The sequence below is a fragment of the Sturnus vulgaris genome, chromosome 4 (genome assembly GCF_052056855.1).
Source record: "Sturnus vulgaris isolate bStuVul1 chromosome 4, bStuVul1.hap1, whole genome shotgun sequence".
Classification (NCBI taxonomy): Eukaryota; Metazoa; Chordata; class Aves; order Passeriformes; family Sturnidae; genus Sturnus; species Sturnus vulgaris.
This window is the reverse complement of record NC_142246.1, coordinates 34,736,499-34,880,677: the sequence shown is the minus strand read 5'-3', so window position 1 is coordinate 34,880,677 and position 144,179 is coordinate 34,736,499. Positions and strand designations below refer to the sequence as shown.

The 144,179-nt window shown below is 36.5% G+C and overlaps 1 protein-coding gene across 3 annotated transcripts; it reads right to left on the bottom strand.

Annotated features, from left to right (window-relative positions):
• Window positions 1-53,673: 53,673 nt before the first annotated feature.
• Window positions 53,674-123,583, bottom strand: VEGFC (vascular endothelial growth factor C). Of its 3 annotated transcripts, none has more exons than XM_014892612.2 (7): window positions 122,936-123,583; window positions 70,680-70,893; window positions 68,486-68,676; window positions 61,974-62,125; window positions 59,251-59,360; window positions 58,692-59,022; window positions 53,674-54,191 (listed from the first exon to the last, which is right to left on the bottom strand). In XM_014892612.2, the coding sequence occupies exons 1-7, from the start codon at window positions 123,077-123,079 to the stop codon at window positions 54,077-54,079; spliced, it is 1,257 nt and encodes a 418-aa protein (XP_014748098.2). In that variant the 5' UTR covers window positions 123,080-123,583; the 3' UTR covers window positions 53,674-54,076. The 3 variants fall into 3 exon arrangements, with proteins under 3 accessions (XP_014748098.2, XP_088019697.1, XP_088019696.1); XM_088163571.1 differs by lacking the exon at window positions 122,936-123,583 and adding an exon at window positions 122,398-122,420; XM_088163570.1 differs by lacking the exon at window positions 122,936-123,583 and adding an exon at window positions 120,023-120,045.
• Between the last annotated feature and the right edge of the window lie 20,596 nt (window positions 123,584-144,179).

The following is a 144,179-nucleotide window of genomic DNA, read 5'->3' as shown; positions in this document are numbered from 1 at the left end:
ATTGTAGAAGCATGATTTTAAAAATATATCTTTGCCATCTCTATGGAACTTTTGTGGTTCACTCTTATGTGATCTTCTGACAATTTTGATGTTGTTATTTTTTGGTGGTTTTTTTCGTTTTTGTTTTTTGGTTTGTTTTTTTTTTTATAAAATATTTGATTAAAATAATACAAAACATATATAAATCTTTCCTCATTATTTGTGAGTTGAGGGTAGCTAGCAACCTAGTCAGCATATTAAGTGTTTCAAACCACCCTCCTTATATGCTTTTGGGGTTTTTTGTTATCTATAAAAATTTTTTCATCTGTCAGCCCTGAAAACTAAAGCATGAGATCTGTATCTCACAATGGGTTCTTTCTTTTCCATGCCTCATCAATCCTGGTAATAAAAGACAACCTAGATTTCACTTTTACTTACTTGAGGGTAGGTTCACTCTTTTCATGTGTGTGTGTATGTGTGTATTTTTTTTCTCCTATTAACAAGACCTAAATGATGGCTCCCGGGCCAGCCTTCAGAAAAGGCCTGAGATGAGCCTACTTAAATGTGCTAATTTTAGAAGAGCTGTTTTTCTTAAATGACCTTGTTCTTGTAGGTATATCAAGAATGAAATAGTTTTTGAAAGAGCTTGTATCTAAATTTCAGACAATGTGGGAGGTCCCCCTCTAGCCCAGTATTCGATGACTGATTCTATAACTATTCAGAAAAACATACTGTCAAGTCTATTTTCTAAACTCATGCTTTTTTATTTCTTGTTGTAATTAACACACCTTTTGTTTATTCTTAGTATTTGTGTGGGGTCTCATGGGATGGAATTACCTTTCTTCATGCAGCCCATGTGGTGTTATGTTCTAGATTGTGACCAAACCTGTGCTGATATCACCAATATTTTTGCTACCACTGTTTCATGAGTGAAGTGAGGCCTTCTCTGCTTCTCACCTCGTCCCCACAAGGGAGTAAGTTGAGGGTGGGCAAGAAGCTGGGAGGGGGAAGCACTGGGACAGCTGATTTGAACTGGCCAAAGAGCTACTCCATGCCATACAGCATCATGCCCAGCAATACAATTGGCAGCAGCTCTCTCAAGGTAACCTTTGCTGGACAGCAGGTCTGCTTGTGGGATGTGGTGAGTGATTGTCTTTGCATCACTTGGGGCTTTTTTTTATTAGGTTTTGGTTTTCTTTACTTTTTAAACTGTCTTTATCTCCACCCATAAGTTTTTCTCACTTTTATTCTTCCAATTCTCTCCCATCCCACAGGAGTGAATAATCAAACGACTGATGGAAGGTCAGCTGCTGGCTGGGGTCAACCCACCACAGTGGATGTCAATTAAAACTTCTGCATTCTGTTTTTGTAAGGATGTTATTTTGATGTTACATTGTAGCTTAAAATTTATAGACTTATGATTTTTGTGCAGAAGGAGAAATACTCAAGTATAGAAATTAATGCAAGACCTCTTTTCTTGTGCCAAATCTGAAATCCCTTGATATGGGAAATTTCTTTATGTGGGTAGACAGAAGTAGTGTCAGCTGCAAAAACATTGAAAGCTTTTGAACAAACTGATGATCTCCCCAGAAATTTCCCTATGTTTAGGTGGAAATTGTTATTTGCCAACTGAAATATACATAGGGCGTACTTTATTTCTTATTTAATGAATATACATAAGCCAAGATTAATTCTGTCAGTCGGTTTGGATTTAATGTAAAACAAACACGGGTACCAAGACAGTCACAGTGACTGTGCTTTCACATTATATGAAGTTAATTCAAACATTTTCAAACTTTGGAACAAAGTAAGCTTGAATGAGAGGTGTTTGAAATACTAGTCCAAATTTATTCATGGTTCCTGGTCTCTCTGCTGCAGTGCTCAGAGGAAAATGTAATTTAATAAGAAAAATGGGGCATTATAGAGGTAAACAGTAGGTTTGGGGGGACCTCCAAAGAATTAAGGTTAGAGCAGAACCTTCTAAACTGCAGTATGTATATCTTTAAATGTATTGAAGTGTGGAAAGTTAAGAGCATCAGCTATTAATGCTGGTAGCTGTTGCAAATGTAACTGCTGCTGCTACTAGTGGAATAGTTTATCAAATTCTGAATGGGAATTTGAGATTACAAAACACATTCATTAAAGACTGCTGGGCAAATTAAATGGTAAAGAGATCTGTAAGGACAAGAGGCATTAAAACCAAAGAGATAAAAGCTAGCATTCCAGAAACATAAAACTAATTAGTGGGGCTTGGGCTATGTTTCTGTAAGTAACTTACAGGAGGGGTTCTCAGAAAAAGTAAACAAACTTGTAACAATTGAAGACAAAAAATAATTTTACCTGTCAAAAAAAAAAAAAAAAGGTCAGAAATGGTGTGTTTATTCTCTATCAAACTTTTACTGTTTGCAAAAGAAAATTTATTTAATCAATGGAAAAATTTCACCTGTACCAAATGTGCATCAGACAAAGCTTCACATGTGGTGCATGTAACTGTTACATTTCAGGTTATTAGTTGTTCACACTTGTGTACAGGCACACTGTTCAGCTGGGATCAGACACTTGAAGCACATAAAAAATGAGCTAAAATAAAGTAACTTTCCTTTCCAGTGACTGGGAGAAGGAAGTTTCCAGATAAATTTCTTCTTTTTATTTTAAAATATCTAGTGTTCTCCTAAAGATAAAGGAACTACTCTTCTTCTCTCTTGAAGGAATATAATTATCTTTTGTTCTCTGGTATGATCTACAGCTGTAGCTCAAAACCTTTTATAACAGGAGTATTTTGTAGTATAGTGAAACTTAGATTATATTAAGCATGAAGATACTAAGTACTTGGATTTCACTGTTTTAGTAATGGTACCAATATGCTGCTTTTTAGTCCTTTGCCCTCCTTTCTGTCTCTTTCTGATGCTGGTCATTTCTATAAAAATCTGATTTTTTTTTTTTTACTTTCTATTTCTGCCATTATCTTGGCCACTTTCTATTACGTCTAAGATTTTTATTATTCAATGCAAAAAAAAGTGAAAGAAAAATATTTGAGTGCAAATGCTTATATCCTCCATCAGAAGAAAATGTGCATTACTTTGTTATTGTGATTATAGAAGCAATGTTTCAGTTTTGGTTCTTAATAATTTTTTTTAATATAAAATCAGTTAATTCTGAGATTAATTCAACTTTCCACCAGAAGATTAGTTTGTGCAGGTTACATCCAATCCCTTTTTTTTTTAATCCCCATCCTTGCTTGTTCTTGGCTGTGTTCTGCCCCTTACCTGCTTTTTAGTAGATCATTTTAACCAAATCATCATCAGTTGCACTAGTTCTGGTCGTAAAGCTGAGGAAGTAGCCAGACAAATGAATGGGTGAGAACCTGTCAGGTCTGATAACTTAGGTACCTTGCCACTGAAATAACTTCCTTAAATATTAGCACTAGATAGAGAGAAATTCTGGGAAAACTATTGCAAGGAAAATATATTTAACAAAATTGAAGAAAATAAAAATCCAAATTGTTTGCAGATAGAATAGAGATATACTCAGAAAATGTGAACATAGAAGATTTTTATCACTAAAAGCAGGAAGTATGTGTGTTGTTATGGTCTAGCTCCAGGAATTAGGAAAATCTTATAATAGTCTTTGAATGTGCCAAATTTGAAGGTCTGAGGTACTAGTAGAACAAGAGGCATCTTCATATGGTTCATAAGTTTACGTATCTCTACACATTTTATATATGAAACCTTGGATGTGGTATGTTGGGTCTCCTGACACACCAAATGCTATTTCTTAGTAAAGCTTGCTCATTCTTACTGCATAGGCCTTAGTTATTTATTCATGGGCAAAAATGTCTGAATTTATTCTGTATTGGTATATAAATGGATATTAATATAGTAGGATCAAGATTATGGTAAAATAAAGTATATTTTTATATATATATATATATATATATATATATATATATATATATATATATATATATATAATATATTAAAAACAAGGTTTTTATCCTAATTTTTTTTCCCAGTTCATTTTCAGAAGCCAAACCCAGCTCAACTGATAAGAAAAAAATGCTGGATTTTCCTGATAACAATGTTGGGTCTTCTCCCCAAATCTTCTCACACAAAAGGTTAGAAGTGTGCAAAAATCCATAACATGAAGCATATGTAACATAACACAAATCACTCCCACAAGCTTGAGAGCAAGGTTTCCTGGTACTTGTATGTGATTTAATACTGTGCATCCTCTTTTGCAATTTTTTTTCTGCTAGATAGACTCAGTAGAATAGGATTTGATCTAATAAAAAAAACTTGAATGTATAAAATCATAGTATACCCATACAACATTGGGATTGTATTTAAAGGAAAATTGATACTTCTCAAGGTTTAGAAACATATTTTTGCCCACCTCACATATTTTCTAAAGTCAGATGCAGCCTCTCATTATGTTTAAGTGGATGCACAATGGTGTAGTGGGCCATCCTTGAGTTCTAACCTGCAGGTGTCACAGTGCAGTGGTGAGGACAGTAGGGCTTCATTTTCATTTGTGTTGCCTTGCTGATGGATTAGCCAGAGCCTGTCATGGGTTACGTGCCAAGGGGTGTCTTTTGAATCTGTTTCCAAAGAAAACAGCAGGCTGTCCAGTTGATGAAAGCTTTGAAGGGGCTCTTTCTGGTTGTTAGAAATAATAAATGACTGAAACTCAGGCATGAAAATATATACACTGCTGTGTGCAGTGTAATTTAAATTTTGTGTGGATCATCTGAAATAGATGGACATATAATATGTTTATTTAATTGAAAAATTTCTCTAACAACATTAACAATAATATTCTTAATGTGATAATATTATATTTAATATGATAATATTATATACAGGTACTTGAGGAGGAAGGTATTTTTTAGAACTGTATGAAGGAGGAAGTTAAGGAAGCTGTTTTCACCAGGATTTCTTTGTCATTTTTTGATTGTGAATGACCATAGGCCCCTTGCCTTTAGCCATAAGCATTGGCTTATCTGAGTCAAATGGAAGTGATCTGTGATCCTTTTCTCTCATTATTTTTTTCTCTCCTCTGCTGGGGTCACCCAGACAAGTGAGTGTTTTTTTGTTTTTTACTGTGTTTATTTTTTTTTTTTGTGTTCTTTTTGTTTTATTTTTTTTTTTTTTTCTATGTGGTAGACTTTGAGTTTGCCACTTCTGGTAGTACATTATATATTTGTCTATGGTACTGCCTTGCAGCTTCTTACTGGCCAAAATAGACAGCATAAGCAATTTACAAACAGGAGCCAAAAAGTAATTTGGCTCCAGGAATATAAAAACAGTTGGTTTAATGACAGTTGGTTTTCATTCTGAAGGTGTTAGTTGACTGTTTTAGAAATGTATATGATGAATTTTTAAAACATCACAGATATGTGAGTTTTATGAGCTTGGAGAAGCTGCTGCCTTTATGACTCCAAGTGATAAAACTTGCCACATCTTTCTCCCAGTGTTTTGGCACAAAATTCTTTATTCACAATCAAACATGAATTTGCAAATTTTAGTTTAGGAGCAGAGCAATTGTAGGCAAGTTGAGAGAAAATAATCTTGACTATGTGTGAGCCTTCTTAACAGGACGGATTGCTTTCCTCTGAAAGGTAAGGTTAATGCTTAGGTGAATGAGGAAATAATAGGTGGTGATAGATGAGGAGGTTTGTAGTGAGCACCGTGTTTTTTGTTAACAAGCCCTGGTGTTTTTAGTTGGCAATGAGAATACTCAGAATGGATATAGCAATATTTATCACTTGAATTAGAAGTGAGCTTGAAAGTGCAAGTTTCAGCAACTACATAAAGAAAGCACTAATGTTTCGTTTTCCCCAGTACATTTCTTTTTAGTATAATTCCATCAAATTCTTAAGTGGATGGTTATAGCCAAGTGTAGTCTTGGTACTGTCTTATGAGCTTTGGGTTCATTTTTTTGTCCTTGCGAAAATTTTGATGTATATAATGAAAAGAAGGAGACTTTGAAGCTGTGTTTTGTAAGTTGAACCAATATTATGTTGTAAATTGCCTTCAACCAGTGAAACGTTCCAGTAATAATATTTGTAACATTGATTGTGATGGGGGTTTCTCTTTAGAATATCTAAATATAGTATAAATTACTATAATGGTTTATTTTCTGGATGTAATTTTAGGACTAGATATATCATTAAAAGTTTATTTCTAAAATAATATAATTTCATGTTTTCAGATTATTTAAAATTTCTTTTAAAGCTGATGTTACATTAAAGTGGAGCTTTCAATTCAAAGTTGCAATTAATTTTCAGCATTAATCTGCTGCTCTTGTAATTAAACTATATTCATAAAATGAAACACTTGAAACAATTTGAGAAAGGAACTTGCTTGAAATACTTGATGAATGTGAATGTGGTCCAATTTGGCATCCACAACTAAATAAAGAAACAGGCTTGTAACTCTGCTCCCCCCTCTTCTCCATTAACTGTGACTAAGAGGGAGTGTTTTCTTCTTCACAATAAGAGGAAATCTCATTTGTTACATGGCAACTTTTAATGTTATCTCTGTAAGCACTGTTTAAAGACAAATTACAATACCAAACACTGATTTAATGGAAAAAACATGTATTGAACATGGGAAAAAGGTATAGTTTCGTCCTATGAAAATTTCTCAAGGTTTTTTTAGGTAACCTGTTCTATATTAAAAATTAGAGACTTGAAAAAATAGTTTTCTTTCATGTCCTCAAAGTGTTTTCAACAGATGTTCTACGTTTCGTCTTGTAAGAGATACTTTAAAGCCATCTGTGGTGCTGTAAAAGTTGAGGATAGTGATAAAAAATTAAAGCTTTAATTTTAAATTTTGGAAGAGGATCTTGGAACTAGTCCTGTTGTATGTATTGGTAATCCAAGAAGAATTTACCACTGATTTTAATAAGTCTTGAATGAAACTAGGAGTCTCCAGGCAATGCGTCCATAACCACAGTTAATTAACTATGGTAGTTTAAGGAAAATTTAAAAACATAACACTTCTTAATATCAACAGTACATATATTACATATTATTAATTAATTATGAAAAATCATATTAGGTGTCAACTCAGAAGCTTGCACTTGTAGATCACATGTAATAATTGTTTTAATCTGAATTTCTGATCCCATATAAACTTGTAGAAATACTTGGATAGCCTTTTCTAATACATAACTTTTTTACTTAGTTGAATGGTAACTCCATTCTTCTCTCTTTACTGTGTTCTGCCAATGGCATTTAGCCTGTACATACGTCTGGTTCTCTTTCTGGAATATGAAGGGTTTTATTCTTTCAACAACATATGGGTTTATAGAGATAAATATTACTCCCTTGCATTGGATATACTTTTCTATTGGACTCAAATGTTCTCAGTTTCTTTTTGACTTTGTCAAATTGGTTTGATATTTTTTGTAAGATATATGGACACTTAAGAGCTTTCACTAGAATAAAGTAAAGGAATAAGAAGAAAATACCTTTAGACAATAGCAAATGAAGTAAAAGCACACTGTAATGTAAGTGCAGTATGGAATAGTTGTGTGCACGTGATCCAGAAGTTTTTTCAGTGCTCTACTGTGCAGTTTTTCCCACTATGTACTTAGATTTCTTTTCAGGGTAAATTTTACTTTGAATTTTCTTGTTTTGGAGTATAAAAATTGGAACTAGTTTCACATCCATATAATATTTTTATTCTTCTTGTGATTGCAACTTGTTGATGCACACTGTTAAACTTAACATTCCCTCACAAAACAATCTATGTTGATTCTTTTAAATAATAGGGGAGTTGTATTGTTTTAATGCTATTTAAATTTGCAGTCAGTAATTAATAGAAGCAAAAAAAAGTATTTGGTTTCAATTTCTTTTTTCTGTAAAATATTGTTACAGAGAAGATATTAAAATAAATGGAAATATATTAAAAGTAATGTCTTGAACTTTGTCTGATCACTGAGAGAAAGGGACCTCACCTATTAGCAGCAGGAGTCTATATAGATAGAGGATGTTTTGGTACTTTTCTTTTTTTCTTGACTCCAGAAGGTAGCAGAAGATATTTGTAAATATTGCCAGACCTAGAGGCCCTCTCAGCAAATGTATTGCTATATGGAGTTTGTGTTAGAAATTGTGCAAATGGACACATGCTACAAATAACTAGAAGAACAATCTGATAAATCAACTTCCAGGGCTGAACTCAAATAAATTTTACAGCAGTAAATTAGATTTATTACTTTGGTGACCAGTAAAACTTGTTTTTCTGCTTCTTGCAACTGAGTCAGAAGCATTCTTTAGAGGAATTTCTTCTATATCAGAAATCATAGAAAGACATAGAAATTAGGCCTTTAAAGCATGTCAGCAGTTTATGTGTTCTTACCCCAAACTACCATTTATTTATGTCTTGCCTGGGCACAGAACTCCAGCATCCCTAGTCAGTTCTAGCGTTTTGCTTTTCATACTTCTAGAAACCACCTTTTTGAAACTGAAATCTTGTTGACTTATCTGTTCTTTACAATCTTCTTAAAGAAGATATTACAGTTTATTTTTCCATCCTAGGATCATCCAAATTTTATAAAAAATCTCAAAGCCATCTGCTCTGATGTATTAGAGCTATGTTATGTTGGCTGAACTATGCTTCTTGTTCCAGCTAGTTCCCATGAATTTTAGTTCTTTCAGTGTTGGTTTACAGTGTTTTCACTCTAATCATTCTTGCTGCTAGTGACAAAAACACAAGCTAAAATCATGCAATCTGTAAAACCTAAAATACTGCCTGTTCCTGTTCATTGTTTAATACAAGTGAAAAATTTTAAAAACATTGACACAGAGTGTCTAGAAAAAGATTTTTTTTTCAAATAAAAGCTTATTGGTATTTGTAGTTCTGGAAGCAGAAAAGTGGTTTGCTCTGCACGGCATTACATTTTCTACCTAGTCATAACAGCAATCCTTGGTAAGACTGGTAGGGCTTTAGAAAAATAATCTCTCTGAATTTAAACAATAGGGATTATTATGAAATCAGGACCCTGAAAAACTTGTTATCTGTTCTAAAGGATGAGATCCTCTAAAGGTCTTAACATTCGTAGACTAGAATCCGTTTTCCAAAGGGGAAAAGTAGTTGAAATTAATTGTTTGGATAAAATAGTAGAAACAAAGCATTTTTTTGCCTTGGATTCTCCTTTTGCATCAACAGAGAGGTAGACAGGTGACTCTTGTGTTCTATGTAGTAAGATTTTTCCATAAATCCTTGTTGCAATTGTTTTATTAATAAAGTTTCAGAAAACCATGTCACTGACTTTTTTTGGTAGGTTGTTATTGACTTGTCACAGTCACGTTCAGCTCTTGATCTTAAAATGGTTATTTTATTAGATAGCCTAGATTATACATAAATTAAGTGGTTTTGTACTGTTTTTTGAAATAGGTATTTTTAAAATTATTAGCTAACTCTATTATAGCACGTAGCACTTAAAATGCAATTTTTCTGTAACTAGCTTTGTTTTTAACCTCTAAAAACAATCTGAACGAAAATCCTCTTCCTCTTTTTTGTAAAATAAAATGCCCAATATATGCCAAATTAGAGATTTTCTTTGATTTCTGTAGTAATTTTTTGTTCATTAATAAATGAATTATTAGGAAGCAAATTCACAGAGGAAGAAAAGAATCTGTGGGTATATGAAAAGCAAAGATTATTGCCTGGATTTAATGAGTGAGAACGATGGCATGTTTTGTGCAGTAATTGTTTTATCAAAGCACATGATACTTAAATCAAAGTCTTTTATTGAATACTATGCCAAAACAAACTAAGTTGAAGAGTATGTCTATTCCCCTTCAGATTTATTTCATCTGATATTGAGATAATAAATTTTTGAACTAAGGCCAGAAAGACAGTAAAGATAATCAAATCACCAGACCTGAAACATCTACATTCCTCTTCTGGACAGAAACTCTCATTTAGTGATTAAATAATTTTAATCTCTTTTAATGTTTCATTCACACGATGTCTTTGATTAGGATGTGCCTGCACTATTAAATGCTTTGGCAGTGTCCTGCTTAAATGATGACTTGGATAGCCATAAAGATAAAAACACAGGAAGAGCTAAGTCTTAACCACTCTTCAGTAGTTGTTTCCTTAAATATTTAATGCAGTAATTAGTTTTGGTTTATGCGCAAGATGATTGTAATCAGCCATTCTTGCAGGTAATGAAGTACTAGGTAGTTTTGATATTCAACTAGTTAGCTCTTTCTCAGTTAGATAACAGATCAAAAACCTTATTAGCATAGCAGTAAAAAACCAGTTTACATATATTGCTCTCTGAAATTTTCACAAACATATAAAATGATGCTAGAGACACCGCATGTAAAATGTAAGATTGGATTTTATAAATTACCCAGAAAGACACTGCTATCTTATTCAAAGGCAAATATTTTTTGAGACACAGATTAATTTTCTGTCGTTTTGCACCGTTGAAGCTGAGTGGATTTCTAGGACAGCTTGCTTTTTTAAAAGGTGAAAAAGCCTAGAATGTTCAAAGTACAGTTTCTATTAGGTGATAAATATAAGGCTTTGATTAGAAATTTTAACTTCAGAAACTGGATCTACATTTAGTAGCCCTGGAATAGCAAGTTAAACTGCCCCAAGTATAAAAATTGAGCTAGAATGTTACTGGATTAAAAGTGCTTGGTTCACAGGAGATTCTTTCAGGAATTCAAGAATTATGTAATGTGAAATCATTGTAGCAATTACAGCTGGGTGGTTTATGACAGACTGAAATTGAACTGGAGCTTTTAAAGATAAAGATTTATATCTTCTGTATCTGAGAACTACCATCTCTTCCGTGTGAAATTCAGGCCAAGAAATGCTGTTTGAAAGATGTTATATTTGTCAGGACATCAGGAAACTCACGATATCTATCACTGATGATCTTCTGCCTAGTACTGAAAAGTGTTAAAATCTTGCACTCGAATAGATGCTGAAAGTTACTTTCCTTTATTTTATATCCAAACAATTTGGAAACCCTGATACTGTATCGTCTTAATTTGATGGTGGAGAGATTTAGGTCTGTTAAATCTTCTCTACATGTTAAACCTGTGTAGTGAATGACCAAAATAATTGTAAAGAGAACAGTAAAATCTCTAGCCAGGGTTAAATTTTTCAATTGATTTGATTTGCTGCTGACCTTAACCTTTTCAAATTACTACTTTTTGTAAGGGACGGGAATCTGTTTAATAAAGTGAAAAGTTCATGAGTTTTCTGAGGAATTTCTTTCACTATTCTGCAGGAATTGGTGACAACTTTATTCATCCCGGGGAGCAACTAATGTTGTTTTACAAAGAATTTTCTACCAACTCACCATTAACAAAAAGAAGAGGTGATATTTTGGCGGACACATATTCCAAGCCCATGTTTGTCACTAGTTACCAAGAAAATAATTTTGAGAAACTTTTGAAGCATAACATCATGTCGCAAAAAAATACCTGGCTCTTCAGCCTGCTTCTGAAAATCACCATGAATATTCTGGTTCTTGGAGCAGTTGGTAATAAAGTCAGAAACACAAAAGACTCTACTGCAGGGGAAGTCTTTATCAACCATTATCCCTAAAGCTTCATCTTAAAGTAGTTGGATTCCTTCTCTCCCCACAACCCAGACAGTCTGGGAATCTAATCTTAAATCAGACCAATTAAAAATTTTTAGACTGTCATAAGCATCTTAAGTATTGCCAAATTCATATCATTTAAAATATATTTTTTTAACAACTGCATTTTTATGATTCCCTATCTCTCTCTCACACACCCATACAAATGCTTTTCATTGTATTTTAACTAGATGAGAGGTCACTTGTAAACATTTCAACACAGTTTATATGAAACATTTGTCTATACCCTTAAAAGAGTATTTAAATATTCAACAAGTCTCTGGCTGATACAGTATTTTAAATCATTGACACATTTTCCTACTTCCAAAGTTTGCACAGTGTTGTTTCACTCTGTATCTCTAGAGAGCCAAACAATAATGAATTTTAAAATGTTTTAAAACAATTTTTAGAGTCTGAAAGGAAACATGAAGAGAAGGTTAATTAGCATTAAAAACTGTAAGTCATACGAGACTTTATTTGTTTAGGTAGGCAAGCAGAGTTACGTGATAGGGTGGAGGCAGGATATCCTAATCATCATAATTTTTTCCTCTATAATTATGAACCCTAATCACCCTAATCAACATTTTGTGTGCACTTTCTTTTTCCCTTGTGCAAACAACCACCTAAGTTGTTGGCATTCTTTATGTAGTCTAAAATCCTATAATTTTTCTGTATTGTAAAGGCCCAGCTAGATTGAAGAGTATCTGAACTCATGTACGTAGATTGAGTAATTTGAATCACGATGAAATAAAAAAGGGTTTCTCTGGGATTTTTTCAAACTCTTGTTCTAATTAGTCCTAACTGCGTACAGAAATCTGGAAGACTTGGCTATCTGCTGCCAAACATGCATTGGCATTGGCTTCTGCTGCCCAGTTGCAGCCAGCACCTCCATTTGGGCAGGGCAATATAAATTGTGAATGAACCAGAGTAGAGTAGAGAATTGCTCATAAACAGAGATAGAGATGAATGACCCTGAATGCAGGAGTCTCAAAACTAATAAATGTGGGATTGAAGTTTCCAAAATGGAAAAATATAGTTCTGTGTTAATAGCAGAATGAATTAGCAGTAATTTAACAATTTATTTTCTTATCCTACTGGCCTTTCAAAATAAGAAGATAAATTAGCTGAGTTAGTTAGCTAATTAAGTTAGCTAAACCTAAGAAATGTCTTGAGTCGCCCTGAAAAAGATGCATGGAGATCATTGTTAATGTACTGCATTCTCAGAACAGAGAAAGAATTTTTCTTTCCAAAAGCCATGAGTGAATATTGCAGCTCTTAAGGCAAATTTTTGAGGATGATTTTAAACCCTGAATTTATATGCAAGTTTTTCATATGTACCTAATAAATACTAGTCACCTACAACAGCAATCAAACACTGCTTCCTTGGTAGCTTAGGTATCTATTTGGATATCTAGCTTTTATTTTATTTGGACTCAATACTGAGATCCTTACCAACGCTTAAGAATAATATTATTAAACTGAACATAACTGAACTTGTTAAAGGACTTGGACTGAGAGTTATTTTTTGGAGATGTTTTGTCTCAATCCATTAGCATTGGTGCTTCCTCTCATTCTCCTTTGAAGACTGCAGTCTTTTTCTTCATGTAATATGTTGGAGAATTTTTCTTCTTTTATTTTTTTTAATTATTCTATTCATGTTGTCCCTTATCCAAGCTCATCTCTAACATTGTTGCTGAAGTTCTGAGTAAACTGGAAATTACTAAAGAATTACTTTGTAGAATTGCACTCAGTAACTGTCAAGGCATCAGCAGCAAAGTAATAGTGGCAGGAGCAGGAAGGGAGACAGGCTGAGTTCATCAGTCTGTTCTAGAAAGTTTCCAGCAGCAGTCTGAATAATTTAATGGCTTATATTTCTAGTAGAGCAACCTCATTTGATTTGAGAGCACCACTGGTATTTCTCAGTTGGCAGAGTTGATTACTGTGGGTTTGTCTTGCATCTTTCTATAGACTTTCTTGTTCAGTCCCTTCTTTTAGTAAAGAAGCAGCATAAGTATAGAGTTGGCAGAAGTATAAATGATGTTTGAATGTTCAGATGTATCCTTCTAGATGTTTTCATATACTAATCATATGAAATTTTTTTACCTTTGATTTTTTTCCAAGCCTATTTATTTATATAGAAATTAAGATTTTAAAGAATAATCTTTGTGAGATAAGCTATTAATTTTCATAGAACTGTTAGATTTGTATTAAAAAAAAATACCCTGACACAAAACACCACCCCTGGTTCTTTTTATAAGATATATATATATATTGTCTTGATCTTTCTGTTTTACAACCATCTGTGAGTTGGCATTTATCATGGCTGAATTTATTGCGTAAAATATGAAAACAATAAGTTTCTATAAAGTTTCAGGATAAATCAAGTTTATTTTTAAGTAATCATTTAATCAAAACCCTCTGTGTCTTCTAATGCCTTATCAGGCAGAGACTAATAGATGAAAGCTAAAACCTGAATATAATCAAATATGAATGTACAGAAAAATCAAACACTCAAAAATGCTTCCAATATGTCAGATTACAATAAAACTCAGTCCTCAGCATTTTTCTAGAAAAAATAAATATTTAATCAGTTACAGCTCCAAAGTGGCATGTAATTTGTTGTTTTTCTAGGTCAACAAAGAAAAGTAGTCACTTGTATATAAATGAAAATAAAAGCATACCAATAAAACAATTATTAAATGACACATAACAAGGAAAGCAATGAATTTTGAGGAAGATAAATCTGGAAATTGCATAGAACAGGAATACCTATATGTAATGTTGCCTAAATATTGATTTAAATTTCACTTGTTTGTTCAACAGAAATGAAGTTGTGAGTTCAGATTGGTGCATTATAATCTTCCTAACATAATTTTGCTCTAAAAAAGTTGGGCTTTTTATTAATTAGTGGACCCTTATCAATGCTTTCTCTCTATGTTTGTGCACCCTTTCTGAAATTGCTCAATTATACATACTCTGTATAAAAAATGTTATATGTGCAATGCATAATATTGTATACTTTGGCTCATATGTATATTTATATGGTGTTAAAACTGATAACTTTCTAATTTTCTGTTAGTATTTTCTTATCTTGTAGATTTTCAAAGAAAGTATAGTAACCAATAAAGAGATGTTAACTACAGTAACTAATTTTTAATTTCAGTTCAGATTCATCTTGATTTCCTTTATTTCATTAAGGTCTTTCACTGTAAAACCTTCAATATACTAAAGTAGTTGATAATATTTGATATCTCTAGTTACTTTGGTTTTACACAGGTAAAAGCAAAAGAAATGTTCTATTAAAATAATGAAAATTCATTGACGTGAATGTACTTATGTAAGTACATGCATATTATAAATGTATGTATAGTACATATTACTATATGTACTTGAACATATGTGTAAATATTTCTTTACATATATTCTGTGTATTCTACAATATTTTTAAACTCATCTCAAATATACGTGATCTGTGCTGTTCTGATATCTGTGTTAGATAGGCAAATTCTTAGTCGTGTGTTGCACTGTTTTGGGGTGTTTTCTTTGTTGTTTTTTTTCTTTTATACACTATTATTATCATTTAAAAAAACCCATACCAAAATACTGTCGCTGTAGAATATATTGGTATCATTGAAAATCATTGACTACATTTGAATGTCTTATGATCTTTTCTTGAAGTGTATATAGAACTCTAAAATGCCAAGTGTTCTTTGATTTTTATGTATGCAGATAACCAAATGCCCTTCATCTTGGGTTTTTATAATTAATTTATTAAATAGTTTATATTTTTCCTGACAATTTTTTGTTGCCTTTTCCCCACTGAGCAATATTGGAGCAGCTACTTAAAGTCACTTGTAGCTGAAGTTAGATAAGATAATCTGGTAACATGATAGCTCCCGAAGCAGTGAGAAAGTAAGAGTTTTACGGGATTTGGGGTTGCTGGTTGGTTTTGGGTGGGTTCTTTGGTTTTTGTTTTTGTTAGGTTGGCTGTTTTGTGTGTCGGTGTGGGGGGACGGGACAGGGGAGAGTTCTGATCGGGTTTTTTGTGGCTGTGTTTCTTAATGAGACAGTTCCAGAGAATACTGCACTGGTTAACTGGATAACAGAGAATACTGAGGGCATAAAGCATAATTCTAAGGAAAACTAAGACTTAATACCTAAATTGACTGAGATCTCCTTTAATTTCCTTTGTATCTCTCTAGACCTCTATCCTCAGGAACTGAGCTGTGGATTTTACTTGCAAGAGTCGGAGGAAATGGATGTCATATTCTCTTGTCCTCAGTGGCTGAAGGGAGTTCACCTGCAAATTGTTTGGTCTAAAATTTCAAGTCCTGTTACAAGCCATTTTGAAGTAGAGAAAGGAGACAGTATAGTGAGTGTCTTCCTTCCATTGCTTCCTGAGAGCCTTCATTAGCAGCCTTGTAAAATCCTGTGTTTTATCAGATTTCATTTATCTGCATTAAGGATGACCCCATCATGTTTGTCCATTGTCTGCTTGCTCGTACATTAACCCATGGCTGTCAAACAAGTCATAGGTGGAGGTCCTGTGGGCTGGTACTTCCTGCTCACTTCCAGATGTACTGATAAAAGATTCTGTGTGTGGATGTCTCTCAGGGTTTGAGGGGCTGTCAGGCTAAAGCTGAAGGGCTGGTTTTCCTCCTCCCATGCCTCAAACACATGTACACACATATCTCCATATCAACAGCGACAAAGCAAAACTTCCAAATGCGAGCTTGTTTCAATGCACATTTTCAGTCAGCATTTCTTTTTCTAAGTCTGAACAAAAAGTCATAGCTATGTCCTCTTATTTTTTTATGAAACCACTAAGCAGAGACAAGAAAAGCAGTTCTGATTGACACAAATATTGCTTGCTATTCTTATGCATATCCTCAGGGTTGAGCACCACTTATTCTATTCAACTAATATTTTTTTTCTTTGATAATAGCATTATAATGATTACAAAGTATTACAATGCTGAAATATTCTGTGTTGTTTCAGAAAATTTTTCAACAGAGATTATTTAAGAATTATTTAATAGACAAAAGCTGGTATTAATTACAGAAGTTATAAAATATTCTGAGTTACAAGGGACCCAGAAGGATCATTGAATCCAGCTCTTAAGTGAATGGCCTTTGTGGGGATCAAGACCCCAGAGAGGTATCTGAATGATAATAGGAAAAAAATTATGCTTTTGTATATATTGACTTGATTTAAATACTCAAGCCATTTAAAAGCTTCAGATTCAGGAGATATATCAACTTTTACATTGAAATTGGGAATATTTAATATAGCTGTTTAATTAACTTGCACTATAATAGAAAATAATTTTCGAATAATCTTGGCTCTGGAATACTGTACTGGAACTTGGCAGCTCTCTCTGGCTATTGTGACATTGAATTGTACTGCTGAATCCTCATTAGGGTGTTAACCAACTTTATCCATAAATAAATTGAGAAATTATAGATAATGATAAATGCACACTGCTGGCTCTATATATCTGTAAAACTTCTATGGAGTTTGAAAGTCTATTGTCAAATTCTTTTTCTGGGAATTAGAGGGTGGGGTGTTTAGTGCTTCAAAAATAAATAAATAAGAAAGGAAATGGGTGTGCTGTTCCTCTGTCAATTGCAAGCCCAGGTTGGTAAATTAAGACTTTTTTTCACTTGGATGTTTGCAATGGATTGACTAGATGAGTACAGTTATGGGGAAATGCTAAATACTTCATGCCTGACTGGAAATTTTCCCTTAAGATCTTGATCTTGCAGGGTGTAATGTGCCTTCTACTTAAATAGATGTGTATCAGTGGCAATAACACTTGGGACAGTCTCTCACTGAACTCTGCATTTAACAGCAGGAAGAAGTGAACTTCTGTTAACCCTTTCACAGCACACCCATGAGCAGATATTTACACTGAGAAAAGTACACTAATCAAGAAACTAAAGGGCTGCTGGGTGCAAAGTGATGCTTTCCATTACTGATGCTTATTACAGCACTGAGGACATTCTACCCAGCTCCAGCCTGGAATGCCAATGTTGTTGATATCTCCATGTGGAATGGAGAGATTCTGTTTGGCTTGTTTGGGAGTCTGGCACTGAAGCTCTTTAAAGAAGAGATAAAGCAAATGATGGCTCAGTAGATAAATAGGCAAATCTGACAGGGAGAACCTGTGCTTAGGCATAGATCAGAAGTAGGGGATTTTTATAATCCAAGCTTAAAATTGAGAAAAAATTGTCATAAAAAGGTTTTTTGGATCATACAGCTATATATAAATTTAAAAAATCTTTTAAGCAAAAACTTTTTCAAAGGACTGAGTTTTTATCATCATGTTATTTCCTTCTGAGTTGCAGAAAGTATTTTAAAAAACTTTTTTTTGTTACAGCTAAAATAACAGATGCATTTAGGGATGCAAATCAGAGCTTGGCTAATAGTATTCAGCAAGAAATTTAACCTTGTGAAAGTTATCTATTGATTTTGCAGGATTAGAATTAATGAAAAGTGATCTGCAAGACTTTCAGAAGCATTCTTTCTACATTTTCAGCAGTAGAAGTATAAATCAAAGATGTATTTCCACTTGTTTTTAATATTTTTTTTCTGATAATTCTTTAAAATGACAGTTTGAGTCTCTTGACAGAAAAGTATGCAGGTATCATCTGAAAGGAATCCTGTGGTAGTTTATCAGGGTAAAAGGAAACAGCAAAAAAATTCCTTGGTTGTTGAATGTGCTAGATCCTCTTTGTAAAAATAGATGTTACCAAATATTAATCAGCTTTTCATATGGCTTATGAAAAATGAGGAAAAGTAGCTGGGCCTATTCTTTCCACTAAGTGTAGAGATTTTATTGAGGGGAAAATTAAACAGCAAATGTCCTTAAATAAGTCCAGGGAATTGCTGATAAATATCAGATGTTGCTTGATAACTAGACTTTATTTAATGGTAAAAAGAATTAAATCTATTTAAATTTGCAATGGGATTTAATTTGTAGTGATCATTTTCCTGTCTCCTTATGGCATCTGACAGAAGAATTAGATTCTCTAGTATGTAGAACTGTCTAAAAAGGATGATGTGACTGTTTTAAAGCAGAGTAAAGCACCAAATGCAAATGTTCCTTTTCATTTATTCTTGGAATAAAACAGTAGTTCTTTTCATTTTGAAATGTCCATTTCCAATTTAGGAGTCAACTAACACTAAAAATAAAGGAGAAAAGGGGAAAAAAATTGTAACAAAAACTTCATTGAACTACATCTTGAATTAAGCTTAGGTTAGAATGCATTTCTCCTCCTGGTTCCTCTCCTCTCAGTCAGCATTTTTAGAAGGTGTTTTCTTACTTATGTCAATCTTACTGGCCAGAAACAGCTCTCACTGAGATTTTCACAGTTTTGGTACAGAAGGAAAGATTATAACATAGTTCAATTTATTCTTCTGTGAGACATTGCAGAAGATGGTTTATGTGAAGTTACTTTTTGCCTTTCAAAAGCTTTAACCTCTGAAACACAAGAGACATAATTTGTTTAATTGGGATTTTTAGTTTACTTTTTATATGCTTTTAAAAATATTTTTAATTACTACAGCAGGTCTATGGGTGGATATGGGCTGATATTACTGGTTGTCATTAGTATTTCTAAAGCTTGTTTTGTTTTATTTCTTCTTCAGCTGGAACTGTTGCCTTCCTTTAATTTGGCTGATTACAAGCCATGGATTGAGGTCATCTGACTTAGTTGCAACCCAGATGAGTTTAGCAAGGCAGAATCTTTTGATCAAATGGCAAAATCTGTAGTTTCTCCTTCAGCGTTGAGTCTTCCTGCAAGCTGGTCAGATTATTTTACAGTAGTTTAACATTTGTCAGCATCATATTTTCTTCTTACTCGAGATACAGCTTTTCTTTTTTAAAGTCCTGTGGTGTTTTTTGACTCATAATTAATAAGTGGCTGAAAGAGAGATACCGTAGGTCAGGTGTCTGAAAATTTTTGTGGGCAATCAAACTAGAAAAGGATTGAACTTCTTGATATATTTATTCTAAAGAATAAATCATTTGGTAAATAGCATCCTTTAGGAAATTCACCCAAGATTTTTGGAATAAAGCTGTGTTCCTCATATTTATGAAGTTAGTGTTTCATTAGAATTCACTCAGTTTTGATTCATTATTGTACTGATGTTTTAATATTTTGGTCTGGGTTTTTTTCCTGCTTCTTGATTTTATTTTTAGTAAGCTTGATTTGAGTGTTTTTCTTGTAATACTTGATTGCAATACTACTTTAGAATTTTTTTTAATTTTCTCATTTTTTGTGAAACTGTCATATGCGGTATGGAAACTTTTCACAGCAGTTCACAGGTCCAGAAGGTCCAATACACCTCCCACTAATACATTGTCAGTCTTTATCCACAAATCAATACTTAGCTTCTTTTACAGAATAGTGAGCACAATGTCAAGTAAAAGCATGTTTCAGCAGGTACTTAGCACATCTTCACAGATGATCCATCTTTCAGCAATGCAGCTACACAGTTCAGAAAAAGAGGGCTTCAGGTTAAAAATAGGTTGCATTGTAAAGACAATTACATCTTCAGTTGCCAGCATATGTTTATACTGGGTGGGCTATTGGCAGTGAAGTCTTTTATTAAGTGTGTTTTTCCTGTAAGGTCCCTGTAGCATGTTCCATTTTAGTTGACACTGTACCTCAGCTGTATCTAAGGCAACAAGGCTGGCTTTTTGTCTTCTAAGAGAGGAAGTCATAAGACACACATATGGATACACTAGAAAAAGAGACATCTGTAAGGAGTTTAAATACTACACACAGATTTTTCTTTCCTATGCCACTGCCTGACTCTCCTTATTTATTAGTGGGGATCCATTCTTGTAGATCTGACCTAGATGAACATATTAGTCATAAGAGTGAAGACTTTATCAAATGATTCAATAGAAAGGTATGCAAGGGATGGAAGGTAAAATGGAGCAGGCATTTTACATACTCAGTACTGGGTTACTTAAACTTTAAGTACTGGGTTACTTAAATCTCTCAGATGAGATCACTATGAGGTCGAATCAAAAAACAGCAATAGAGAAAATGTCGTGGTGTTAAATCAGGAAAATCTAAAAGGTCAAAGGCATCAGCAAAGATAGTGCTAAGATAGAAAAAGTGTTAGGTGAACAAGTAATGTATTGTAATTTTAAGGTCTCTTTTAGCAGTGGTAAATTAATTATGAGTAAATAATTGTGTGATATGATTTCATTTAGAATTTAGCCTTTTGCTGGTAGCTTTACTTTGCTGACGTTCCTTTATCACATACATACAAAGGAAGGGCATTTATACTAGGCATTTACATCAGGGAGCTTCCCCAGCATTTTCTGCTAGAAGACAAAATGAGGAAGAGCTTCAAGTTTTCACCTATGCTAGTGTGTGGAGTTTTTATTTTATTCATGTTGTCTTCAAAGAAAAACTATATTCTGAGTTGTTGGGTGCTAGTACATTAGAGGATGGTAAATTTACAGACTAGGTGAGGTTGTCTTGATGCAACTTTCCTGCAGAAATCTGTGCTGTCAGGAAAATGTGTCATGAAACTTCTCTATTAAACAACTCTAAGAATTTCACATACTGAATTTCCTATGGGAACTGAGAAAGTTATGTTAATAATTATAACAATTACTAGTAAAATCATTGAATAATGACTGGACAAACAAAACAGTTTTGGGCAATGAATGCTGCTGCAATGTAATATTTGTATTTCAGTGCAATTCAGTCTATCTTCTTTCTGTTCAAGAAGGTTACATTTCTGGTTCTCATATCTGTGAGGAACTGGAGAGTAGTTTAAGAGAAGAAGTTAGATTTTAAATTCAAATATTTTTAATAGAGTACAAGGAAAGTTGGTCTCTCTTGAAACTTTTTACTCCCTCAGAAAAGTTTAGATGAAATACAAAGACTAGGCACATTTTCTGGTGGAAAAAAAGCCTCACAGAAAGGGGTTTTTAAATCACATTTCATGGTTAATTTGTCTTTAATGAATACAATTGAAAAAAATTGGGGCCTTAGCTCTTCTTAAAATATGCCACCATATTACACTACTGTTGAATATTGCCAAGTTTCTGAACTGTCAAGTGGTGTTTGTACTCATGGCTCCATGGAAAAAAAATTATTTCATGCCATTTGATGACATATAAATAGGAAAGCCTGTTTCCTTGGAGGATATAATTTGCTTTAACTTGAGAGAATATTTTATCATTGCAAATAATTCTAAATGTTATCTCGTGCTTCACGTCTGTTTCTTTTTTTCATCTTCTGTCTTTTTTGATGACTATGTTCTCCAGGGAGTATTGTCTGTATACATCTTATTTATGTATGATAAAAATTGTGTCTAGATTTAATTTTGATTGTACAACTGTTTTCGGTCATTACATCAATTTCCTTTGATTGCTTTTCTTTATTTGGTACTTTGCCATGAGTCAAATATTAGTGTAACTAAAAAAAAAAAGTTCTAGTATATGATTAGGCTACAGTCTTGTTCCACACTTTTATATCATTGCATACTCTCCAGATGTGTAAATTTAAGTAACTATTTCCAAATGGAAAAAAACTGTATTTTTTTTTAATTGCTCCATCCTACCTACACCTCAACGGGTCCTACTTCATTTGTTCAGTGAAAGATATTTTCTTATTACTTTTGAATTGTTGCCTATCAGCTTCTGAACAACTGGCCATATTCACTACTTAGTACTTCAGACAATCTCTTTTCTCCAAATCCTAAACTGAAATAAAGTTTGGATAGCAATGCAGATAAAATAAAAAATATATTTTAGAAGATAGAAATTATCTTAAATATTTTAAGTGATTTTTCCCAAACATCCTATATTTGAAATATTGCTATTCTGAATCCTTGTATTTGCCAGATTTTAAACATATAGAAGATTTGCATTCCATTTCCCAAAATATGTTGACTTTGTGCTGTTGGGATGTGTTTCTTCCTGTTTTCCTTCTTTTTCTCCCAATATTCCCTCATGTTCTAACATATTAGCTTTAAAAATATTTGGAGACTCAAACATTGAAGTAAATCGATCTCTTAACCTTTTTACATATATTTTTAAACAAACCTAGGCAATTTAGTTATCCTTTAATGAGAGCAAGATACTGTTGTTTAATTTGTCCTGTGATTCTTAAAATGAATCATGATAGCATGAAAGGAACATGCCAATATTATTTTCAGCACAGCATGCTGTATAGAGTTTCCAGTCATCTGTACCTAGAAAAAAAGAGGTCTGTAGATGTAATACTGTTATTGACAGTTGCCACTACAGGTTCAAGCTGATATTTCTAAGTCACATGAATAATGTATAAGAGAAAAGTTATGGTTAAGATATTTTGCTCCCAAGTCACAGATGTGGTCAGGCATATATCCAAGATACAAAAGTATCTTGGTATTGGTATTTCTGCTGTAAAAATGATACTATTAGTAAAGACAGTTGGTTTGGGATACAGCTGACCAAATATTGACAACCAAAATTGACAACCAAAATATCCTAATCAGAATTAGTCATCTGGGTTCACTTATGGACAGACTAGAGAAATAGGCATTCTATGGCACAACTAATCTCATTCTAAAGTGGGTAAGACAAAACACATACCTTCAGTGTTCTCCACTGTCTGTGGAGGGGCACAGAGGCAGCTCAGGTAAAGCCAAGCTCTCACGTCACTGTCTACAGAGTTGGGAGACGTCTCCACTCAGCTCCCATATGTCCTGTGTGTAACTGAAGCCAGATGTGAGCATACACTGCTCTTCGTACATAATACATGCTTCTATTTTGTCGCTAAGAATAAAATTTAATTAGATTTTGGTCTTGTATTTTATTATATCTCTTTGACCTGCTGGACTTCTTGCCAATAAAAAATTTCAAGAGCAACTCTCTATGAACTTCTTAGAATCCTTTCTTAAATTTGAATTACAAGTACTATTATCATTCTCATTCTGTGTTCCTGCTAGGTTATGAAGTTCAGGATTATTCTGGCTTGCTAATATAAAGTTTGGAATGTATAAAAAGTTTTGCATTAAACTATCTAACTGTGTGGTGGAATAGTGTTGCTCCAGAAATTTATGATCAGTGATGCAAAATAAGTAATTTAGGTAAAGCTGATTATGATGAATGGAATTACAGTCAGGTTTGCAATTTCCCCCTTATGTACTTGGGCTGCCTTTGGTCTTTATTTATTTATGATTTAATAAATGACATATGTTTATTCTTAAGAAAGTTGAAGATCTGCAGCTTTGTGATGAAATAAATTCCATCGAACAGAGGTGACTATTTCTTGTTCCTTCATAAGCCATTCTTGGGAGCAATTTACTCAGAGGCATTGAAAATGAGTGCACAAGGGACACAGGGAACAAAAACAAGACCTCAGAGCTTCCCATGGGAAACGTCTTTCTTGTTAGGTCACACAATCAGGCTGTCACTTCTGCATTAAATATTTGAATCTTTTCAGCACAGATATGCATTTACCAGAGAGGGGAAGGAGACTGGTCCCTTTATAGCCCACTCACAGCTTATCAGTTATGGGGATATGTTTTTTCCTGGAAAGGTGCTCTTATCAGAAGATGATTGCACAAAGATAGGTAGTTCCTACCATTTGCAACTGATTTTGTCCTTCTTCAAGGCAAACCCTCTAATCTAGAAACCTGACTACCTTTGTCTTCAGCTTTGGGTTTGAACAATGTACAGCAGCAGCAAAGCTCTACATAATAACTTTTCCTCTTAACAGCTTTTTTTTGAGCAGCAGTCAGCTGTGTTCAGCCATAAATTCACCATATTAGAGAGTAGGGCAATGTCTCCTGCAGGCATATGCCCACTCCATTTTAGCAATGGCATAGATTAGTCTAGACCATGCCAAACTTGCATTTGCATATTAGATCTTAGTGGGTCTTTTCAACTTCCAAATTTTTAAATATATTTAAATTCTATATAAACAAATATGTTATGGGATGCTTGAAAAGGCTGAGGTTTTCCAGTTCTTCTGATCATTCTCATGAAAAGCAGACAAGAGCCCTCCACCAATTTCATTTGAAATTTGAAAGCAATAAGGTGGTAAAAGTGAGCTGTGACCTCAAATTATGTGAAAATTCAGAGGCTTGCTCAATCACTGTGTCTGTTCTTCCTTTTTAATTCTAGCACTGTTTTTCCATCTTGATAAAGATGTAAATAAATAACTTACCTTCCCTATCCAGACCTTTCACTGTTCTCCCTTGTACATGCACAGCAAACAGAGAAAAAGACTATGAAAGGTAATTTTCCATTATCAAGTATGATTATCAAATCGTGTTCAGGGTCAACTAGGTATATTCTGCTCTGCAGGGTAGGAAAATCCCGAACAAGTCATTGCTTGGTGCAGGATTTATTCTATAGTGTCTCACAGTTCTCAGGACCACTAGAGAGAAGAGGATGTCCTTGCACTGAGAAGTCTGAAAACATGGGGAGCCCAAGTTTGGGTGTTTGAGGTACTCAGTCCTACTGCTGGACCCTCTTAGTCTCTGCAGGCAGGCTCCTCCTTCCATGCCTGAAGAGCTATTTATTTCCTTAAAAAGAGGGTTAGAGGAAAAGAAGGTCTCATAGATCTTTTCATAAGGAAATGAAATAAGTGCTTTCTTGGCATCTGGAGTGGGAATTAGTTTAATGTTGTGCAATGCTTCCTCTGGCGGTGTTTTGATAGTTAAAATCCATTAATTGAATGAAACTCAGACTACAATTTTTTAAAACAAATTGCAAGAATTATGAAAAACAAAATGGTAATGACTTGATTTCAATTCCAAAGGCAAACATAATTCAAAATTAAAAAGGTGCCCCTAAGGAGCATTTCCAGATCACACTAGGTGGTGCTGTAATTCCAACAGCACTTGCTGAATGTGCTTTATTCCTTCTGCTTTCCTGTAAAGGTATAACTTGTTGCAGTGAACTTTCCGTAGAATTCTAATAATTTTGAAATTATACATGTTTGAAGTGTACTTTTAAGATGCTCTAACTGATCTTTTATATGGTAGGAACAACATGGAAACCTCTATTTTCCATGTTTTGATTTTTCATATGGAGAAATAAAGTCCAAACATTTTTGATCCTTGTTGTACTTAGGACTGAGGTTTCAGACATGGATTTTCCTTCTGTTGGATATTTTTGGGAAAATCTTGGATTTCATGCTCAAAAAATTCTACTGGAGGCTGTTATAATCTGTGCCTGCATTGATACCACCACTTTTCCAACATCTGTAGAAGTAAATTGCACTGCACATAGTGTGGACTAGGTCTGTCAGAAGGGCAGGAGGACACATTGGATTTAGATTCCCACTACTATCCATGTTGCAGTTATGTAGCCTTGTGGCCCCATATATAGGAGTTGCTATTTCTCCAAAAATGCCACTGGTCTTTGTGTTCAGCTGACAGCAGAGCTTCAGGTTTATCTGGCTCTGCCTGGACCTTGTCTTGATCTTCCTGGAAGTTTGCTTTAGGTTGTTTAGCTGCTACAGCAATTGCCTAATGAGAAGATGACCACGAATGTTTTGCTCTATCTTTTGCTTAGCTTTGTGCAATTTTGTGGTATAGTGCTTCTTGTTGTGTAAAGGGCCTAATAATAGGCAATAATATAATAAATCTATTCTATATAGAATGAACCATGTTTGACCCTGGAATAAAATGTAGGGTAGAGGGGACAGAGAATGACAGTAAAGCCTTTAAAATTATACTAGAGGCCCCATTGCTATAAACCATTCCATGTGGTCAGTCACTGGTCACCACAGAAATGCAGCCTTGGGACTGGTCAAAACCAGTGCTAAGAACTGCAAGGAGAACAGGGGAGAAGTATCCAATATGTTAAAATATGCTCTGTATAGGGAATATGGTTTTATTGTAGAATTCTAAGCCAGTGGTACGAGCAATGTGTAGAGCATTGAAAGTCCATCAAAATAGTGCTACAGAGATCTTAGATGGGAGGAATAAAACCAACCTCATGCTTCTCCTTGAGAAGACAAAAAAACAGTCATGAACTTATACTCAAGCAAAAGAAGGGTGTGATAACACCAAAAATAAGGTGCAGACACTAGTAACTGGGTGGACTCAATTTTAACTACTACTTTGGAAGACTTTTCTATAATATTTTTTTTAATTAGTCTCTTTTTTTTCTCCTTGTAATAAGGAATTCTGGGCTAATAATAATTTCTTGATTAGCCTGCTATGATTTGAGATTTACAAAAATGAGTTTTTAACCCATAAAGTGTTTTGTTATCCCATGCAAACTGTGCAAGTTGTAGCTCAACAACCTGATGGGCAGCTTATATTGTGATCTGAGAGGAACATCTCCAGCATTTTGGCAGCACTTGTGTTTTATTTCCCCCTCTTGGAGATCATTGCATGAGCCAGGGAAAGAAGAAAATAATTTTAAGTGGCAGGATGAGTGATTGAGACTTCACACCTGGTATGGTATGTATGTTTACAGATGGTTAGTAACACTTCCACAGCACTTTCTCACTCTTCTGTACTCCAAGTGCATGTATTAAAACAAATATTAGTAGGGTACCTTTGGCATACCTAATGTGACTAATTTAATTTTTACTAAGATGAATGGAAATTGAGTACAACTTTCAAAGCAAAGAAAATTCACTGCAGGGCTGGATGAAATTATCTTGGAAATATTACCCATACTTCTTTTTTGTATGGCTTTAAAAAATGATATGCATTCACAGTGGTCCTATTAACATATCAGTAACAGCTGGAAATACTCTCCAGCCTTGATGTGAATTAGGAAGATGTGAGAGCATTCCAGTTCAACATTTAGATTAACAATTTTAGAGATTTTGAACCCATACCCTAGGAACAAATCAAGACATATATAATTTTTAGTTCTACACAAGTCATACATTACTTTACTGTATCAGAGTTTGTTCAGGTTATTTAAATAGAGCCCTTCTCTTGTCAAGTGTCCTATATTAAACTATAGTTACAAGTTGACAGTCGTTGAGAAGGAAAGATTTCATCAGATGTTTCCTATCACATTAGAAGGACTTTGCTTTGGGTAGACAAATATTGCAGAAATTATCTCGGCTTAATTAAATCTAAAAGTAGTGAAGATTTAGGAGAATACTTTTTAAAATACTCTGCATGCTGTCAACACTGATTATTTTTGAGTTTTCTAAATTGTTTAAAACAGAAAAAATGCCAACTTCCATGTTAGGAAACATTGCTCCTACTTTTGCTTTTCATTTTTTCTGTCTGAAAACTTGTTCTATCCAGTGTTTCATCTATTAACCTTATTTAATCAGGGGCATTTCAATTCACCTTTCTATTGGTATTTTCAGCTTGTAAATGCTTTAGTTTCTGGAGAAAAACTAAGTTTTTTATGTTTTAAATGCAAAATTATATGCAGCTAGTTTAAAATAAATGTCTACTTTCAAAATTGAACTAAAAATGGAGCCATGTATCCCATTTTATTATTGTTTTCCATTCTAATCAGAAAATAATAATGCAGCAGCATATTTTCTGCTATTTAAAGCTTCACATTAAAAAAAAAATAAAATCTCCGGTCAAGCATGCTCTCTTTTTCTGAAAAAAATTTGAGTCAGTTGGCTTACTTCAACTAATTTTGGAAGACTAATAGCCTCAAAGCTATTAAGTTCATACAGATTAATGAAAATTAACCTGAAACTTGGGTATGGGTGACGCTTCCTGAGTAAAATGCTGTGGTATAAGGTTACTGAGACCCATGAGTAGGTTCATCTATGGGAAAAGCCTCAACTCAGTAGACACCTGAACATCTAACCATGACACCCCAGCCACAGGAATCTAAGTATACTGAGTTCCACTACTTTTCTAAGAGTTTCAGCAATGTGTAAAGGCCTAGTAGTTTTTCCTTCTACAGAGGAAAGGGGAAGATGTATATATAAAATTTTCTATTAATGAATCAATAGAAAGCAAATGGTTTTCTCAGCATGCTCTTTCCTACCTGTAAAGCTGCTTCTGCTTGAAACTAAAAGCTTTACATCAGTATCTCTGAAGCAAAATGTTTACTTTCAGTGTACCACAAAAACCTAACATCATTCTTTTTGCATCAGCCTGAAATCTGGTTCCTTCAAGTATTGTGCTGCTCCATGAGAATTGAGATCATATATCTCTTGCTTTCACTCTCAGTCTGCCAGGTTCCTCCTCTAGGCTATGTGAGCTCTGTGCCTCACTAATTAGTATCCAGTAATTATGAAACTTTATTTTTTTTATCACATTTCCAGGCTAATTTCAGTAGGTAAGGAAAAATAGATAACTTCAATAAGTGGAACGAGATGGAATGTTTCATCATGAAATATAGCATGCCAAGGTAAGGAAATGCCATTTCCCCATAGGAAATTAAAACAATGAACACCTATTTTGAGATGAGAAAGATGCTATCAACAAATGTAGAGAAAAGCTCATCATATCTCATAATTTTATGACTACACAATAAATATTAAAGATAAAACAGTCTCTTGAAGATAGTGGTTTTTACTGGTACTCTTCTAACAGCTTAATGAAGCAACATTTATAAACCTCTGTAAGCACTTTGGAAAAGTTCATATTGCATCCTTCCTTGTTCCATAGCTGTTCCTGAAAATTTTTGCCAAAAACTTTTTAGCTTTAGTTTCACATCCTCTATGTTGTTTTCACTCAGTTGACAAAAGGTGAAAGTTCTTTCTCTTGGCTTAAGAAGTAAAACACATCCATAGTTATGCTCCTTTGAAATCCAGACAGGATAAGACTTTGGCCACTGTTGGGTTTTTCTCTTACATTTTGTCTTTAAAGCAAAGGCTGGGCACAGACCATCATAAGCAGATATCACTTGAGGTCAAAGGGTCCATCAGACTTTATTCTCTTCTGTGCATCTCCCTTTGCTATCTCTCATGATACTAATATTCTGTTAGAAAGAAATCTATGCCAATACACTAAGGTTTGGGAATACCTAGTGTTTATAAGAGTCTGACCAAATTTATGGAATTCTTTGTGTGCAAGATGATGATATTCTGTCATTGCCAGCATTCAGTAAAAACTACCACGTGTGCTTTTGTTTATTTCCTTAGCATACATCAAGGAAAACCTAAGGGTACAAGGAAGAATAACCAGAGAAATTAAGTACAGCCTGTTTTTCACCTCCTCTGTCTGCCTCTGCTCCTTTCTCCAGGATTATATAAGATAAAAACAAAGATGACTTTTGCGACTCTAAGACACAAAAGGTTTTGAAAATGCTCAGGTAAGGAGAAGTTTAGATTAGTTATGTTCTTTTAATGCTGCCTTTTAAAACAAATACAAACATTAAGATATTATTATTTATAACTCATAACTCAGTACAAACTAAACAAAAAACCCAAACAAATCAGAGGTCCGGCAATGAGCTGTATGAAGCTTAAGAAAGACAAGTGCTAGATTCTGCACCTGGGGCAACCCTGGATGTACCTATAGACTGGGAAATGAGGTGCTAGAGAGCAGTGATGTGCAAAGGGACCTGGGGGTCCTGGTCAATGGCAAGTGGAACACGAGTCAGCAGTGCCCTGGCAGCCAGGAGGGACATCCCTGTCCTGGGGTACATCAGGGACAGCATCACAGCCAGACAAGGGAGGGGATTGTCCTGCTCTGCTCTGCACTGTGGGGCAGCCTCACCTTGAATGTTGTGTGCAGTTTTGGGTGCCACAATATAAAAAATACATCAAGCTATTAGAGAGCATTCAAAGACAGTCTGCAGAGACAGTGGAGGGCCTGAGAGGGGAAGCCACAAAGCGAGCAGCTGAGGTCACTTGGTCTGTTCAGCCTGGAGAAGAGACCTCATTGCAGTTTGCAACTTTCTTGTGAGGGGAAGAGGAGGGGCAGGCACTGATCTCTTCTGTGTGGTGACCAGTGACAGGACCCAAGGGAATGGCCTGAAGCCAGGGAAGGTTCAGGCTGGATATTAGAAAAAGATTCTTCATCCAGAGGGTGTTTGGGCACTGGAACAGAGTCCCGAGGGAAGAGGTCACAGCACCAGCCCGAGTTCAAGAAGCATTTGGACAAGGTTCTTGGGCACATGGTGTGATTTTAGGGAATGTCCTGTTCAGAGCCGGGAGCTGGGCTTCATTGACCTTTGTAGGTCCCTTCCAGCTCAACACATTCTGTGATTCTATGATTCTATTACAAACCAATTGTTAGCTTAACTAGTAGCAATCCAGATATGCAAATAATATTATTTCCATTTGAGAATAGTTTTTAATTACCTAATCTCTTCAGGGATTTTTTTGTCAAGTTACTGGTGATATTACCTCTTTTCATTTTAGACTTCTTATAAGATAATAGTAAGATTTTTTTTAAAAAGCAGACAACGCTGAGAACAAATCTGCAGCTTTATAGAAATCTGTCAAATTTAGGGCTGGGAGACTGTGTTCAGAATCCATGCTATAATAAAATTCCTAACATATTTTGCATGCTAATCAGAGATATTGAGGTGCCCTAAATACATTAGTCAGGCTTATCCTCTACTTTACAGGTATTTGAAAGTATTAGTTTCCTCCTTTTAGGTCCTTACTTTATCGAAATTACTTAGAAACTTGCAGTAGTAATGCAGGAATGAGGTAATTTTTTATATAGATATTTAAAATTTTAAAAATTTCTTTACCAGTTCTCAAGTTTTGAAAAACTAGAACCACTTTATATTCTTAAAAAAAGATGAGAATTTGGTGACCATTTGTAAACTCAACATTGGGCCAGGTTATATACACTATCAAAAATAGTCATCATTACTGCAAAATAACAATGGATAATCAGGCTATGTAATATTTATTGCTCTTACATCTATAGAGACTAAAAAATGAACATTCGAAAGCCCTTAGTGCAGAAGTCCTACAATGTCACTTTTCATTTATATCACTGAGATGGAGAACAGATCATAGAGAATTTATTGCTGCAGAAAACATATGATGTACAGGAAATATGCAAATATACTCATTCTGTTAACAATTTTCATTTGCCTTTCCACTTAGAAGGGCTTGGAAGTTTTAAAACTTTCACAAAGTAATTTGTAAGAGCAACTTAGATCTGAGTTGTGGTCAATTTGTCAGATCTTCATTGTTGTGACACTAAGTGTTTTACAGTAATTTAGTTTATTTTAAAGTGCCACAAAAGAGACAGGATGAAAAGACTTAAGTTGTTAAACTAAATTTTATTCCCATGGGAGTGATGGTTATGAATTCACTTTATAAAGAATACTAGGAAGGATTACTAAAACTAAGAAGAGAAATTAATTGAATAAAGCATGTAATATCGCTTTGCATAAATAAAAGTTTTAAATATTTCAAGCTCTGAAAATCAGGAAATAACTCATATGATCAGCTTAATTGCTTGTCAAGATATGTTAATGGGAGGTAAGCATAAAAGTAGAAAGAAGCAAGCAAGGATGGAATAAACACTTGTATGTATGTCTGTGCACTGGGTTGAAACTTGTAAACTCAAGGTGCACTAAAATTTTCTGCTTATTCATGAAGATTAAGAATGGACCCTGCATAAATTGGCCTGCCATATTTTTAGAAGATCTATTGATTTTCTGTTTGATTGATTTCCTGACAGTGTTGCCAAAGCAGAACAGGCTGTGGCCCACTTTTTGCAGTTTTCTGGTTTATGCAGTCGAACTGCAATGATAATAGCTGTGACTATTAGCTGGCTTGAAATGTAACCCTGTTAAACATCAACCAAAGCCTTCCACAGGAGGCTGCTGTCCTGCTGGTGCGTGACTTAGCTGTTTACAGAAAACTGACTGGATGTTTCTGGCTGTTTACAAAGTGGCTCTGAAGGTTTACTTAACAGTGCTCTGCTTTCCACAGAGTTGTGTGCACGATTTCCGACCGCGTTCGCTTTTTTTTCTTTTTTTTTTTTTTGGACTTCCATGAAAAGGGAGAACAGTTTGACTTTATTTAGGACTCTGTTTCACTTGGTTTTAGGGCTTAGTTCGGAAGAAAGCATGTGCCTTTCTAGAGGAATTATCTTCTGGGCATTTACACAGGTTTTAGATTTGTTGTCATCTACTTCAATTTTAGATCCCAAAGATGACCTGAATGGGGCTGTTCCAGGTTTACTTTTTATATTTTACTACCTGGATTTAGTGTGATCTAGTACTGTTAAAAGGTCCTCAGTAATGAAAAAGAAGGTGACAGCAGCACACATTTTTGATCAGTTTCACCCCAAAATGCATAAAAAATAATTGTTTTTTTCTTACATAGTTCTGAAGTGTAATCCTATGTGTCTAATGATACATTTTACTCCTTAAAAATTCTTCACTTGACTGTACCATATTTTCCTCTTAGGTTTATTCATCAGTTCACAACTCTGTGGTGTGATACCAGAGCTGACCTCTCCTGATATGTCATCTCATACATTTCTGCAGCAAAATTGTCCCCCAGAGATAAATTCAGGATAGAACAGTCCTTTCCATTCACAGATTTGACCATTAAAAAAAAAAGTCTGTACTTTGTCCTGCAGAATCAAGTAAAGGGGGCTTGGATTGTGAGGAAAAGAAACCTCCTTTTGTAAACAAATCTGTTCAATGAATGCATTGCATTGTGGGAAATACCTAACTCTTATATCCTTGATAATATGAAATTTTTTTCCTTGGTTTCACTGAACTGAAAATTATTCTTTATATTAATTAAGGAAATGATAAAGTAAAAATCGAAGCACACATGCATTACTTGTTTGTTATTCCATCTCTGATGGAATCTCCTGAGGAAACTGGGATCTTTGAGGTGGAGAGGACAGGCTGGAAGACATAAGAATTTTATTTAAAGGAACCTAGCTGTCCTATTAAGTCACAACTGTATAATAAAGTTAGGCAATTTTATATGTTGTGAGAAAATTATTTTACAGGATTCCAGTACTTTAATGTTTTGTACTAAAATTTTAAATATTCTGAATGCGTGAAGAAATTTGGAGCATGTCTATTCTTAGATAACTACTTTGAGATACATTTAACTGTGTGACAAAATATGATAAATGCATAATCTCATTTAAAATTTTTGGTCTTTATTATCCTTATTCCTCATTCCTGAGCAATGAAAGCAAACTACTTTTACAAGATACAATATAATTATCATAGAATGTCTTGAGTAAAAATGACCCATAAGTATCATAGTCAATCTTCCAGTGTGTTTGCTGTTTCTGGTTGTGTATTTGTGGTGATTCTTCAAATTTCCATAGTCTCCTCTTCTTACAGGGTACAGAATAGAAATTTCAATCTTAAAATATAAAGAAGGAAAAAAATAACTAATAATGGCAGACATGCAATTTTAGTATTTGTTTTCAGAATCGTGGTAGATTGTCTCAGATTTACCACTTGTATCACTTGGAATTATGAGTATCATGTCAAAAATATGCAACGGGGAGGGGAAAAATATTATTAATAAAGTTGATAGTTTTATTTACCAGCATTATTACTGCCGCAATGTTGATTTATTAAATAGTATTCCTCAATCACCTAACTTAAAAATGGTGCTTCTTGATATTAATGATTGTCTTGAATAACAGAATAAAAAGAATATGTAGCATATTTTCAGAAAAAATTACCTAGAAGGAAGCAATAAAACATAGAGGGTGAGAGATTATAATGCTTTTTAAAAACACATGAAGTATTTCAGAAATGTGATAGAAGGAAAAGATTAGTAAAAGCATTGAAGCTGAAATATATTTACTTAATTAGAAACTATAGTGAAATAATCCAAATTTGCAAAGATACTAGTCTAGCTCTATACAAATATTGAAGAGATGAAGTATTTATTGTGAAAAATACACATGCATGGAGCTGGGAAAAACTATATGAACTCACTAAAATGCTGCACTAGGTTGCTGAACCTTGGAAAACAGGTGTTCTTCAGCACTGCCTTATGACTTGTAGCCATGTAGCACTCCATAAAACCAGTTTCAAAGTCATACAAGCATTGAAATCCTAGTCCTGAAAGTTATATATTTGAATAGTTTGGAAGTTAAATGTCATTGAAAATGGAAAATAACACTGAAATCTGGACACATATAAAAATCATGCTGTCAGCCCGGTCCATGAAGAACAATGGACAGTTGACATAGCTTTCAAAAGACAATGGAAGGAAATGCCTTTAAGGGAACTGTTAAAGAAAAGCTTTTTAAAATAGCCTTTAAGTCTGTTTTGACTCTGCCTTCAGTTCTACCATAAGTTGACAGTATCTCAGGACATGACTGTAATGGTGGTGTTGAGGAGCTTTGTGTGTGAGTGTTTAATAAGACTATGGTGTAGCTTTAGATTGCTAAGGAGCATTAACAAAGAACTTTATGAAGTCATAGACACGAAGAGGGAAATTCTAGTCCATTTTCCTGTGTCCCAATAGGTGAAATAAAATCAAATATTTGCCTTGAGACTTGGTTTCAGAGGAAGTCAGTTATGGGATAAGAAATGCCTAGACAGATGCCATGAGGTAGGCATCTGCTCCTGTTAAACCCACACAGCTGTTGGCATGAGTCTGTGCCTCCTGCAGATAACTTCCTCACACTGCTGTCTAGTGACACTATCTTAATGTCATCACAATGCATTAGTATGTAACCCAAAACATAATTTAGTTCATAGGCAGGCATAATGATAATTTTTATTATTTTTGAAAAGTATATTCAATTAAATTTAAAAAAAATCAGCTTTTATCAGAACTGAACAGCATTTCTCATCAGACTTTGGCAATCAGTATTGCCATCTATAACCTTTTGACCATAATTTTTGTAACTTCTTCCTCCTCTCCACTGGGAAGCTTTAAATAATAATTGCAACATACTGTCTTTCCTTAGTAGAATTTGTATAAGCAAAGATTTGGGACATCTATAGTATTTCACTTCTCCCCTGCTAGATTTTTGAGAGTCTTTCTTTGCTTCTCAAAGAACACATTGCTACAAGCCAAAGAAAGGAACTTGATTAATTTCTTGCAGTTTAGAAAGCATATGAAGTTTCACGTACTGCAAATAAATGTGTGGTTGGTTGACTCTGGCTGAATGCCAGGTGCCCACCAAAGCCACCTTATCACTCCCTTTCTCAACTGGGCAAGAGAGAGAAAATATAACAAAAAGCGTGTGGGTTGAGAAAAGAGCAGGCAGAGATCATTCAGCAGCAAAACAGACTTGGCTTGGGGAAATTAGTTGAACTTGTTACCAATCAAATCAGAATAAGATAATGAGAAATAAAATATGTAGGACTGGTCGTAAATTAGTTTGTTAATTTCTGTGAAACCAGCTTGTTGGTTGGGTTCACATGGAATATCAGGATTTTGAATAGCTCCACGGGGTGAAAATGAGAGAGGAAGAGGAAGATCTCTGACAGCATATGCCATGTCTTTAGGTTCTGGCCTTTAAAACTCTCTTCTAGACTTGCTTTTGGATAATAACTGGAAAAAATCGTTTATGTGCAAGAAATTAATGCAGTGTAGACCTTAGCTTATGATAATAATTCAGATACTTAATTTCATTAGCCACATTTTAAACCAATTCTCTATTTGCTGCTTTATCTGATAGGATGGTGGATCGTCTGGAAGAATGAACATCTTCAGTTCCCTATTTGAAATGCATATCACAAAACTCCTTCGTTAAATATACTGCTTTGCAGTGGCAGCACCTTTGAGGTAATTATTCCTGCTCTTCCCATTTTATTCACTTTCAAAACAAAAGGTGTACTGCTGTGTTTTTTATATTCTTTTGGAGGCTTTTCCAACATCTCTCATATAGTATGCATGAGATAAGCTAAGAATACGCATTCTGGAGAAGCAGCAGAATAAAACATGGCTACTATTTCCATTTTAAAATTATATTTATATTAACTTTAATTATAAATTCGATTTTAAGAGTAAGAAATTTCCTCAAAAAAGATTTGCTTAAATGCTTGCATTGGTGATTTGATTCTGTAATTCTCTTCCTAAGTTGTTTAATTTAACAAATGCTTATCCTTAGTTTAGGAACTGTCAGAATATGTATTTTTAAAGGTCAGGGCTTAGGTAGTTTCCTTCTTAATGTTGTGGGGAGGGAAAAGGAGGAACAAAGATCACTTCTTGGGTACTTTGCCTTGCTTTGGATGGAAAAAAAACCCCAAACAAACCATAAAGTCTTAACAATCATTTTGCTTTCATCACGTTTTAAAAGGCTTGCGCAAAGCCCTTCTCCTTTGCAAAGCCAAGCAGGATTTGTCCCTTTATGATGATTGTCTTAGAAAATTTGAAATGCAGGGAAACGAGTTTAGCAGCTGTCAAAATTAGTGCAGCTCCTGGGACTAAAAAAAACTGTAATGTTGACACATCAAATAACATCCTCGGGATGTGGGACAACACCTAATGTGCGTTTTGTCTGACCTACAAGATGTGAGTGGCAGCCCTTGTGCAAAGTCATTAACTTGAAGAGGGACATTATGTTTGGGTCTCAAATTGTATATGCTACTTAAAGGAGAATCAACATTATACTGTAAGTGTGGAGGACCAAAACAAACCCTGAATTTGTGGAGAGCTGCATTGCAATAGTGGCACGTGCTTAAATGCCCCTAACATGTGTGTGCATGTGTTATTTCTTCAGTGTCTGGATGTGGATATGTCTAATAATGCTCATCTTTATAAATTATTTATTTGGCTTACATATCTATTAAATGTATAGTGAGAAACTATAAGAATTAGTAAGTACATGTTTTAAAAAAATATTTCCAGATGCTAAAACAGACAAAAATATCAGTAGAATATATATGTATGAAAAAAGAAAAATGAAATTTTAAGAGAAACTTGTTTCCAATATACTGATTTAAGTACCTTGAACGAAATAGATCAAGGAGTCAAATGCAGAAAAGAATTGCAAGTCAAAATGTAAAACACCCCAAACCCATCACCATTCAAAGAAAGGTTTCCAGGCTTATCTGGATGAATCCTGACCTGAGAAAGAACCTCCTCCCTCCTGCCCTAAATACAGCATGAAAGAGAGCTTTATCTTTTAGGTCAGAGAAAGTAGGAAGAGGTTAGAATTGCCAGAAGTCAAGCTGAAGCGACCTTTGCAAGGAAATTAAAACAAATAAACAAGAAGATTCTTTAGATAAAGAAGAGAACAAGATCTGTTTGCATGAAGTAACCTGTATTGGCCCCAAATAAGAGTAGTATTTTGAATCACTTTAAAATAATGACGATAAAAATCTGCACAAGGCAGGCAGCTAATGATTATGGACATGTGGCAATGGAAACCATCTCCCTAAAGATGGTACAATAAGCTCAGTATGTAACATATGTTAAATGGATTATGGGTGGGAATTGGATAGGAGCTCTCAAGAGTTTTGCCATTTCAATCTGGTAGCAGCTATTTAGGAAAATGGGATGAGAAGTAAAATAGAAAAAAAAAAGTGGAATAAAGTATAATTTATGTTTTTCAAATATGTGTCTTCCTAAAGTAATATAAGCTTAAATAAGAAACCTGTTCACATTACCAGAAATATAAGTTATTTTCTTAATATCTCTAACTCAGTTCAAGCATAAGGCATATGCCCTTCGTGCCAGCTGTGGACATGGTGTTTTGTGTTTTGTATTTAACACTCTAAACATGCTGTGGAGCAGTGGAGTGTTTTATGGCTTGTTTTGTGCTGAGGGAATTAAAACTTTTTTTTCCATGGACTCACAAACTTCTTTTTGCTGGGTCACTTTGATTCTGGGAATGACATCTGATGCTTGTATAGGGTGCTACATAAACTCCTCTATTTTCCTCTGACCAAAAGACATGTTCTATGTGAGTTCAAGGTCTTTTCTCTGGGGATGCATCTTTTGTCCCAGGTAACAAGTAATAGGACAAGAGGAAATGGCGTCATACTGTGCCAAGGGAGGTTTAGGTATTGAATATTAGGAAAAATTTCTTTACTGAAAATGTGGTCAAGCATTGGAACAAGATGCTCAGGGAAGTGGGAGAATCCCTGTGCTTGGAAGTGTTCACAAACCTGTGCACTTGGAGCTGGGGATGTGATTTAGTAGTGGACATGGCAGTGCTGTGTTAATGGTTGGACTTGATGATGCAGAAGTGTGTTCCAACCTAAACAATTCTGTGTACAAATATATAAACAGCTAGCCTTGCCTTTGCTACTGAGGCCTAAGATTTCCTGAATGTCCTTCTTGGGCAACTCATGGATACAAAATAATAGTAAATGGCTTCTTGCTTGCAAGAACTAAGCAATGACGCCTGGGAGGGATTTAAAGGCTGTGTTATGAACCCATTATATACAATGGTTATTAATAGAAGTTACTGCACTGACTTTAGTGAGAAACTATTGTTCTCCAAAGAGCTTGGAGAAAATCTGCTTTCCAAAGGCAGAGTTTAAGACACTATGGAAAAGAGCCAACAGCTCTGAACTACTATTGCCTTTTCACAAGCAACTGGAGACAAATTTTATTAGACTTTTTTTTTCCAAGAGGTATTAGCTTCTGTTTACTGACTGTATTCAGAGAAAGGAGACGATAGACAACTTGACAACAAAAGTTTTTATAACATTTTCACCCAGGGCTGGGGTGCCTGCAAATTTTTGTTTATTTTATTTTTGACAACTATTATCTGCCTGTCAGTGTGGAGGTGCCACACAAGGAAGAGAAAGAGATCACCTCTATGTGATTAGCAGCCAACTTGTTCCTTAGCATCACCCAAACTTGTAATTCTTGCCATGGTGGAGAATAGCCACCTCCTAGACTTTGTCCTCCTAGAATAACTTTACAGTTCATATATGTTTTGGTGGGATTTACCTTCCTCCTTGCTGGTGACTGGTATATGTCCTAACCCTTAGAACTCCTATGTGTCCTACTGTACACCCTGCCACAGCATTTTAGCACTAAGAAAATATATTCTGCCTTATCTAAATCTCTGTGCTCTGCTGCTTAAGACATCCCTTTTTTCCCAGATTCTGCAAGAGCCATTTCAGAAGGCTGCTTTGTGGGTGGCAGTGGATGCAGGAGGAATGCTAATTGCAGGTGTGACTCTCACTACTTGCAATGGAGAGAAAAAATTGCTCTCATGATTTGTTTAGGGCTACTTGTGGCATGTCCTTCCTACTCCCTTTTACAGAGGAAGCTGAGCATAGAATAGAAGTAGTTCAGCACAGCTCTGTCTAGACAAACAATGAACACTGATGCATGGAGCAGTGTTAGAACTGTTGGGAGAGTTCAAGGAGGGTCTGCAAAGACCTGAAAATTTTTAAAGCAGGTTTACAGTGCCCTGAATACTAACCATTTTTTACACATGCACAGTAGTTGCATATTGGGGGAAAAGAGTATTATCTTTTCTCTCTGAAGTGTAGCATTCCAGAATTATCCCAAATTTTATTAAATCCCGCCACAACATTCACTGTATAACCTAAAGCTTGGCATACTCAGAGCCAGCTCTAGTAGAGTGCTGCAGGTGGTCTGTGGAGGGATGTGTGCTGTAAGCATGATGAACCTTTATTTAAAGAGTATTTTACCATAGTCTTTGTCCCTTATATTCATCTACTCATTTATCTGCATAATACAATTTACAGGTTTTTAACTGTGGTGTTTAGCTGCTGAGGTGTCTTTATATTTTTCAGCTTCCGAGGACCTACATTCCAGACTGTCTTTATTTAGTAGAAGCTAGGGCTTAAACGCAAGTTTGACTTGGAGGAAAAGCCTGTTGGTGTGGTGGTTTTGGACTCTACTGTGCTCACACTTGGATTAATTATTTTTGTGGTCTTCTTGTAAATAAGAATTAGCTTCCTTTTTTTTTTTCCTGGTGAATATCTGTTTGCCATTGGCAGATTCTTAGAAGGTGGTTACAGACTATTTTCGCTTTAAGAATGCTTTAATTTGGGTTATATCTCCAGAGAAAAACAAAACAGAAAAAATTGCATTGGATTAAATATTTTTAATTCCAAATACAATTTTTGTTTTAGAAGAGAAAATTGTCTGAAACCTTTGCAAAAGAAAATAATTACTGATACATGGAACATTTTCTGCATAAATACACTCCTTGCATGTTTAAGGAAATTAAATTTCATTAATGTTTGGCATATTATATGCATAATCCCATAGAGTTCAAAGTCTTGTTTTACACTTCAGCACTGGGAATCAGGATTTCCCAACACAATGTGGTCAGAAAAAATGAATTAGCACTGACGCAGAGCTCATGACCTCCTTGGCGCCAAGGGGCTACATTTAGCCAATTTCCTGCAAGGATATAGTTCAAGGAAAGTTTCTCACTGATGCATAATATAATTTATATGATCGCATTTACCTTTTTGTTTTAACTTTTCCAGGAGTAACTTTAAAAGAAAAAAATCAAATTTTCAGTAGTTACTTAAATACCATTCCCTTGTTGAAAATAAGATTTATTTTATTGCCTTTGTATATGCCCTGTTTGACGGTTAGGTTCCCATTTTGTTATTTCAACAGACTTCAAACATGTCATAAATAAATTTCCACTGGGTTGGCACTTCCTTTTTGCTTCCTGATGTAGGGATTGATTGTTCTTTGCAAGTCTCTTGGGATTTTATGAGCTTTCTCAGAATGACTGACTTGACCACAAATTCAGCCATCATAATTTTCAGAAACTGTTCACATAGAAAAGCCAATAGAGGCAATTTTTAGAACAATAGCAAGTGCTACATATTGTACGAGATCAAATGCCTTCTCAGGTGTAACAAAGGACACTGACAACGATGGAATCTATTAAAAATGTTATTAGTGGGATAAGAGTCAGTAGCAGAAAAGGTTGTTAATATGAAAGTTGTGTGAGATAATATTCCTAGAATAAGCATTTCTCACAGGGGGTGTCTTTGTATATGCATACAATTACTGACATGGTTAAATCGACTCCTTGGCATTTGGGAAGTTTATTAATTCATCTTTGCGGAGATGAAACAATAGTAAAACTAGGTACTGAATCTACTTAGGATAAGAACATAGTAAAATTTTAATAATATCTAAATTAGCTAAGTAATATAATTGAATAATTATCTTAGACAGAAACAAGAAATTAATGTAATAAAAAGAATTAACTGAGAAAGTAAAAGTTCAATATTCAATCCAAATGCTTATAGAGAGATATCCAGTGGCATCTTAAATATCCAAGTGAATACTGGTCTTCTGTAGGCCTTGCAGCTATGAAATGTCAGCTATGCTTGGTATCTGAACCAAAACCTGCTATGTTAAGTTTCAGAAATAACCTTTTAATATTCTACTAATGAATAAGATCACTTCTTCTGGATAGTTCAACAGAATTTTTAAACACCTCAGATTTAATACCACCCTTTTTTCTTAAGCACTTTTGGCTATAGCTAGGTATAATTTCTCTTTTATGCCACTTTCTTCTCTGTGAAACGTTTGGGAAGATGTCTGCATCCAAGGAATCATAGAATCATTTAGGTTGGAAAGAACCTCTAAAATCATCAAGTCCAAACTAAAGCTAGCCAAGTTCATCATTAAACTATGTCCTCAAGTGCCACATCTACACATCTTTTAAATATCTTCAGCAATGGTGACTTAACCACTTTTCTGTGTCAGCCTGTTCCACTGCTTGAAAACCCTTTTGGTGAAGAAATTTTTCGTAATATCCAATCTAAACCTCCTCTGGTGCAATTTGAGGCCATTTCCTCTCAGCCTATTGCTTATCACTTGGGAGTTCTATTCCCACCTCACTAAAGCCCCCTTTCAGGTAGTTGTAGAGAGCCAGATCGCTTCCCTTGAGCTTCCTTTTCTCCAGGTTAAACATCCCCAGCTTTTTCAGCTGTTCCTCACAAAACTTGCTCTCCAGGCCCTTCACCAGCTTTGCTGCCCTTCTCTGGACTCACTCCAGCACCTCCATGTCTCACTTGTACGAGAAGCCCCGAATTGTTTCTGTGAAGGCAGCAGAGGCACCGTGACTTCCAGCTCCTCTTGGTGTTTGTCCACGTGGCGTGCATTGGTGCAGATGTACTTCAGTTAGGGTATTGATCCCATCATCTTTTATGAGTTTTTGGATGAGTGATTTGGATTTCCTATTGACTTTTGAAATGCTTTAACCAATTAGAAGGCTTTTCTGGAGCCAATTTGGCACATATCTCGGTTAAACTGCTATTGCCCTATAAGATCTTAAAGGCAACTTTTTTAGGAAATTAATTTTTGCCAATACTTTGAAGCTGAAAATAACATTGTTCAGTTATTTCCTATTCCAAATATTGGGTAAAACTGGATTAAATATTTAAAGACGGTAATTACTGAAAAATATGTTTTGTAACGCTGAATGATGCACAATTAGCACTCCTAGACTTACTATTTAAAATATTTCTGGAAAGCACGCTAAGTGACGCAGAACTAATGTCAAATGTGCATTTAATTTATGTCCAAAAAATGCTGCTGGCACAGCCATCCACTTAGGAACAAGTGGTTACTTGACTACTGAGTAAACGTGATACTAATGAATGGAGTGTAACATCACATAATTTTCCTGTGTTCCTACCACAGAAAAGAACATGGAGGGCTTTGATCCAAAGTAATCATTTTCCGTGTTTTCATCCACAAGTTGTACAGTTTCACCAGGCTGTGTGGAAAGACAGCTGGAATTATCTACCCAGTGTAAGCAACTACTATACAAGTTTGTACTCGGGAAGTAAATGAGCTCAGAAATATTTGTGTATTTGCTTAAAAGAACCAAAACTACTTACTAATTTGTCAGTGTATCTATGCCTAATTTAATCATGAGAATAATGCCAGTTTAATCATAATTTTATGCCCAGTGGCATAATTTTCAGTCTTCAGTTGTACCTAGTGTGAAGCTAGCACATAAAATGAAATTGGAAAGGCAAAACTGCATTCCGCAGAGCACTTCCTCCTACCCAACTGAACAAATTTAGAAATTTGTTACAGAGACCAGAATTGAGAGTTTGATCTCCATTGCTCAATAACTAATTCAAAGTGGGAGAAGCTGTATGTAGAAGAGTGGAAAAACTGATATTTTCATTACCTCATCTTATCAAAGAAGTGGTGAGTCTCAAAAGAGGAGATGCTGAATGTCCTGCAATATAAAATATCTGAAGTTTAAAATCACTGTGCTCAATTTCGGCTCTGAGCTGCTTTATTAGGAGAGAAATTATATAATGCCACATTCAGGCCTTTCTTACGACAGCTTGCTATCATTGTAGGCAGAAAAATGTCCAAGAGGCTGGATGCTCCAACACTGGCTGTGGTGTCATCCAGGGGCAAACAGCAGTTGTCTTAGTTTTGGAAGTGGGGAGATGAATAGGGAATCAACTAACTACAGAAACAATGCTGGGAAAGAAGTCCCTATAGAGTGATTGCACAAGACATTAATTGGTGAAGCTAAAAGGTGACAGAAACTCAGAGAGACTTGACGTACCATTTTACATAAAAATTAAATTCAGGTAATACTACTTAAAATATAATTTCTTACAAAAAGCTAAACATATGTTCTCTTACCCATTGTATAATAATAGGTAAAAGTCTCCATTTTCTATCAGTCATTCATAATATTTACTAAGGAGGTCATGTATCATGGGACATGCTTGAAAAGGTTTGCAAACTGCTGCAGTGTCTAAGATTATCTGCTCTATCTAGCAGAGGAATCATTTCTTTGCTCAGGTTAAAATTCTTATTCTCATTTGTACAGAAAATATGGTATTTGGAAAGAGACTTTTTATTCCTGGCAATCTTATTTTTGTATGAACCTGTAATGGTATTTTATCTAGCAAAATAGGAAGGAGTTCAAAACAACAGTTTTACCCCAGATTTCCCTTAAAAATCGAATCTCTGATTTTTTATTTTCTCTAGTTACCTATATATACACTTTATTTATTTATTTATTTATTTATGCATATATTTATTTCTATACAGATATATTATATAAGCTTTATTGGCTATCTAAATATATCGATAGGAATTTAGCAACTGTTGTTTAATATTTAGAAAAAACAGCTATATTCTATACTTTGAAGTGAATACTCTTTTTTTTTTTTTTTAAACAATAAATAAGAACGTAGCTACTCTCTTGATTGGTCATTAAAAAATGACATAATTGTGAGAGGTCACCAAGAACTGTGCTATAATTTAGGCATCATTTTGCTTGACTGGGATGTGAGTACTTAAGTTCTGCCCGAGAAGCACTTTCCAATTAAAGCATGTAAGAATTCAAGACCTATTTCTCTGTACAAACTGACTGAAATAATTAATTTCAGTAGAAAGGAATGGGAAGAAAAGACATAGCCTTACTTAGCTACAATTCTGGCACCCTTGGGGGAATGGGAACAGATGGTTTTACTACAGATCCAGGACTGTTATGTATTACTTTTTCTCAATGTCTCTCATCCTGTCTTTCAAAGACAACAACTCCCCTTTTCTGGACCACAATACAGAAATTTTTTTTTTATGCTTCTTAGCAGTATCTTTGAAGCCCGTTAAGAGATTTGCTAGATTTGTGAATCCAGTCCTTTGCTTAGACTCCTGCATTTTCTTTAGTGTTCAAAGTGTGTGATAAGAAGTAAAAAGATGGATTTTCCACCTTTTTCTCACATCAGTAAAACAAGTTAAACATTCATCACCTGAAATCATCCCACCAGAATGACTCGGTATTGCTGCTAAGCACTGTGAATATACAAGAGTGTTCCATTCTTTCCTACCAAGCACTACACTAAAATGTGCTCTTGGTTTGCATGAGCACCCATAAATCCTTGCAGAAGTTATTTGAAGAAAGCATAATTTGTAACACGAGTGGAGGATGCAGATTCACAGAGCCACAGTGAATTGGCCAAAAAGCCTGGAACACAGCAGCTGCAGCCCTGGGCTCTGCAGCACTCCCGGGCATGTTATCACAGCCAGCCTAAGGGCAATGGGTGTTACTCTACTCATGTCAAAGTGGAACTTGTCCTGGCTTCAGCCCCAAGTCTTTGCCATGAAATTACTGATAATCTTGGGGATGAATGCTTGACAGACTTTTCATGTATATAAATAATGCGGTACTTTGCCTTTCAGATCTCTGATTTTCCTAGATGGTTTGAAAGACAAAAAAAATCAGACTTTTATTACTGACATAAGTGGAATTACTACTGTCTTATTTAACTCCTTAATAGATTTAAAACCATTGAAATTTAAGCAAATTTAAGTAAAGAAGCTTTTTTATTCAAAATTGTTTTCTTTTTTGAATTCTTTTAGTGGCTATACCTTACTACACATAAAGATGACAGCTTAGGAAATAGAAATGTATTGCTTTCATCAAGGCATACATAAAGTACTAAATAATCATCAAATAAGCATTGTAAACCAGGAAATACTCCAAAATAATCAAGTGCACACCTGGCAAGGCATCTGAAAATTTAAATATAAACAAGTCAATATAAACTGTGTCAATTTACCATACAAATTAATGAAGTCACAACAATACAAAAAGATGTGGAGTTTCTTTGCACATTGAAGAACCATTGCATCTCACTTACTCAAAGAGAGCAAAGCATGTCATAGCCTACAGAAGAGAAGCATGACAAAAGTGAGAAATGGGAAACAGTCACATGAACTAGATAAAAAGTATTTATTCCCATAATTGTAAAATTTCCAGAACTACTGGGTTATAGCAGGTGGTAACATCCAGGACAGTTCAGACCCTTCTCTGACATCTGGTGCTCTGTAACAAGAACATGATGGTCAAATAAATAGTACTGGACTCCTGGTCAAATCAACCACACTAGTTGATTTTGTTCTAGCATATTTTGTTCTCCATTTCTGACTTGAATCTTACTTATTTCATACAAAGTATAATAACTTAAACAGAACTAAGAGAACCTTTCACTTGAGTTTTGGGCACAAAGCTGTTAAAATTTTATGAAAATTTACCGAATTTTACTTCACAGATTAAATAGAGAAGTCATCACTTTACATGCCATGTGAGAGTTTAGGTATATATGCTTCATTCTAGGCATTTGCCAGAGTGCATCTTCATGTTAGGTAAAATCTCTTCATAAATTGCCTCCTATGAATTGGGAGCAAATTAAAGAGGAATTTTTTTGGTCTAAGTTTACGATTTAAGTATCGCTTACAGTGATTATATAATCAGTTGTGAATCTAATTATTTATTTATTTTTCCTTAATGTATCCTTTCATCTTACTCTTTACAGATTCTTCAGCGAGGAGGAAATTTTAAGCACTGACTGGTGAGTATGCTTAAGGCTTAGCTATGTTCTGGTGTGGCATTTCACTGTGTTGCAAACTCTCCTGGCAGGAACAATAGAGGGGAGACCACAATTTGGTTTAAGCTGTCTGTTTCACAATGTCCCAAATCTCGTATGAGTGGTTTTGCTGTCAGTGGAAGTTGTTTCAAATGCTCTTAGTCTTAACTAACACTTCATAAATGGTGAGCTGTTCAGTTTTCTCTGTCTTATTTTCTCAGTCCTTGTTCCACGAGGCATGCTTTGAGTTTCACAGTGTTTCTGGCTCTCTCTGGGAGAGCTAACAGGAAATCCCAGTAGATATCTGCTGCTTCATTTTGCATGAACACAGGAACAAAACTTATGAATGATGTCTTCTCAAGCTAGGGAATTTTAACACCTATAGTTACCAATCTTTGAAACCTGGAGTTTTCAGGTAAAATACTCCAGACTAAATGTAGTTCTTCCCTTCTTCAGTAATCAATGATGTTAGAACAACGTGTAAAGAACAAGAGTACTTGATGATATTTACCAGGCCTTGCTATTCTGAAGACTGATCACAGTTTTACAGTGATGCCATTGAAATGAAAAATACCATTCAGATCAGAAGAAAGGATCAGTGATGTCAGCAACAAGCCTCTTCCTGCAGAGGTATGGTATTGACTTGCCTTTAGCAAACCTCTTAATATTCTTCTCTGAGGCCAACATTATGAGTTATTTATTTAGTAACACTTTTTTTTTTTTTCTTTACTTTTTTGAGTGAACTTTTCTTCCTGGGCATTTGAGAATCCTCCTAACACAGATGATCTTCATTCCAAGCTGGCCCAGAAGCTGTCTGATGGGTAAGTCACAGAAGAAGGCAGAATCTGCTGGCATTGGTGGCAGCAGCTGCATTCCCAATTCGAAACCACTCAGAGAGAGGATGCTGGTTTAGGAATCTGTGTACACAGCTCTGCAGGACTCTAACTGAAGATAGAGTGAATAACTGAACTGAGACTCTAGGCTAGGAAAGAAAAAGTTTTTTTTCACTCACTGGTTGTTTATCATTGTTAGAGTCACTAAAATAAAACCAGTTATTTTAGAACTGATTCTCAAATTAAGTTACAGTTAAAGAATATAAGATATATTTCTTACATGTTTCAAAGAACAATGACATAATAAGTCGAAATGTTAACTCATAGATTTTTGAAACATAAAGACTTATGATTATGAAAGCTGAATCTTTTTAAATTTAATGCAGTAATATACTGAATGAACAGATAAACTTCTACCACTTGGATTCTCTAAAGAGTAACCTACTATAATTAATCTTTCAAAAGAATGCTGATCTTTTATATATAATACTTGCAGCAATATCAAGATATCTCATTGCCACACAGCCTGTTCTTTCAAATAAATATACGAGTGTGCTGTCACAAAGCCTTCTAGTTTCCTGACAGATGACACCAATATGTATTTGCAAACTCACTCCCTTGTTTTTGGAAATTACATTTGATAAAAGATTAATAGCTACATAAAGCATATATTTGCATTTTGTTCATAGTTTGGAAGTGACTGTAGATCTTAGCACTAGCTCTTCCTCTAGTGGATGTAACTGACTTAACATCAGAAATGCTTCAGTTTGTTTTTTTAACACTTATCTGAATTTTGCTTGAGTTTATTTCAAACTAAGCCTCCAGGCAGTGTGTCTGCTCATATGATTTTTTTTTTCCAAAAGCCATACAAATCCAAGGTATTTTTGTGCTTCAGTTAGATGCTATTTGCTGTACTTAAAAAAAAAAAAAAAAAAACAAAAACCAAAAAAACCTCAAATGGTTTACAAAAACTGATTGGATAAGCTGAAACCAACAGTATCTAACCTGATGGTAACCCATTGACTCAAAAGTGTTCTGCATCCAAATTACTGGACAGGGTGCAGACCAGTGAAAAGTACATCCATAAGATGTAAGATTTGAGCTTACAAATAGTATCTATCCTTAAAAATGGCATTATCCTTCTGGGAAAGATTCCATAACCTCATTTCATCTGTCTTCACAGTGCTGTAAAGCAGGTGGTGGGTACATCTGTCCTAAGGAGGAGCACAGACCTCAGGGTTTCTGTGGTATATATGACAAGTCTCCTTATCTGCCCTTGAAGCCAAGATTTTATTCCACTCACAGGATGAATGAAAAGTGAAGACAAACTGAAAAACAAGGCTGAATTTAGTGCCAAAGGCTGTGCTGGACATCGAGGACTGGGTGAGTGAAGTGTTTGACTGCAGGGGTAGTATGGAGAATCCAGCAGAATTAAAGCTTTAATTTTTTTACTGGGAGAATGATATTATAAATTGGGTGTTTGTTTATAAATTATCCTTTCTGTTTCAAGTGGTATCTGCTAGGGTGTTCAATGCATCTGTTATCTTTTTTTGCAAGTTTGCTTCGGGGAGCTCTCAACTGTAATTATTTTTATTATTATTATTTGGACAGACTGGATTTGCAAACTTGGAATGTGAAGTTTCAGACTTTTTTAACACTTGCTTGCATGTATGTGCAATGAAGAGTAACTCTAGGTATCTAAAAAGAGATTAATCCAAATGTTGGCATGATAATTCAAGAGAGAGAGAGAAGAAAGCAGTTAATGATATTAGAGAAGAAAGCAGTGCTATTTCTAGTAAGAGATTGGATATAAAAGGGAAATAGAAGGACTAGAGTTAACAGTGAAAAAGGCTGACAGGGAAATACGGATATTCTTATAGGGAGAAAATCTAAGAGAAGTAATTTGAGAAAGAGAGCAAAAGTTAAGTGACAACATACGGCTGATTATAAACGTAGAAAAGGGAAAAAGAGTTTGCTGAAACACAGTTCAAAGGTCAGTGACTGTCATGGATGGATACAATATCCTTACCCAGGAACAGGAAAATACCTGAATCTACAGGATGTTATTTTCATGACAGCGTTTTGCTGAGAATTAAAGCGAATAAATGGTAAAATACAATTATTAAAGGTTTCTGTAGTTGCTCGCCAGAAGTAGAAATGCTTATACAAAACAGTAAAGCACTGTGTTTTAAGATTTTTATTATTTTTTTCTGGAATGTGCTACTTGTAATTCAGTACATTCTCAAGCTGAAATAAGGTCCCCTAATTCACAGATCCAGACTACAGATAAAATATAATTTTTAATGATAAATTACTGAAATTTTAGAACTTGTAATTGTAAAATTAGTGACCTCCTAACTGTTCGCATTCCATTAAAACCTTTGGACAAAAAATATAGATAAAATGAGTCCAGACATGTTCTAGCAAAAGGTTTTCATCTCACCAGAGCTTTTGAGACCTCTAGAGAACGGTGGAGTCTTAAATCTGTATTCAAGTGGCCTAATTTCATTAGTTCTTATTAGTCATTAATATTAATTATTAAAGAAAAATTAAATACCTGGTCCATTTGATCTTATTATTTCATCACTCAATTAGAAGGTTGTCCTGTGTTCTTTCCCATTAGTTTCATCTGCAATGCAAAAGGAAAAGAGAAAGAGGACAAAAAGAAGCTATTAAATAAATTATCAACTATTATTTTCATTTTTTCAAGGAAGCAAAAAAATCTATTATATAAAGAATTCATCCTATATAATATTTTCTAAATTAAAAAGTCTTGAAAATTCTGAGTTGACCACTTTTAAACTTTTCTACCTGACAGCAACCATTTGTATTGCCAAATGATGCAAAATTAAATATATTTACATCACAATCTTTTAGGAATAGATCCTTAAATTTAAGATAAAATAAATAACATTTAAAAGAACACAGTCTATCCCTCAGGCTAATCTGCTGATGAGATTATTGACTGCATAAGTGATTCCATTCCTGTCTTTGGCATAGATGTGATAGGAAGTTATGCTTCAGAAAAACGGGAGATATGCTAAAATTCAAGGGCAGCTGGACTTGTAAGTGAGATCTAAAGACTGAAAATGAGAATACTGAAAGCAATCCTGTCACTAAGCCTTTCAAGATGATACAGTACATATGCAAAATTTCATGCTGGTCTTTCAAATAGAGCAGAGAGACCTGATTTACTATCAACTTGTTCAGCATGAATTAAACAAACATGTCAGCTGACTAACAACACTCACACTGTAAATAGCATGTCCCTCTGGTAGTGCAGGTAAAGAGGGCTTACCCTGCATAATTTATGGTCTCCCTAGAGTACAGTATTGAAAGAGTACAGAAACTGCTGTAAATGCCTGATGAAATGCAAGCATAAGTCTGTTTACTATTAAATGTGATTTACTGCAGTTACATGTGCTCTCCCTCTCCCAACCACCTTGTAATTTTTGCACAAGGTACATGGAATTTAGACAAATAACAATAAAAGCTTTTTATTTGGAGTTAGTGCAGAATAACTTGCATCTAGAATTGTAATCTATCTTTTCAAATCTCATTTTAAGCTGTATAACCTATTTTTATATTTTTTTAAGAACATCAATGTTTGAAGTGAAGATGAAAATTTCAGAGACCATAAACAAGAATCACATCAAAAGTGAAAATTATGTAGATCTATAAGCTACTTTATGTGATAAATGCAAGGAAGATCTGTTCTACAGATTATTTCATGTCAGTATGGAGATAAATGGAATCACATTTATCACATAGAATCTGCAGAGTCTGTCCAATAGTAATGATAATAATTCTGTTGGTGTTTGTGTTATGTATAATGCATTTTTATAAAACTGTGCTCATGGAAAGTAGAACTGGAGATTCTCATAAAATTATCATAAAATGTTACCAACTGCTTGAATGTATTATTCTATGCATCTAGATTAATTTTGAGAATGGTTAACTAGTCACTTTGCTCAGACATAAACCTGATTTTGTGGTAACTTTGACAAGTCAGGAATTTGCTCTCTATAAATCTTAGTTTATTACTTTGGAATAATTTATGCCCAAAAATCTCAATACTTGGAAAGTTAAGAACCAGAAAAAAAATGCATTCAAGAAAGTAATTCTTACTGAATACTGGTGTTTGTGATAAAGTTGAAGCTTCTTGTTGATTGGTCCCATTTTTGAACTTCCTGTCTTCTCTTCCCTACTCGGATAGATTTTACTATTTTAGAGTGTGGTATGCTCACTCAGTAGAAATGCAAGTACCTGCTTAGCCACAATGGGTTTATTAGCTGCTTCCATGAACCCTTTAAAAAAATTTAGACATTTGATCATTGCTCAGTTTAGCAGGGTTTGCTTTTTTATTTGCATAGTATTTTAGCATGTACTTTTTCTAATCTATGTAGAATTACTTGATGGAAGGTAGATTTTGTTTTGCCTTCACTCGTGCTCTTCTCCTTTATAACCACAAGTATATTTTTGATCTGTTAATTAGATACCTGCTTACTTAGGCTCTGTTCCTGGTACCAGATTTGGATTGTCTTTCTCTTCACTACCTCTCTTCTGTATTGGGCTGGGATAGAAATTTAAAATCTTCATCCACAATATTGGGTTTTTTTTCCCAAGTCTTTATAAAAGTGTAGCGGTTTTGGTTCACAAATTCGAGTCACGGCAGTAATTCAGTTTGTTATTTGTTTCTTAAGGTACTTTAGGCTTCTTTCAAGCAAGTAACCTACAGAAGCGGATGCTTGGATTCTTTTGAATACCGAATTAAGTTTGATCATCAACCTCTAGCTATTATGTTGACATTACCAATTTAGACACTGATGATTTGCATGACTACTAAACCTAGTGATGGGAAGAGTGAGTTGTTATAACAGCTTAAGTTGTACATCAATGTTAAATTGTCATCCACATTTCTACCTGCATTTGATTGCTGAAGCAATGTAGTGATTAAGACATTGTTCAGTATTTGCATGCCTAAACTTCACCCTCTTATGCTATTTGGATAATACATAGCTGGCTCTCAGGGAGAACACTGAACATAGTAGGCAGACAGTGGAAAGTGTGAAGCCTCAAAGTGTGTCTCATCCTGTTAGACTGCCTAAACCCATGATGAGACTGAATAATTAGCAGGAACTTGCACTCAGTTTTAGGAACTATGAAATACAAAGAATAGAAAAGCAACCCCTCCAGGCCAAAGTTCTAGGATGTAATACCATTTCATTAACAACTCTTTTAAGAACAGCTGCTTAGATCCAAAACAATTATTTTTACAGATCTGACCATTCCTGTCACAAAAATCTTGCTTTGCAGCTTTGCTTGTTCCACTCTGTACCCAACAAAGTTTCTGTAAGTGAAAAACTTCCATCCAGCTTCTGAAATATTTTAATTTTAATAGATTGCACTTTCCATGCAAGTTAAAAATCTCACCTTGGTTTTAAATTGTAGATATTTGATTTCACATTTTCTTAAAGAGACTTTTTTAGTATCAATCCACAGCAGACTGCTATGTCCTTTCATGTCCCCATTGGAATATATTTTTTCCCCTTCAAAATATATTTGCATCTGCACACATAGATCAAGAGATCTGATTGACTACATAATGGTAAAGCTCATCAAAGCATTTTGAAAGATTTAGCTGTAGTTTGTAACACTAAATAAGAAGCAGTGTTGGTATTTCCACTTTCATGCCAATAACCTTGAACAGACATCATTTTATACTTTTCCGTGGGAATGACACCAAGAAATAAAATAGGAGATGAATATATTGGAATGTGAGTAGTTGCTGCTACACTTGAAACATAGTCCTTATACTGGGGCAACGGACAGAATCTCCAATGTTCTCCTTGTTATTAATTTGTACATTCTTTGCTACTTTCATTCTAGAGAGAGAAATACCATTGGCTCACAAAACCCTCCCTATAACTCTACTCCAAATGGCAAACAAAACAGGTACAAGAAAATGTGGGCAGCCTTCCTTCATGAAAGTGCTTTCTCCTTATTGCTTCTTCCCCTGTTAAGAATCCACAAATTAGAGCTGAATCTGAGTTCCTTTTTTAGGCAGATGATTAAACATTCTCACCATTATATAATACGATTTCCATTTTATTTTAAACATACTTTGCATGATATAAAAATATTGATCACAGTGAGCTTTAACAATTGTTACTGCTATAAACAGAAATGCTGCACGATGGTTTTAGTGGAAATAAATTATATAGTCATTATCTCTTAAAAAAACATCACAAGAAGGAAAACCTAGGCTGTTTGGTCATTGACAGAAAATAAGTCCTTACTGAGTTCTTTACAAAACGTGAACCCCAGTTGTTTTCTACATTTGCTTTCCGCATCTTGTGAAAAGCACAAGTCTGTCTCTGAAAGCCCCACAGGGTCTCTGGTGAACATTTAATTCCAAAGATTAGCAAAGTTTCGTTGCTCTTTTGTTCTGATGGAAAAATGTACACCAACGTGGCAAGTAGTGCTCTCTTTGCTAATTGATGAGTGGTCTTTTCCAATATGTTGGTACACAGCGGCACACTTCTTCACTGAAGTAAAATCCAGCATCGCAGCGTTTCGTCCGCACTGTACACGGAGGTCTGTAACAACTAAACAAAGGGAAAAAAAGCAAGCATTAATATAACACGATCATTTATATTTAACTGGAGCAGAAATCTCTGTGCCTTCACATTTAACACTTCTCAATGGAATATTTAGTTCCTACAAATATATATGTTTTAACTTTTTACATTCTTGCAAAATTTTAGTTGAACTATTCTTCACAAAAGACAGTGAAACAATAACAAATAATACTGAAGAGAAATTATTCTATTGCAACAGATACATTTGGATCTTTTTTATCACACTGCTGGTTGTAGTTGTATTCCAATCTTGACTAGTATTTTTCAAAGTTTTCATTTCATATATTTTCATTTCATATATTTCTGTACTCTAATTGATTTGTTATAACCTACTGCATGCTGCAAATTGGAGGTGGAAATCCAGAATCAGGTGATAACCAAATCTATCATCCTCCAACTCACGACTGTTTCTCTTCTTATTGACTACTTCAATAAATCTGAGAGGTTTGTCTACACGTTACACTGTGGCTCTGATCTTGAAAATGAAAACATAATTCCTTTCAAGTTGCAAATTCCCACAGCCAGTCTCTGAGCCAGTGGGAATAGATCTACATTCATATTGCATCTGTGTGCATTCTGAAGAAAAACCAGAGCCTATTTATCACGTTTCTGATAAATCTTAATGGAGAAAGAACAGAATTAATGTCTACCCGGTTAAAATAAGTTTAACAGAACTACAGCATTGAACCACAAATCACATCTCCCTATGCAGCAGCAGAAGTTTTCCTCACCAATTCCTTGACTGAAAAATAGAACTTATACAAAGATAATATCTCTGGTTGTCCCTGAACCCTTCCTTTTCCTATTTAATTTTTCTATTAAAACAAGAACTTGACCCAAAATAACCTCGCAATAACAATGCTAAATACTTTCTGGTGTATAATGGAGACAAAGTACAAGTCTGTGATTTTTTCAGACACTGGCAATGGGTCAAAAGACAAAAGTATATGTCTTGAATTTCAGCACAGTTATACTTAAAACTTGTACTTAAATAACGTGTGCCTGTTTGTGAACCACTGATATTATGATCTTTTACAATAACTCTTACAGTGTGCTAAATTGTGCAATGTCACTCTCCTCTTCCCTATGTAATTCTTGTTTCAGGCTTGTGGCTACTCTTAGTTTTGTTGCAAATAAGTTAGTATGTTCTGTGCTTGTTTTGCATACTAAGTTATTACTTTGCAATAATTTGTTTATGATATGAGGTCTGCACTACAGTTACATTAATTCACACCATGTAGTTCAACCAATGAATCTGGCTATGAGGAAAGCGATAAGGAATGAGGAAGACTGCAAATGGGACATTTATTAACTAGTCACATCATGTTCAGTGTTCTCAATGCCATTAATCATAGATTAGTTCACCACTGTGGTCTCTGTAATTAAGGGAGTAACATTATTTTGTGCCACTTAATAGATATTTGAAATCAGTGCAAGCAGCTCATGGGAATCTCTCGAAGCCCTACTGATCTATTCCCCCAAAGTTTGGAAATAGTGGTAAAAGGCAACAAAAAGGTTTTTGAAAGGATCTAATATTGTGAGTGAATAGGCAACCAGCAGTAGGTCTGCTCTGGGAAAAAGGTACTCCACAGAGATGCAGTGGATGAAACACTGAACACACCTTTTTGCCGTCTTTACCATGAAAGTTCAGACCATTTAATGCACTGAATGACAGTAAAATTAAATAAGATAAGAATAAAAAGAAGCAAAGCCAAACTCTTCCAGACACCTATGACTGGACACATGGAAAGCAGTCATGCAAACATTAAGCACGAGGAGTTCACTTTGTTTAGGATTCATGCCTCCTTGTGAACTTCAACTTGCAGCTGGAAGTGCTATACAGAAGTTCTCCCATGTGAGTTCGTGTCCAGCAGCAGTCAAGGTCAGGTTACTTCAGTCTTATCCTCATTTGGGACATTTTAACAGAGCAAGAAAATCCCTCTCCTCCTCTAAAGTGCTTAGCAGATGAAGTTCCTAGTTATCTGGCCCAGCCAAAACGGACCAAAATAAATTTTGGAGGTGGTAGCACAGGGTGAATAGCAACAGAGTCATTGTAACTACATAAATGTGGTTTCCTTAGGAAACTGCTGAACAATAGACCAGGTCTTTCAAGAGATTTGGTCTGAATGCTGTTTACGGAGTGGTTTTACGTTACAGAGGTTTGTTTCAATGAGGATAATCTGAGCATGCTGGAGCTAAGACAGAGAGATGCTCAGTCACTATTCACAGTTCTGGGCAAAGCAGCAGCAACTTTGTCTTTATGGTCAATAATTGTGAATTTTTGCTGTGCAGAATGCCCAGATTGTCACTATGGGCACTCAACAACTCCCCAGATGAACGAAGTGGAAATGCTACTTCTTGGGCTGATAAACAGCATAATCACCTAAAAAAGCAGTATGCTGAGAGCTTTTTTTCCCTTCTCATCCTGTGCTTTGCAGATAATTTTGTATTCCTTTCATCTGAAGCAGGGCCTAACACTAGAGGCAGAGGGATTTTAGTACATAAAAATATTAGTGCTTCAAAATCAGAAGCTATAAGCACTACTTGTAGGACAGGGAGCTGTCTAGGACATGACTACAGGATAATGCTCATGTCTAGGGCTCACACGTCTAGCACAAAGCCAAACAGAGTGGTACTTCTATTTATTTTTAATAAATTTGCATAATGAATATATTTTATATTTTCTATTTTTATTATATAAATTGAATTGTATAATTTATGCTGTTTTAAATGAGCAAGGGATGTCTCACAGATAAAAAGGATGTCACAGGATTTTTATTCCTTTCAGAGACAGCTTGTGCTGGACAGAGCCAAAATGTGAGAAACCTATGCTAAGTCTCTTCTTAAGGAGGAGAGATTGTTCCCTTTTTCCTTGGCAGTGCTAAGATCTACAGGACTATTGGTTCTACAGGTATAAAGTAACAACATATATAAATCTTTTTTTCTGCACTCAAAGACAAAAGAAAAACAGCTTAGAAAAAAGGTAAAAGGATCCTATATCATACTGTCCTTGGAAGTGTGAAAGTGTGAAAGATTAAACTCTTTGCCATATTCAACCACAACACAACAGAGAAAGGCTGAACTTAATTTCCTCCCTCAAATACTAAGTCTTTAAATCAGCAGAGATATTGAAATCAACATCAGATATTTGTCATGGCATTTCTTAGCTTCTTAAGTGCTTGACTTCTTCAGTTGTGAATGTTCTTTTAAAATGTAGGTGGTTTACATTTGTAGCACTGCTGGCAGTGAAACCTGTTGTACAGAGGCTTTGCTAATATGTAAAGCTTATGTAATCAGGTTCATTTCCTTTCCTCTGCAAACATAAAATTTAAATAATGCGAGGTGAATTACAGAAAAGAAATAATTTCTGGTATTTCTAACAATTTAAAAGGCCAAATATTGGTAAACAAGTAATGCCAGTTAATAATCTTTTCCCTCATTTCAGAGATTTCAACACAGTGTCACTACTTATATTTGGCATTTTTCATTATGAAGATGAACAAAAGTGTATATATATATATATATATATAGCAATATATTTATTCCAACTAATTGCATTTTAGATTAAATATTACACAAGGTTTATTTTTGAAAAGCATCATACACAGACATTTAAATATCCCAATTTGCTATTTTCCATTTGCAGTGCCTCAATTGTTATTTGTCATTCATATAATAGAAATACTTCCCCTATATTAGAAATAAGTGATCTTTCTGGTCCAAATGGCACTGTTTAGGAAATTTTTAAAAATTGCATTTAATTAAGAAATTTACAAGAGAACTTCACGGGAAAACTTTCCTCACATAATATACAAAGCAAAAATAATACTGTTTGTTTCTCAGAACCTAAAGTTGTTCACATTTTTATATAGAGACTGCTGATGTTATGGGTGTAGCAGTCATGGAAGGAAGAAGTCCTGGGGTATATAAAGAAATTGCACAATTTTCTTCCTGACTAAATTTTACTTTAAATGGTGAATGTGGGTCATGTGATTTATAGTTATATATGTCTCCTTTTCAAAAAAAATCACCCAGAGCCAGGTGATTCCAAACTTTAGGAGGTGGAAATAAAAGATATTATCTCCAGAACAAAGCACTGAAATCTAATTAGGAATATTTGAGCTAGTTACTTGAGTTTCAATATTCAGATCTTGGAGAAAAACAGAGTAGGATTTTAAATACAATAAGATACAGGGAGCTTGAACTTAGAGTTCATTTTCACCAGGAAAAGAAAAGGAAAAGGAAGAAAAGTTCCAGGAAGCAGTTGTAGGAGCACTAGAAACGAAATACTTTTTATGCTTATTAGCTTCCTCTTAGAGATTACAGAAGTCATGGAAGATAAAACTGAACTGATGACAGGCTTACTGTTCACTTAAGGCTACAAAGCAATTCAACAAGACAGCTAATGTCACAACCCAAAATTTTAGGCCTTGAACACAATAAAAGAAATAAAAATGGAGGTTTTACCTGCATGTCTGGTGATGGAACCTTTTTCCCTTCAAGAAGCATTTATTGGGAGATTCTATACATTCACAGACGCATTTTGCAGGATTTAGTGGCTGATGTCTAGGACAGGTCTTTTTACATACACACTGACACTTTTCTTCATCAAATTCCTTGTTGGGCCCACAGGAAGCAGGGATGAGTTTGTTTTTGCACATGCACTGACACGATGATCTGTCCAATTCTTTGTGAGGTCCACAGCTCGAGGGCCGCACGCCTCCTTTGCAGACACATTGGCAGGTTTCTTCATCCAGCTCCTTGTTGGGTCCACAAATATGGAATCCTTCAGATGTGTCTAGAAAGGCAGCAGAGAAGTTGCACTAGTACCAGAATTTTGTGTCTACTCTCTGAACTATTTTTATGTATTAGTTTTTACCATACCTTTTATGGTGTTTCAAAAACAAGAATATATCAAAAGTCAGACAACAACGAATAGCAGCATCAACACAGAAAAAGATACAAATAACTACTACAATTTCTTGTCTTTAGAACAACATTTGATGCTTTAAGGGAAAGTGCTTACCAGAATCTCCAAGGTGAGAAGAGAAACCAAAATCATGCTGTGACAAACATCTGCAAATTTGATTATTCCAAATATGATTTTTCGGACAGGTCTTGTTTGCCACATGACACCTGTGAAATTAAAAATGCTGTTGATTTACTACAATAAGAACTCAAGGAGAAAAAAAAAACAACTATTTTAGCTGTTGATTGCTTTAGTTTCTCTTCATTGCAAATATCTTTCTAAGAGCGTCAGCTCATTCATAATGTTATTTTTATTCTTGTCAAATCTGTTACTGAAGGTTCTCCCCACTCCAGAGATTTCCAACCATTTGTTGAAGAGACCTTCTCATATTTCAAGTTTTAGCTCCAACTTCTAGAAGCTGATATTTGTACTTTGCTGATATTGTTTGGAAACAGACCTAACCCTAGAACATAAACCTCATATAGAAGAGTATAAGAATTCTTTTGCATGCCAAATACTGCATGGTAACAGGCATCATTTTCCATGTTGTTTCTTGAAGTACAAAATTTTTTTCAAATTTAAGATGTCAAAAGACAGCGATGATAGTTTCTGAATGAATTCCGTAGGCAAAACTTTAAAAAATAAAACCAGTTTATCAGATTCCATTTCATTTTATGTGAAAGTTGTGTGCCATTAGCTGACACTTTCTCATCAGTCACTCATTCTGTCCGGCCTTCTTGAACCTAAAGATTTGGACTTGAGCACTGATGCCTCTTCAGCTTAAAAATAAAGACAACGAACAAGTTAATACTTTAGTCCTCTCTTCCTGCTACAGTTTGCAGCCAAGGTAGTGGTACTAAAGAAAGCAAAAAATCCAAACAGCAGCTGTTGCCTTTTAAAAGAATGAGCGAACTGAGCTATCTGGTGAATCACTGATAGAATATTTATGTGTATTATCTCATCCTCCGTGCTTGCAATTTCTTTATCACCACAGCTGACATTACATCTTTGAACAAATCAAGCCTAACTTCACGCATCTGGGCTGTGTCATTTATTCATTGTTTCTGTAGCATTTCTAAAATCCTACTAATCTTTTAAGACAACACCTATATTACACATTTGATGCACTTTTCATTCCCCTGAGCATCATTAATCACACATTGAAAAACCCAGGTGCTGGGATATTCTTCCGTGATCATCATTCAAGCAGACCACTCCCCTTCAACACTAAATCACTGCACTTGAAAAGACTGCCGTGGTTTAACACCACCCTGCTTCGCCTCACGTTTTATCAAACTGGTGTTTCCTGATTTCATCCCACTGATGATCTCACTCTTGCTGCCTCGCTTGGCATACGTTTCCTTTAGCCTGCCTTCCGACTCCGCTTGAGAAATCACACGGATAATTTACAGACTATTATTGCATTCTGTTAAAAAAACCCAAACCAAATCAAACCAAACAACAACAACAAAAAACCAAACCCACCTGCCTGTTTTATTGCACAAAGCCATAGATTCTAAACTTAAAGACAGCAAGTAACAGTAGAGAAGACCTTTATATATTCTGATCTAGTACTATATTGTCTTACCTCTGTTGAAGTGTGATTCCTTAGCCACAGGACAAACAGCTACCTGCGAGTGCTGGTCCGAGCCTGGTATCTGTACTCTCACCTCCCTCAACTACAGGTAGCTGTTTCCTGGCTAGAATAAACTCCTGCACTGGTCATTACAACTGCTCTTAATTTACAAACACTGAGAAGCTGGAGAGAGACAACATAATTTGACTTTCCTGACTCTTGGGTTTGTTTTTTCTTTATAATCTGTCCATTATGTAATTAAACTGATTATTAATAGATTTATTTCCAAGCTATTGTTTATGATCCATGTTTTGATGACCAAATTAAATAAATTAAACTCAAAAAGAATATAATCTATGTTTATGAATGTGTCAGAAAACATCCAGACTTAAACTGAATTAAACCACTGAGGAAAATGCTTAACACCTCTGAGAAATTTGTTCTACTCACTCCCCTTATTAAAAATGTCAGTTCATTCCAGTTAGTTATTAATTCTTCCTCAAAGCAGCTGTTATATGTCTATTATGTATTTTGACCTCCTAAATATTTATACATCATAAAATCATCACTCAGACCTCTAGATTAAGGAAGATATTCAAGTGTTGCAATAACTGAAAATCAGATTTCTGGCGCCAGATTGTTCTGTGACATTTTCATTCAAAATCACACACACAAAAAAATCAATATGCTACTTCTGTGGAATGCCAATTAACCCTTTATTTTCCCCTTCCATTCTATTTTATGTGCACCTCTGTCATATGAAGATGTCAAAGAAGATTTGTAAGTTCAGGGTTCCCTAAAAAGCCTTTAAAAAAAAAGCATTTAAAACATGAAAATACAGATTGAGAGAGAAATGTTGTCTCATAATTATTTACAAACATATTTTTAGCTTTTCTTTTAAAAAGAAATTGATTTTGCTGATGTTTTCTTTAAGTCTCAATTGGATTGTAGCTCTTTCATCAAGCAAAGCCCAGACATGTTATTCTTTAGTTTTAAATCATCTTGCTGCAGTTTATCTGCTGGGTAAAAAGGTGATGTTAATTTAGTAAAATTCTCTTGGTGTAAAATAATGGCAGGCCCCTTGCAGAACGCATTCCATGTGCAGTTCGCCTATCCCAACTGTGAAAATTTCCCAGCAGTATTTTAAACCTGAATTATACAGGCTTGCTCATAACGTGAAAGGAAAGAAGAGCCTCATGCTTACTGAGTTTGTGCTGCTGGCAAGGAACGTCTTATGATGGAGTGGACCTGTCTGTAGACATCCAGCTTGGACATGCAGCGGCAGGACGTGTGATTGGCAAAGCTGACCGTGACGGGCTTGGGGCCGTGCGACAGAGGCACCGTGATCTCAAACAGCTACAGGAGGCAAAGCAAAGCAAACAACGGCTTATACACATCCAACTGAAACTAATGCAAGGACAGACGAAAAACCTATCATGAATTTAGGTTCAGGTTTTTTTTTTGTTGTCTTCCAACATTTAATTACACGGCTAAATAATTATTAATGTGTTAAATTAATACAATAGCTATGTTGTGATGATTAACGTTTTTAGTGTTAAACCCTGCTACATGCCAGTTTGCTTACTACAACATTTAATATACAAGAGGAAAATATTCAAAGAACTCATTTTTCTAGAGGAGATGACTTCAAATTGGCAGAATCTTAAAAAATCCAAAGTGAAACATTTGGAAAGTGCTTTGAAAAGATGAAGAATAATATAAAGAAGACAGTAAGTTACCACCTAATGCATCAGTTGCATAATTACAAAAGCTTATTTAAAACAGCAGTATAGTGGACTTTGACTGAACCAGTTCTGGATGAATAATGTTTGAATGACAGCATACTGCATTTTTTAAATTTTTAGTATTTGTATCTGTGCAGGTTATATGCCTATCCTGAGGGAATATATCTTGAACTATTTTTTTTTCAAAGTATTAAGTAATATCCACTACTGATAAAACAATCAGTATGTGAACAAACAAAATATAGCAGACACCAGACCACTGGAGATGGCAGCATAAGACAACGTCTACATTTCCAAAGCACCTAAAAGAGGTAGGTCCCTGCCCAATTGTCCTATTCAGCTTCAGGAGATCACTGATAGAAATTTCACAAAAAACAGCTGAGATGTATCAGTTATGGTAATGGAAATGGAAATGATAGTGAATGTGTATTAATCTTATTTATCCTTCCATTAAAGCTGTGAAAGGTATCAGTTTGGAGATGAATATTGCTAACAACTATTTCCATCAACACTTCAGTGATGCTCTGAGAAAAAAGTCTAGTAAAACAATATAAAGGTAGTTTATCTAAAGGCTTCCTTGACCTCCTCAAATTACCTTCAGTTTGTCCAAATAAATCCTCTTAATAGTAGTAATGTATTTTACATCACGCAATAGTTGCTACTGTTTATTCAGTGAAACTATTAAGTGAATAAACTCTCAACATGCATAAGTTATGTTTGGATCTTTGTCTGTGTAAAACATTTCAGATTATGTAAAACCTGACCATAAGCGATGCTTTATGGTTTTGATAACATCTACAATTTATTTTTTGCTCACTTTCCTCATCCAGCAGAACAATAAGCTCAACATCTGCTATCACTATAGGGCATGTCTGGCAACATTTAACAGCCAAATGTCAATACCCAGAAAGGATATTTCTATGAAAAATGCCTCATAACATCTATGTATGTCTTTTTCGGGCACCACTGTTGGCTGTGGCTACTATTGCTGGTACCCACATTGCCCAAATGGGTAATTCTTGGAGATCAAATGGCTTATATTTCTGTTTGATCCCTCTTTCTCTAAGATATTGGATTTACTGCATTCTTAGAAGCACAAATCTTCTTTTCATTTCCATCTTTAAATTATAATAAAAACCAGACTATCTCACTCTAAAGGGAAAAGCCATTTCTTTTGGGTACCAATGCCTAAAGACAGATATTCAGTACCAACGACTACAACGAATGAGCTTCAGTTCCCAGAAGAATACAAGACCTGATAGCAGTAGGAATTAGAGAAGTCTTCAAAAAGTGAAGAGCTTTTATTGCTCGGAAAAATGTCAGTAGCTATAATAAAAAACCCAGCAATTTATGACAGTAATTGCTCCAGTCAGAGGCAAAGAAAAGAAAAAATAGACTCAACTTGCCCATGCTGTCCTGTATCTTTTTGCCACCAACACTGCATTGTCAGGAAAACAGTGGGAAGCAACAACAGAAGCAATAAGCGATTGCATAACTAAAGAGTAATATATACAACAAAAAAAAAACCCCAAAAACCCTAAACCCCCCACATAATCACAAAGCTCTGTCCTCCTCCAGAGAAGCTGCTAATTGTAAACATAAATCAGTTACACATTGTTAATCTCAGAGTACAGCACATATTAACAGAAGCTCTGTGTAATGAAGAACAATTGAAAGCCATAAATAATTAATGCATTTAATAAGAATTCAACACCTGCTGTTCTGCCAGTCTAAGGCTGTTTTATCATAGAAAGCCAGTTGGCAGGTTTTCCAGTCTTTTGCACCATTTCTAGGGCTTCTAGGGCTTCTTTTCCAAGTACTGTCCACAACCTAGAACTTAAGATGATTTTAAACTTAGAAAAAAAGAGAAAAAAAATCTAACAAGATGGGAATCTCTGAATGTGTTGACAAAAAGTGCCATCAGAACTCCTGAAAAAGCAATTTTCCATGTATTCCTTCTCACTGATCCTTAGAATCATAGAATGGTTTGGTTTGGAAAGGACCACAGAGATCATCTAATTAGAACCCCTCTGCCATGGACAGGGACACTTTTCACTAGACCAGGTTACTCAAAGCCCCAAAAGGCATGTAATTTTGATCCATGGCCTTGATGGCTTCTTCTTTACACTAGAAGGACTTCATAGCATACTTACCAGAAAAACTGAGGCTCTTTATACAAAGTTTTATACAAAATTCCTTTGCTTCAGTGGCTAAATTAATTTATTCAGCACTATCATCATATGTGCCAATATCCATTGTATCAGCACACATAAAATTATTATTATGCTCACTGACTTCTGAAATATATCAAAACTGTTACTATGTGGGAAGGCCATTATTCTAGATACTTTTCAAATACAGGATTTATGTATGTTTTTTCCCAAGATTTACATTAACTACCCCATGTTCTTCTGATGGCCTGTGGTTTATTTTGGCAAGTTTCCCTTAAATTGATTGAGTCTAAGTTTCCATCACTTGTGATCTTTGCACTTTCTAAAGTGTCAGTAAGGCCAGCCAAATATAACCAGTGTAACAGTACAATGTGCCTAGAGAGATTTTTAAACTAAGGACATAAGACTGATTTCAAAATTAAACATCTCTATATTGAAAAGAATGAAAATAAATTATTTGATAAATGGCATATCATCATTATTTTACAGTTGAACTTTCTCAAAAAATTATTTCAAGGCTTATGTGGGACATAATAACAGATAATTGATATAATAAATTCATATTCATTTAATATGCTTAGGTTCCTTATTTTATCTTTTTCTATTTTAATCCCTTTCCTTACCCAGAAATATTAACAAAAAACATTTGGAACTTATCTATCTCCCACTATTAAAAGTACCTACTATATCACTACAATATTTAGCCTAACAGAAAAATGCATGGGAAAAGGTAGAATTGGTAATGTCAAAAACAACTGAATACATTTGTGGCATCTTTCTGAATTGTGAAAAAGAATACCATGTACATCCCAAACTGGGCAAACAATTTCAAGCTATTAACTTGTTTCCTGTGAGAAAATCCCCTCTAAATCTAATTTTGATCTGCTTGGATAGATGTTTTCCCTTGAGGGACTATAACTGCAACCATGAAACAAGATGATTTAGGACCTTTACAACAAGTGATCTGAGAGAAGCCAAAAATATGTCCTTCCTGACAGCCAAGAGGGAGAATGGGATGAAACAGCTCTTTGAAATCTGCTCTCTGCTTCCCTTCAACCTATAAGCAAGTGCCTGTAGGTGGGACATAAAAAAGTGCTGCTGAGGGACAGGCTATAGCTGCACCAGGTAATTCCACGACCTTTACAAGCACTGTTGAATTGTCTGTGCCATGGAAACAGAGAAGACCTGTTTGATAACAAATTAGAGGGAAAAAAAACCCCAAACAATCACACCACAAAATGAAAACCCAACCAGTGACATTTCCCACAGATCCTTACTAGACAAGCCAGCACTTACAAACTGGGCTACTGCAGCCAGGAGAGGATCTACTGCAGTTTGTGACTTCGCCTAGGGAGTCTTCAAACATTGTCATAGATCTTGTACCATATCTTAATTAAGCAGTTGTCTCATATCTCAATCCTGTCTGTATAAACATCCCTTACCAACTACAAAAACAGGTTTGGGGAAAAAAATTATATTAACAACAAAGCAGAATACTTTTCTACTTTTCTCTCAGTAATGTTAAGTAGCTAGAAAGGAGGAACACAGCCTGAACTAGAAAACTATTGACCTTGTTCTGGACCACCACTGTGTTCCACAAGGCAGTCTGGGGACATTTGACCTGGTCCATTCTCCTGGAAATCAATTGTTTGCCCCCGTAAAAATAATTTCTGTGTTTAGTTCTTTTATTTTTAATTAATTTTGATAAAAGCTGATATAATCTTCCTTTATATTTTAATGTCTGGAACCCATGCTAGAGCTTGCCCTCACAGTAAGAACTCCAGTTGAAAGATTAATCTCCCATTAAGCACTTTTTCTGCAGGGTGAACAGTATGAAGTTCTCACAGAATTTATGCACAAAAAATAAAGCTAAAAATTGGGGAATTATGAGAAAACTATTTGGTCTCATTTCTTTCAGGAAATAAAAGAAACTGTGGCGAAAATAGATGTGTAGGGTACCTGAATTCCACAGAAGGTCTTGAATCCAATACTTTTTTCCTCCTAATTCTCATCTGATATGAGGTAAACTGTGGTCACATAATTTTAAAAAATTTGAGATGGTGACAGATGAAGAGATATAGCTATAGGTCTGTTCCTTTATTAACAGTTCTTTAAAATCTGCATTTTGTCAAGGACCAGATAAAACTGGAAATCAAAAGCAAGACAGAAAACTCGTAGATACAATTGCTTGCTTTTACAGAATAAGTAAGAAAACAAAACAGTGTTATTGCCTCTTCTTTCTAATAAGACCTTTAACATTTTCCTTTTCAGAATCTCTCAAATCTTTAACTACTCCTACGTCATATTCTCACCAATAACATCAAGAATTTCAAAAGGAAAATCAGTGCTAAACATTTTCTACTGCGTAAAAATTACTTCACTCAATAGATGTGAACATTAAGATGAAGAGAAAGGTGATTTAGCCCAAACTGGCATAGTGCTCAAAAACTAGGAAATCTGTGTTATGTGGAACAGCTCTCTCTGTGATGAGATAATCCTTTATTTTGGTAAGCTAAACTTTACCAATACATGGGGAAAAAAAAAAAAAGTCTCATTTCTTGGGTTTTAAAATGAAAATTATATTTGCATCTTTCAAGCAAGTGGAATTGAGACAATGGTTTCTCCTAGTAGTGAGAAAAACAGCAAGGCTTGGACAAAGTCAGTGTTGTAGTTGTCCTCATTTCAGCTACTCGAGCTGCATTACTCCTGTTCTGAGTGGTTGTCGACCAGTAGCCTAAATTTAGCATTGAAAATTCTTGGAAGAATTTACCATTTCAGACAGACAGATCTGGTGAGAAATGAGGGCAGAAAATGCACTCTACAAAATTAGTGGGTTTTGCTGTTTTCTTTGCGTTCCCTTTTCCTAATTGCCCCCAAAAGAGGCTCAGAGCACTACAAAGTTTTATGATAAAGGAGTGACATTTCTAAAGGCTTCAATTTTAAAACTGGTTATGCAGTTTTTAGTCTTCATTATAAAAATGTACTGCATCTTCAGCTAGATGAATCCTCTTGAAAAAGGAAGCAAGATTTCCCCTAAAAAGTGAAAAAGCCCACAACCAACAAAAACACTTCTAAATAATATAATGACAGGAAAATACTCTAGGAAATGCTTTTAAGAATGATTGTTTTCACATGATTTTTTGAGGGGAATGTTGAAAGATAATTCTGATAATTCCTGTATCTACTTAGAATAATGTAGGACATGCTGCTTTAAAGGCAGCTCAGGCTCAGTGCATGATCTCTGCACATTCCTACCTAATCACTAACCCTGAATTTGAAGAACAAAACCTGTGCGTACACTTGGAAGATGCATTACAACAAAACAAATAGGTAAATAATGCTCATTTGTCTTAATACAGTAAAACACCCTTCCTAAAAGGCTTTATTTGAAACATGTATCCTGTCTGCACATGTCCTACAGTAGTCTACACTGATAAAATTGCAGGCTAGTTTTCCATGGAGTGTTTGTCCCATTCAGGCATAAGGTAGATGATTAAAAAAAAAAAAAAAAAGAGAAAGGAAAAAAAGAGAGAAAAAAAAGATAATTAATTTTAATGGATAATCCCAAAATTGAGAATGGGACATCATAATTTATTTTTTCCCCTGAAAAATAAAAGTATTTTGGGAAAAAAGTGCTAAACATGTTTTTTTCCAGTCAGTAGTGTCTTCAGCTGTTTTTCCTGTGCATTTTGGAATCGACTACTTCCTTTGTCATAGTAGCAATAAGAAGGTTTAAAATAAGCATGAACATAAATGTATTTGCAAGGAGTACATGAACTGTAATAAGAGTGTGAACTTACTGTCTTGCTGATGTAATTTGTGCTGATATTCATACACTGAAGTCCTTCACTATTGCAGCAACCTCCACATCTGTAGATGGATACACATGGGGGTTTAAAGAAGGTGTTTGTAGTTGCTCCAAACTCTTTTCCCACATCCACACACACTTCACGTGGCATGCACTGAGTTTTTCTCCATTCAGTATCAATACCTGCCAAGTTACAGGGAATTTCATATGTTATAAAGTAACTGCTTAAAATCAAAACTATCCTGCAGTAAATTAGGATTCCTTTTTAAATTTCAAAACCAAAATATGAATTTCTAGAGTCACACCCTTTATCAGTGAAACACACATCTCTCTATGTTACCTTCTAGCTGATTTTTCTTCTTCAGAGGGACATGACATATCATCATGGAGCAGATGAAAAGTCACAGTGGAGCAAAAAGGGAACCTAACAGGCAGGGGAGACCGTAAAGCACAGAATCATAGCCTGGTTTATGTTGGAAAGAGGACCTATAAAGGTCACCTGTCACCTAGTCCAACCCCCTTGCAATGAGCAAGGACGTCTTCAAGCAGATTAGATTGCTCAGAGCCCCATCCAAACTTGAATGACTTAAATGTTTCCAGGGATGAGGTATTTACCATCTCACTGGGCAACCTGTTCCAGTAATTCACCATCCTTATCATAAAAAAAAAGTCTTCCCTTTATCTAGTGTCAATCTACTTTCTTTAGTTCAAAATTATTAGCCTTGTTCTATCACAACACGACCTGCTAAAACATCTCATCATTCTTACAGACCCCCTTTAGATTCTGGAAGGCTGCTGGAAGAACTCCTGGAGTCCTCTCCAGGCTCTCTCAGCCCATCTTCATAGGAGAGGTGCTCCAGCCCTCTGCACATCCTCACAGCCCTCTGCACATCCTCACAGCCCTCTTCTGGACCTGCTCCAACAGCTGCACATCCTTCTTGTGTTGGGGGCCCTGAGCTGACACTGTGGGCACTGTGCTGCTGATGGGGTCTCACTAGAGCAGAGGGAGGGGCAGAATCACCACCCTCAAACTGACGGCCAGCAGCTAAAGCTGCACATCTCCTTTCTTCACCTGGGGCAGGTCTCATCTTGAGTAAACTCTGCACTTTAGTACTCACTTTAGTGCACTTTACTTTCGTGCTCACTTCTGCATCGTAATTTTAATCAGCTCCACACTTCACTTGGATATAATATATTAGAATTGTTAAATTTTTACACTTAATGTGAAATTAATTTAAATATTTGTTTAGTTTGTTAACTAGAAGGGTATAATTTAAAGCAAAGGCTTACTATTTAGCAATTACGTACAGCATGCAATTTAACCTGACAAATGATTTCTGTGCCCAGATTATCTACACAAATTCAGGCAAAGACTTTGTATCACGTTATACAGCACTTTGCTAAATATAATCTTACACTAAACAGCTTCAAGACTTGAAGCTGTACAGGTCCTTTTATTCCCATTTGGCATTAGATTTTGGTAAGCTATTCAACAAAAATGGAAATTTTGTTTTATGTGTGCTTCAAACTCTTCATTAAGGTAGATGATTTCCAATATCATGTCAAAAAATAACCTCCTGCCATAAATCCTGCATTTCTCTGCCTACAAGCACTTGCTTAAACTGTAAGTTAATATATTTTCATCCAAGCTACCTGAAACACTGAAAGGTATTCAAACACATTGGTTTGAAAACTGTTTTGCTTGTTTTAGCACAACATCATGACAGCTATCCTCTTGTCACACACAAAAGTTACAAGTGGATTATTTGGTGTTCCAAAGCCATAATGCATAAGAGAAGAAAGCATTACCAGCCATGGTGAAATTGCAGAAAATGAGAAGAAATAGTTCAATGAGTCCAACTATTAGCGCCCTCTTTGCTTTCTGCACAATTGTTACAGCCTCTACAAAGTAGGATTCCTTTGTTGAAGACAAACACTTCACTTTCTCTACTGAGCTGAGAAAGCACTTTCTTACAATGGACATACCTAAAATATGTCTGCAGAGTGATGTTTCATTATGAAAGGTTGACTATCAAAGATTTTATATTATAGACAACACATCCCATCAAACTGCTGAGTTTGGCTTACTGACAATGCTTAGCTTTTAAAAAAATTTTCACACAACTGAAAAGCCTTCTGATTTTCACTTATTGTGTGTTGGAACGTGGACTGTGTCCTGTACTTACTTTTCAGGATCTCTGCATTATAGTGTGCTGCAGCAAATTTCAGGGAATCATCTGATCTTGTGTCAAAGCTGGAGTGCTCCCTGTTGTGTTGCCAACCTCCTCTCCTCAGCTGACATTTGAACATTTTCCAGTATTCCGGGTAAAGCACTGTCATGAGTTCATCCACACTGGACACAGACCGCAACTGCTCTTCCAGGTCTTTGCTTCCATGAGCCTGTCAAAGTAACATGCAAGATTAATTACTTTCTCTAATACACAAGGTTTTCTGGAAACCAGCCTGAAAAGCAACTCATACATTGTAAAATAAAGGGGTCCTAATTATAAAAACTGCTTCTGTCAGTCAATGCCAACATTACTATACTGAAAAATAATGAAATGTTTTGCTTCTTCCACCACTTCTTTATCACTCTTGTTATTCAAAATATCTGTATGAGAAAGGAGCTATGGAATTAAGCCTATGCACACACAGTTTGCAGATTATAAAAAAGTTTGCATATTTATAATGGAAAGATAAATTTTTGTGATGAAATTTTGAATGCTTAAACCGCAAAATATTTAAATGATGTTCATGTTATTGAATATCAAATATTCCTAAAGTTTTTCCCATTTTCCCTTAGTTCCAGAAAATCAAACCACCCAGACATGCAAAACCAGTTAAAAAACCCAAACACCAAATCAAGAAACGAATTCATGTTATTTAGTACCTTTCTAGAGAAAATCTTAAGCAAATTCTATTATAAAACACTAATCCTTAAATCAGTACGACATGAGGACTTTGGTACCTCGAAGAATTTAAACCTCTCACTCCCTTGCTGTTTCAGGAGTAGCCTCATATCCTGTAATCTTGCTTTCTTATTCCCTGGCCTTTACATAAACTCATTGCAACTGCAGTTTTCTAAATGACTTTACATTCCAGTTTATCTCTTATCAGGAAGGTTCCTCTGTTTCTCTTAGATGAAACATACCACATCAAAACACTGGTGTTTGTCCCCTGCCCACCTTTCTCATCCATGAATTGCTGATTTCCCAAAGGGAAGGGCAGGATGGAGAAAGAAGAGTATTGAAGAACCTTTAGCCACCTTCTCAGCCTACACGGCCCTTAGATGGCAGTATGAGACACAAAATATGGAGGAACACTTTGTACAAAATGCATCAACTGACTCCCTACAGTTTACTACAAAACTGTTGCTCTGCTCAAAAAACCACCAGGCTGTAAGAGTGTAAATACGTCTAAGTGCAGAAATACAAAACTATATGAATGGAACTTTATAATTCCTTATCTGACTCTACTACTAACAAAAATTAAACTCTTTCAATTCAATGATTTTTGAACATTATGTGAGTAAAACAGGTAGTTCAGAACTTACCCACCTGAATCAAAACCGCTTCTTGTCTCACAAACAACTGTGAGGGTATAAAATGGCAGGTATGGTTGTATCTACTCCCTCATCCAGTGTCAAATACAGCAGAACCACCTCAGGAAAAGGCAAATTCACAGAACTCATTTCTGTAAATACAGTTGTATACAGAACTGTGAAGGGGATGAGGCACTGAACAGGTCACCCAGAGAAGCTGTGGATGTCCGACACCTGGAATTGTCCAAGGGCAGGCTGGATGTAACTCTGAGCAACCTGCTGTAATGAAAGATGTACCTGTCCATGGCAGGAGTTGGATGATCTTTAGTGTCCCTTCCAACTCAGGCCATTCTGTGATTCTATTACTCTAATACCAGTTCTAAATTAATTTCATTTGATAAAGTGTTATGAAGTTTAAAGAAATGTTTTCACTGAAGCCCCGCTAACCACAGTGTCCTTGCAGATGACTTTGTCCGGGGAGGTTTCAACAACCAAGCTGCTGTCTCAGAAAAGTGCTCATGCAGATCTTTACCTCTTTCCTTGCCAGCATAGGAAGGACTATGCCTGACCCAATCCATACCTCAAGCAGTTTCCAAGAGCTTTGCCTTCAAATTAGATAGTAACACAGAGAATTTCACTCCCCATCATCCCTGCTCTCCTTGCAGGATGCCACTCAGGGTCTCAATCAGTGGGTCACAGACAAAAATACAAGCTTAACAAACAACTAATTTGCCTACTCTCTACTTGCACCTCCTGAGAGGTGAGAAGTGCAGGGTTTGAGCAGCCTCACTCCTGCCAAACTGTTTCTTGAGGATGCTGCAGCACATGGCCCTTGAGTAATGGGAAGCAAGTTGCTGCACCAGCACAATGCCAGTGTTGCGGATGTGTGTGTTCTGCCACGTGATGGGAATATGCATGGCACAGCGTGTATATCCTGTCACAAGGCCAGTCTTTTATGTAAAAGGGACAGGCATAAAACCTGTGGCTACCCATCCAGCAGATGCTCCTAGGAAGTCCTAGCAGATCATGGGGGTAACACGGAAAGAGAACTCAACCAAAGCTTTGCCACCTTTGATGAATCCTTAAAAGCCTGCACAGCCCACAGTAGACAAAACATTGGCTACGCTGTTGCAGATATTCAAAGTACAGGCCTAGAGCATAAGGAAAATAAGGAATGAAACTTAATATTACTTTGTTGATAAGAAGTCACGCATGGAGCAGGAAAGTGAAATTGTTAGAAATAATGCATGCTGATTAATTCCTCTTAGGTCAGGCAATCAGTATCTTTTCAGCTGGACACAAAATTTTAAATACATTTTCTATTCATACAAATATGCATGAATAGAATTCAAAATATAAAGAAATTAATGGCTTTAATTAAACACTGTATCAAAAGTAATTATCCTGGTTATTCCGTGTGCCTACAACCTGAGACCAGGCAGTCCTGGTTGTGTGTATAGATGAAGGAAGTAGAGGCTGGAGAGCAGTGCTATGGGAAGGGCCCTGGGGGTCCTGGTTGATGGCAAGTCGAACCTGAGTCAGCAGTGTCCTGGCAGCCAGGAGGACCACCTGTGTCCTGGGGTACATCAGGCACAGCATCACCAGCCAGGCAAGGGAGGGGATTGTTCTGCACTGGACGGTCTCACCTTGAATATTGTGTGCAGTTTTGGGTGCCCCAATATTAAAAAAAACCAAAAGACTCAAGCTCTTAGAGAGTGTCCAAAGGAGGCCACAAGGCTGGTGAAGAGTCTGAAGTGATTGAGAGCACTTGGTTTGTTCAGTCTAAAGGGAACTGAGGGGAGACCTCATGGTGGTTTTCAGTATCCTCACAAGCGGGGCAGACCACAATGATCTCATCACAAGATCAGTGACAGGATTTAGGAAATGGCACGAAGCTGACTTGGGGGAGGTTTAGTTTGGATCTCAGGAAAAGGTTTCTTCACTCACAGAGTGGCTGGGCACTGGAATGGGCTCCCCAGGGACGTGGTCACAGCACCAAGCCTGTCTGAGTGTGAGTGTTTGAACAATGCTCTCAGGCACATGGTGTGACTCTTGGGGCTGCTGTGTGCAGAGCCAAGAGTTGGACTTCAATGATCCTGATGGGTCCCTTCCAACACAGCTTATTCTATGATTCTCTGAATACTCAGTATAAACAAAGAGAAAACAATTTCTGGAGCAGATACATAAAATTACTTAAAAAAAAAAAAATCATCATTATTGCATTTGAAGTATTTTCTGCTTAGCTTAATAAAGCCATTTGCTTGTAAAGATGGCTTCAATTCAAATTTACACTGTGAACAAACAATCTGATCACTAGAGGACTTTTGTTCTCTCCCCTCTTCCAATTTAGAAAGAAAAGGAGAAGGAAATTGATATATCTGTACTAAATACACTACACCTAGTGCCCAGAGTTAGGGAACCAAAAAAAAAAGAGAAAATATATGTTGATTTTTCAATATGCTTATAGTGTTACCTTGAGATACAGACTAACGATCTCTTCCTGTACATTTATGCATTTTTTAACTGCAGCAAATTACTCTCATCTGTGAAAAACTGTTTAGAGGAACATTTGTTTAAGGAACTTGTGATTTAATTTTGTAGAACAGCCAAACATCTTGTTGACATGAACTTCAAATGAAATGTTAAGTTCTGGATGATTATGTCCTAAAGGATAAGCATCAGATCATTAAGGATCGTTAGAAAGAGTTTCCTAATTTTTAAGAGAAGAATGAATCTGCTTCTGTAAATACAATAGTAGGGTGGCAACAGTTTTGATTTTGTGCAAATTTTGGTGATTTCACAAAAATATATTATCTTGGTCTATATCTTTTATTCTTTGCCCTTTCTGAATTATGCATTGGCTTGTAGTGTAAGACACTGGATTTCCATTGCAAAACAATTTTGAGACTTAAACACATATTTAGAATATATGACAACACAAAGAAAGTAACAGCAACAAAAAATGTACCAGAGATCAGAGGAGCTCTCATTTTTCATTCTTCATATGCAAGTGCAGGTTAGTGAAATTCAGAATGAAATATGGCTTGTAGCTGAAATTGCCCTCATCATACTAGCTATTCCCAAATGTTAAATTCAAAGGGAGGAAAAAAAAGCAATAGAACATGAGCACAGGTGGTAATAAGAGAGATTCTACAACTTTTAGGACAGAAGAAAGCTTTTTGATAAATTTAAACTAACAAGTTGTTTTTCATATTTACAGTGCGCTCCTGATGAATTCGTGGACCAACTGCTTAATGTTTTACTGGTAATGCATTCTGGGATCTATGTTCTACATTAAGAAGGAAGCAGGAAATAGTGCCAAGAGTGATTGCACAGGAAGGAGTTTTCTCTATCCCATGCTTTCTATATTCTTGGCATTTTCAAGTCAGTTAAGGGATTGGGGTTTGAACTGTTTTTTTAACCACCACCACTCCTTTCATAAGTGTTTATCTCCATCCTCTGGTCGACCATTCTACTATTTTTTGTCATTTTTACCTATTATCAGTGTTGTCCTGCATGAACACCTAAAAATGCCAGAAGGTATATTCTAGAGAAAGACAGTGATTAAACCTTTGACTAGCAATCTCTACAATAGATAGGTGGCATTAAGCAAAACAACAACATAAAAATACAAGTATGAATGGAGAATACAATAAAGATACACTTCTCCATTTCATTAATTTCATGTTTCTCATGAGGAACTGGGGAAATGACAAATACATATAAATAAAGATATAAAGCTTGATGACAAGTGCTCTCCTGCTATTATTTACTTAACTTCAGAACATTTTGTTCTATCAAAGTATGTTTTTCACAATGTAGCTTTCCATTACAAGGTATATCCATCTTTCATAAAATTATGGCTTGCAAGTGAAAGGGCAGGATACCAAATAGGCTCTATATCCATTAACAAAGTCAAATGTATAATAGATTTTCCATCCATTACACTACTTATCTTTCATATGTCCCCAGTGTTTGCCTCTATTATTAATAACAGAGGTCAGAACACTTAATATTTGGCAACATGCTTGACACATAATTGATGGTGCAATATGCTATAATGGTACCTTATGTGTCTGTTCTGACTACAGTTGTCAGCTCATTTCATTTTCAAGGATTTTGTGGATGCTTCTTAATAGGAAAATGCTGTCTATAAACCCCTCCATTTTAAGATGCTTATATTCTATACTTATTGATCGACTGAAATGGAATAAAATCAAGTATTTAAATCTGAATGTTGAAATGACTTGTAACCAAATGGAAATATTGCAAGAGAAAAGTATTTATAAACACTTCACTTGCATAATAATTTATTGCAATTTTCATGTATTTCAGTGCTAGCTTTTTTAGAAGTTGATGCCAGTTTACAAAAAGAGAAAATATTCAAATTAAAAATTGTAGCTATAGTTAAGAATTGAATTCAACTTTTATGCCCACTTCTATGGTCTTACTAGAAAAACTCTGATTTCGATCTCCCATGCACCCATTTGTCACCAGCAAACTCGGAGGACTGTAGTTGCAAACTTTTAAGTTATCATTTAATACAGTAACAAATCAGTGCCTTACAGAAGCCAAACGGTAACAGTGAATATAAATTTCATTTCACATCACTTCAAATAAGTAGAAAGACCACTGCAGTTAATATGAACTAAATCAAAACATCATGACAACTGCAGAGAGATTAGAATCAGTCTGCTCCAAAGAGCTTACAAGGCACATCAGACAAACATAAAAAGTAGGAATCAAAGTACAAAATAAATAAATAAAGCATAATATAGTTCAGACTGTTTTAAGTGACTTCTATTCACTATGGTATTTAAATACTAAGAATAACATCAGAGAAAGAAAACATAAATGGGAGGGGTGAGGGGAGAGGATATACAAAGTAGAAAGGCAAAGAAAAATAAATGAGTTTGGAAAGAAATTCAAAGGAGAATTTGCTAAGAAGTAAGAAAAAGACATTGGCTATAAGGATGAACTTAAGACTACAGAAATTTCACTTCTATATTATATATCAATTCTTTTTTTCTTATTCTGACCATTTTTTGAGAGGAAGATGCATAAACTGCTAGAAAATCATCCTAGGCTTCTACTATTTAATATTGCTCCTCCTGTTTATAAATACAGGTATTTAAGCTGAGGTAGTAAATAATGTAAAATTTCCATGTTAAAGGAAATTCAATTTTATGCATGTCAGCATTTTTCGGGCAATATTTTATTTAGATATTCTTAGACAATGCTGGAATATATATCTAAGTTAACAGATTTGCACAAAGGTACTTATGTTAAGTCCTTTAGTCAAACATTTAGCTGCTGCTGAGGTTCTGAAACATGTTTCTTGGCTGGTACTTATTCTTCAAGTACCTGCATTCCTCAGTTGTTCTCAACCTTCACTAAGAAAATGCCAGTACTTTCATATATTCAATGGGAATTACTTATGAAAACACCCTTTTTTAAATCTGAGTTTGAGTTCCCTGGGAAGCAGAGAGAAAAGAAAAAAAAATTCTAGTTGCTTCCTAGAGCAACTCTCTAGGTTGCTGCCTGATTGCTTTAGAAACTCATTTTGGACAGCCAGTTCTCACAGGTTTCTACAAACTTGGGCAATTAATACCATTCCTGACTATAACAGAAAGCAGTTTTCAGAACAAGGATTTGTGGCACCTTAGCTGGACTCTTTTTTTGGAAGCAATTTCACAACTAGATTATAGTAACAGGAAAGGTTTTGTTCTCACACATTTGATCTTTAAAATCTGCATTGATCCAAAGCAGCGGTCCTCAATCTTCCTAAATGTCTGCAGACTATTTCTAGGAGTATAGCAAATTGTAATTGAAAAATAAAATACAAAAATAAAACCTATTATGAATAGACTTAATTCACTATTCAGGAGCTTTCATTGGATAAGCTCACAAAAAGGTCAAAGGCTGCAAATACATAGGATAACCATTTGCTGCCTAAGTATAGCTGCATCTGGATTGTTTAATTGATTCAAAGGCTTGTACTGAAGCTTCCAGCTAGCATTACAGATAGATTTGGAATCAATAAGGATTTGGATTATTGCTGCTGAAAGGCTTACATCTGATTAAATCTTGGAGACATCAGGCAGAGCAATCTGTACCAGATGAAATTTGTGTATTATTTTCTTGGTCATCAGCAGCCCCAGTGACCAGTGGTGACAAATGTGTGGGTCACCATGCAGGACCAGACGCATGACTAGAAGATAGGGGAAGCCCTTTGTAAGCAAAACGCATTTGTAAAGTGAAAATAAAGGACAGCAGTGCGGTGATATCAAGGTGATTAGCAGGCACAGACCGCAGCCAGGGAGGAGACAGCTCACAGAAGGAGAATGCCAGCGCCCTCGGCACCGCAGCCTCTGCAGCCAGCAGCGCTGCGGGGCGGATTGCGTGTGCTCTGCCTGCAAGACATCTGCGCTGCTGTCACATGGCAGCCCTGCAGAATTTGACACATTATAAAAACGCTATGTGCACCTCGAATGCTTTCAAGCAACTTTTAACTAACATTGAGGAAAGCGAAGCGCACAATTCTGAAAAGAAAATCTCGCACTCCTACTAGAAATCCTCCTCATTAAAAGATCTTACTCTCCCAGAAAAAGATAAAATGCCAGTTAAACTTTTTTAATATGGTCTGAATATTGCTGTTTTTTTTCAAAATACCCTGCAACCTCTTTTTTTCCTTTCAGCAGTCTCATGAATCCCATCAAAAACAGTACAAAAGAATAAACTATCAGGCCTTTCAAAGAAGGTTGCTTATTCTCAGTCTTTACTTAGCTTCCACTGGCATTGCTTTTATTAACAACTATCATTAGCTTTGTCAAAAAAAAAAAAATCGAACCGAGTCTTTTTGTGAAGAAAATTATTAACATAGCACTGCAATAAGCTGCCATCACTTGAATAAGTGTAACACTGGCAGCGAGAATTAAAAACTGTCTCAGTATGAAATTGAGAGTAACTAAGAGGAGAGGTAAGGGGCAGCCTTTTAATTTAAATTGCCATTTTAATTTGAATGCCAGCACATTCCGAGACACTCCTGAGCACAGTACCTGTGCTACATGAATACAGCCCAGACCCTGCTTAGGCAGTGAGTAGGAGCTCTGGCTATGTGTCAAGGGACTGGCCTCAAGAAGGCAGTAGGTAGTTTTTATGTCATGTTCTCTATTCTACAGGTCAATCATTCATAAAAAAAAGTTTCACTAAGGGCAGGAATAATAAATTGAACATTTGTAAGAACATTTCTGAGTTATGCTGAACACATAGGTTCATAGAATATTTAGTTTTCAATTCAACACCTTTGCTTCTTCCTGAATTTCTGAAAATGTAGTCATTCATAGGAGGGAAAGATTAACATGAACACATCATGTCTTATCATTGTTGAATAATTTCTCTCACTATTAAGTAACTTTTCACCAACTCTTTAAAATCACTATTTGAAACACTGAGCAAATATAATTAATCCATGGTCTAAATATTTAGCAACAGGTCAATGAAATTTCTTGAATTAGTTATACTTTTAAAATGGTTCATAAAACAAATAATTTCACAGGCCATGAAACTAGATCATTGAATTTCAAAGACAAACTTGAACTTTATTCCTAAACAAATGTCTTAATCTAAAAGGACATGATTTCTGTTTTGTTAAACAAATCTTGCACAGTTTACAGATCTGTACAGAAATATTAATTACAAGACCACCTACTTTGTCACTATTTAAAAAAATATTCCAACCATAAACACCATACACTACTTAAAATTCAACAAAAAACTAAAGAAAAATGAGCAAGTTATAACACAGTAATTCTATTTACAAAATCCTATTTTTAAATTATTACAAACAGCTTTTGTATATGTGAAAGAGGAAACACATAAAGGGCCTCAGAAACCTGTGCATTTTATTAGACTTTAGGGTTTCAAAGTACATGCCATTAAAATTAGATTATTATTGCTTTATGCTATTTAGCATCATGTTTTTTCAGATCATTTGACACAAGTCAAAGTAACACACCAGACTAACATATCAGAGAGGTTTTGGAAACTAAGGCATTCAACTGTGAGATTTCATTAATTAAAAAGTACCACAAAAAGCTTTTATTTTTGTTATTCAGCTATTACTTAAATATTTTATGTAAAGGATCTTTGCTAATCCAGGCAAAAGAAAGCATCTGAATTTTTTTAGTCTGAGTAGGTATACAATTCAGAGGATTTGCTACCCACAACCCACCTGTGCCTAACCTGATAATTTATGTTTGAAATGCGTTCAACTCTGAATTCTTATGAAATATCCTTTGGACCACAATCTGACACCTGTTACAGATAAGTTATGCAGACGCCATTTGTTTAGACATTGAGCCTGTAATACTTTTTTTTCCCTTTTTGTTTTCCCTGATTGGCTAATTTCATTGCAAAACACAGTATAAAAATCAGTAGTTCTGTGGAGCTGTCACATCTCTTCTGAACATGGGAAGGAAAAAATAAGTTAAAAAACGCCCAAAGATCTTTGATCACAAAAAGAGAAATCATGCTTGCGTATCACTAAAGGAGAAAGCTTATTGTACCATGTAAAACCTGACAGGTATTAAGAGATTTGCCAGCAAGGCATGAGAGATAGGGAAAGGCAAATGAAACCTTGAGAATGGTAAATCCAAGAACTAAATTGGGACTTGGTCACAATTCCCTTTCATGCAACTAAATCAGGAGAAATATATGTTGCCCATTATTTTTGGCTTAAATTATTCTGAATAGCGTATTGTACAGCAATGTTACTTAAAAAGGATCAGGGAACATCAGCAGTATTAAAACAGATCCTAATTTATACTGACAGGACATAGAGTAATCCAATGCTGAACACAGTATGGTATCAGAAGAGTTTTTGAATGAGGCTTGACTGCAGAATGAAGTTATTGCAAGAAGTATGCCCTGAGGTATCCACTTCCATTGAACGGCAAGAGACATATAACCCCTGATGGAAGATACAACATTGCATCTTGAAATCCATTATAATCCCCATTAGTTGAAACTTGTCCTCTAACACCTTGCTGCCTCCATTCTTATCCAGGCCCAGAAACTAATGAAAAATAAAACAGATTTATATAGATTACATATTTTAAAAGGAGGCATACAGAGAGCAGGAGAAAGGGAGAAAGAGGCTCTAGTTATTCCAAGTCAGTGGAACGATGTAAGGAAGATGTTTAAAATTAACCTAAGCCTAGGCATAAACTTTACTGTTATATTGAAATATTTACTCAGGTTAAGCTTTTCATCTGCTCTTAGAAGTAAATTTTTTAATTTAAAAAAATGGGTTTGTATCATTGCATTTTGTAGTCACTTGACCATAGAGTCTTGAACAGAAGAACTTTATCTAAAGAAACCCAGGCAGGTTTGTGACATGAAAACAGAAATGGGAGAAAAGATAAAGGAGTAAAAGTGGGTTAGTACTATGATTATGCAACACCCAGTCTCCAACTTGGAGCACCCTGAGATTTTTGTTCTTCAGCAGTAAAGGTACACATCTTGAGATGACAGATTCTGATACAAAAAGTAGGAAAAAAAACCAACAAAAAGCTCTCGACTTTCTGGAAAAAAAATAGATCCTATCATTTTCATTATCTTCAAAATCAAAGGTTCTAGAGATTTTCTCAGATTTTAGCAGGAGAAAGTGTCAAAGTAGGAGAACTTATGCAGAGAGAAATTTCAAGTTCTCCAGCACTACTGGCAACCTTTCAGGAAGTGCTTTTCCTAGCATATGAAACTACTTCCTAAAAACTATCTGGAGAGATTACTAATAATGGTTTTCATATAAAACCAGGATGGAATTATGTGCACACAAAAAGAATGCAGTAGAAGGATTCCTTTGACTCTTTTCCCCATTAGCTTATTGTATGTACCTCAAAGCACACACATGTATTTAAAGGATCGTAGTCCTGGACACTGGAATTTTGGACACACACACAGTAATACCAAGAGTCCATTGTAGTCACTGAGGTCACCATTTACAGGACCAGACCATGAAACAACTTCTGTTTGTTCTTGCATATTTCTAACATTTCTTTTACTGAGAACAGCAATTTCCTCAATGCTTTAACAGCAGCTCTTTTCAAACAAAGTTGATTCAGACACAAGGAACACATGTCTCATTAGAGTAACTGGCAGTGAGAATGACATTTCTGGTATGCTGAATTAAGTTTTACTTCAAAAGAAAGTGTTTTGTTTATTTTCAAATTTATTTGAACTAGGATCGCAAAAGAAGGAAAATTGTAAATGGATTGATTTCAAGGACATTTTGTTTCATTCTGATATAGTTCTAAAACAATTTGAAGAGCAATTATTAATTTAACTTTATAAACATGTATGGTAGATGCTATTAGATGTTTTTATTAATTTAACTAGAGGCTATTTCTGACACCTCACACAATAATCTCCCGTGCTCTCTTACATTTAAGAAGAGTCAAATAGCTGTCACTCTCAATTATAAGTGGCAAAACCTGAGCAGTATCTATTAAGTTCCTGTTTTTCCTGAGAAGGAACAAAGAAAACAGAACTTGCTGTTTCAGAAGACTAAGATTATAGAAGTGTTGCCTTAATACGTCTCTTTGCAGTTATTTGCACTTGTCATTTGGACCCATTAGAACTTAAACTACGGCATAATTGTATTTCTTTTTTGAGCTGTCATTAAAATTGACTGTGCCTTTAAACAAATGTGCCCAGATGCTCTGGGTACAGCTAATCACAGGCACAAAGGCCCAGTCAAGGTCAGGCTGCAACTTTGTCTCTAATTGCCTGGTTATACATTCCTTGTTCACGCAAATCTTCTACCGACTTCAATGGGATTTTTGTTTAGTGAGGATTACAGGATTCAGCCTCCTAGCTTAAATACTGCATCTATACATCACTGTGTGTAATATGCTTCAGTCTCTACAGTTACAGTATCTGTAGTTTTACTAGCCCTAAATATCATGTTGAGCTTTTTAAGATTTTCACCATTCCAAAGCCCTAAAATGCAGTTTCTGGTTTTTATCCTATTTTTTTGGCCCTTCCATGGTCAACACTACGGGACTTTAATAAATAATTTCCTGGAAGCCCCTCTTAAAAGCTGCTATAATTTTCATTTCAAGCATTCTAATTTGCTTTCTAAACCTACTGACCTAACTACTATATCAGCCATTCTGCTATAACATAAAGACAGTATGTTTCCTACTCCAAAGTCTTTCTCTTAAATTCTCGATTACATTTTAGGTCCTTACTAAAGCAATCTGGCGATTTTTACATGATCTTACCAATGCCCATAATAGCTTTCGTTGACTTCTCTAAACATTTTTGCTTACCACAGCATGTTTGTATGATTAATTCTCAATTCCATTTTTTTTTCACATGTTTAAATCAGGTTGCCTGCAGTCTTCCTAGTTTACCCCACAACATATGTTCATGAAACACTTTTTCATCATTATGCAAACACTACAATCTAGACAAAGTGCACGCCATCATTTTTTATCAGACCAGCTGTAGGGCTGAAAGACAAGGGCGTTTCTATGCAGTCAGTTCAGGCCTGTTGGTCTCTTCCTCATCCAAACTGAACACATGAGGAAACCCAGACACAGCTGACAAGACAGTTCACTCATGTGCCTGACTCTAATAGCACAAAACAAAACACCATGAGCTTTTCCCCAGCTCATCCCAGCTGCTCTAGCAACAAAACACCCTTTTTGTCACCTCCCAGGGCATGCAACCTGCAGTATCACACTACACAAAAACCTTTCCAAGGGGCTGAGGCACGTACTTTGACATTTTTAAATCCAAAATATACTCAAAAACCCCAACAAAACCAAGTTTCTCTGAACTGATGGACCCTCCAAAGCAACAAAACCAGTAATTGTGCCTCAGAGACACTAAATGGGAGCTGAGGGTACTGACAAAATGCTCTGAGACAACTGTGTGTGCTCATCCTGCTCTGGGCAGAGTTGACATTGGATGGAACCATAACCAAGGGGCCTGAGGGCTCGAGTTTGCTCTCTACTACAATCCACAAAGCCCACCTAGATGGAGCCTCTCCTTCCTTAAGAAATGCCACGAAGGTGAGATACATTTCGTGCAACCCTTGTCAAAATCTTGATTGACTCCTAACGCCTCCCAGAGTAAAGCCTGGCACATGGACTCCCTGGAAAGTGAAAACAGATCAGTGAAACTACAGGACAGCACATTTAATTTACATCTCAGTAACTTCCCATGCAAGTCCTATCACAAGGAAGCCAAGCAGCTTCAGGGAGCTACAGTTTTGTCCAATCAACTTTATTGACACATGATAAATCCCTGTTGCATTTGTGTATTTACCAGATAAATTTTTAGGAAATTGGCTTTTCTCCATACTCCCTCCCCATGCAAGATCTTTGTGCAAATGTAGCTACCTCAGGCTCTCTGACCCCTGTATTCTAAACTGTCTGGTGGATTAAAGAAAAAAGCATTCATGCTGGAAGCCTTTATACATCACAAACTTAGCCTCTGCCATTGCAAACATTTCAAGCAAAATACCAAAAATAAGCCAAGCAAAGCTGCCCAGGTAGAAAGGCCAAGCACTTACTGGTCTTACCATAGGAAACCATTACTTGACTGTCTCACACCCTCTGAACTCCCTCACATTTGTAATCCTACCTTGGGTCGTGCTATCTATACTCGTGCTCTCAGATATCCTCTCCATTTTTGTAGCACAATACTTTTGATAGAGATGTAGAAAAATAAAATCTTATGTTAGAGAAATACATGCCTCCTTAATGCATTGTCAAGGAAAATTTAACTATTTTTTTTTCTTTTAACTGGAAAGATGTGCTGGCGAACACTCAATATTTTTATTATGTTAAACATTAAGATTTTTAAATCTATAGACTTTGTTTCTACCCAGGCCCATGGTCTTTAGCTCATGTGAGTCTTTGGGTAACTTCAAATGTTTCTGTTAGCCTCAATTCTAAATATTAATTTCTGACTTGTGAACAATATGTCAACTGTAAGCCACAGACTGAGAAACACTGATTTTTGTCTTATGAGAGGCCAATACACTAACATGCTTTTAATGGCATTTTACTGTAATTTGAACAAAATTTCTTGAGCAGCAGACAAAAGATGAAGAATTGCTTACATGAGGATCAGAAACATAAACTAAAATGACACACTAAACTAAGCATAAACTAAAATGACACTGGGTAAAGCATATTCATTTAGTTAAAAAGTCCCTAGTGCGTTGCAAGCAGCAGCAAATATATAATTGCTGCTTAAGGTTTGCAGTTTCTGTGACATCACTATGTGAGTGATAAGAATTCTATTTAATGGGGTCCACTTTCAAGGTTACCTTATGTTCCAGCAGAGTTTGAAACAGTCACTGCCAAATGACATACAAACTGGTATTTTTCATGCTTGAAAGGCACATGCTAGTCAGAAGATTTTATCAGCTCTTTACTTTAAATGCAAAAGAGCACTTAACTCCCACTGACAGAAGAGGGATGCAAACTCGGTAAGTTTAGGACACTGCTGCAGTCAGCAGGTGCTGGACTCAGAAACAGCAGTTCTGTGCAGAAACAGTAGTTAACTTCTGGGGCTCGAGCACCAGCCTGAGCATCATGCTCTTTGCCCTGGCATATACAGTCGCAGTAAAGAGCACAGCGAATTGCCAGATGAAGTACAGATCAGTACAGATCAGCCTGTGAGCTTTGCATAAGGACTCCTAAGTCTTCTTCAGTATCATGGTACTCTGTCCCATCAAATAAGGGAAGCTGGATAACCCAGCAGTGATGCAGTTCAAAGTCTAGACTGCTGTAGTTTAAATGAAAGACATGTTATATCACTATGCTCCCTGTAAGCAACATGAAGCACACACATGGAGAGTATGAATTAGAACTAGACAATGCAAATTGGAAAGTAACAAAGTGTGTGTTACCCAGCCAATAAGTGCATGTCTTTTCTGTGAATTGAAGTTCTTGTGTGTCTTATTTTGACCTTGTTTTAGAAAAGCCTGCACTAAGTCATGGTACTTTGCAGCATGCAGTCAGAACAGAAAATAATTCTCTGAAGTGTCCAGACACATACTTTCCATTCTCAACCTTTTTCAGATTTTCAACAAACACTCATTATTTAAGGATGAATCCCTGTTGTCTGCAACCATATGTGGCTGGCTTCACGAACTCAATGCCAACATTTCCTTAGGGCATTCCTTACATGAGTTGCCTAAAACTTCTTACCACCATCTTTAAGACCAAATCTCACATGCATTAAAGTCTCCCAGCTCTGACTGTCAAAGCTATGTGTGTTTACTGATTCTGCCCACAGATAGATTTCAGTGCTGCCAGACTCAGCACCCTTCCTAGGGTAGGGCTAAGTGCTCCTTCTTCAGGCTAAACACACTTGAACATAGGACTGAAGAGCACATGGACGTTCCTTATATGAACAGTAACATTTTGTGATACTCTCCCTGTACAAAATCAGTACAAAAACCAAATAGCAATCAGATTAGTACAAAATCACACAGAAAGTGCAGGAAATACCTGGAAAAGGGAGCAGTAAGTCTTCTGTTCCTAGAGCTTTGCCCAGTGCCAGTACACACTAAAGCCCCATATGAATTCATTGAGATAGTCATGTCAGGCAAACATCACTAGCAGGCAGACTTATACCTATTCAGCAGTACCTCCAAATCTAAAGCCACATAACTCCAGGGAAAAATAAACAGAAAGTGGTCATTAACTGACTATACCAATATTCCTGACAAAAGGCCTTGCATGTGCTAAGAAAAGGTGGAAGTTACACTTGGTATCATATCCTGATTGAGAAGGTATGGTATAACAAAAAGATGTTGATTTGCCATTATATTTGAAGTGATTGTCTTAGAATTTATATACTTAATCTGGTTTTCAGAAAGCATGAGCTATTCTAGATAGAAACAGATGTCAGAAAATGCATTGTCAGACAGAAAATATGGCACATTATTCTATAAAAAGGCTTGCTTATAATTTTTTTTCAAAGAAAAATTTAAAAAGACAATGCAGTATAGTCAAGTCCAGCAAGGGTATAAATGGCATAAATGAATACAGAGTTATATATGTTATACTTTCATGTCTTCAGATTTATCACAGGTATATTAGTGACTCCCATTTTCAGGATTTCGATATATTCCTGGGTCACATGGTAGTATTTTTGATAAGTAAGGGAAGAGTTAAAAACTACAAAATACAATTTTCATTTAAAAATCTCCCAAATGCAGATTTATGAGCCTGAATGGGAAGGGGGGTAATGTGTGTAGGCTTTTTTTTGGGGGGGCAGGAGGAAGTTTTTCTTTTTTTCTTGTTTAGTTTGCTTGCTTATGGCCAACTAGTACTGGTTACTTTCTAATCTTCCTAGAATAACAGATTGGAAAGATGCCCAACAGCCATCTAGTCCAACATCCCAATCAAACTTACAAAGACAAAAAAATATTTGCAGTACCTCTACAAAACCAGTTCTATTGCTTAATCATCCCCATAGAAAACATTTTTTCCTCCTTATATCCTTTGGAAGCCTCTCCTGTTTCAACATATGATCATTGTCTCTTGTTCTAACTCTGTGCACCCCAGTGAAAAGCCTGGTTCCATATGTGAAGTAACCTCTCAGACCCTTCACATAGGGCAGATGTTTCAGCCCATCTTAGTGGTGCACTGCTAGGTTCAGACAAGTTTATTAACATCTTTCTTGGTTTTTTTTTTCCTTTTTCTTGAAAACCAAGCACAGTATTCTACATGTGGTTTAACAGTCAAGTAGAAGACAACCACTTTGCTCAATTTACTGGCCACTCTCCTCTTGAGGGAGCCCAGGATGCTGTCAGTTTGCATGGCTGGCAGGGTGTAATGCTGGCTGATGTTCAGCTTAACCATCCACCAGGAACCCTAAGTCCTTTCCCACAGAGCTGCTTCACAACCACTGAGCCTCAGCCTCTACCACTGCAAGGAGCTCTTCCATCCCAGGTTAAATACTTGCATTTGTCTTTATTGAATCTCATCAGATTCCAGTCAGTCCATTTTTCCAGCAAAACTGAGTTTCTCTGAATGGCAAACCTGCAAGGAAGTCTATCAGCTTCACTGCCTCCACACCTCCAGTTTGTTGCTATACAAAAACCACATGAGGGTGTGCTCTGTCCCACCACCGTGTACCTTCTTCTCCTGTTACTCTCAAAGATAGGAAAAGGTGCTTAGAGCACAGTAATACCAAGGTTGTGGGTTTGATCCCTGTATGGGTCATTCACTTAAAGAGTTGGATTCAACAATCCTTGTGAGCCCCTTTGAACTCAGAATAACATGTGAATCTGTGACTGCAGCAAAACAGGACAAATCCCAGGAGAGGGCTCTCATACACAAACCTAGTAATTTCATCAGAGACTGTGATCAGATTAGTCAAGCATGATTTACCCTTGGCATTCACAGTCTGACTGCAAAAATATCCCATTTACCAGTTCTCTAATTAAACCCAAAGTAGGCTCTTTTCAAGGGCAGGATGATACTCTGCTACTTGAATTCCTCACATGAGCTTCAGTAATTCATGGTTGCTATAAGCCAAGGCTGTCTTTGATTACTGCCTTCCTGGCCAGCTCTTTATTTGTGAGGACTCTCTCACTCAGATATATTGCACCCTCATTAGCGTCCTTTTGACAGTTTCCAGAAACATCCTGGGCTGCTTTTATGCATTGCCTTTCCCGCAAGCAAGAGGGAGGCTAAAATCTATCCCAAGAACAAGGGTCTCAGATTTGCTTAAATATGAAGTTGTTCTATTCTCCTACTAAGCAAGTGATCACTAAAACATGCTCGCCATTATGTCACCCATACCTGCCCCTCCTCTGATCCTAAGCAACAAGAAACCCATCCATTCAAACTGCTTCTACTTGCAAAAGAAATCTCCCATTCCTTTCTTCCCTGCCAGTCTTCCTACATCCATCCATCATAGTTGTTGTAACAATGCCTTATTGATGGGTCTGCATGCAGAGGTCTGTCTCCTTCTGATTGATTCCTAGGTTGTGTGCATCTCTCTGCAGGCAATTCTTCCCTGACAGTCTATAAACCAGAAGATTTATGTTTTGCTTTGGAGTTGTTCTTCCTCAGATTTGACCATCTGCTGATAGTACTTTTCTGTCTGTCATCCAAATTTTGATTGTTTTCTTCCAACAAATTTTTTTCCTTCTCTTTAAAATCTGTGTCCATCCCTCTCAACTCCAGTAACAAACCATTAATTAAAAAGTGCGTACAGACAATCTCACAAAGTTTGTCTGTCAGCTAACACACTTTCAAATTAGCACTGCTACTTTGGGAGAAGCTACACTGCTGTAAATTAAAATTATGAAAAACCGTAGAAGTCTATGCAATAACATGTTCAATCAATATCACATATGTAGGCAATGGAAAGAAAGGTTTTATCCTAGCCAAACAAGGATAAAATCTCATCTAACACAGTGAGTTTAAAGACCAGAAGTGAATACTGAAAATATTATCTGGAATTGAGCACACATCCACATAAGTAGAGCTATCCTGCACTGGTACTCCAATTGCCTCCTTTAAAAGTTACCTTGGGAATATCTACATATTGCAGTACTGAGACTGCCTAACTTGATTTCATTTGGCACAGGATACACTCTGGATCAGAATGCAAGCACCCTAGCTGGGAGGTGCAGTTGACTCTCTTGATGAACAAGAGGCCTTGACAGAAAACATTTCCTAAGACAAAAAATCAGCAGGGTCTCTGTTCTGCTGAGGATATTGACCAGCAAGACATTGAAACATTAATCAACAGTGAGCATCACTGGCCTCGCATCCTGAACTACAATTCCACTTCCTTTGCTAAGACTGCAGAAGAGCTTTAGAGAACAGTAATACAGGCTCATTGCAGGCTACCATTTATAAGAAGTATATGCAGCTTCTCTTCCAACAAGTCAACTGATTGATGGTAACTTATATTTGTGTAGCAAATGGAGGTCACTTAAAAAATACAAGATGCTATTGACCCCTACAGTTAGTTCAAAAAACCTCTGAGAGGAGGAACAGACACATAATTCAGCGTGCTGGGAAAAAAAAGTGTTAATGTTGACTACTGAATGAAATCTCTATCAAACAACTCCCACTGATGGGTTATTGCTATAATATTGTAAAAAAAAAAAAAAAAAAATAGACTTGCGGTCATCCACAGTCCCTCCTAAACAAAATACTCACAATCCAAATTTCCAGCTGAGAATCTTCTTTCATCCAGACTTAATTCTGAGTGCATCTTTTTTGAATTAAACCAAGGAAATAACCCCCAAGGTGAAAATAAAGTGATATAAACATCTTTAGGGCTGGAGTACAGATTAGCTTTCATTTAAAATTTATTTTTGAAAAAAGCTTTCTATTACTAGGTGACTATTCCTGTATTTATACAGACCCTTAAACAATACTAGGTAACTGTTAAGTATAAATTACTGTATATTGCTTGTTTAGAGAAACTTTTTTTGAAAGCTAGATCATAGCACAGAAAATGGCATAGAAAAACCAAAGATGCAGGACCAAAAGAGGCTGTGCTCCTCACCATTCCATGAAGGCTTTTCTCAAAATGCAGACAAAAGAAGGTTGTGTACATTACCAGATTGCTAGACTAAAATCAAAATTGTTTCTATAGCTAAGTTCTGCTCATTTTTAAACCTGCAATGAAAAAGCAGTCCAATCCCTTGGCTAGAACTGCCTGCAAATGAAAAAAACATAATTGAAGGAGTTATTCTATCTTTCTGGCTGTTGTGACCAGATTTACACTGATTTTAGTGGAGTTGTGTCTATTAACAGCTGAAGATCTGGTCTTGCAATTTAAATTCTGTCTTGACTTTGAGTAATTCTGTTGAGGTCACTAGAACAGGGTTACTCGGGACATAAATTTACCCCAAGGGCTTTTGTTGCCTGAGATATATTTATATTACATTAATGTATAAACAGAAAATGCCTAGCAAGTTCCAGTAAAGCAATTAATGTAATTAGTTTGTAACTTGTGCTTAAGTCTCTCGAGGGTTACTGAGGGTCAAATTAGGGAAACATATTTCTGAAAAGCACAGGTTCTAAAATAACAAAGCTTCAGCTTACATGTCTAAGTGGTAGCACCTCTGTATTTTGACCTCTAATAATCTTTTTAAAGAGTAGACAGATGCAAATGACTGAATAAAATACATCTGAAATGATGGAATGTCATATTTAAAAACAAATGATAATTTTGTGTGCTTCCAGAAATAGAAATGCTTTAGTTAATTTCTATTTAAACTTCTGGAGATTATAAGGATACAAATAACCACAAAAGTATGGATTTTTTTCATATATTCTAAAACAGAAAGATTCAGGTGCAAACAAAAAGTAAGTATTGTCTACTCTTTGCTATCTGTAACCTCTCCTGATCTGGAGTTTAAGGTTCAGTTAAACTTGCACCATATGAAGCACACACTAGTTAGCAGAATTGGGCCTAAACATTAAATGTCACTGGACCACAGTAAGCTGTTAAAGGAAACTGATGCCACTTGTCATACACACGAACCAAGTAGCAGTGTCTTCTACAAGCAGCAGCATGGTTTCATTCTAAAAGCAAACGTTATGTAACTTGAAGGTTGAGAAACACTGTAAGATACTCATTATCTGTAAGAATGTCAGGGAGAATATATTTTTTATTAACTAAACCTGTCTGAGAATCCTAAACAGCCACTAAAACATAATTAAAATAAACTATCAAAGGTCACCATGGACCATTTGTTCAGTTGGATAACAACACAGGCAGATACCAGCCGCTGATAACTCTCATTTATTGAATTTATTAACAAGCTGCAGGAATGCACCTGTTGCATTACATGACTATGCATATTGAACAATTGTATTATTCCATTTTACACAGTTCACAACACTTTACACTATGCAAACACGACATTTTATTTTTAGATCCTGTTATGTCACACATGACATTTATCAACATGTCAATTAGTTATAGAAAACTGAAAAGAGCATGGAAATGCAGTTTCTTTAAAGGATAAAGAGAAGATAAATCATGAGTTTATGACAACTAGCATGTTGTCATGTAGTTCACTAGATTCATCAGACAATACATCAAAACTCTGAATTTTGTCATGCTAAGTATATAAATCTGTTATTTAACAGTTGCTAACAAAGCAAGAACTTTCAAAGTGGAGATAAAAAGGACTAGAACAGTCAAGTCTGTTTGAGTTCCATTAACAGGAACACGATGCTTCCATATACAGCCAGAGTACCAAGTGATGTGAGTAGCCAAAACCACATCAGCTTTAATGGAGAAAGACAGAAATACATATTTCTGAAGCACAGGCAGAAATGGAAAAATGCTTTTGATCTAGCTCATGAAAGATAATAAACCCTGACAATACACATTTGGGATGCTGCTCTCAGGCTCCATTATAATATTATAGTGCAATGTTTCTAATTTGTTTGTGTAGATATATTTCTAATTTCTAATTGCAAATACAAAGTCCGTTGAATTAAAAAGGAATTCAAGCAAGTCAGATAGTTCACACTGAAATAAAAGGAAATATTATTGTTTCTGATTTACAAAGGAGTAACAGCTGGCACTTATTATGTCTATGCACTACATCAATCACCAAAAATACAAACTCCAATAAATCTACCTTATGTCCTTATAAATATAAAGCTGTTTTTCCTTTCCTAGACCAGATTGCTAGCTTATGTAAAGTGGTACAGCTCTAAATCCAGCTCTGTCTCTTCTAATCAGTTCAAATTATGTACCAGACATAAATTTATCTAGTTTAGCTTTTACAGATGGGGATGGATTTTGGTCTTGTTGTTGTTGTTTTATGGTGTTTTTGTCTGTTTCTTTCTTTTTTTTTTTTTTTTTTTTAACCAAGCGATTGACTTTCATGGAGAACACGAGACATGGTACCAATAAATCAGAGTACCATCAAGTACTGTTAGGTTTTTTTTTCAAAGCTCTATCTGCAATAGATGCCAATTTGTGCATCATTATCTCTACTACAGCATGTGTTGTTTTTAAACAGACAATCCACTGCAACTCGATAGTGACAAGAATAAAAAGAATAAAGGCAGTGGAAAGAACGTTAACCACAGACAGATGAGTAGGACTTGGCCTCTCATGATCCGACCACCCAATGAATGGGACATCAGCACTGAGAAACAAACGTGCTTTAACTCTCCCATCTGACCAAGGAAGAATGAAGCAGAACAGATTGTCCAGCAAGCTTCTGTTGAGTGCTTATCACAATTTTCAGTACAGAGGATAGAGCAAGCCACTAGAGCGCAAATATTTCTAAAGCCTACTCAAACTACATGGGAGGACTTAATCTGGACTGTGAAGAAGGAAATAGTTTTCCATTAAATAGAGCATTAACCTTCAAAGGAAAGTTGATTTCTACCCAATCAAGAGAGGAGCAACTCATAGACAGATGGTGATGAGAAGACATATTTATGTCTTTTAGTCTTTACATTCAGGTTTAAAAAGGTCAGTTGTACCCAGGCAGCTGACTTGACTAACAGAGTAACAAAGGGCTTCAATTGAAATGGGGAAAGCATTCTCCTGTGTGTTAATCTGGATGCTTTAAAAATGAAATTACATTGTGTAGTTTTCTCTAAGATACTTCCAACTTTGTCAGAAGGAGCAACAGAGCTATTTCTTGCCATCGTTGAGAGCAGCCAATCTGGAGGACTGGTGGTTTCAGGAGACTAGAAAAGAAAACCAGAGTTCCTACCCCAGGCTCAATTCCAATTGCACAAACACTAGAGCAGACGATAAACAAACAAGTTATTTGCAAATTCTTAGGGAGGAAAATGAAGAATCATCCTTGTCCTTACCCCCCAAGAGATTGTAAACATCTGTTACAGCTGTGTGTAACACACCAATCATGTCAAATTAGTATCATTACCTTTTCCTGTTATAGGAGGGAAGTGGTTTCCTGATAAGGAAGGAGCAATATGGATTAGACCAGTTAGGATGAACCTTCTACATGGTACTAAGTAGCATTGTCACACTGTCACAGGGGGAAGAGCCATACTTTCCCTCTGCTTGCATGCAACCCAGCCTCACTGCTCCCAACACCCTTCTCCCAACCGTGCACCATCTCTGCATGCATCTGTGGCCACAAGTCAGATCCAGACAGCCTCTGCTGCAAGACAGATTACACGTACCTTTAAACTATTTTAAACTTTACTACTTTAAACTATTTCTGCAGCCTAAATAAACCAAAACCTGATACGGCTGCACACGATATCTGTATAACAGCTCCCCCAACCCCTGCCCCCACGATCCTGCCCCATGAATGATAGTCAGAGGTTCTGTGGTCAAAGAGACCCACTAAAAGATACTGATTAGCAAACTTGGCCCTTTCTCCAATGTGTTGCATTGGTTAAGGACAACAAGAAATACAAACAGTTGTCATGGAGCTGCACTTCCTCTTACAATTATTCTTGAGAAAAAAATTTGTGTAATTTTTTTCTGCCAGCTCCGTTTTCTTGGAAAGCTTGTGACCTCAGTGTGAATTACAAGCTTCATCTTGTCCACTCTGTAATTTATTTTGACTTTAGTAAGGCTTTTTCCCTGATATTCTAAGACACAGGAAATATGGTCTAGAGGAAGTTACTACAAAGAAGGAAGCAAAACTGCTGGAAAACTGTACCCTACGTTGTTTGTCAATGTTTCACTGTCAAAGTGAACACAGCTGTGTTCACTGTCGAAGTTAACACACTTGTTGCTGTGCAGTTGAACATACTCGGTCTGTATTTGGGTAGCTGAAGAGGAAGATGCTTACCAAAATATGCTTCTGACTGCTTAGTGGTAGGCTGTAAAAAGTTTGGATGACAGGATCAGAATTCAAAAGAAACTTTGTCAATATAAGAAATACAGGAAAAAAAGGATTATGAGATTTTGTTAGGACACTTCTATTCTTCAGAGTCTTTTAAGTTCCATCCTTCAAGCAAGAATACTCAACTGGACAAACACAACTGAAGAAGTTCTAACTTTTTAGCAGCTCTCCAGTAAAGCCATCTATGAGTCACAAACTGAACATGAGTTAAAAACTAAAAGGAACACACTGAAGAGACCAGTGTTTAGTCTAAAGAAGAGGAGTTTGAGGGAAGTTCAGAGCTAAATACAAGGAAAGAGGAAATAAGCAATGTTCCATATCCACATTATCTTGGACAAGGAGTAACAGATTTATACTTACAGCACACGCTATTTACACTGGATATTGGGAAAAAGAATTCTGCTGAGTCAACTTGTTTTCTGGAGATCTATATGGGAAGCTATATTAACCAAATTCCCCTTTTGTCTGTTAACAGTCTCCCCTGGCTGTGCCACACAAAGACTTTTTTTGAGGCTTTTCTGTTTGCTTTGAATCTAGCCAGCATCTTGCTTCCTGCCAGTCTTGTCAAAAAACAGTACCACCTCAGCTGAAGTCAGGAAAGCAACCAAGACAAACTTCTCCAATGAAACTAGATGAGCATATCTCATTAGCAATTATTGTGAATATTCCAAGTACATGCAACAAATTAAGGACATGTTGATTCAAAATTTCTTTTACTGTGAAGCTTCAGCTAGATCCAGTAGACCAAGTAACTCCTTCAAAATTCAGACGGACAGCTCTGCATGTGAATCTGATTCCAAGAAAGAGTATCCTTTTGTGTAATTATATATATATATATATAAGGAAAACACAGTTGGTCAAAAATGCCCAAGAAATAATCAAATAGACTGATTTTTCCTTAAAGGTGCTGGATATAACCAGCCAACAAAAATCACCTTGTGAAAATTCATGAAGTATTTCTAAACTATTACTTTGTGTTGCAGTTACAAAACAGCCTAACAAATGTTGTTTGGAAACCTGTTCCAAAATCAGAACTCTCTCTACCATATTGCCACCCAGTAATTTAAGAGGATGGGGGAGAGGAAGGGAGTAAAAGGGAAACAGATCTTTTTCTGACTAATGGATCAGTTCCAAACACTTTGAAATGCAGGAGCTCTTTCTTTTTTCTTTTGTTTTCTTAGTAGTTGTGCAAAATGTACAATTACTTTCAGACAAAGTAGACTTCAATCTTGTAAGGCCACATATATAAGTGTATATAAAAGCAAACATGAAAGAAAAGAAATCTAATTAGGTTTTAAGAAGACAAAACACAAGGGGAGCCACAACAGTGAAATGTAATCTTTCAGTGAGCAGAACACACATTGCTGACTACCTTTCCCATTCATGAATTCAGATACAAGCCATCCATCCCTGCAATGGGTCTATATTAAAATGGATCTATGGTTTAGCTACAAAATAACCCTCCTTTGTAGGTTGCATCATGCAGACAATCACCAGAAGCCAATCCTTTCTGTAAGAGACACTTGATTTACCTGACATGGCTGATTTTAAACCCCAATTTTCTAATCAGAAAAACTGTTTTAAAGTTGTAAAAAGTAAGAGTATGAATTCACCCCACTAAAACCTATTCAGTACCATATTTTGGCTTTAATCTAAAGGAAGACTACGGAAACCAAATCATCAGTTTATTTGAACTGCGGGACAATTTACAGTAAGAATCTTTTATAATCGTCAATTCATAAAAAGTTGCAACATTTGGCTTTTTTGGGAAAAAGAATTTCCCTGTATAATAAAGACATTAGCACTGCAGCTTTGATTGAGGTTACATTTATGTAAATGAGCTCAAATATGTTTCTGTTTTAAACTACTTAGTTTTGGGAAGAATAAAAAAGAAAATTACTATTGGCCCCACTTGAAATACAATTCAATTTTAATTTAAAGCAATTGCTAAAAATTTTTACCCCCCCAAACTCTTAAAGATATGTTTCTAAATTATCTCTGAAACATCTCCATATTGAATCTTAACTCTAGCTAATTTCTAAATAAATTAAAAGATGAAGTCCCAAAGACTAATCCCATTTTCTGCATGTGAAAAATTCCACTGCAAAAAGTATCAAACTCTTATTCTTTCAACATGCACACTCCAATAGCTGAGCAACAGCTATTTTCCTTTCTATGAATTTCACGAATAAAAACCTACTAGGTTTTGACTAAGCAGAAAAGAAAGCTTTGTTAGAAAGAAAAGAAAATTAAGTCAATTAAAATGTGTGATGTATACCAGTTGTTTGTGGACATTTCCTTGGCATATATACTAATTTTTAAACTAACTCCTGATTTTGACTTTGGAGAAGCTGAAATTTGTTACATAACTCACGAAACAGTATGACTGAGATTGCAGGGGCAAGTGAGATCTCAGAACATTTAAGCTTATAAAGACTTTTTCCAAAAATAAGTAAAGATAGGAGAATTTTAAAGAACATAAAATACAGTTGGATCACCTAACTACAAAAAAAAAATCTCAAAATAGTGATCAAAACCTCAGAAACAAGTATATGGATGAAAATCTGATGAAATACATCAACTAAAGCTGGTTTCATGAAATACTAAAATTAAATGAATGGTTACATTAGATATATCATAATAAATCCGTACTGCAGCCTGGTTTACCCACTTCTCAGGATGTTGTCACAGAACAGAGAAGAGTGAAGGAGCACAGTTTTATAGCAGAATTTTTGATTACTACAGTTCCACCTGAGGAAGAAAAAAATTCCAACTCCACAGCCATCTGGAAGGAGAGAAATCTTGGCTGCCCTCTAAAGCTTATGTAGTGGGGAAGAACCAAAGCAAAAAAGAACATTGTGAGGTCTCTCTAATAGTGCCTCAACTTATCTTTTTTGGGTTTTTTTGGAACTCAAAGTTCTTAGATACCTCTTGTAAAGCCCCAAGCTTTTCACTGACTCATCTATCTCAGCTGAAGTGAAGAAATGCCTGTGAAAGCAGAAGTTTAAGCTGCTGGATGCCCAGGGTGTCTGGAAGTCCTGCTCTAAGAGATGAGAGGTACACAAAGGCAAGATAAAGTGCTTCTTCAACCTACCTTGTTTAACAGAAACCAAGTTCTGTTAATCAATAGGTTGAATAACAGGAACCTATGCAGACTCATCCTAGTGAGATCCAGGCACAGCAAACCCATGAGTAGGGGATTCTTTAAAAAAAAAAAAAAAAATCAAAAACCCTCCGACCATCTGCAAATCCAAGCAGATAAAAATGGATCTAAGTCATGAATGAAAAAGGTCAATATTTTCAAATCTGCCTCAATAGATGCAATGTAGGAAATAAACTTGACCTTTATTATCAACAAAGAGAACATTTTATAACAAGTTTCAAAAGGAAAAAAAGAAACAAATCCAACATATATGTACATTCCACTTCAGGCACTAGGATATCTCAAGTTTCCCAATGCCTTAGTCCATGAAAAGAAAACTTCCAGGGGCTAATTTAGAATTTGCATGTTTTTATCCTTTGAAGCTGTTCCCTCTCCCTGATCTCTCACAACAGCTTTGGGTGACCAAGTTTCTAATACAGCACATGGCTAAATGCCCATAGATGCTGGACTGTGTTCAAAATGCAATTTGGTTAGCAAGCACACTAAAATCCTCCAATGGTAATAACTACTCCTTTGCTCACAAACTTACAAATCCCTCATTTTTCAAAGATTACTGAGTTTTTTAGACTACGGAAAAAAAGTTGACGTCACTCACTTGCAATTATTCTATACTGCCTTTTAAAGAAAGGATACTAAAAGGAAAACAAGTAGCTTAACATATTTTCACATATCCCTATGTGGTTGTCTAATAACAGAAATTTACTTCAATCTTTAACTGGGTCTTATAAGTAATGGCAAAAGAACTTCTTGGCAGTAATTTTTAATTTTTATAAGATCTTGAAGTACACACTTTATGCCCACTAAAGTAAGTATTTATGTGCACTAGGACTAAATCACAGCCTACTAAATCCATTGTCTTTTGCCAACTTCAGAAACTGAATCAAATCCTGAACCTCATAACTATCCGAGAGCTCTTAATCTTCATGTACAGGGACATCAGTTCAAAAATATTGAACAGAAATGTAGCTACTAAACTCAAAGTAGGGATACAGATAACAAAATTATGACTGCTAGCAGAAAAAAAACCTGACATTGCCAATTTGCAGTTTGCATAGCCAACGCTACATACATAGAGATAAGAAGTACACTTCCACATTTATATTATTTTTCTTTTGGAACTAGAATTCCAAGCATATACCACAAGTGTTATTCAACGCCCAAATATCCAAAGAATTTGACCTACCAAAGTAGGTCTTCAAATCAGTTGTGACACACCTGAATTAAGCCTGTCACTGTCTTCATGGTACCTACCATGCATTCAATCACAGCACTTATTTCAAGTTCAAACAGAAAATTAAGGTAGTTTGTGATGATTCACAAGTTGAAGCACTAACAGTGAAGTGGCTGTTGCAACACAGAACTAAGTATGGGTAAAATCCTTCCAAGAAACTTCATGCTGGCTCTCCCAGAGATGCACCCTGCCCCAGCTACATGCCTAGAAATACCCCATTAGTTATCTTAAACATGGGTTCAAGAACAGGTGTCCTCTGATAAATTCAAGATACTGCTTTCTAAGCTTCCCTTCCCACTGTAATACTTAACTAAAAGGTTGTTGGAAGTTACAGAAGCAAAACAAAAGGTCTTTGGGTCTCAAATTTCTGCAGCAATTATTATGGCTTTATATATACACACTGGGCAATGCAGCAGTTTTGGGGTTTGTGGTTTTTTGTTTGTTTTCCATAAATAAGAAGAGAATTACACCGACTCTCACTACCATGTCCGTGACTTCTCCAAAACCAGCTGCTTGCATATTTCAAGTCTCTGGCTGGTGCCCATGCTTCCCAAAGAGGGAATTAGTCTGACCTGGTGTGCCCTCCATACATGACACTGCAGCTGCATTCACAGGCTGGGAAGGGGACTCAATGGTTCTAAGGAGCTTTTATTGAGCAGAAGTCCTTTATATGAAGTGCTACAGGTTTTCCTAAGTAGACCCTCTGAGTGAGGGAATGAAAGAAGGACATGAAGAAGAATTTCCACAGTACAGTCACTGTGGCCTGAAATTTCGAATCAGCTCTAATTCGTTCAGCAGGCTGCTGCACAGCCTGGCAGAGTGAATTAGAGGTAGAGGACCTTAAGGTTGGCCATTACTCTCCACCCACCTACACCATCTCTGTGCTTGAGAAGCACAGAAGGCAAAAACTAAAAATTCCTCCTAGCAGTTTTCTTCTGGCCTATGATAGAAAATGATGCCCCTAACACACTTCTATCCCATGCCACACAAACAGCATTCCACCTGGCTACATTTACAAACTGCAGTTCTGTCTAACCATGCTCAATACCCAAAAATGTTTCACCACACTTACCCACGCCTGCTTATCAGTTTGAAACAATAGCATGTCCTAGCACCATGTGCACACATGAAGTTATTTGGGGCTCACAAAGGAGGGTCACCAAGGAGAATCTCCCCAGGAAGCTGATCACTTGGGTACACTCTGAAAACTTGAGTTTTGTACAAAGTGCAACAGGTGCTTCCATCTAAAAACACACTTGGTAGAGGGGGTCAGTGACCACTCTTCATGGATGATCTGGCATCCTAAATGCTTTCCTTGGAAATGCGGGTCTGTTAGCCCAGTAAAGTTTCTATCAGAAGTTCAAAACCTCCCAGCGAGTCTTAGCAGCTACCCAAACATCAGGGTGCCTTGCTTCACACTGGGCAGCCTCCCAGCATCTCGGTGCCAAGAGGCCAGCCATGGATAGATACCCTGCGTGCAGTCATGCTGGATCACAGCATCTGGCCCATAGCAGCCTGCTGCCCCAAAGATCAGACCCTTGATCTTTTTGTACTGGGGATGTTGGCTCCATATTTTGTTTTGTCCTGTGTGTGGATCTGACATAAGTCTGCAGACTGGGACAAAAACATGGATTGCATTCTGTTCCCACATGTGCAAGTCCAGAGTAACTACTGACCTAATACACTTATTTGGGATATAAAATTGAGTAAATAAGAGAACATAAGCAAAATAACTCTTATATTTATAGATTTAACGTCTTTAGTTTATGACTTTTATACTCCTTAACAGATCAGAACAGCAACATATTTTTGATATGCGAAGTGTATTTCAGGTTTAGTGTGCTCAGTTGAAGAAAAGTGCATTTATATTTAATTATAAAATAAATTATCTTTGTTCCCTAAGTACACTGCTTGAAAGCTTTTCTTTTCCTGTCAGAAATATTGCCAAATCTTATTTCCATCTTCAAACAGAACTTTTACTGTTTTGTTTAAACTCTTGGAGGCACAATTCAAAGTTTCACATGCTTTTCTATACAAAACCCAGCAGTGACAAAAAACTCTAAAAATTTAAATATTTCTTCCAAAGACAGGAAGGTCATTTGGACTGAGATTCTCAAAACTACTGACTGGATTTGGCTCACTAGAGTAATTCCTTCTGCACGTAGCTACAGCTTCCTCCATCCAATGCTCTTTTTCAGATACTTCAAGATGTAAATAAGGGCAAGCTGGGACTGCATGAATTACTCACACAGCTTGCTCCCTGTCATAACATTTATGGAAAGATCACAGCTCTTCTCTCTTCACTTAAATAGAAACAGGCAAGCCATGATGATACCTGCTCTGTTTTACTGATCTATGATGGATGAATGTACACTCACATAAAAGCAGTATGTGTGTTATAAGAGGACAATTAAGGACAAGAATGACATGTAAGAGGCAGCACACAACCTTCAATTACATGATGAGATATATTATCATTACAATGAAGAGAGACACCGTGTTACTCAATGATTAGCATAATAGAGGTGAAATGATGTTTGGATGCATCACTTGAATAAAACTGAATGCTATTACCACCTGTTTCAACAAGAAATAACTACATTTTGGTCTTGTATGACCATACCTCATTAATTGCCCACTTTCTCTTCATAAATTGCACTAATCAGATCACCCCACTTCAAAATGTGAAGAGGATCTGACAAGCGAACAGTAAAAGACAAGAAAAACAAGCCACAACCCCACTGGTTCTGTATGAGAGCTGTAAAATAAAAATAATATCTTGAATAGCAGCACAAAAATAATTATACACTATTTATTACACAACCAGAACTGTCTGAAATCCAGAAAAGCAATCAAATAACAGAGTAAAGGAGGTGGAGAGGAGACTTCCACCTCCCTTCCAAGACTCAATTACATGATGCAACAAACTCATTGCTGTGGAGGCAACAGCTACAAGCAGCCACAACAAAGGAATCGAACAAACTTGGAGGGTTGTATACATAACTGGATAACAAAGTTGGGCTAGTTTACCCTGGCTCAGGCCTTATCTGCTGCCTGATGGAAGCCTAAGGACAAAACCGGAAAAAATTCATCTCCACTTCAAATGCCATCTTTCAGCATTACCACAAGCAGATGAAATATTAACCCAGACAGACTTCATCAAGGTATTTCCAAGGCTTTTTTGTACTTGTCATCATACCAGAGAAGATTCTGGCATGCTATGCTATACATGTTGGTACAAAGGTCTTCTGCTTGGAGAGCCAGACACCAAAGGAAGTGTACTCCAATCTCTTGTCTGCAATGGCCATTTTCATCTATGTTATCTCAGCATTGAATCAAATGTCTTGAAACATAAAGGCGACTATCTTAGAGCATCTAAACTTAACGACCAGAATAGATATTAAAGTCACCATTTCCCCTGACAGTTTTTTCCAAAGATTAGTCATTCTCACAGTTCAGAACAAAAAAAAAAACCCCACACAAATGTCTTTGACTTCAGTTTTATGTCTTCTACCAGGTTACATTTTCTCTTTTCCAAAGATTTCTACATGATTTCCTCAATCACCTTTTGATTTGAAACTCTTTAAGCTCTTACTAGAAATTTTTTCCCTCTCTATTACTATGCATCTCTTTCCCCCATTCCAGTTTTTCAGTACATCTGTAGAAATTGAAATTGGAGACAGTAGCTCCATACCTGCCTTACTAATGCCACATGCAGAAGAGGGAAGGGGAGTACAATTCACTCTTGTTCCCTTTTATATGCATGAGATTCTTATGATGCTGTCTCACTGACAACACTGGAATGTAGAAATTATTTACTGTGGCTTTTAAATCAATCTTCTAGTACTATTTCATATTTTGTCTCCTATGCGACAAGTATATTCAATCTCAAATACTAGAAGGTAAATCACAGGTTTATTTCAACTATCATGAGTTTAAAGTTTCATTAATTTGCTTTGCTGGAGTCACGATTTTTCACATTTGGGAGTGCTGGCATTTTACTGCAGCAGGTAAAAAAAGATTCTGTATGTGACATAGCAGATAACAACAACATAGGAAGCACTTCTGCAGCAGGAGTGTATGTTTGTTTATTGCTCTCCCTATCTTTATAGGCTGCTGTTTAACAGACCATATAAAACACTTGCAATTTATTAGTAAGGCCATTTAAACTAGCATGGTAGGACAGTTGAACCATTCTTCAAATTACAGTTTCCAGGCATTCAAGAATAAGTTTTCTCCAACACTTTGTTTCTGTCAATGCACATTGACAGGGTCAGGATTACCAAGCTGAAAAAAATCAAGGTACTCCACTGGATCTGAGGTAAGGGTTTTAACTGATTCATTTTCCCTTTCTTTTCTAATGAAATTAAACAGCCTTTTGCCATTAAAAAATGAATGGGAAATATCAGGAACTGCATTCATTATTCCTCATCTGTCACACTTTCCATGAAACTATGACTTGGAGTGCTGAGGCGAGAACTGCGCTTCACCTACAAGTCGCCTGGGTTTTATTGTCATCACAGTCTATTGAAAGCAACTTTTTTTCTGTTTAAAGCAGAGAGATTAATTATATTATACTTCATAGTTTGGAGCAAACAGGACCGAAAAATGAGGCTCCTATGAAAAACTTCTGACTCAGATGAAACAAGTGTAAGAGAGGTGACTCAGGTCCCACTTCCTAGCTCAGAATAAAACTATTAAAAAAGAATGAAGATGATGCAAGAAGGTAGGAGAAGGAGTGAAAGAGCTTTGACGACCTTTGGTGTCTGAGAGCACAGGCAATTCTTTCATTGGTGCTGCCATGAGGGCTCCTGAGCTTATCTAGAGATACACTTGTATACAGTCACATTTAGATATGAAACAAGTTTTAGTCATGCACATACTTCACTCCACGCAGATCAGGGAAAAAAGACCTGGAAAACTTCTTTAAAGTATCTCATTAATAAGAGGAAGATTATTAAGTCAGTTGCTTCTGTCTTGTGCATCTTTGATCACCTTTTATACTATGAAGTGATACAGAAAATATTATAATACTTCAGGTGAAAGCAGTCAGCCTTCTACTCACCCACATCAGATAGCATGTACACCGTGATTTGACTGTATGGTGAGTCAGGCAGCTACCAATTACAAAATCTTTTCTAAATGAAGACAAGATTTTGGCTTGAAAATATGTTTCATTCTAAATATGAACAGTTCTCCTGATAATGCAGATTTTCTGCATTCTACTACCCTGAGATTCCGACTGTTAATGAGTATACAGACTTCAATTCTTATGTCAATAAAGTATTAATAAGAATAAGAAGTAAATATCCTGGAGTCTTAACATCCATCTAGGTAAGATACACCAAGACTGCAACCAGTATAAGCACGAGGTCCTGAAAAACAGCTTATTGATCTGCAGCTTGAGTCTCTCCTCACCGTTTAACAGAGTCAACATCCTGCTTTCAGTTGGGACAGAGTTAATTTCTTCTTAGTAGCTGGTACAGGGTTGTGTTTTGGATTTAGTATGAGACTGACATGGAAAACACACTGTGTTGCTGGGCAGTACTTAGCCTAAGCCAAGGACTTTCTAGCTTCCCTTGCTCTGCCAGTGAACAGGTAGACAGGAGGCTGGGAGGGAGCACAGCCACAACAGCTGACACAAAGTGGCCAAAGGGATATTCCAGTCCAGAAAACATCACAAACTCTACAGAAACTGGGAGGAGCCAATCTCTGCTCAAGCATGGGCTAGGTATCAGGTGGGAAGCAATTGTGTTGTGCATCACTTGCCTCTCTTCGGTTTTAGTCCTCTCTTTCTTGCTCCTTTCCATTGGAATTACTGTTGTTATAATAATTTTGCAGTTCAATTACTAAACTGTTCTTAGCTCAGCCCATGAGTTTTACCTTTCTTTTTCCAGATTCTCTTCCCCATCCCACTAGGAGTTTGGGGCAGTGGGGAGCTGCGTGGTAATTAGTTGGCAGCTGGGGTTAAACCATGACAGCCAGTATGAAAGTTTTAGGCATTGTGTAAAAATAGGCAGTTAAAAAAAATCTAAAATTTGGAAGTAAATACCTGTTTTTCAGACTAGTTTAATTTTAAATTTGTTTTTGGATTCTGTATTTTCTAAATTGCAACTGACCTACTGGAAACAAAACCATAAAATTAGAAGAGATTAATTCATGGGAAAAAATAGAGTAATTTTAATTCTGTTATAGCAGATTTGTAAGCTGACAGTTTTAAATACACATTTAAATATATATTCTTATTTTCAAGTTATTTAAAGAATCTATGTGTATATATAGATATAGACACACATTGTGAATGTGCATTTGTGTGTTTGTGTGTCTATACATAAAAGGGTGGGAACAGCATGATTATATTCTATAGCTAGATCTAAACTAAGCAACAGCATCCGGATACAGAACAATACCTTAAAATAAAACTATATGATCTCAGGAAATTCCATACTAAAATTATCTCTCCTTTAATTCCACTGTATTAGCACTGAATGGGAATCAAGACAACAGCTGGTGCTAGGAATCAGATGCATTGACCTATACACAGTTTTATTTTTTAAAACAATTCAAATATGCTTTACACTTTCTCAGCATAGAGTATACTATATAGTGTTCCTACTAACCTTAGTGTCTGGATGCATGTTACTGGAGCAGTAGGAATAAACTGGATGACAGTTCCCATCCCTTCATTGCTGCTTTTCTTTAACCCTTCCACCTTCCCCTTCGGCTACTTGCTATGTGTAACTCAGCACCAACCAATGGGATTTTAACACAATGGGATTTAAGCAAAGTGTCAGGAATGCAGAAACCTGAGCTTGATCTGAGGACAGAAATTTCATATACTTCAGAAAAATCCCTCAGCCATATTACCAAAGAGAGTATGGAAAACATGAAACGCAACTGAAAAGAGTTGCTCTAGTTACACAGGATGAATGTGCAAGTGCATACATATTTAACTCCCCCTCAATCAGCCTGCCCATTTAAACGAGGTAACTTTTAAAAACTGAAATTTGTGAATATACCTTCAAACTGTGGTTACCGAGGCCATGCCATGTATTCCTCATAGGTGCCAGTCTCTGTCTTGTAGCTACAGCACAAGACCAGACAGTGTGACTCAGCTGCTTAAACTTTGAGCAGTTAAGGCACAATAATCGCAGATGTTTTTCAAAGAATTACTGCCTCCTTCACGGCATTTTCTGCTCTAGGGCTATTTTTTCATAGGGCATTGCAAAGTGAAAAGAAAACAGGCCCTCACAGCTGGGTTAACAGCACCACTGTGATTTAAGTTATTGATCAACAAATGTCCTAGACTATCACAAAAAACCCCCCACATCCACTCTTTCTATTCCCAACTGCTTATTCATGGCCTCCCACAAATTCTTATCTCCTGGGTAGACACAGACACACGTGAAGCAAAGAAGTAAACCAGACTGGAAAAAAAAAAAAATAACCCAGGTCAACCAAGTGCTCCTTAACCCTCTCACCTTCCCCCCAGGCAAGCTGTCACTGGGATCACGTTCCCAACTCAGTTTCCCACATACTCCCACAGGCACTCAAGAAGGGACAGTGCAGGTGACAAACAAACAAGTGGGCAAGGGGAAAACCATTTGGGCTGGCAGCACCAAACTATGCAGGTTCTGGCAGTTAACTTCAGCTGGAACTTCTCCAGCTTGTCCACTTGTTAAGACCTTGTTTCTAGCTGTTTATTCAAAGGTTTTGACAGACTTTAACCTGAAGCTTGATTTTCCACTGAGGAACTGTCCTAACGTCTGTTTCTTGTCCACGTTAATACAGTGCAGCTTCTCCACTGAAGATTTACAGCACCTTAAACTGACAGGGAAGTATGACACGGAGTGATGAGAAGAGAAAAATGGAGGGTACCTGAGGGGCATACTTTTAACATCTCCAGCAAAATTTTGCCAACAAGTAAGCATCACAGCTTATGAATTTCCAGTAGACTTTGGCAGATTGCTCTGCTAAAACACAAAAAGTTTTAAAGAATAATCGGTGTATATTCCCTGCAGCTGCTGTGCAGGTACAGCTTTGGTCTGCAGCAGATCATGAAGCAACCGCAGTGAGAAGAATAAACTTCAGTGTAAAGAAACACAAAGCAGAAAAAGGCTCATTTTGCCCTAAAAATAAAAGGAGAAAAAGAAAGGACACGGAGAGGGAAGAGAGCTGGAGTCTGCAGCTGAAACCTGGATCTCGGAGAAGACAGTGAGAAAAAGAGGAAAAGAAAAGCTGTGATCTGAAGCTAGTGAGGGAGATGGGGGAGAGACACACTCAACAAGGGACATCAGCTGGCAATAATTTGCTATTTGCTAGTGAAAAAGTGGAAAAGGAACCAAAGAGCCTTAACAGCCTGATGTAACCTCACTGCCATTTATTCACATGAGAAAGGGCAATTATGATTATAGGTACAAAGATGGGAAGGGAGAGATCAGATTCTTTCACAGTTTGACAAAGAAGAGAAGCGAGGTGTAGAGAAAACAGTGAGAAACTAGACAGAGATTTAAAACACAGGAACTGCTCAAGAACACAGGTGAAAGAAGCCTAGAGCACGCAAAACTGCTGCCCCCCTGCTATTTTACTATTTACACACAGCAGCCCTGAATGAGCAAGAAATTCTCTAATGTCTTAAGACAAACAGGCTTCTATCTTTTCTGCTGGATCAGTTTATGATCAATTCACAGTCCTCAAATTAGGTTCAACATGTAATTCACAAGCTGCAGTGAGGGAGGTAAGTGGAAGCACTTAGGCTGGTGCTGCTTCCCAGTTCCCCATATCCAGCCCCATTCTGTAGAGGACTGCAGGCTATCCTCTAGACTTGGACAATACAGCTGCAGGCATTTTTATCTTTTCAAAGTCCCTAAACATCAGGTAACTCCAAAAAGTATCAGAAGCACATCAGAAAAAAAATTAATTTTAACACTAGCATTGTCCAACTGCTGAACACTTTATTTTTACTGAAGCAGCAAGCTGTAGTATATATATTCATATACTTCACACATTTGTGATTGCAATGCCTGTCAGCACTACCAGATTTATCTTGGCTCTAGTCAAACATGTTATTTATGTGGAGTGACAGCAAGGCATTGATAATAAATCTTCATACCACAGCAAGAAAAAGATTCCCAGATACCAAACTTGTGTCACTGAAAGTCCAAGTACAAACTAGAAGACAAATAATATTTATATGTCCTTCTGGTAGTTTAGTTATTTCTAAAGAAATAATTTTGAACAACTACTTTCACTCAACATAAATAAATCACCAAAGGACAGTCTTGTAAATTGTCAGTGCAAGTTTAGCTGCTCATGAGCTACATGGAATTTGTTGCAAAAATTAACCTGTTTACAATTACATCATTAACCACATCACTTTCTCACTGCACAGAACACAACCACAGAACTATCTAATCACAAAGAAATCTGAGTCGGTGCTTCATAGTTGATCCTGAGCCATGTTCTGCAGGAAGCACAGCTGACTATTAAATTAGCAATGGGGTCCAGTATTACCAGCCCTCCACTTCAATATTGCTGAATCTTGTATGTATGTAAGGAGAAAAAAAAAAGCTAAACCAGCAAAATCAGTTTGGCTAACACGAATCTTATTACCTACAAAGATTAAATTAAAAAGATAATTTTATTAGAATAATCTGTTCACATTGGTAGTCACAGTTCATGAGGATGTGCTTGTGAAACATTGCATCCAGGTGCACAACTACTCTTACCCAATTTTGCTACACAGTAAAATCAGCCACTAGAAGTTATTTACCTGAAGTACTCATAAGTAAACTGTTGCACAGTTACTGTAAATCCAGCAAAAATCCATGCTGCTACCAAAATGAGTACTTCCCACTACAAGCTTTCCAACACATGTAGAGGGAGGAGAAAGAACTAGGAGAACTGGGACACGCTTCTGGCTGGAGCACCTCTTCTATCAAATTAATTCCAGTCTTATTTACCATAACTCAAATGCAACACACTTACTTGTTACTCACAGATACTACCTTCTTCAGCTGCTGTGGCTGGACCAGACAGGTATGATGAATTACACCTTTCTATCAGTTTTGCTTACAGAGGATAATTATACCAGAAAATTAATGTATTTCAGACAACTCAAGCAAAAATGCTGCAAACTCAGTAAGAAAAAATAATTAAATAAAGCAATTCATCCTTCCAAGGCACAGCTCTGTCAGAGCATGAAATACAGTGACCTTATAAGAGGGTGGTAGAAACTTCTCGAACTGTTGTGATCTTCACTGACTACAGTCAGAGAGGTTGTGGGTTGTTTTTTTTTTGTTTTCTTTCAATCTCCTAGAAGACTTTGAAGCCATTGTTGCAGCCCAGCTAAAGCACCCACATATCAGAGTATCAGGATGCTGGCTGCAAACTAATTCTGATTTTATGAAAGCAGATGGGAAAAATTGTAACCAGTGAATTTGAGTAGTTCTGCATGAAATTCAGTTACTTTAATGATTATCAAATCATTAATTAATTCCATTTTTCTTTCATTTGTTAATTCCATTTTTAATCCCATATTTAAGATTGCCACTGAGGTATCAGTGCAAGTTTTGTAAGATAAGCAATTAATTTCACATCTTAGACTTTGCATTTACTTTAAATTCCTCAATACAGCACTAACTCAAAGTGAAAAAGAAATTTCCATTCTGATTAAACTAATTAGCTAATGAACACAACCCACGCTGGCTTAGAATAAGATTTTTTGATAGCTTCTTCATTAGGCAGTTGGAAGGCAAAAAAAAAATATGTTTCGTGATGACAAAAATTTAAGTCTTTACAAGAATACATGTTAAATAGTCTAAGTTAGGGGCTTTATGATAATGCATGTACCAAGGGTTTTGAGGAAGGAAAGTACAAAATCAAAGCTAAATGAAATTGTTTTCACAATTGTAATAAAAATGTGCAGAACAATAGCAGAAATCAATAGGTTGGCACAAATATGAAAAAATATTTACAATTTTAAAATGTTATCATTATCCAGAAGAACTTCATTTTTATTCAATATATCTATCACTTGTTAGATAATATCTCTATTATAACAAAAAGTATTTAAACAAATATGTCTCAATGGAACCTATGGCAAGATGCATAAATTCCTCTAATTCAGCAGAACACGGTACTTTCCTAGTGAGGCAGAACAAAAAGTGTCCCAGTACCAAAACAGAAGGAACAACCAATGCAAGGATAAAAAAAAAATTAAAAAAAATCCTAACCCTAGATGACTTAGTCTTCTTCAGAAGACTACAGATGTTTCTAAGGGGGTAACACTCAATGTCTGCTAAAGCTCACATTATATAATCTTTATCTAAAGGGCTTCTCTTAATTCCCTTATCTTCTTCTTCCTCCTAGAAGATGAAAATAGGGAATTAAGGGAAATTTGTGACCCAACTCCACCACCTTCCTCTAAATGCCCTTGCAACTGTTCCTGTACTTTTTTATGGAATAGGGCATCAAGAGAAAAAAAGGATCTCCTAGATTGCCAGTGTCCTCAGCACTGCAGTACTGTTCATCAAATGGCATTTGGAAGATGGAATTTCCTACAAGCAAATCCATAATAAGGGTTTCAGGCACCATAAATACCTCAAAAGAGCTACAGATTTTAATTCTGACCTGGAGGGAAAATATTTCCCCCAAGCTAGCAAAGCCACAGGCATACAGCAACTAAAGAGACACCACACATGCAATAAAGGTCTAAAGATGAAAATAAAATCAATCTCATAAGCAAGAGGGTGAGAGAAATCTGACAATGCACTCAGTCACTCCGACTGGCCAAAATATAAAAACTAATGAAATTTGTATTTGATTGAAATACAGAATTAAATAATTAAATGACACATTATGTTTCTTCTTTAGTTTGGTCTTCAAAAATTTAAGGACATATGTCCCAGATCCTCAAATTAAATGCCCTCTCTTTTTCCCCATGTGCTGAAAATAACTTTTGCCTGTGTAACTCAAGGTTCAAATTATAAATCTCATTAATGTTAATCAATATTAACTGTAGAATAAGTCTTTGCATATATTGCAAGTCAAGAAAATCAAAGAAACTCAAACCAAACCAGCATCATCCGGGTACAAAGTAGTCCAGATTCTACTAACTGCTCATTGCATCTTCAGTGTGAAAACTGATCAAACCCATGGACAAAGCATTCTTAAGGAGATACTGAAGAGGCAGAGGCATGTCTTCTCATATCCTCAATCCAACAACTGTGGATGTTAGGTGAGTAGGAGGGGAGGGAACTACAGAAACTGATTAAGTCAAAATATTCTCCTTAAACAGTACAGCACATGCTGCTGACACGATAAAGGCCACTTGCAAACCATTAATTTGCCCCAGTGGGGTATTTCCTATATTCTTATGCTTTAGGCTAGTCTTGACATGTATCTAAAAATTTGCAAGCATAGGCAGGTTTTAAAATTTGCTTGGTCATATGCACCTAATTAGTGCATATAACCAAGCCCTCACAAATCTTGCCTGACAGTAACATCTTATTGTTAGCAGGCATAAACAGTCTTTGCAAGATTGCTGACATGTTTCACAGATCACACTGAGACCACATCTCATTTTTAAAGAAAAATCATTAAGGATATTAAACATACAGCTTATGATTAATAACTCAAAAGATAGCTAGTTCCATTAAATCTCTCACTGTGCACATGTGGCAGGCAGAAAAACACATTAAAAGCATAATGAACACAAAAGTTTAAATAATCATACATCATCTTGAAACAGGCCCCTAAGATCAGCTTTTATGTGAATTTTGAGGAAGTAGTAATAACTGTGAAATGCCTTCCCCCATCCTGTTCTTCAGTATAAATATGGGTAGTTCTTTAAAGGAGGCATTTTAATCATACTCATGTCTGACATGTTACAAAATACTGGCATATCAAGACACACATTTTAAAACAAATACACAAGTGGAATTATTAGGAAAGAGAACAAAACATCATTGTGTCCCAACACACATCTGTTGTGTCTCACATATGGAATCTTGTGTGCACTCCTGGCTCTCCCCCCTCCTTGTTCTGCAGTCTTAAAGAGAATTAAGAAGATATGAATTCAGGTGATCAAAGGTAAAGAACAGTTTCATTTCAAAAAGCAGGTTACATAAGTAAAAGATCTTTAGCTTGAAAAAGAACAGTGGAGAGGGAAACTCAATAAAAACACAAGTGGCATGGACAGAATTGCTCCCTGCCTTGTCCAGAGGAGGGACTCTGGAAGTTTCATATTTAATCAGCAGGTGTCAGAACCAATTCTTTTGCTTATCTTGAGCCTTTGTTTGGTTGTTTTTAAATTTACTATTATCTGCAGTAAACAGAACATCCACTTAAAAGCATACTTGTTGATACAGAAAAGCATTGATGTCAAAAGCTTCTGTGGGCTCAATGAGCACCCGCAGAAATGTCAACTGAAAGCTATTAAAGAAAATGAAATAACACACACACAGAGACCATCATTTAAGGCAAAGAAGTCCACAAGCTGCTGCCAACAGCCCGTCAGCATGTAGTGACACTTTCCATTTCTTTGCTTAGGAGGTGGTTGTCAAGTAGATCCTGTAATTTGGCAGAGCCTTGGATGGTAAGAGCATAAATAAAAAGAAAAGAAGGCCAGCCAAAAAAACGAAGAGGTACTGGAAGACCAGAAGAGTAACCGTAGCCAGGTGCATGTTGCCATGGTTGCCCTTTCACAAACATGATGAGCCTGGGGATCCTGCAAATGCCTGCTGCTGGGTTTTCTAACTGAAGTCCCCAGCTGGCCAAGGAGAGAGCAGCAGGTACATGCTGACACACCAGGTATTTCTCCTGAATGTGGTCTGTGGGATGCAAAGGTGAAGGAAAAAAGTGGAACAGAAATGTCCCAAGCCATTTCCATGAGGTGGCTTGAGGACAAACAGCTGGATGTTGTGCAACACCCTAGATGTGAATCAATCAGGGCAGCTGACATGATCAAGGATAAAAGAAGAAACTTTTGGGGACAGGACTCATTGGGTACTGTCTTCTTGCAGGAATAGGCATGGCCATGGCTAAAGGGCAGCTCCTTCACCTGGAAGGAATGGGGGAAAAGGGTGAGTCAGGGGAAGATGTGATGGATCATTTCTCATCATGTACTATGTGTGAGGTTTCCAACATCATTCTCCAATCATCCTCATCACATCCACAATCATCCACATCAGTGGGGCACAGGGTGCAAGTCCAGTGGCTGTACAGCATGGGCTCTCCAATGAGATTGCTGAGAATGCCATATAGGGCTAATCAGACATTTTGTCTGACCAGTTACAGAAATTCTACTCTTATGTGACTTCAGTACTCCATATATATAGCATAAGCCAACTAATCATCGAGTAAAGCGGCAACTTACAGGCTCAAAGTAAAAACAGAGATCATCCATCTGTCATATGAGATGAGGATTTGAAAATTTCATTAATTTTCTGAAACTGCTAGCTAAGATATTCAAAGAGTTTCATTACTACAAAGAGCCTTTTTATGCTGTTAATCCAGATTAGTGGTGACTGTTCAATTTAGAGTTTGCCTAAATCTTTAGTTCTACCTGATGCAATAGAACAGCCTAATTCTTCCTTCCTTTGAAGCATGGCCCTGCCCTCTGAAAATTCTTCCCTGCTCCTTCCCCTACTTCCTGTTCCAAATTCATGGTTCATTGTGCTTTTACTGCTTTACAGCCCATCCGCAGACATTTCAAAAAGAAAAGTACATCAGAACTCCTCTACAGATTTTTACTCCTTTATTTCAGTGATTTGATGACCTACTGGCCCAACCAGCCAACTGGAGAAAAAAAAAAATCATTAAAGACCTTCATAATTTTCATAACAGATAAACAGAGAGAAATCAGCAGCCCTTCTTGGATAAGACAAATAAAAGCATTTTATCACAAAACACTTTATAACTTTTAGTTTTACAGGCTGCCTTTCATCTGACTTGAGCACCACAGTCTTGGAGAGAACCATAACTGTGGGCAGCCCTTTATCAACCAATTTGCCACTCTAAGGTGGTCTGATCTCAGTCTGAGTCCAGCTGTTAATTTAAACTACCACCCTCAGCACAAAAACATTGAACCCCTCCCAAGAGGGAACATTCTCACGTGTCCACTACTATTAACATGGCATTCCTGGCAGCTGAAACAAATTGCACTGAGGTAGCCAGGAGCTGCCCACCTGCTGGGCTCTGCTGAGCCACAAAAGCAGCCCAGACCACTCCAAACCATGTGTTCAAAGGAGTCCTCATACCTCAGGGTGTGCCTGGGAACACAAGGCAGAAGGCACAAACTCAGCATCACTGACACTCCAGCAAGCAAAGAAACCCTCAGAGAATTTGATTTTGAGCCCCTTGCTTCTGTTGTGTGGCAGTTTAGATGAAATTAAACTTTACAAAGGAGACATGGCCAATACCCACCATACAGGGCCTCAAGTCAGTGGGACTTTTAGCAGCTTTTAGTGCTCTCCTGAAAGCTGTGCCCTGTGAGCTGCACAAGATTCTTGGTATTTTTAAATGAACCAACATTTTGCCCTTGTCTAACGAGACAAAAAGACACTCAACTGGAAAGTCAAAGTAATTGTCCTTCTTGGAAAAAAAATTCTCCGTATTTACTGAATCTACTGTGCAAGCCTGCTTATTAACAACATTGTCTCATTTCCTCCAAATCACTGAATATTTCAGTACTAGTAGATTAAAGGAGGTAAAACTAAAAAATATCCTTGTGGAAAAGAGATATTGAACGCTTAACATGAATATTTTGACATTTATAAGTCAAATGTAACAAAGTATAATGTTGTATTTGTACTGCAGCAGCACTCTGCCTATTATGCAAGATGTGCTGGAGAGCGGGTGGGGTGAAGAGGAAGTCCCAGGCTCTGTTTTAATTTGGAAACATCTGTCCCTAGGGAAGGGACAAACGTCAATAAGGCATCGTCTCACAAGTTTATTTTGTATTTTCCTTTCACAGTTAACTGCACTGCTGATCTAACCATAAGTAGCAATTCTATAAAAATTATACTATTATCTCCACCAAGACTCTTGATATTATTACTTTTACAGGCAAATTACGTTTCTGTCAAGTACCTGTGGGTAGTTACAAACAGAATGATCGAAGTTCCTTATTTCTGAGAAATAAGACTGGTGTAATCTAAGTAATAGTGAGTGTGCAATTAATCAGAGATTCTCTCCTCAGCAGCACACCAAATAAAGAATTATCCTTTTAGGGGTACAAAATACAAGCACCGTGTGTGACTTCCAGTGAAACCTACAATTATGGTATACCCACAGTGTCCAACTCACAGCAGTCACAAAGCTGTCATACAGTGTGCAACTCGCAGCTGTTAGTCAAGAATGACAGGTCAAGACTGGTAAATTCACAGGGCTCCAAAGACAATATTTTAAAAGAAAATAGATTGTTTTAAAAATTAAAAAACAAACAACAAAACAAACAGAAAAAAAACCAAAAAAACTCCACCAAAACCCTCTCAGAATTACTTCCAACACTTGAGACAAGAAATGCTTTCCCTTGTTTGTTTTTTTTCTTAGGGAACAAAGAAAACCAAAGAGACTTTTCCTTCAGCAGACTGGATAGTTTACCCACCAGCTGTAACTTTCTCTCTCCCCTCTGAAACAAATACACCCATGAAACAAACTAACTAGCCCTCCAAACACTTAATTGTCCACACAAACATGAGTAAGTCAAGAGCAGATAAGGTGCAAGGCTTTGCTTGGCCCGTTTTTCTCTTGGCTCTAAATATTGTAACTGATGCCACAAGTACATTTTGGACAGCTGGAGCAGTTCACCACAAATACTTCACCTGCCAAATTCAGCTGGCCAAATGTAAGTTGAAGGACAACAACAGTAGTTTTGCTTCTTTTAAACAATCTCAAATAGAATGTAATATTTCAGTTGGAAGACACCTACAGCAATCATCTAATCCAGCTGCCTGACCAAAAGCTAGAGAATGTTGTTATACAGGCATTGTCCAAATGCCTCCAAAACACTGGCAGGCTCAGGCCATTGTCCACCTCTCTAAGAAGATTGTTCCAGTTTGATCATCCTCTCAGTAAAGAAATGCTTCCTAATGTCCAGTCTAAACTTCCACTGGCACAGTTTTAACCACTCCTATGCATCCAACCACTGCACCTGAGGGAGAAGAGATCAGCACCTCTCTCTCAACCTCCTCTCCCTTGAAAGCTGAGAGAGCAGTGAGGTCAGCCCTCAGATTCCTTCTCTCCAAGCCAGATGGACAGAGTCCTCAGCTGCTCTTCACAGGATATTCCTTTCAGCTCTGTCACCAGCTCTGTTGCCCTCCTCTGGCTGCCTCCAAGGACCTTCACAATCTTCTTGAATTCTGGGGCTCAGAACTGCACACAGAACTCAGAGTGAGGCCACAACAATGCAAAATACAGCAGGAGAGCAGGGTGTCTACTGTTTCTGAAAATCTTTAGAAATATTAGAAGTTTCCACACATGCTTGTGGGGTGTTGGGGGAGTTACTATGGGTCATCTTTGAGGAAAAATATTAGTAAATAGCCAATTGTTATATCTGTTCTCAGAAGCTATCCCTTCTGCTTATTTCCTCTCTTGTCTCTTTCTCAACAGAACACAACTACTGAGTAAAGAGAGTCAAAGAATTTAACCATATAATGATGTAAAGGATTTTGTTCTTCATGATTCCTGAAATGACTTATTTCTCAGTGCTGCCACAAGAAGGTAGGAGAAGTAACAACACTGGTGATGTCACACTTGACAGCAGACAGAAATACATGTGTCATTTGCTCCCCAGCAGCCTTCTGGCATCTTTTTCCAAGAACTGTCCAATTCTTTTCCAGAATTTTCCCCTGCCCAGTAAAAAAAGTTCTGCTTAGTTCAGTAAGGAAGATATAAAACACCTTCAACAGTTTTTAAGCTGCATTCTCAAGGTCAAGCTATCAGAAAACTGTCACTGAGTAGGTAAAGTCATTATGTGAAACAGTTTGAAGTAATACAGAGTTTAGAGTGACAGCAGTGTCAGGTAACGAATGTCATTAACTTGAATGAAAAATGATTGCTTGGGGAAGTCAACCATAATCAAGATCGAAAAAGTTAGCTGCAGATGATGTATGGCCTTAGTAACTACATGAAGAATGATTACACACTCATTTGCACTCAGTAAAGACTACAATACAGTCAAAATACACCAATCGCTATTATTTTTTTTCCTTCTCCTTATCAGAAGTTTCTGCCATGCCTTCTCCTCCTGCCCCAAAGAACACCATTTCTCTTGGTTACTTTGCTAAAAAGGAGCTTCTTACTAGAATATCTATTCCTTCCACTGGCAACTGCAGTCTCTAAATACTTACAAGGAGTTATAGCTATCTTAGACAAGTCAGGAAATGTCAAAAGAAAAAAAACAAATAAACTACTACAGAGCTAAGAGGATTGATTTATGATGATTGCAATGGAAGAATAGAAGAATAAATGACTTACAATGTAGCTATTTCCTAACTAAAGTCTGAAATGCAACAAAGAGGGAGAGCAACACAAATACTGTCACCAAAAGAACTTCTGGAGACAGATAAACACAAAACAAGACAAGTTCACAAACTCAAAGATCAGGGGTAAGTTATCACTGTTTTAAATTAAAATTCTGGTGCAATTTATGCACCCATTAGTGTATTTCAAGTAGACACACATTTACATGGAGTGGAATTTGGTATAACATTATCACTCTGAAAAGAACTAAGGTGAAATTTAAAAAGTAATAAACGTTTATAACAGATAAAGAAAACAATCATACCTATCCTACTCACTAAGCAAAATTCAGTGCTTTACCAAACAAAACTGTTAAGAAGCAACTTAGTCTTCAAAAGAGCTTGCAATTGCAAGGGACAATCTTGCTTGTAATTTCTTATAACTCATTCTACAAACAGCTGTAACATTTTTTTTTTTACATTAGACAGGATATTACATTTTATAGGAAACCAGTATGACTTTAGTTGGATTCCCTTTTTTCCAAAGATTTTCTTTTAATGAATCACTGACCACATTGAAAAAAGCAGCAGCTAAACACAAGGTTCTCGACAGACTTTCTATCCTGGATGCAGGGTATCAATGGGAGAATATTATTACCATCACCCTCAGCTACAACAGTCTGAAGTCTAAGCCCTGGTTTATTTTTACTAAAATAAGTGGATACACACCCTTGAAAAACAGGCAAGGCTTTGAATACACACAACCTAAGTGAGCATAAAAATAATACTTTTGATGGGATGCTTCTGTATGCCTCTGCACAGCACTGCAGTTAAAATGACCTCCACAGTTTTTAATAACCTTCATAAATGCATGGGATTGCTGCTGACAAACAGCTGAAGTCCCTCCCAGGCACACTAGTGTGCTTACACTAGACACCCAGAAATGCACTCCAAAGAACTAGAAAGTGCAGTGAGCTCTTTGAGCTTAGTACTGTACTTTACTCACATAAAAGGCTAGACCAAACTTAAATATCTATGCTTGCAGAAGCATTGCTTAGTCTTTAAAATAATTACTAGTACCAATGTTCATCCTGCTGCATCTGCTACAAATAATGCTTCTAATAAAACCAGCGTCTTTTTGTGTCTGAAAACAGAGTGGCTACACACATACACACAAGAAAATTTGCAGCAGACTAAACAGCAGCAGCAGGAAAAGATAACATTCTCCATACATGCTCAATTTAGCACTGCTTAAGTATGGGGAGTGAGGTGTGTGCTTGTTTTCAGAACAGACAAGGCAGCCTCATCTCCCACCTGTGCACAGAACACAAGAGTAAGGCACTTGACAAACTTATGGGAGACCATAAAACTGATGGGTCTGAGATTCTACCATGGAGATACAGTGGCAGCAGGAAACCTGGGAAACTGACACGCTGCTTTTCCTCACACTCCCATCAACTAACAGTATTTAAACTCTGCTAGCCACCAATGAGCAGAGCTGTATGATTAGGTCAGATTTGAAATAATTTTATAATAATAAAATTAAAAATGTGTATCTCAGGTAGCATCCAAGAAAAATTCAGCTCAAGTAAGAACATGTATTTACACTACAAAAAAATCACAGAATCACAGAATCACAGCACAAACTGCTTTGTCTTTATTGCTGTGTAAAGAGGCCCCAACGAAGTTTTCAGGGATGTGCTTTAGAACAGGCAAATACACGTCCATTTGCTCTTTGCATTCTAATAAAAAACTAAGAATCTTTGCATAAATATAGTTTTAAACCTTTTCAAACTACATGGGACAATTGACCGATATTGCTTTTGCATAGTCACATAATTCTAAAGACTATGCAACAGAATGATGGTGCAGCTGTGGCAAACCCTACCAGCTGTGTGGTTTCGTTCCAGGTATTGTTACCATAATAACTTATTCCTGCTATTGTTACGTCATTGCCATTAATGAAGTCTAGGTACGTGCTACTGCCACACTTCATTTCAATAACATAAGAAGTTTAATTCCTGCACAGAATGCCCATGTAGTTCCTTCGGTTCATTTTTAAACTTTCAGCAAACAAACAATATGGAATTATTTATTTATTTTAAATAATGCCGTCACAGGTAGACAGTGTATACTCACCCCACGTTCCCTATTCAAAATTACCTAAAGAACAAAAGCCAGAGACCAAACATAAGAATTATTAAAACATTCAAAGACAGTGCAAGGAGCTAAAGTTTCAAGGCACCGGTGTGGCAAAACAGCTCACCCTCCCCTTGCTGCAGCTGCTCCGAGCATCCCTGCGGGGCGGCGGGTCCCTGCCAAACGGCGTGAAATCTGGGGCAGCAGGGCTGACTCCCCCGGGCCCGCCGTGAGTTGCAGAGAGGCAACTCAAGTCCCAGGCTGCCTTCCGCCAGGAGCCACCCAGGCGGAGAGAGGGGCCGGGGCCGGCCGCCCTCCTGCCCCGCCGGGAGGGGCGGCTGCGGCGGCGAGGGGCTCCGCTCCGCGGGACAAGCCCTGCGTGCAGGAAATCCGCAACGGGTGATTTACGGGCAGGGCTCATTCCCATCCCACTGAGCTGACAGTTCGGCTGAAAAGTATTAATCTGGGCCCTGAAAGCTTGTCAAATAACGAACTTTACCCTTAGGCTGAAAAAAAAAAAAAAAAAAGTAGAGGTGAGGGGTAGGAGTGGAGAGGGATGAGGCAGTGTTGCACAAGTTTATCAGTGCCCACTTGCTGCAAAACATGCCCTTGCAAGAGCTGTGTATGAAGAGCTACTACTATTTATATCTGTAACACTTCCAAGTCGCTGCAAATCTCTAGACAAGTTTAATACGTGAAAATTACCTGCTTAAAAACACAATGCTTCTATCTTTTGGCCAGTTTTTCCTCCTGTGTTGGAGAAGCCTCAACTTCATTCACACTTTTTAAAGTGTTTTCTAAAACTAAAGCTCTTGAAATAGGAGTGGAGAGAAATAAATATTATTGTACAAAGAGCTGACCCAAAGGCCTGGATGACCTGTACTTAGGCATCAGTTTAACATGCAGCAGCATGGCATCTTGATGGGAAGTAAAAACATAAAATCTATGAACTTCTTTGAAGTTAACAAAGTTCAAGCAGATGACTTTATACTGACAATACAATCACATTTCCCTTGAAACAATTATTAGCAGTTTACTTATTTAACCCTTTCATAATTAAGATATTCATCTCAACATTCACAGAAACAAATATGTGCAGTACTCACTCATTCAAACAGCAAAAGCAACAAACTCACAACTAAAGACATCCAGCATGACTAAGTCTGCTTGGATCCAGAATCTTTCTCCACTTACTACTCAGCAGTAGTCAGGCACAAAAACGTTTTCCTATTAACGTAATCGCTTAACACATGCTATCCCACTCCCTGGTCTCTTGACCTTTCCTTCCTTTGGTTTGCTGACAGTTTCTCTTTTTCCAGGGAGCAATTGCACTTATACACAATGCACTACAGCAGCAGCAGCTCCCGGAGACTTCGAGGTTTCTTCAAGAAACAGAGTAACTTTCCACACCATATGCATGGGAACACCAAGCATCACTGAGGAGAGTACCTTCACTATCAGCTGTTCTACCTCAGCAGTCTAAGTACACAAAATATATGCTGTGCTCCAGTTTGGATTCTTTCTACCTTTCCAGCATAAGCTATTCTGAGGCTGTACAACTCAAATGCCAGTTTCACCCAGTAAATAACTGACTTATAGTCATGGGTTGGAAGGAGTTGAGGTATTTTTACCCTCCAGTAAGTTTTGAATTTCTTCTTCTTTTTTTTTTTTTTTTATTTTTATAAATAGTCTAAGTGGTAACAGTGGCTAGCTGAACTGATTTTGTGTTCCTACTTTTAAATACTTAAGTGTGAAAAACACTTTACAGACTTTTAAGCAATATGGTCACTGATAGCATATTAGCACTCAGAGTATTGCAATGTAAGCATTCAGATGTAGTTCAAATATTTTAAGCGAGACTACAGTATAATCAGTAAACTTTTCCTATGCAGATTACTATTTGAAAAGTATGAAAGCATGATTTCTGCGTACAATGTATGGTCTACAACAGTTCGTGTACCTGAAGTGCAGCTAATGTATACTATCAAAACTTGACTTCCCAGGTAGTTACAGTAAAATCTCCCAAACTTTTGATCAGTAAAGCAAACAGCATAGCAGGAGAAAAAAAAAAATCAAAATATTAGTCTAAGTTTTAATCCACGCAACTCCCTCCCTGCCCCGTACTGAAATGAATAATGAATGAGCTAGGTCATGATTGCTTTCAATAAGTATGTCAGAAATCTTCAAAACAATGAGATGAGGGTAAGACAGACATCAAAGGTCTTCCCAACAATGCCACATGCTTATACAGCCACATACTATGCATCTTTTTCATGCATCAGCATACCAGGAACCGCATAACCACAAGTACCAAAGGTACTTGAGTTTTATATTACGAAACTTAATATGCAAACAAAAATTAACCGAGAATTTTAAGTATTTGGGTCTGGAATCCGAGAATTTAAGCCCAACCTTCCCCATGCGTCTGGGCAGAACTAAGGTTTTCAGACTGGAGTGTCACCTTACACCTCCCGTCAACTCCGTCACGCAGCAGCAGCTCACCCAAAGCGTCAGTAACTCCAAGAGATTTTTCAACAAATGGAAAGTCTAGGGTTTTGTTGTCATCGTCCTCCCACGCCTCCTTGGCCGCTTCGTTCTTGTGCCCAGCTGCTCCCCTGAGCGCTCCCCAGCGCAGGACTCCGCTCGGAGGCGCCTGCGGGGCGCGCCCCAGCTGCCAGGGCGGCATCAGCCGCAGCCCAGGGGCCGCTGCCCACGGCGGGGCCGGGATATGGATCGCTCCCCGCCGGGCAGCCCCCGCTCCAGGGCAGGAGCGCAGCCCGAGGGCTGCCTGTGCTCATCAGGTGTTTCGCGTCTCTCCGTAAACGCAGCTATTCCCCGCGCAGCCCGCCCGCCAGCAACCCCCAAAACTCAGGCACTTCTAAAAAAATTCTTTCCCCCACTTTTAAGGAACCTCTCCACTTCAAAAGGCTTCTCCCACATATTTTTCCTTGGTGGAATTCCCAAGCCGTCCGTTCAAAGGGACTCGCAGCCACACGCCCAGAGGAGCGAGCTGGCATCTACAGCGGGGACACGGGCTCACCTTTGCCTCCCCCGCGTCGGGCTCCTCCTCGTAGTAGCCCTGGCCGGACTCGTAGGCGGCGGCAGCGGCAGGCTGCCGGGGTCCCAGGAGCACGGCGCCGGCAGCCAGGCAGCAGCTCAGCGAGAGCACCTCCAGCAAGTGCATGGTGCAGGGATGGCAGAGCGGGCGCGGAGCGGGGCCGCGGGGCAGTCGGAGGAATGCAGCCGAAATTATGAGGCTCCTTCTTTTCCTCTCCCCCACTTCTTTCGCTGTCCTCTCCCCCCTCCCTCCCCTCGCAATATCCAAGGCAGTAAAATCCGTGGGATGGAGAAGATGCGGTAGCAGCAGCTCCTATGCGTCTGCAGGGGAGTTCCCAACTTTCCCAGCCGCTTTGCAAATTCTCACCAAAGTTATCCAGACTTTGCCAGGTAAAAAACCCACCAGGAAACCGGACATCCGAGGCTGCGCTCACTCAGGAGCAGGGGAGGTGGAAAGCACAGAGAGGAGGAGGAGGGAAGGGAAGGAGGGAGAGAGCCAGGGAGCAGCAGAGCGGGACGGAGCGGCCGGTCGCACCCGGGGGAGATCCCTTCGTGCTGGCCGCGCCGTGCCGGGGGCTCGGTGCCGAGGGGCCCCGCTCCTCTCCCCTCCTCTCCTCTCCGCTCCGCCCGCCGCGCTGTGCTGTGCAGAGCTGTGCAGAGCTGTGCTGTGCTGTCAGCGGCGGCGCGGCCGGGGGGTGCGCGGCGCCTGGGGCTGCGCGGCGGCGGCGGCGGCCGCGCATGGCGAAAGCGCCCTCTGCCTGCGCCTCTGCGCGCCGAGAGGGGCCGGGGCCGCCTTCCTCCTCCTCCTCCTCCGCCTCCTCCTCCAGCCGCTGCTGCCGCGGCGGCGCCGCCGGCCGCTGGCGCCCCGGGGAGCGATCGGCCCGCAGCGCGGGCAGGAGGCCGCCCGGGGCGCCCGGATCTGCCGGGAAGGGGAGGCGGGCGCGCACGGTCCCGCAGAGCCGGGCTCGTCCAGCGCCGAGCCCCGGCTCCGCGAAGATGAAGCCCGCGGCAGGTCCCAGCCCCGAGGAAAAAGCCAAGTGCCCGGCTGGTTTCATTTGGCTCGGAAGGCAAGGGGTGAAGTTTGGTAAAACTCACACAGAGAAATCATGCAAGAAAATGTTTGTGAATCTTAATCAGTTACTTGTTGAGCAGTGTTGGCAGCTTCACTTAAGACTGTATACAGCTATTTTTGGCTGCAGAAAAAAGGATTTTGCCATGTTAGAAACAATAATCCAAAGAGCACCATAATTATTTGTAGCCTTCCTATCAATGACGGAGCCGTCTTCGAAGAGAAGTAACGCCTCATTCAGAGCCCTAAATAAAACTGAGCACAGATCCTGTGTTCCAGTTACACTGTGATTTAAAGTTTAAAAAGAATGCACATTACTGTCAAAGTAACACTCAACAGCCTGCTCAAATCTCATCTGTGCGAAAGGAAAATGTGATATTCCCTATACTCTTATTTTTTTGCTTGATTATTGAACCTTGTGTAAATATTTTAAAAGCTTTTAATTTGTTTTCTGCATCACTTGTGTACATCTTTTGCTAATTAGATTGTATGGGAACCAACTGTGGGGGCAGATCCCTGACTGCCTTGACTAGATGCTGGAAGTCTGCTCATGTTACACTGCTCTTATTCTTTGGGAATCCCATTATGTTATTATTCTGGGAATAACATTCTCAGAGTTGTATATAAAGGTGTCTCCCAGGTACCTCCTGGGGGCTTTTTATTTATTTTTTATCATTTCCAAAGTGGTATTTCAGCATGCTGCTTCACAAATATTTTGATGCTAGAAAGTAATCATTTGCAATCGGAATGAAATCTAAAGTTTAAATAGAGCTCTATTTTAAGAGGTTGTGTAGTCATTAAAACTATTGAAGCACTAACATTTTTCTAAATACTTTCAAAATGGAGTAAAGCAATGAAATAAACACAGGGTAGAAGTTAAGCAGAACAGCTATGAAGATAGAAAATAGCATACATAAATTAAAAAGACCATTGTTCTTCACTGGACCCTTAGAGCGCTCCAGATCAAAGCGTAGGATTAAAGCCTAAAGAGAGCATAGTCCAGGATGCAAAATCCATCTAAACAGAAATACAGCACTACTGATTTCAGCTTAAACGTATTAAAAATCTCTCAAAAGTATCACAGACTGGTATAGAGAGGAAGTTTTTTTGCAGCACTTTATTAAAACCTGCCTGACAAATCATGCACATTTATTTCAATAAGTGAGTGCTGTGCAAGGAGAAGCCGCGTAGCTAAATCACAAAACAGGATGAAACATACCACTCCTGCTGTGCCATCATAATATCAGCTGGCTTCATTATTTATTTCCCCAGTTCTCCAGCACTTTCATTCTTCCCCCCACAATTCATAGAACATCCATCATGGGATCAAAGGCTTCCATGTAATAGAGCATTTCCACCAACTGCCCTGTATAGCAAGTTTAAAGTGTCATAATTGAAAGCTAGTAATCATAGTCGTGGTGCCTCAAGTCTCAGTTTAATCAAAGTTTTAACAAGAAAGTGGTTGAAATCTATGATAGATTCTGTGTATAAACATATAAATATTCAATTGGCTCTGGGACACTAAGGTTTTCCTTAATTTAGACTGTGTTTCTTTCCATCCCATAAAAGATGGCTAATTTAAAGGCTTACAAATTAAAATACATCTTGTACTTTCTCCACCATCTCACCTAAGGGTTAATATTTCTCCTCTTGTTTTCAAATTAAGTAGAAATGAGACTAAAGGACAATTAATTTAAAATTCTAAGTGGCACTGTGTACACTAACGATGAGCTGACCTTATAAACACAGATGACTAGAGATACCCTAATAGTGTAAAGACACAGGTCTGGATCTTACTGTCCCATATGCTTCAATGACCACAACAGCTACTGTTGAAAAATAAAACCCACAACTTTTATGTCAGAAGTAAGATTCTTTCAAATTAATTCTTTTAATATTGTTTTAAGAATGAGTTTTAAAAATCCAGGCCCCAATCCCTTGTTCAAGTTGGTGTAATGTACATCTGCCAAGAACACTCCTCTCCTCTATCTAGAAATACCTGATGTGTTCCTTTCAGATACATTCTGCTTCTGAAACACGGATACATTTCAATGCCTGTTTCCTATCCATTTGTTAGTGTGAAAACTCACTGTAAGAAATGTGAGCTGAGTGGAAATACAAGAGAGTTAAGAGCAGCAAAAAAAATCAGTAGCATGCTTTCATAATGAGGTTTACTTGCTTTATGTAGAAATAAATGCTAACAAATATTTTCTTTTCACCGAATGTAATTTCCATTATCTATATTTAAATTATTGTGTTTGGTTTAAAGGAATCTCCTTTTCATTCTCCTATTAAACAGAGAGACAGAGGCAACCCAAGAGTTAAAATCAGATACCACAGTTTGTTTTTGTTTTAATACACGGCAGTCTTACTGGTAAGTTTAAGTGGAATTCATGTTTAATGTAAATCTCAAAGGTAGAAAACATTGCTTCCTGTGTGCAGCAGCTCAAAAGAGTCTGGAAGTGCCACTCTGGAGTCATCCCAAAAGATGAAGGCACTAAGTAAGCTTCCTTAGTTCCTTTACAGATGGGACTCCACCATACTTCCTCTCATGCTTAAAAAAAAAGAAAATTGGGTATTGATCAATGTCTAAAATATCAATGTCTGGTATAGATACCATAAATTAGCTGTAAATATTTAGGGGGAAAAAAAAAAGGAAAAGGTAATTCAGATTCCGTGCAAAACTGAACACAAAAACTGCTCACTGAATTGAATAATTTAATCCAAAGTTTTATTACACATTTCATATTGCTTATCTACTCAGAGTAACCCGCTTTACAGAACACTTAGCTACTGCAAAAGGGGGATACAGTGGATTTGAGGCTGTAGTCCACTTCTCTACATTTCTTATTTGTATAAAATATAATTTAATGGAAATATTTAGGAATACTGCCAGTTTTACTGATTTCAAGAGTAATGTCCTTCCTCACTCATCAAAAGCACATTATAAACCATATCTTTTTCTTGGTTCAGGCCCTCATTTAGTATTTCCTTATAAAATCCTAGAAAAGGATCTAAGCATGGTGGCTTGGAGATCATCAATAGCTACTGAAATATTTTCCTTGGCTTTGATCAGACATCCTCACTTATAAAACCCCATGGGAAACTGTTCTACACCAAACTTCCAACTAGGACTCCTGAAATGTAGTTTTATCCATTCATTCACATTATTGCCAGGACAAATAACTTAAGTTCAACGAGAAAGGCATCATTGCTACAAGATCATTTCTGCAATGCTTGACCTAGCAGCCTGCACTTTGTTATCTAGAAATTTCTCTTTTTTTAGTACAAAAGTTGGTCTCTTTTGAAAATTAATTAACAAGACAGGAATCCTTAGAATTCAGCTTTTTGACACCAGTTGATATTCAAGGATTACAGGATTATTGGGATTTCTTTGTTCTCAGGGATTCCCTTTTTAAACTGTTAAAATCAAAAACCACTGGCATGTAACATTAGAATTTCTCTGTGTTACAGACTAAGTGACTGCACAGTGTAAAACCCTTCCCACCCTTGCTATAATAAGGGGTTAGTATGATGCAAAAATGGACAGCACCAGGCTGCATCTCAAGAAAAGTGTTTGAATTAACCAGAGCAAATTACATATCTCCAAAGCTTGGGATGGAGAAAGCCCTAGCACACATTTTATTCAGCGGACTTACATTATCATTTTGTCTTTACCACAGTTTTTCTTCCCTTTTGTGATGTAAGGTCTCACACAACAACAGGTATCCACAGAATACTGATTTAACATGATTGTTATAACCTCTGACTATAAACGATAAAATGACTGCAAATTTATGCTGCCTCTTAACTGAAAGCTGTGCATAATCTAAACTGTGTATAGCTGAAGCCATGTCACTAAATAAACAGCCTTAGATTCAACAAAAATATTTGAAGCTAACAGCACATGATCACTAAACATACATTTAGCATGATACATACCTTCCTGCAATAGTTTTCCAAGTGACAAGCCATGAGAATATTAAAAATCTTTTTCTTCCCAGTTATACTTACAAAATTTGATAGTATAGCAGGGCAAGATGGTCCCAAATCAATTCAAAAGACATAGTTTCTAAATTCTAATCCATAATTTCTATATAATTTCTAAAACAATGGCATAATGTTTCTTTAAAGACATAGAGTTTCCCCTGATTTTGCTCCTGTGTACCTCCTCTTCACTTATATATCTGCTGCATTCTTTCTCTTTTTCTTTAGTGCTTCAAACTTTCTGTTCAATATTTGGCCTATTCTAGAAATTAGGAATATGCTAAACCCTACAAATGAAAAATGCTGCAGTATTAAAGCCTTAAAAAAATTGTAAAACAGTATTGAGACCAGTTCACTTCCAAACCTAGAATAGTGTAAATGCATAATTGTAATAATCCTAATTTTTTCTTAATAGGGTTTCTTTAAAAATGTCAATTCTTTTCTCCTATTTAAAATAGCCTTTTACATATTTGAACACTTCTTACCTGCCTTACCTAATCTTCTTGTTTTAAGCTAAATAAGATCAGTATTTTCAAAGTCCTTATAAAATTTTGTTTTCCAAAGTTACACTTTTAATTGTCATTTGAATAATATTCATTGAAAGATGATGCTCAAAACTGAAAAAAGGTACATCAAAACTGACACTGTTGGGCAGAACAAAACACCCCAACCCATTCTTCTGCATGTACATTCCCATGTGGTGTTTGCTTTTTAGGCAGATTCATTTTAAGCTTGCAATAGGATGTAATTCTTGCATATTTTTTGAGGATTTTCTATCCAGCCAGATGTTCCCTTTCCTGTAGTTGTAGATCTGACTCTTCCAACATAAGTGGAACACTCACATTTCCCAAAAGAAAGATGTCCACTACCTCCTAATTTTTTCTAGTCATTTTTTCACTTTATTAAAATTACTTCCATTTTAAGTCTATCTGCCTTTGCTGTCCTTGCTCCCTAAGTTCTATCTTTACATATAACAAAGTAGAGGTGTATTGCCCCTGTGCTGCCCTTGATTCCCTGGGGTCAGAAAAAGTGTTTTTACTGACTTATTGCAAAGTTTAAAGGTTGAAAATTCCCTCCTGACTTTCTGATCCACCCTGCAGGGTTTGCTTCAGCCCATCATACTGATTCAGAAACCATAAATACCAAAATATGGGGATATCCAGGTCTGAGATTCTTGCTTAGGTCCAACTTCATTTTTCACATAGTTGAAAATAGTTGGAGATGAATTTAAAAGTTACTTTAAAAAGAAAGAGAGATTTGTGGTTTGGGTTGGATACTGGTTTGGATTTGTTGGTTTGCTGGGTTTTTCTTTTGTTTTTCTTGATATGCCAGGTAGCAAACATCAGGAATTTGTTGTTACGAGAGGTTTAAATGTGAAGTTTAAAAATGCATCAGGCGTAGTTCTGGACATCAGGACCATAAAATGATTTTTAAGTAAAAAGGGGCTGGAGGGGTGAAAGGTAGAAGTAGTCCAATGTTGGATACTTTATTCAATGAATACAGATGCTGGAAAAGCATGAAGGAAATGGACTGCAGTACCAGCAACTCACAGTGCTTTCCTTAAATAGCATATTCAATTGTAAATGTTGGAGACAAACAAAATAGATAAACAGTCTAGACAGATGGTTTGTCTAAGCCAATAGGACATATCATATATTTTGAGGGAAACTGAATCAATTTCTCATTGATTCAGGTCCAAACCACAGAGTAAATTTGTTCTTGTCTTACAGTCTTATGTTCCGACTACTATACTTAGTCATAACAAAAATATTTATGTTTACACATCATTATTACACCAAAAGTCAGTCCAACAGATATGGCTGAAAGGAAGTACACAGGAAATCAAATCTGTAAAATAGTCTTCATAATTTTCAATGAAATTAATAAAGAGTGCTATCGCCATCCCATTGAAACTAGATTAAATCGTTCAGTCAAAAAGAGACAAAACTAAACCAAACTCCATGTATCAGCTTTTTGGATACATCTCACAGAAAAAGAGTAAAGCAGCAGTTTCAGATATTTTATCTCCTTTTTTTTTTAATAACAGCTAAAAGCAAAATGAGAAACCTACACACCAGATTTCAGTCAGGAAGTTGCTATTACTAAGTTTGAATTTGCAGTATGCTTAACTTGGTGACTAAGAAGGTTTTGTTCTCTGCTAAACAATTGCTTAATAAAAAAACATGTTCCCTTCAAAAAGTTCTAGGTTTCATGTGCTGAATAAAGAGTGTTATTGTTGCTATCAGACCTCAGTATACATCCCGGGCACAGACCTAGAAGGATGAGAAACCAACATCTCTAGGAATTCAAAATTCAATCCCTAACCTTTTCACTTTTCAACAGCTGCTAAGAAAAAACAAACAAGCAAAAGCAATGACAAATTGAAGAACAGAGGTGTACTGATATGGAGATGGCATCAGAGGCCCCAAATAATTCCTTCCTTCACTGCCTGGCCAAAAAATTTCATTTTCCTACACACTTAACACTGGGTAGCAGAGGTCCTATGATATAGTGAAAGCTATGCTATTTTTCCCCCATTATCATTAATGAATTTATGCAATAAGAGACATGCTTAGACCAGTTCTTGACTGCTTCCTGCTTTCAGCACAACTTGTTAATCTGTCTCTGACCAGAGTCTGGATTTTCAACACTTCAGGTTAAAGCAGGCAGCTGATGCTGGTGTGAGACCATCACTGGGCAAAGCAGGCTGCAGTAGAGCACATCCATCGTCCTTCTGGCTGCTTATCTCTTTCTAACTTGAATTCAAACAGCTACTACTGACCTAAAAAGCAGATACCATGCTGGGCCTAATCTATTTTTTGAATTCCTATCCCATCACAAACCTACAGCTATACTCCACAGGGACACTTCAACTAATCTGTCCCAGCATAAAATTCTTAAGTGCAAAGGGTAGATCAACAGACCACTTCCAGGAGCAGGTTCCAGCTGTGGAACTCAACCTAATCTTCTCTATTGGTAATGAACATAAGCCTGAGTGTATTCAAAACTAAAATTAACTCCAGCTTCTTAGTAAGACTCCCTGCAGTGATGGCATCTTCCCAGGGCAACCAACTGATCTGGAGAGAGGAGGAGGTAGAGAGACAAGCAATATTTAAAAAAACCTAGAAATTACAAATATTTTATTAAAAAAAATTAAAATTATAGGTTCCAAGCTGTGGATTATTGCATTAAAATAATTTTCAGAGATGCACAGACATTACCTTTGCTTACTTTTTTTGCCTTATAATTCTGAGTGGTCAAAAGTTACCTTTTATGTAACTGCATGGCGACTCATAGGTATCTCGCTTAAGAAGGACAGAGCAAAGTCCAAGTCATCCTTCCATCATATTTTTTGTTCCCTTGAGATGTGACCAGCCAGGAGCAGCCCCTCTGCCGTGGAAGGACTCTGGGATGAGGGAACATGCTGGTGTGATGCTGGGTTCTGAGTTGCCCCATCTGAGGAGGTACAGAGGAGGCTGGACTGTCAGACCACCTGATACTAATTTACTTTAATCTGTTTTATGGACTAGCATACAGTCAAGGACAACTTCTCCAAGCCCATGAGCTCAGCTACATACAAAGAGAAGAAACAAGAGACAGGATTTTTTTTCTTGGATCTGGCCATATTAGGTAAGTAACCTGGTGAAGCTCAGGGAACCTTAACTACATTGTGCTGCTGCTGAGACTACAAAGACAGCTACAAGAGAGATGACACGAGTTAGGCTATAGTTTTAAAAGCATTTTTCTGCTTCCAAGGCATTGCGGATAGCAGATGGCTTCACCACACACTTTTTGCTCTTGGGTTACTCCTAGTAAGTGTCTAACATTTTAGAATGAAAATAGGTGTTTATTAGAGAATCTATGGTGTTCTAGTATTCTGGTTGATAAAACTACATAAAAATCAAAATAGTCCAAAGAAATATTTGTTTCCACACAATTCTGAAACTATTCACCTGACAAGCTAATGCTTATAGCTCAGAGTTTTGCACTGAAATCTTTAAGGCAACTGGACGGAATTAGGAGCCATAATTAATTGTAATAATATCCTTTTACATTGTAATAGCCTTCTTTCAAATCACATCTGATTTTCTGAGTCCCTATTCCTCTTCTTGCCTTTATCCATGTATGTTGATCACCTAAGCCAAAAGGGGTAAGACTCAAATGAGAAGGAGATGTATTAGAGATATTCACAGCAATGCTGTTAATATTCATAGATCTTGAAATGTAATTTGATTTGATTCGCTTTTTTTAATAGAACTTCAAAGTCTAGAAGTGCAGTAGATTCAAAGGATTTTCTGCACATTGTGTGACCTATTGTTTAGTTAAACTGTGTAACAGATCCCTTGTTAAATAATAATGCTGAGTGCCAGTAGGAATAAAACAACTTTTTGAGTTCAATCTACTCTCAGTCAAGGTCAAAAAGAGTTGGGATCAAACTCAGTGAGCTTTCAAAAGCTTACCCTAAATATACAATATCAAAGTTCATAATTAAGAAGACTCATTTCATCAGTCAACTTCATGTTTGCACAGCAGTGGGAGTAATTATAACACAACTCATTTTTTCAGGTTGGCTTGAACACTTGACCTTATAAGCAAACTCCTTTTTTTGCCCTTCCTAAGATGCAAAGCCAAACCATTTGCTTTTAACAAAACAGAGCTGTCAGTTTGACATTTCAAAGCATGTTTAAATGCTTTCTTTCATTAAAAAGATAGTTTATCTTTAAAATAGACATTTACTGACTATTTACTGACTAATTTTTACCGTGCAAAGATTAAAAAAAAAAAGTTTCTTCTTTCTTGACATTTTCTTAAGGTCATCAGTTGAACTGTATTTGTTCTAGCCTTCAGAATACATTGGAATCTTCAAATCCCAGCAAATGCCAGGATGCCTCAAGGGCATTGTTGCCTTGATATTCCTCTTGCATCATGCCAGCATTTACTGACCAAGAATGTGAAATCCAAATGGAGAACCACAATTGTTTTCAACAGTAGTCATGTGTGGGCAGATATTCATCAAAACTAGCTGTACACAGAAAGAGTAAAACAAATAGGAGAGGATCTCATCTCCCTTCTGTCATCCCAGAATTAAGGCTCCAGTCTAAAGCCAAGTGTCTGATGGTTCATTACAGTCAATGAAAAACAAAACAGGCTCCTTCCAAAGAGGAAATAGTTTTCTATTTCTTTGGCATTTTAGGACATTTGCCCCCAAAAAATGTTTTCTCTCAGCTAGTGACAGGAGGAGACCATATGCTCACTTTGAAATCCCTAAAGTTACAGAAAAGAAGTTTCACGTTAAGAATCTGCATTAAAATATCTGTCCCTGGGGAGATCCAATGCCATAAGGGAATTCCATAATGGAACTTAGTCTCCAGCATGGCCATTTGATGATCAAAATGGAGCAAATATTATAGAGGCAAAATTGATAAAATAAGGGGAGTATTTGATTGTTGATTGATAAGGCTTTCATATTAAAAATTGTGTATTGATCATCTTTTTAGCTCTCTATTGAACAAAAATTGAAAGTTGTGACAAAAGGTGATTAGGACATGTCAGTAGGTTCTACTGGAGAATTATCAAATGAATGAATGAAAAAAATTAACATTGCAATTGATTAAGTCAGACTGTAAAGTTGTTAGGTCCTTAATATTCTCATCTTGCTTATGGAGTGATTTCTATTAAAGCACTTTGATTTCTATCTGAGATATTTGGACTGTTATAGAAATAGGATATTACTAGATGATCTGACATTCTGATTGAGTTTTGGGATGTAGTCATCTGTTGGGAAATATGCCATTAAAAAAGCTGTGATCTACAAAGTGTGAAAGTAGACTATAGATTAAATGAAGGAAATTCCATTTGGGACACAGCAGGTATGGAAAAAGCTTAAAAAGTTGAGGTAGACCAAAAACAGATTAAGATTCCAGGTCAATAAAGAAAAAAATCCTACATTTCATCTGATCATTATGAAGTCTTTTTAAAGTAACCCTAACTAGAGTAATAACTTCACTGAGTCAAAAGCTTCTCATGTAATAAATACCCCTAGGCCCAGAAAAACCTGACATCTCCTCCCCGTGCCCCCCACCAGGTTTTTCCTGCCAATCTTTAAAACTCTAGAAAATAAAACCCAATTTATCTCTTTCTAGTTAGAGAACCTCTCTTATGGAAGTCTACGTTGTGAGACAAACTTGCTAAAAGTTTTGGTGATCTGATTAATCTTTTATACATAGGTGGAACTGACTCTTTCATGGCTCCTTTGGTATTTCAGCAGTAATGCATTCAAAGTGTTCTGGTTACCAAAGTGAACAGATATTTCTTCTCAACAAGTAAAAGTTACAGTTTTATCAAGGAGAAACAACACTTAGAGATTCATTGGTTTTTGCCATTAGAGAGAGCATGCCATTGTCTACCCTTTTTTCTTTGCACTGCAACTACAAGTTTTTAAAACATATATTTTTGGCAATCATAACTTTATGAGGATTTTAATGTAACACAGTAAAGTGCCTTGCTGAACTCTGTATTTATTTTTTTTTTGTGAACTAGAAGAGGTTTCTATAGAACTGTTATGTTTCTGTAGAGTACATTTATTCCTGGAATTGCTATGTGTATCACATTATATATATATATATATATATATATATATATATATATATATATATATATATATGTGTGTGTGTGTGTGTGTGTGTGTGTGTGTGTGTGTGTATCACATAATAACATTGCCATGTAAAAAAGTAGGCAGCTGAATATTTTAAAGGTCCCATGTTATTGTAGATAAAAAAAAGCCATTTAACAATATCTCCCACAGTCTCTTAGATTTTATCATGAATGACTAACATATCTAAAATTAAACATTAAAATCCAACATAATTTCCTCATTTCCAGACTAGATTTAGAATTATGCTCCCCGCAGAAATGAGAGAAGTTAAAAAACCCCCAGAACTGGGAAAAAAATGCAGCCCTGCTTGAGGAAGGGAGAAATATGAAGCATTTTACCTAAAATTATGAAATCTTCTGAATTATAAATATAGATACCCGAAACAAAGTGGACACCTATGTCTATCTCATTGCAAAAAAACCTCCTCTGATCCAAACCATAGCTCTGATCATAAGAGATTCCCTTCCAGTTGTGCAGGACTGATTATATGTCCAGATCAGCTTTTTGAAGACTGTCATGGAATGGTGGTTTCCGTAATAGTCTCAGGTTTTCACAAACCAGTGGAGAAGCATGCAGAGTTCCCTTACTCACTTATCACTGCAGTAGTCATTACACTCTAATGTATTATGAGATGGCTCTTTTAGCAAACCAAATGTGAAAACTCCCCACAAGTTGATCCATTCCTTCTATTGGAACCATGCTTATGGCTAGAATTTAAACAGCACTATTTTTCCTTTGTGCATGTCACAAGAATTAAATGGAAATGAGACAACTGTGTTCCAGGTATTCAGGTATTCTTTCATTTATAACTAAATATCAATCATTCCATGTAAGTGATGTGATTTTCAGAAGTACCATATTTTATGGGCCGCTAAATTTAGTTTATCTGAATGAAACTCTTGATTTCTCTAACATTTGAGGCTCAGAAAATTGTGCCTCATTTCTCTATAGGCATTCTCATTGTTAATGATAAATGCCTACCAGGGAATGAGGAAATTCCATACTTACTCACCATAAGCTTCTTGTGCAGGAAATCCAAACTGCTCAACTGAATTAACAGCAGGCTAGAAAGAGAGCACCAACCCAGGTACAATTTCCACATGAGAGATCTGTTCTTCAGAAACACTGTACTTTTTATCTCATATATAGAGGGCTGATTATCTTTTACAAAATTATGAACAGATAGTAATTCCATTGCAATTTTTTCTCCTGAATCTTGCTGGTCTGCCATGTAGTATTTTTTTTAATGGTACCACATATGTAGCCTTCAGCGTAGCACTTAACTTTCTCTTTTATTAACTACAGTCTTCTGCTTGACTTGTATTTAAACAAGGAAGAGGTAGTTGTCTTTACCTTTTTTATCACCTATTTGAGGTAACATTCTTGGAATGAGGTAACACTGAGGTAAATTCTAGGAAGTTAAAAAATTATAATTACATTATGACATTCATTATGTATTCTTACTTCAAAGAAGAAAAAAAAATTGCATTAAGTAACATATCCTATTAATCACAGAGATTTGAATCCATCTAATCTTTTTCTATAAATTTGGCCAGACATCTATTATAATGTCAAATACTATTAGTGAAGCTTTAGCTACTCAATACATGCAACACAAGTTCTTGCATGAGAATTGACACAACAGAGCAATAAGACAATAAAAGGGCAGCAGGGCCTGTGGCCTCTGCTCTCCAATTCTGTAATGTGAAGAAAAAGTGAATTCACTAGGAGCTGTCAACTCTAAAACATCTCAGTTCAACATGATTTCACCAAAGATCAAATGGAAAAGGCTAATCTTGTTTTCTAGACACTTAAATCCCATTTTCCCAGGCAGATTTACCCTAGGTTCATCCAAATGTGTCTTAAGCAGAATATCTTATTCTGAAGTGTCTTTTTTTTCCTAATACAACAGGCACAATAGTACTGAATATATCAGTGTCACAGTTATTGTTTCCAAAGATCAGGCAGAAGGCCACAAGACATCTATGGAAAGTAGAAAGCATGTCTCTAACATTCTTACAGTACATTTACATTTTATTACAATATTTATTTATACTTGCATATCAGAAATTTTCAGCTTGATATCTTCCTACATTTGTAATCATCCTGTATTACTAGAAAGCAACATAAACCTTTAGTAGTTTTTCCTAGAGCCTTTAAGTTCTTTTTGCTTTTGTTTAAATAGTAAATTGACAGGGATATAATTTACTAATACTTGGTGGTTTGTACATGAAAGATATCCTGCTGCTCAGTCAAATGCATGCTACCATAATAGCTAAAATGAGATGAATAAACCACGTACCCAGAATGTTGCTTAAGATTGGTTACCTACAGAAGAACCATAGAGATCCTGCAAATATGGGATTTTAAAAGGTATTTTCCCCTTTTGGCATCCAATATTTGACTCTGAAAGAATTGCTTTGTCCTACTCTAAAGATTTGCTGTCTCCATTTCCATGATACTTCCCATTTCCTTTCAGTAAGATTTTATTTTCAATCCAAAAACCAAAGTGTTACAATGAATTAACGCCTATGTTGTACATAATTAGCAGAAAAATTTACCAAGAATTTACCTGCAAATCTGACTCAAGCCACAGTGTTTATAAGTTACACTTTGGCTATAATGTAGAGCCTTGTGATCATTATTTGCCTTGAGGACTGGGGTGAAGGGGAAGGCCATATTCTGATAGTAGTAAAATCCAAAACTTACTAAAAATCAATAACAACGTTTTCCAATATCCTCGGTGAGAAAGCTTCATGCCTAGTGTTTTGCTTTTTAGGCAGAACAGTACATGATGAAGAATCTAGACACATTTTGGTTTTACAAATGCATTGGTCTTGGCAAAACTGAAAGCAGCATAGCACCAGTGTTTTGCAAAACCAATCACTAATTCTCCATCAAGTTTGGTCCTGTATTGAAAGCAAGGGAAGTGTTCCTTTTTCCAACTTGGCATACTCAGCAACATATCTTTCTATTTCTTCATTCTATAGGAATGAAAATGTAATTTAAGGACAAGATGAGGCTTACACTAAGCTGATTCTGTCATTACAAAAGTGCTTTATTTTCCTTTTAAAAATTAGTACTTATTTTGAATAGAAGAAAAGAAGCCAAGAATCTTGACAGTTTGTACTATTTTAACAAACAGCTCCCACAAGAATGCTTCTTTTTAAACTGTGGAAACTTACAGGTGTGTACATTCAGAAGGGGAGGGCAAGGCTTAACTTTTTTCCTTCCATTTAAAAAGGACTTTTTTTCTATATTCCCCCCCTCTAATCACAACTGATGGAGCAGGGAAAACCTCATATACCACTGTACGCCTCTGGAAATATTTATACCTAGTTCTGAAAGGAAAACAAGAAAACCACAAAAATATTCCTCCTCCCTTAAATAAAACATGTAAATTACTGTTTTGCAGCTTTGAAGAAGAGGAATAGTAAAAAAAAAAAGCTGTACAGTATGGGAAATTTGCTAAGACTCCAGGATTTTTCACTTCAGATACTGAGCATCAGATGTTTTTTTCTGTTAAAAGAAATGTAATAATTCCTTCTTGAACTTTGTATGAATAAAAATTCGTAAAGGTGATTTAGCAGGGTTTACAAAGCCATAAAAGTCTATCAGAAGCAGGGAGTTCTTGCCAGCCTCTGTAAAACTCCAAAACTGTTAAAGATGACTACTGGGAACCCACAGCAAACCACCATAGAGCATGAGCCAAAAACCAAAACCACATATTACCAAGTTTCTTTTCCTTGGTATCACATAAAATGTAATAAGTACAAATTGAGAAAGATGGGAGTCTGTTATTTTCAGTATATATAGTGTACTACTTCAGCCCATAAACTGAAGGTACAGGAGTTTAAAAGACTGAACATTTAGTTTTAAAGTTGCATATGAAGTAATTTTAATGCAACTGCTTTTACCAGGCAGAGAAAAATTGTGAAACATATATTTTAGTGTTGCAAAGAAAATGCAACCCTAGCCAAGGATTCTTTTGTGTGACTCTGAAATGGAATTCTTTGAAAGGAATTTACATTTGGGACAAAAATCCCAAACTTTCTGGCTACAAAAAATAGGGAAAATGCCAGAAACAAGCAAACAACTAACAAAAGCATTTGTCAGAATAAAGAGACCGAGAATAAACTAGTAAATAAATAATGAGTGATCTCAGTTAAGACAAAAAAAAAAAAATAGAAAGCAAAACCCAAGCAGTTAACAGATGAAAATATCTCTACTTTCTCAATTAAAAATGAAGCAGCTGTTTTACCTCTTATTACTACAGTATTTTAGCTTAAACCATAGAATAAATATAAGTAATCAGGAGAGACAAGAATAATAACAGTACTAGATTAGGCAGCATGTACCAAACTAGATGAATTATTTTGCTCATATGTAACAGACAGTACTATAATTTTTAAAAAACTATAGTTTATTTTCTACTTTAAAAAAGTGAATACGAATATATTGTTGCCCAATCAGAACTATGAAAACTGTGTAAAATGTCAATAAAGGTAATCAATAAGGACATGAAAGAATCTGAACACGTATTTTTTAGAAGATGCAAAATTCTCTCTGATGCAATATACTAGTCATTTTAAAAGTGATCATATCAACACATAATTGTCTTTGTAGATGATATTGCTTATACAGTCTTAGTGAGAAATAATAACTTATTTGAACCAAAAGTGACTAAGAAACAACATGAAAATCAGAAAGCCTTTTTCAGGCAGCTGTATCCTCACAGAAATGTTTCTTTTTCAGGGAAGTAAGACATTTTTTTCTAGCGGTAAACTCTGACATACTATATAAAATGTTTTCCTACTTTCTGTTTTCTTGTTAGGTACCATCAACTATTTCTGGAATAGATACAGCTTGTATGTTGGGTGGAAATACTGGGGAAAAGGGGTCCCTCTAGCCTGCTATCTTGAGCCTTACAGTGACCAACAGCAGGAACCTCAGGAAGATGAAAACAAGCACATAACTATACTTTCTTAGAATATTATCTAAACCTCAGCAAGATGCAGCTTAAAAACTTATTGAGCAGAAACATTATCTATTTTTCTATGTAACAGTTCTCATTTTTCTTCCAGCAATCTGAACTGTCATACTTTCAGATCATGTAGATTTTCACTATCCATAACAGCGTGTGGCAGCTCAGTAAGTTGTGTGAAGAATCATCTTTTTTTGTTTGCTCTGAATACTACTAGTTTTATTTTATGCCTTCTCATTCTTATGACAGAAGTGAAATAAATCCCTATCCACCTTCTCCACGCTTCATTTTGTAAACTTCCTTCCATATATTCTTACGTTTTCTTTTTTGTGAAGGGTTCTAGCCAGTAAGCTTTTTGCTCATGCAGATGATGGTTTTATACATTTGATTATCTTTGTCATCCTTCTCTAAACCTTTTTCCATTCATAATTGAAATTAATAAAAAATAATTGCATACAGTTCTTGTATGTTGGTTACAGATAAAAATAACCACAGTGGTGTTTTCTATTTGATTTCTTTATTAAATTATTAATAACTTTTAACATTGATTTCTTCCTTTATTACTAATCATTAAGTCAAGAAACATTCCCTATATAGTTACAAAATTTTGCTCCTGGAGAGAAATCTAAACAAACAAAAGTTTGCTTTCATATTGCAAGTCATACAGCTTTTTGTGCCAAGCCTATGACTCAATTTTAAAGTTACAGATGCTCTACTAAAGATCTAAAGTAGAAATCAAGTGCTGTTCGGAAAAAAAATAAAAAGTGCTCAGTTTGCTAATATCACAAAACCTGCCCTTGCTAAGAAGTAGTGGTAGTGTTTCCACGACAGCATATTAATGCTGCAATAACTTGTTCTTCCTAAAGTCTTATCTGGCTCATACAGACCATCGAGAATCTTCCTAAGAAATAAAGACACATTAATACTTTAGGCCGTCATTCTGTGGACAAGAAGTGGCTCAACAATGCACTGTAGCACCCGAAAGGGACTGCCAGTGCTGTTGCTGCTAGAATAAGATCAGGCACTCTGTTACTGTCACCCCATAGCATTTTTCTATGTAATGGAGAGTAATTTATATTAATGTCCCATATGAACCAAGGCTTGCAGCAACAGAGTTATCTTCTGCAAGAGCTGCTGATGCTGTATCAGTCAGTTGTAGCACTGTCAGTGATGTGTCACTCAAAATTATCTGAGGCCGTTTTGCCCAATGAGCAACTGATGGTGACATCTGTCACAGTCATTCAACTGAACAGTCATTTCTGGAAAATTACATTCATAGGAAAAGATGTGTATACAGGAGATAAAATATTCGGTTGGGTTGTGGTCAAGATGTTTCCTGCTGCCAGCTCTCAAAAGATTTACGGTTTTCAGTTTGAGTTTTCTATTATACAATAAAAGATAATTTTACATGCTCTTCACTTCGAATTTCGGGTTAATTAAAGAGCAGAAAATCTTAACAGACCAAGTAAAATGAACTCTTGCAATCCCAATGTTGCCCTTACTTCAGACATTTGGCTCCAGAAAGCTTAAACCAAATGAAAAGTCAATGGTAGAAATGAGAACATTTATTGTAGCAGAACTATATGACAACCAACAAACTAAAGCAAGTACTAATAAAAAGAAGATTTGATATCAGTGAGTGCAGCACTCATTAAAGCAAACCATAACTACAAGTTTTCTAGTTCTAGATATTTTTGAAGACATGTTTTAGTTAACTAAACTCAACACTATATGTAAGAATTTGATAGCTTATGCTGGTGTGATCAGCTTTAAATCTGGAAAAACAAAAAATGTATTTTATTCCTTTCTGTTGTCCAACTCCCTGTAGTGTTTTCTAGTTAAACAGAGTATTTACACATCAGTGCTATGTGCATTTTTTAATCAGATGGCCTTGCTCTCTTAGCCCACAAAATACAAACTGTGTGGCAAGGATCTGAAAGGCCTATTAGCCTTTTTTTCAGAACGTATAGGTATGAACATGTCATATTTATTAGTACTTTTTTGGCATCAAAAATATTTGGAAAGAGGCTATAAACCAGAAAACATTTGTTACTGTTCATTTGTAACTGTACTGTTATGTTCACAGCACCAAAATTTGTAAGTAATATGGTCTCTGAAATATCAATTTTAACTGTGTTGATCTTACAAGTCCTATGCATTTCAGGTAAGAGTTCCTGTGATAAGAATTATCAAACTGCAAGTTGTGGCTCACTGTACTTCCACTTCTCTGCTTCTCCTTTGCAGTTGCCCAGCATGGAATATCCATGCAAGTGAAGCTCAAATGACATAAATGGATCCATATGCACTGGTGAACTCACAGGTTTATTTGTCCAAGTGAATAGTAACCAAAAAGCAGGTCATAAGCCTCATTTTTGCGGTTTTTTGCTTCTTGGTTAGTACTTGAAGTGCCTCTGAGGTACTACCTAACAAGAAGAGTTCTGAAATAAATACTAAAACTATGAACTTTATAGAAGTGAAATGTAATTAGAAAGAAGAGTCAAGAGGTTCCATTAGCTTTTTGGAATACTCTGACATAAGTTGCTAACACATGTAAACATATATTGAACTATATATTATGCCACATTTACCACTATGTAAAATGGTTAATGATACAAATTATATCTGCAGTCATGGCTGAAATTCATTAAGTTTTTCCCCACTCGTTTATTCTAATATAACTATTTAAGGGTAACTAACAACTGCTGTAGAATGAAAATGCTCAAGTAGTGTGGTCTTCCAAAAATTCACGTCATAACCAATTCCCAGATTTCTGTGTACTGTATTCTGCTTGCACATTGTAAGTGTTGTTCCAGAGTTCTCTTCCATGTTGTGCTGTAAGGATGCTGTAAGTGCTGCTCCAGAGGAATGCCTGTGTTACAGACATGATTGCTGGTGCAGCATAGTGCTGGTGGCTGGGGTGCAGAGAAACAAGAGGTGTTCACTCCTGCTAAAAATAAACATTACAAAATTATATTCAGGATATCATCTGCCGAGAGATCTATCTCTGCTGGAGCAGGATAGGAAGTTACAGTATTGTTTTGTACTGTTTGGATGAGGTCTAATAGGTCTAATACAAAAGACAATATAGCAATTGTAAAAGGGAGGAAAACAACTATCATGGTTGATTCTGTGGTGAAAAGAATGCTTTTGTTTGATAAACATTACAAGAGCCGGATAGTGCATGGTCTGCAGTAAACAGAATAGAGGAGAGGACTGACTACGAAAGTAGACAAGACTCTAAACTCTGAAGTTGCCTGCCACAACTCTGCAGGCAGTAATATGTGCTGCAACACATCACACACATCAGCTAGAGGAACTTCACAGAGATTAGTTTAAGAGGGAAGTCCTAAAATTCACCTCAAAAGTCCTCTTTTTACAAATGCCAAAAAAGCTCCAAACCAAAAAATCTCAATCAAATAGGAATTGGTTTCTCCTGAATGCCTGACCATTTTTTCTAAGTTCTAATGGAAAAGAAAGTGTTAAATGAAGGCTCCATTACGCTAAGATTGATAATTTGTCATTAGAATACAAAGTAGAACATCTAGAAACAAATCACAACCTCAGTGCAAGAGGTGGTAAGTACAATACAAATAAGCATAATGACAAAATTGCAATTGGTGAAGCAGAGACTCTCCCACACTCCCTTCTCATTTCTGTTTTTGATGCTAGGAGTCTCAGATAAGAACTTAAAATGGGAAGAAAGAAGTTTCAAATCATTTTAGTGGGTTTATTTACTCTATAGGAATCATTAATAAATTAACAAAATTAAGGAGAAGGCAGGGAAACGCAAAGTACAACACTGTTAGGCCATGAGTTAATGAACTTCAGTTTGCTGGCTGTAGCCTCCAAAAGACAAAGAAAAGATGTAGCAGTCAAACCCAAGGATTAGAATGATTTATTGCTTAAGTATCTATGATATATAGGGTAAAGGAGTTATCAAGGCATTCAAATTAAGTTATATATGCTAGAATCATGTACAGTAAATCATTAGAATTTCTACAAACTATAGATAATTTTCTAATACAAACAGAACCAGGTCCAACACACAATCTTTCCAGGAGACTGCAGCTTAAACACTGAGCCAGAAACTGGTTACCTAGGGACCAGTAAGGATGGCCTGTTTATATTATGGATGAACAGAGGACATTTGCAAGCAACACCCACTCACTCATTCTCATATATCACATACACAGTACATTGAAAGGGATAAATGTTCAGCAAACTCAGTATAATGAGCCAAAGTTAGTAGTGGAGTGGTAGTACTGCTCCCAAGAGACACAGAGTGTTTATTTGCTATGTGGGCCTGGGAACTTAGGTCATATTCCTAGTCTTAAAATGACAAATAGCATTACAATTATGGGTATCTTCCGAAGTGAAAAGCAGCCCATGTGGTCTGCTGACTACTTGAGTTTCTTTAAAAATAAATGGTAATTTAAAGTCAGCACTGACCTGTAAGTCCCCATCCCTTCGAGGAAAATTAATAGTTGGATCTAATCTATGAGGGACTGAGATCCATGTACAAAAGAGATAAA

What these genes read in the sequence shown, in the direction of transcription:
- VEGFC (XM_014892612.2), bottom strand. Translation starts at nt 123,079, where the DNA reads ATGCACTTGCTGGAGGTGCTCTCGCTGAGCTGCTGCCTGGCTGCCGGC. An exon ending in TAATGCAGAGATCCTGAAAA is followed by an intron (nt 68,677 to 70,679) that starts GTAAGTACAGGA and finishes GTAACTTGGCAG; the next exon opens with GTATTGATACTGAATGGAGA. An exon ending in TTCTCACCTTGGAGATTCTG is followed by an intron (nt 59,023 to 59,250) that starts GTAAGCACTTTC and finishes CTGCCTTTCTAG; the next exon opens with ACACATCTGAAGGATTCCAT.